The sequence below is a fragment of the Sus scrofa genome, chromosome 14 (assembly GCF_000003025.6).
Source record: "Sus scrofa isolate TJ Tabasco breed Duroc chromosome 14, Sscrofa11.1, whole genome shotgun sequence".
Lineage (NCBI taxonomy): Eukaryota > Metazoa > Chordata > Mammalia > Artiodactyla > Suidae > Sus > Sus scrofa.
In genome coordinates, this window is record NC_010456.5 from 46,540,019 (window position 1) to 46,653,249 (window position 113,231).

The following is a 113,231-nucleotide window of genomic DNA, read 5'->3' on the forward strand; positions in this document are numbered from 1 at the left end:
AGGGTCTCATCAAGGCTCTCTTCAAGAGCCACGTGCAATCTTGAGCAGATCTGAGACACCCCCAGTGTGCTTCTGTGTCTCCCAAATCTTCTGGATTTTCAGAGGAAAACTCCAGGCCACCCAACCTCTTCCTCCAGGGTAGCTCTGCCATGAGTTACGTGTTGGGCTTTCCTGGACGATTTGACCTGAACCTAGGGCTGTGGAACCTCAGGAAGAAAACTAAAACAGGAGTTCCCGTCGTGGCTCAGTGGTTAACAAATCCGACTAGGAACCATGAGGTTGCGGGTTCAATCCTTGCCCTTGCTCAGTGGGTTAAGGATCTGGCGTTGCTGTGAGCTGTGGTGTAGGTCGCAGACACGGCTCTGATCCCACGTTGCTGTGGCTGTGGTATAGGCTGGTGGCTACAGCTCTGATTAGACCCCTAGCCTGGGAACCTCCACATGCCGCAAGTATGGCCCTAGAAAAAGACAAAAAAAGAAAAGAAAAAGAAAAAAGAAAACTAAAACAGCAACCAACCAGCCAAACAAACAGAACTCCCACAGGCCCAGATGATCTCCAAGAGCTAACACACAGGAAGGTTCCTGCAGTCCCAGCTGCGCTCTTTCTAGGGGCCAGTCCTTGGCTGCCCCCTTAGCTTGTTCAGGGTTCTCCTGCTTCTCTCCTCCATCCCCACTTTAGAAGAACTGGGGTCCCCTCATGCCTTACTGAGTGCAAGCCAGAACACTGGGGACCCTGCAGCCTTCTGAGGACTCCTCAGCAGAGCCCCCCAGGGCCAATGCCCCCCCCACAATGAGGCAGAGGTGGGCTCCACCATCCCCCAACCCGCCTTCCTTTCCTTTTCCAGTGACTGCTGGGAGGGTGGGTCTCAGGAGAAGCTGTGAATCTAGATCTTCACGCTAAATCACCCAGTTGTTGAATGTAGATAATTGTACCGGTCATTTGCATGTGATCTCAGACCCGTTCCCCACCCTTCCCCTGCTTTGCTTGCATCCTGGGGGCTGATTCCTGTGAACTACATTTCCCAAGCTCCTGTGCCAACTGGCCCTGGTTAGGTTCAGCCAATGGGAGGCGCTGAAGGGAGACTGGCGAGTGGGGAGAGGCCAGGGTATTCTCCCCCATCTTTTCCCACTGGCTGGTTGTCCTCCAAAGCCCCACTGCCCCAGGCAGCCCATTCTCCTTGATTCCAGGCCTTGAGTTCTGGCAACACCCCCATTTCCTGACTGGCTTTTCAAAACTGCCCTTCTGGAACCCTCTAAAATGGGTTCTATTTTTCTGACTGATCTAGTAAGCAAATCAAATCCTCTTTTTTTTTTTTTTTTTTTTTTGAGTTCCTGTTGTGGCTCAGCAGTTAACGAACCTGACTAGTATCCATGAGGACTCGGTTTTGATCCCCAGCCATTCTCGGTGCGTTAAGAATCCTGAGTTGCTTAACCCACTGAGCAGTGGTGTAGGTCGCACATACGGCTTAGATGTGGTGCTGCTGTGGCTGTGGATAGGCTGGTGGCTACGGCTCCGACTGGATTCCTCGCCTGGGAACCTCTGTATGCTGCGGGTGGGGCCCTAAAAAGACAAATAAACAAATAAAAACAAAAACAAAAACAAAAACAAATTTTCTTTTTCTCCCCACATTTAAAAAAAAAAGGTGGTAAAAGTATATGTAACATAAAATTAACCATTTTAATCACTTTTAAGTGTTTTGTTCAGTGGCTTTACTTATATTCACAATGTTGTGCAACCATGACAACTATCCATTTCTAAATTAAATCCTTTGAATACTCGGGGCTGAACCAAGCTGGTCTGCAGGCAACATGGCTTGTATGACCTTCACTCTGCCGGTGGCTAATATCTTCCGTGTATTTTCTTTTTTTTTTTTTTTCTTTTTGCTATTTCTTGGGCCGCCCCCGCGGCATATGGAGGTTCCCAGGCTAGGGGTCGAATCGGAGCTGTAGCCATCAGCCTACGCCAGAGCCACAGCAACCTACACCACAGCTCACAGCAACGCCGGATCGTTAACCCACTGAGCAAGGGCAGGGACCGAACCCTCAACCTCATGGTTCCTAGTCGGATTCGTTAACCACTGCGCCACGACGGGAACTCCTCTTCCGTATATTTTCTAATCTGAGCATCCCAAAGCTCATGCTGTGGTTAACAGGAAAGGGAAGATTAGTAGTAGTCAGTTGGGCCAAGGCTGACCAAGAGCCCTGATCCCAGCCCTGATTCTGTCTTGTGTCCCTCCCCAGCTTCCCGTTAGCCCCCCCCTCCCACTCTCCAAACCAGAGCAAAGGTCGTCTGCTGCCCTGCCCCCCACCAGGGTAAACTCTTGCCTTTGGGAGGAGTTACCAGCATCCTGTCTAAGAGGTGAAAGGGATCGTCTGAAGTTACAAAGTGTCATCCCAGAGAGTTGGGTGGAGGTGGGGTCCTTGGGGTCTGCATACCCAAGGACACCACAGAACTGGGTGCCAAATAAGAGTAATAATAACAATAACCACAATAATACTACCACCAAATGCTTCTTCACACTCAATTCCTTCTGCATGTGGGAAGGAAGTAAGCGTTCTGACGGTCTTGTGTTATTTCAGGGGTCAGATGGAAGCTGAGGGTGGTGGAAAAGTTAGAGCAGAGGCCTCCCTAATTAAAATAACCCAACCACCACTTATCAAGGGCCTACTGCATTCCCCTATGTGAGGTGCTTTGTCTCTTCATCTTCAAGAAGGAGAAAACAGAGGCTCCTTAGGGAGATAAACCCACCTGTTTCCACAGCAGGAAGGGGTGGAGCCGGGACCCATACCCAAATTGGTTTGGTTCCCCAAAACCAAGGCTGCTCCTCCCACAATGAGGCCCCCCACACTGATACCCCCCCACTGATGCCCATCTCACTCTGGCCTCCCTGCCTTTGCACAGGCTGTTCCCCCACACTGGGCCACCTCCGTGAAGATAATAAGAAGAGGCTCAGACTGGGCTGAAGGGTCTCCCCCGGCCTGCCGCAGCCCTTCCCAGTTGCTGTCAGGGCCCTGGACCAGTGCCCAGGCTCTGCTGCAGCCTGAGGAGTAGAGCCAGGTGGGAGGCTCTGCCAAGTGCTGAGGAGGACAACGGTGGTTGGGAGAGGGGCCTGGGGGCGTGACAGGATGGGGGCCTACAGTGGCCCCACATCTCTGCCAGGGCATGGTGGGCATTGTATCAAGCCCTAAGCCACTCACAGACTCGGCTCCAAATAACACAAGTTCTGGTTTGTCTGCAAACACACGATCCTACTCTGCAGGACACTTCAGATTCACCCTGGTTGCCTCCAGGGGAGGACTTGGGTGGCTGGGTACAGAGGCAGGGGAGGCCAACTTTTCACTGTCTACCTTTGGGGCCCTTAGACATTTGAACCCTTAATAAATAATTAAAAATTTTAAATCCTGGATTGGTAAATCACTATGTGACCTTGAGTAAGTCACTTAACCTCTCTGAGTCTCTATTTTCCAACTTTATTTAATTAATTTATTTATCTTTTTAGGGCTGCATCTGCAGCATATGCAACTTCCCAGGTTTGGAGTGGAATCAGAATTACAGTTGCCAGCCTACGCCAGAGCCACAGCAATGTGGGATCTGAGCCGCGTCTGAGACCTACACCACAGTTCAGGGCAACACCGGATCCTTAACCCACTGAGCGAGGCCAGGGATCAAACCCTCGTCTTCATGGATACTAGTTGGATTTGCTACTGCTGAGCCATGACAGGAACTCCTTCCCAACTTAAAAATGGTGTTAACTATAACATTTACTCCATAGGGTAAGGGTTAGAGCATAAATAAAAACAGGTGTGCAAAGAGTTTAGCATAATGCCTGACATAATAAGAGCTCCTAGGAGTTCCCGCTGTGGTACAGCAGGTTAAGGATCCAGTGTTGTCTCTGCTGTGGTTCAGATTCAATCTCTGGCCCTGGAATAGCCATATGTCGCAAGAGTAGCCAAAAAAAAAAAAAAAAAAAAAAGTGAGAGAGAGAGAGCTCCTAAAATGGGACTACTACTGTTATTATTATTATTAGCTATTTGCCTAACAGACCCCAGGCAAGGGTTACTGCCACCAGTCCTGTCACCTTCCAGAATCTCATCCTCTCTGGCGTTGCCATGAGTTGTGGTATAGGTGGCAGATGTGGCTCAGATCTGGCATTGCTGTGGCTTTGTAATAGGCCGGCAGCTACAGCTCCAATTCAACCCCTAGCCTGGGAACCTCCATATACTGTGGGTATGGCCTTAAAATTAAAAAAAAAGAATACCTGGTTTCAGACCCCAGCTCTATCACTTATGAGCTGTGTAACCTTCAGCGAGGCACTTAACTTCTCTGTGCCAAATGAGAGGAGCACTACTTACTCCACACTGTTGCTACAAGACAAAAAATGAGTTAATGGCACTTAGGACAGGAGCTGGTACACAGCTCTGTTCTGTTGTCTTTTGCAGGCCCAGGAGGGCAGCTGCTTTCAAAGGGAGGATAGTGACTGAATATCCGCCCAGTGGACAAATGAGCAAACAGGCTGCCAAACCCTTGGACAGTCTCATGGCCCCCCTGCACACACCCAAGGTGGAGGCCTGCTCTGGCTTCCCCACTTCTTGACCACTGAGCAGGGATCACAGATCACCTGGAGGCACAGTGATACCTGCCCCCCAACCTGGGAACCATCCTGGCCACCACATGCCCACCGCCAGCCCATCCCCCATCTCCAACACAGTCTACAGGGCCTAGACTTGACCATGCTGGGCTGAGGGAGCTGGCTGAACTTTAAAGGGGAAGGGGACCCTTGTTTATTGTCACCTGATAGTACTGTGTCTGACACAGGGATTCACCTCCAGTAACTTGGGTCTGACTCTCGATTTTGTGGACAAGGAAGACTGAGGCTCAGGGAGGTAAGGACCAGCCTAGAGGGAAGGGGAGCCCTGCCCAAGGCATGGGGCTCCAAGTCTCCAAGGCTGGGCTTCCCCACAACCTCCATCACCACTTTTTTTTTTTTTTTCCTTTGGCCATGCCCGAAGCATGTGGAGTTCCCAGGCCAGGGATCAAACCTGCGCCACAGCAGTGAACCCAAGCTGCTACAGTGACAATGCCAGATTCTTAACTCACTGCACCACAAGGGAACTCCCATCACCACCCTATCCTATCTCTCTCATTTGCCTGGCCTGGTTGCCAAGGTTCCTGTTCAGACGCAGAGGAGATTCAGTTCCAAGGTAGCAGATTCAGGGTCAGGGGAGGTGAGGGCAAATCAGAAGTAGGATGCCAGTAAGGGCACCATCAAGAGCATTCACACTGTACAGACAGGGAAATTGAGGCCCAGAGGGATTCCATAAGCCATTTCAGGCTGCCAAGCCCATCCACTGCAGGGCTGGGATGGTACCTGATCTTTCCTCCCAATGCTCAACCTGTCATTTTCCTGGGTGCCCAGGGAAGCCTGGCAGGCTGTGGCCTGAAGCAACCTGACTCTCCACAAACAGGAACCTGAAAAAAGGGGAGAGAGTTTGCAGGCAGTTTTGCTGGAGAGCGCCTGGGGGAGCCGTAAAACTGGGCACTGCGGCTGCAGGTCCAGAGCAGGGACCAGCAGGTCCAGAGCAGGGACCAGTGTCCAGCAGAGGAAGCACGGCTCCTCCCCCCACAACCCCTGCCCTCTGCCACCACCAACGGAGATGCTGCAGAGGCTGTCCCGGCCCTGGCTGAGTCCCCAGCCTGCTTGCAGCTCTGCAGAGGGAGGGTGTGGGAGGAGATGCTGCGTTGGGCTTGGCTGCAGTGAGAGAGCAGGATGCCCGGAAAGACCTGCTGGGGGGTGGCCTGGTGACCTTACCCTGCAGCTGAGCGGAAGCAGAGGGCAGGAAGATGGCCTTCCGTTCCCTGCCTGGTTAGGCCTGTGGGCCCAGGGGTCATGCCTTTGGTGGCTGGATCTGAAGAAAGGGGTCAGGAAGGGGGCCTGGGGCTGCACAGAGGAGAAGCTTCTTCAGGCCCCGGGCTGGGTCTGAAATGGGCAGAGCCAGGAGGGAGCATCTAGGCCCTGCCTGGAGGAAGGAGTCGGGGGGAGCTGATTGATGGTCTGGGATGGGAACAGGGAAATATAGCCCTAATACAGTTCACTTCGAGTCCGGACAGCTGAAGTGGGATGAAAAGAAGCTCTTGATGGATGATGATAATGATATTAATCATAGTAACAGTGACAATAATGATTCCTGTGTATTAAGTGCAGATGCTGGGCCAGTCATGGAGGCTTAGCACAGCCCAACAAGTTACAGATGAGGTAACTGAGGCCCAGAATGACAGCATGACAGCTTGCATGGCTGACTTGCTCCATCCTAGCCCGACACCCTTGTGGGCCCCTCCTCCCAGGCTCTGAGCTCCAAGGAGGTGAGGCTCTGTCTGTTGTGGTCCCTGCTCTTTCCTCTGCCCAGTGCCTTCAACACAACCTGCACTCAGTACACAAGATGAGTGGATGCATGAAGCCAGCCCCCTGGGGGGCAGAGAGGGCACTCCCCCTTTTCTATGTAAGTGGAGACAACATCCAGCCTTGCATATGTAGGGAAAACCCAAGGTCTGACCTGAGCCTGTAGATGTCTCAAGAGGTGGCCAGATCTGAAAAATCACCCCAATTCACTGATGAGAAAACTGAGACTCAGGGAGGTGATGTGCCTTGCTTAGGGCCCCCAGCCAGCAGTGGTTGGCCAGGCCCCTGAGCCCTCTCTAGGGAGGGCTTGCTTGTTGCCAGGAATAAATGATGCCAGTGAGAGCTAACATTTAGGGAGTGCTTACAATGTCCTTGGCATGTAGCATCTCACCTAATGCTCCCAACAACTCTTTGGTTTCTCCATAACAGTTTTTTAAGATACAATTCATATGCCATATAATTAACCCATTTAAAGTGTACAAGTCAATGGTCTTTAGTATATTCAGAATTGTCCAACCATCACCACACCACAATCAAATTTAGACCATTTTCAACATCCCAAAAAGAAAACCCATACTTTTTTTTTGCCACACCCACAGCATGCAAAAGTTCCTGGGCCAGGGATCCAACTGGTGACACAGGAATGACCTGAGCCACAGCAGTGACAACAGTGAATCCTTAACTCACTGAGCCACTAGGGAACTCAAAACCCTGTACTCTTCAAAAATTATCCTTCAATCCCCTCATCCCTCCAGCTCTAGGCAACCACTAATCTACTTTCTTCTCCACAGATAAGCCTATTCTGGATATTTCAACAAATGGAGTCATATAATGTGCATCAACCTTTTGAATGAGGTGTTATTATTGCTCCCATTTCCCAGATGAAACCAAGGGCCCTCAATGAAGCAATGATGGGTAGGATTGAAACCCAGGACCCGTGACCTGAGCAGCCCTATTCTTTGTTGTTTATTGCCCCAATTAGGGAGCCTGGGAGCTCACTGAATATCCCAGTCCTTCCTTCCCTTCTGTCTGAACCCAGAACCCCACACCCAAATTCCTCCCTCACACTCAGGGCTTCTTCCAGGGAAACCCCAGGCCAGGGGCCCCAGCCAGTTCTCTTATGACCCCTGCTCTCAATCTTTCAGGCCTCTGCTGTGCCACCCTCTTTGGGAAGCTCTCCCTGACTGCTCACCTTTGTCGGCTCTTCTACTGCCCATGTGCATTTGCTCACAGAAGACTGGGCAACCTGGCTCCTTCTCTGTGGTTGGGAAACTGAGGCCCTGGGGAGACATCTGGGTCACTCAGCAAGACCAGGCAGAGTGAGGCCCAGGGCTCCCTCACCAACGCTCTACCCCCAACTATTCCAAATGGGAAGCCCTCGTTTCCTCCATCCTTATCTCATCCTGAAGTTCCAAGGGAAAGTGGGAAACTGAGGCACAGTAAAGCTGGCGATCTGCTCAAGGCCACAGGCACTGAGCTGACTTACTGGACCCACTGGCTAACTTCCCAACCTCCTCCAGCCATATATGCTGGGTCAGGAGCCCCAGTTTGTGGCTCCTGTGGCTCCCGGACTTGCCACTGTGTCAGCCCTCATAAATTGACTCCTTGGGAGTTCCCGTTGTGGTACAGGAGAAATGAATCCAACTAGTATCCATGAGGATGTGGATTCTATCCCTGGCCTTGCTCAGTGGGTCAGGGATCTGGCTTGGCAGTGAGCTGTGGTGTAGGTGGCAGATGCAGCTCGGATCTGGTATTGTTGTGGCTGTGGTATAGGCCATGGCTACAGCTCCAATTTGACCCCCTAGCATGGGAACTTCCATATGGCACCCTAAAAAGAAAAAAAAAACTGACTCCTTACTTGCTGGTGATGAGGTGGGCTAGGGTCCCTGTCTTCTTTGTGGCTGTATTCTCAGTGCAGTCCTAGGCCTGGAACAGGTCTCAGGCAATGTCTGTTGAATGGACGATGAAAGAAAAGAAAGAAGGGAGGGATGGGCGTTGAGGAGTGGGGGTGAGTATTCAACCACCTGCCCAGAATCACAGGTTTCCATTTACTAGAATCACCAATTATACCAATTCTTCTGATTCCTAAATCTAGAACTGACATTTGGGGGTCTATGTCTCTTGGGGAATCACTCACACAATCCTGCACAATTTTGAGGGCTCCTGACTGCCTATGGTTAACCCACGGGCTCCCAGGGGTAGGGTCTCTATACTGCAGTTTGAGAATCTGGCACAGGCCACACAGCCCTGTCCTGGGGACACAACAGATGTGAACGCCCTTCACCAGAGCCTGAATCACAGCACGCACTTCTCCTGTCTTGTCTCGGACCATGAGCCTGCACTGAGCTGCAGCCCCTGGCACACAATGCGGCAGTTCTGACACCACTCCTCCACTTCCTCTGTCCTCACATGGCCTGCTGCCCCTCCCAGGGGCTGCCGCTAGCCAGGGACGTGCTAGAATGCTCGTTAATGCTACTTCAGCTGCCATCGGGCCTGGCAACCTGTGTGCGCAGCCTCTGGGGCAGGGACTGCCTGCGTCCCACACCTGGGTCTCCCCCCACCACGACTCAGCAGGACCCCGTCTCTCTTCCCTCACCCCTAACACCATCTTGGTCAGAGTGTGGGTAGGGTCTAAGGCTCAGGAACGTTCTTAGTGCCAAGAACAGTGCTGTAGACACAATAGGTAACAGTTGTATTTATTGGGGGTTTTCCTAAGCCAGAAGTAGCATGTTAGGCTTTTTTTGGGGTTGTACCCTTGGCATGAGGAAGTTCCTGGGCCAGGAATCAAACCTGTGCCACGACAGTGACAATGCCAGGTCCTTAACCCACTGAGCCACCAGGGAATGTCCATGTTAGGCTTTTTGCACATGTTTTTCCATCAAATCTCAAATGAAGCTGGTCCTGTTAGCACCCTATTTTACAGATGTAGAAACTAAGGCACAGAAAGGGTCACTTCTCTGAGGTGCCCAGGGGGAAGTGCTGGCATTCAGTCTTAAGCTGGTCTGACCACAGGGGTGGATTTTGGACCATCAGGAGAGTGAGCCTCCTCCAGCAGTTAATGCTGATTATCTGGAGGTGGCTGTTCCCCTTGACCTACATGGGCATCTGTCCTTGGAAGCCTTGCACCAGGAATGTTTTGAGCAAGGTGGCAGAATCACATTCATTAGAATTTCTCAGAGGATGCACAATTTGCTGAACCTCAGCTTGTCTCTTCATTTGCAGTCATAAAATATTAAAGCCAGAAGGTCCCTTGGTGATTGAGACTTTTCATCTCCACATTTTACAAAGGGGGAAACTGAGGCCCAGAGATGCAAGGGATTAGGCCGAGGCGTTCCCAAGTCATAGATAATTAGGAACAAACCCAGGACTCTGGACATCATGTCAATGCTCCTAAAATCAAAGAATGTGAGCTCAGGAAACAATGTCCAGAGCCTTCTGGTCCAAACCTCTCATTGTGCAGAACGGGAAACAGGCTCAGAGAAGAGTGGGGTCTTCCTAAGAGTGATATACAGGCAGGCTGAGTGTACCATCCATTAAACTCAAAGTTCCAGTTTTGTACTAGCAGTGTGACCAGAGACATATGAGATGACCTCTCAGAAGTGGAAATAACAACCCTATAGTATAAGGTCACTGTCAGGAGTATAAATGGTGCTGATCTGTAGGCCAGCATCCAACACATACTAAGGGCTCAACTCGTGGTATAGATTAACACTGGTAGGATCTTGTAATTTTCCCCCTCTGCCATCTCCCTTCCAGGTTAAACATTTTTTTTTGGTACGGAACAGTGGATGAGACTGTGGACTACTGCTTCAGCCATTTATTAGCTGGGTGACCTTGGACTGGCTACTATTGTGTGACTCTGGGCTCATCAGTAAACAGGATGTCAAGAACAGGACCACCAGACACGGCTGTGCGGGTGGGGGTGTAAATAACGTATGCGACAGACTTCATGAAAAGCCAGGCATATAGTAAGTGCTCGACATATTTGGGCTACCACTGTTACTTGTTACAGGCCCTGTCATATGACTGTCACATCCCAGGCTACAGGGTGCCTGTTCCACCAGGAAGGGGCTGGTCTCCAACCTCCAGAACTCTCCAGTGTCAGGAGTACTGATGCAGCAAGTGAAGGAGATCTCAGAGCTCTGAGCCTCCACAGGAACGCAGCTCTGATTCCTCAGTGCCTGCCTGGAGACAGGAATTCTGAGAATGCTGGATGAAACTCCGATTTTTGCAGTTGTGGAAGAGCCTCCGTCTTACAGGTGCAGAAACTGAGGTCTGGGGAGGGTAAAGTTGCTGCCCACAGATGCGCTGACGCCAGGACACAGGCCCTGGGCTAGGTGCACGGGTGTCCTCGCTTGTGGCACAATATCCCAGAGAAGAGCCCCTTCCCCTAGAGCCCCGCCCTCGAGGAAGAGCGCTGGCCACGCCCCTTCCAGAGCGCAAGCTCCTTCTTTCAAGGCTCTGCGTCTGGCCCTCCCCGTGGCCTATCAGGGTATGTCGGGCCGTCACTCGCTGCGTCAACAGGGGCCGCCGCTAACTTTCTGCAATCTCCAGGGATGCCTCTGACCCAATGCTGCGGCGACCAAGGCTGCGGGGAAGTCAAGGCCGAGTTGTAGGCAGCGCTCCTGGCTTCTCCAGGACCTCGGAGGGCGCTGGACAATCCTCAGAAGCCAGAGGGAGCCCTCCGCCATTTCCAGCGCCAAAGGACGGGGCACGACTGTTACGCAGGCATACTCGCCTCCGCCTTTAGAGGGCGCTGTTGCCAGAGCGATTCCGTCAAGTCGGAGAGCCGGCCTACGTATTGAGACACAGAAATAGGTTCTGTAGTTCTTGGAGTCTCGGTTTCTCCCTCCGGAAAATGGGCTTGATGACAAGTCTTGTTAGGCTTTAGCGAGAGTTATTTAGTGAGATAATTCTGTGGAAGAAACTAGAAGACATATTGATAAATATACAAGCTACTTTACTTGTCTCTGTTCACTGTAGTAGGGTACCTTCCTTCCCTGCGTGTACTGTGAGAACTGTAAACTGGGGAAGATACACATAAAGACTCTGGCACCTTGTAAGCAGTCAGTAAAAGCCAATAATTGTGATAATGGGCAAAACACCCTGCCAAGACAGGAAATAAAGTCCACGTCTCAGTTCCTGCTTCCAAGGACCTTCAGTGGCAGAACCTGAAGCAAGCTGCAGTGAAAGCACTGGTTGGGGAGTCAGATTTGCTATAACCACTTGGGCCTTAGTTTCCTCATATGTACAACTGATGACTTCTAAGGCTTTCTAGCAGGGTTTCTTTTGGACTCTGGGTTGTAAAATGCAGTCCAAGATGGGTTGTAATTATAAAATGATGAGGTAAAGGAAGGTCTATAGGAAATCACCACCAATTGGCACGTATTCACTCAACAAACATAACTGAGCTAATACTCTGGTACCATGTCCTAGGGAAACAACTATGAATATGAGGTGCCTTGCGCCCTTGCCCAAAATCCAGTTAGGAGACAAAGAGCCCTTTAGGATAGGCTAGAATGAGGGAAAGGCAGGGGGCTGGGGAGCCCATACCTTGAGGGGTGAGGAAAAGCTCCCTGAAGGCAGAGTTAATGTGGAATAGGCAAAGGATAAAGAGGAGTTATGTGGGAGTTCCCATTGTAGTGCAGCAGAAACAAATCTGACTAGTAACCATGGAGTTGCGGGTTTAATCCCTGACCTGGCTTAGTGGGTTAAGGATCCGGTGTTGACATGAGCTGTGTGGTGGAGGTCAAAGATGTGGCTTGGATCCAGCGTTGCTGTGGCTGTGGTACGTATGGAGGACATGACTACTGGGGTGGGGAAATGATTCAGGCAAGCAGCTCTGGGTGCAAGAGAATAAGGCAGAATTAAGAATTTCATGGAGGTGGGCCTGGAAGGTGGAAGAGATCTGGGTAGAAAGGGACATGGGCAAGAGAGGGCATCGTAGCTCTCTTTGTCCTTTCTGTCCAGCCCTGCCCCTTCCAAATCCACCACCAGGAACATTCTTTTTTTAATTTTTTTTCAGGGAATATTCTTGTGTCCTCTCTGTGCCTCGGTTTATGTCCCTCCATTTGTTTCCCCACTGCACACATCCTGAGCCCCCAGGTACAAGAACCCACCCCCTGCACTCAGAGGTTCATGGTCTATGAAGGAGCTGAAGGCACAGGCATGATGGATCCAGCACGTGCCATCATCTAGGTCCCAGGACAGGCCCTGAGGTGATGAGTGGGGATCAAGGTACCAGGAGGGACATGGAGGAGGACAAAGCCTGCGACTGGAGAGATAAGGCAGGGAGGTATTTCAGTCCAGCTATGAACAAATACAGGGAAGTGGATGGGTGGTGTTTTCTAGAGCCACGTTTTGTGCTTGTCAAGTGATTTAACTTCTCCAGGCCTCAATTTTCTCACCAAAGCTTTTTATTTAAAAAAAATTAAAAAAAAATTTTTTTTGGCTGTGCCTAAAGCATGCAGAAATTCCCAAGACAGGGACGGAATCTGTGCCACAGCAGCTATAGCAGTGACAATGCCAGATCCTTAAGCCACTGAGGCACCAGGGAACTCATCATCAAAGCCTCTTAGAGTGGATGTGATACCTAAATAAGATAAAGTATGAAAAAAGAATTAATAGGAGGGGCTCGATCAGTGAAGTTGGAAGGCTGGTTGAGGCCAGACCAAAATAGTTCTGCTATAGAAACACTGGCTTAGAATGTATGTCCCCAGGTCCCTCCACCAGAGATTCTGACTCAGATCTGGGTGGGCCTGGGGATTTGCTTTGGTGACCAGCATTGAGGCAGGATTTGGTTTAATTTTAATAAAAAGCATATTTTCTCCACTAACTCCCTTTAAGACAGAAAAGATCTCAAGGTCAGCTCTGTCTGCTTCTTCCTTCACCATTAACCTCCATAGGGCACAGTTCAGGTGCCCAGCAGAGTTCTTACCAGTCTGTCTAGGTCTGCTGTGGGCTCCTGCAGTCTTCTGTCCATGGCAGGCGCCTAGCTCAGGGCCGAGGAAGAGGTTGCAGAAACTTTCCTGGCATGTGTCCTTGCTGCTGGTGTTTGCTGCTTTGGGTGGTGCCAGGATGCTGCCAGGGCCTATGTGTTCTCATGCAGCCTGACTTCAGAGGAACCAGCCAGGATGCAGCTGCCCCCAGCAAAGCAAGCTTCACATCCACCAGGCCCAGGTGTGCCCACTTACAGGGGCCTCTTTAAGGCCAAATAATGCCTCATTCATCTGCCAACACTGACCACTGGAAATGAACTTTCACTCAACTGATAGTTCTCCCCCTAAGCCCCAACACCCCAATTTAAACTCATTGGCATAGAAGCTTTCTAAAATGTACTAAGCACAGCTTTCTCCTCCTGAATAAAGAGATGAAGCATCACTGAAGTATTTTTTTCTGAGGGCCATTGTGAAATATTGGGAAGTGCAGGAGGCCTAAGTGTGTGCCACAGCCCCTCCACCACCTTGTTCTCTGACCTTGGCAGGTCACTTTCTTTCTCTGCTAGGTATCCTACTCTGTACTGGAGGACGACCCTGCAGACCTAGGGCAGTTGTGGCAGACACCATGTATGCAGGAAGCCAGCACACAGGAGGCATGTACTCACCACACAAAAGTTGCCAAAATTGTTTTCTTGAGGATGTAAGATCTACTCTATGAACATTAATCATGGTTCCATGACTGCTGTCTATTTACCTGTCTCCTCAGGTAAGGACATCCAGATAGCTGAGTCAGCAGTCATTTCAACTTTCTGCCTGCCTGGAAAGCCTCCTCCTTCAAGACAATGCCAGTTATCAACCCCCCTTGCTTCCACCAAGATGCCAGAAGGAACCCCCAGAGCAAAGCTCCAGCCAGGGGTGATAGGACCAGGAAAGTGATAGGTCCAGTTGTAAAGCAGTGGTCCTGTGGGAACTCAGCTGGCCTTCCTATGAATGTGAGAGGTGGTAGCACACTCTTGTAGTTGAGAATACCTGCTGTGGAGCCTCGCAGACCTGGGTTTGAATCCCAGCTCCACCACTAGCTGTGACCTGGGGCAAGTCACCCAACCTCTCTGATCCTCCATTTCCCAAACCATGAAGTGGGGATACTAACAGCATCTACTTCATAGACTTGCTGGAATGAAAAAGGAGTAAAAGCAGAGTTACCTCTTCCCCTTCTTAGCAGATAGACTTGAGTCCTATTATTGCTTAGCTTCTTGCACTAGATAATAAGAATACAACAGTCCTAGACCACTGGTAATGGCCAGCCTCATCTAATTGCTAGAACTGGTCCCTTAAGAAAGACCAATGAGGAGTTTCCCCAGTGACTCAGTGGGTTAAGGAACCAGCATCGTCACCAGCATTGGCTTGGGTTGCTTCTGTGGCACAGGTTCCATTCCTGGCCCAGGGACTTCTGCATGCTGTGGGCATGGCCAAAAAAAAAAAAAAAAAAAAAAAAAGAATGACCAGTAAACAGTCTCACTCCCAGACTCAGGAACCACAGCCAGAGAATCATTCATCAGCAATTGCTCGAAAAGGGAACTAGAGCTGGAGAGACTTGGCAGATCTGTAAATCCACCCACCAGCTCCTGACCTTTGCGGCAGAATTCAGCTTCCCACCTGGTGTCATCTCAGGGCGGCAGACAGTGGGCGGGCAGGCAGACCTGCTGTAGGTTTAAATCAGCTTTGGGCCAGTCCCCTTGTGGTCACAACTGTGGGTGGACACTAGGAGAGGGAGGCTTATGCAAAACTACACTTAGTTCAGTTTCTGCTGTCTCCTTCATAAAGGGAGTAGGGGGAGGGAAGCTGCCTCCCCTTTACTATAAATCAAGGCTTGTAAAAATAGGACATCTCTAAGAGTGGAAGGAGGAAGAGGGGAGGAGAGAAGGCATACAGAGGACAGAGAAACTGGGGGTTGGGGGAGAGATGGAGAGATTGATAGAGAAGGAACAGAGAAGGGAAGGAAAGGAGAGACAGTATGTGGGGCATGATGAACACCAGAGAAAGAGACCAGAAAAAGAGAAACGCTCGGCGATTCATAGATACATAAAAATAATTGCTGAACTCAAAGAAGAAAAGGTATTACTGAGGTGAATTTGCAGGCAATGGAGTGGGCAGGGTTTGAGCCCCTGCAAAGTTGACTACACAGCTCAGGCTGCCTGGAAGGCTCCAAGCCAGGGGTGGCCACTCTCCCAGTGCTCAGCCAGCCTGGAACTGTCCAGATCCCTGGTGCTGAAATGTTCAGGTGCTCAACCTCCCGGGCAGGGCGGCTCAGCCAATTGACAAATATTTGCTAAGCACTTACAGTATGGAACCCTTTGTTCTAAACATTGAGGAAAGCAGCATTGAATAAGAGAGACAAAAATCCTTGACTTTATGATGTTGACATTTCGTGGGAGGAGAAAAGATAAGGTAGTAGGAAAAAAAGAGAATTTCCTATGTTAGAAAAAGGTTAAGCTCTATGGAAAGAAGTAAGACAGGAAGGAGTGTGGAATGCACTCCCAACAGTGGTCACAAGCTCTTCTCCAAAGAGGTGGTATAATCCTGTAGGATTCCCCAGGCTGGGAGTGAGCCCCCACATAAAGAATGTGCTAGCACTGGTTCACAGGTCACAGAGACAGTTGGGTGACCTATCAGAGGCCAGACCCCACTTCCAGCCAGCTGCCTGTTTCCTCTCTGGGGGCCTCTCATTCCTCCAACCTCAGGGCATCCATCAGGGCCAGAGAAATGGGTTTCCACCATCAGGTGTGCAGCACCAGCTTAAGCTTGGATGATCTAGGACACTGTCACCAGGTCAACTCAAGCAACTCACTACCTTACTCTGGTCTTCATTTACTATAAAGTAGTCTATAAAGTAGGGACAGTGATCCCTGCCTAGTGAACTAGGTTTGAGGAGGTACCAAGGAGAAAGTGGTGGCTTGAGTTCTCTCTGTTGTACACATGGGGGGATTCCCCCTCACTAGGATCTCATTCTTCAGAGTCCCCAGTGCTCACTATGGGGTCTAATCCTGTAGACAGTAAATGAAGGGAGTGACAGCAGTCTTTTGGCTGACATTCACAGAGAGCTAGCTGCTTTACCTTTCACACTGTGGTGCCGTTCCTGAACAGCACCGACCTTGTGGTACACAGGGGCCCAGGAGGAAAGAGAAGCTGGAGCCCTTGTCTGAGTGGGTCCTGCAGTGTGGGCCACTGTGGGTGATTCTTGGGGACCAGAAGAGCCTATACCAAACAAGTTTGGGAAACTTGGCACCTCTAGGAGATTCTCATCATCAAGTCCAGGCTCCAAGGTTTTCCCCATGAGCCTTGTTTAACTCCTTTAGCTCTGAAATTCTTTTCCTCTCCCTTTTGGAGGAACATCTATCATCATTCTCAAGAAGGTACCTTGGGAAATGCTACACTGAGATTTAGGAAGGACTTAAGAACCCTTGCTCCAGGGGGAGAGATTTATAGGGTTCTGAATCTTAGTGTTTGATGTATGCCTATCACATAGCAGGCACATGGTAACCATGTGAGGAGTGGATGAATGAATGATGATGAATGAATACACTCTTCTACTCGCTTTCAAATGGTAAGAACTGAGGGAAGGAAGGTGAAAGGGATTTGAGCTCAAGCACTTAGGGCAGAATCATTTTTAGTCCCCCCTGGACACACGTTTGGATGCAGAACTGATGGGATTTATTCATGCATCCATTTATTTACCCAGTGACAACTCTGAATGGTAAGTGTGATGTGGTAGACTAGCACTGGGGACCATGGAGGGGATAACTGACTATGAATTGGGGTCAAGAGGCCAGGGATGGCTTCCTGGAGGTGAACCTGAAGGACACTTTGGGGAGGCTGACCCCAGGACTCCCACCCTCATGTCATTTTTTTCCAGCCACATGAATCATGCTTGGGACTTCTTGCTTAGAATGCATAGGGAACTGTGGTCCCACAGCTGTGGCCCCCCAGCCTTGATAGAATCCATCTTGACCCCTCCCTTCTTTTATCTGGCCTCTCCTACCACTCCCCCTTGCTTTCAGCTGGTGTCAGCCTTCCCACACCCAGAGGATGTATCTGCATTATGCAGATGACTGAAAAGACCCAAAGGGACAGGGCTCTAATGGCAAGATTCCAAGCACAATGACAAGTAAATGGGGAGCCATGTGAGAGTAGGGGAGCCCTTCTTAAGCCCCCTAAATGCCATTCTCAGAAGCCTCAGACCAGACACTCACCTCTATCCTCCCAGCACCAACTGCAAACCAGCCCTTCTGCCCCTGCAAACTGGAACATGACTGGATCTTTAAATGGGGGAGAAAAATGCTTCATCATGTTCTGCTTCTCCATGCAAAACCAGAAACTCCCTTCCCCCTCCTCCTCCTCTCCAGCGCACTCTCCTCCCAGTGAAACGTGGTTAAAGGGACAGCAGCAGCACTTCCCCATGTCTGAGGGTCTGCTTAGAACTAGGGGTGCAGGCAGGAGATGAAGGGCAAAGAAAAAAGAATTGGCAGAGGTCTTTTCTGGGGGATCTGTCTGTCCTCCTCATGGGGATCCTACAGAAAGAAAACCATGTAAGCTGGAAATGTAGTGGGGTTGAGATAACTGCCTGAAAGAGGTTTGGGTCTGGGAGGGGATTCTACACTGACTCTCCAGGGATCTCAAGTCTCCTTTCTGGAATCAGGCACCTATGGGTGACCCCTGAACTCCCAATGGAGGGAGCCCACCTGTGTATGTGGGAGAACTTCACAGAAAACAGAGGACTTGACCCCTAGCAGAAGGTCAAGGGGCTGGGTCTCTGGCTCCTGATTGACCCCACTAGATCATTCACTCACCTCTCTCAGTTCTCCATCCTTCACTTAGCATAGGGTCATGCAAGGGGGAGGTGCCATTCTTCCCTTACCCATTCTTCAAGGTAAAGGCAAAAGTTAACCCCTTTTCTCCCCAACAAAGAACAGGTCCTGTCCATGGTGCTGAAGCACCAGCCCACAGTGCCTCCCACACTCCTGAGGCACTTGACACGAGCCAAACCCAAGAAAAAGCCAAATGCTACCAGCAGTTGCAGGGCCCCCTAAACACCAGGGCCCTCTTTGCCACCTGAATTAGGGCTTATGGGGGTGAGAGACTCTGGTATCCCAAAAGCATCTCATAACTTCCCTGGGGGTAAGAAGGGAGACCTATCATGGTATCCACTTGTCTACTGTGGGTGTGTGGGAGAGATGACAAGTTGAAGCTAAGGAGATGAGGAGCAGGGAGGAAGAAACATGGACTTCCTAGTTGTAGGAACGTGGCTGCTATATCCACAGGCAGCAGGAGGGTTCTCCTCTCCCAATTCGTCCAGAGACACCCCCCCAAAGCAGAGCTGCTGGGGCTGGGTGGGGGGAAGGAAGTCTTGAGCTGCAGCCTGACCCAGGACAGGGCAAGTCCTGTCTGTATACAGATAGGAAACCCGAGTGTGTGTGGAGGGGGGTGCACAACTTGTCCAAGGTCATTTGGCCAGCAACTGCTGAGCTGACCTCAGTATGCAGACCCTGGCTTGAGTTACTCTTAACACATCTGTCACTTCCCCCTGCTCACACAGGCACCAGCTCTCCCAGCTTTATGCCCAGTTCCCTGCAGCACCCCCACTTTTGGTTCTCTGAACCTCTCTGCTTTTTCAGGGGACCCTCTGCCCACTTCACTGAGGGCCCTCCTTGTTAGGGCTGGTTGCAGGGTCTCTCACCTCCTATCCTACAAAGACCACTGTGCCCAGCCCCCCATCTGGGCTTCCCTTCATCCTCTGCAGTGTCTCCCACATCCCCAATTCAGGGGAGCCTTGCTGCCCTCAACTCCAGGTCCCCCTCCCCTATTCCATAGCTGACTTCAAATTCCTTGAGCCCTCTCCTGGTGGCCCCTTTCCTACTAGGGAAACAGTGTACCTCCATTCAGGGGTCTGCTACCTATATTTTCTGTAGCATCCACTATGCCTTCATTCAGGATTATTTTTCTTCCTCCCCTGTTCTGGGCCGGCTGAAGACACTGAACCGCCTCTCCTGAGGGTCTATTAGGAAAATCTTGGGGTCCTCTCCTTCGGGGGTCCCCTCATTCTACTGACTACTTAGTCTTCTATCGCTCCATCCCAAAGGCACACTGCCTCTATTCCCATCAGTTCTTCTTGCCCTACCCCCATTTCAGGCTCCTTTTCTTGTTCCGAACTTAGCAGCAGGGTCTTCCAACCTGCACCCTGGGGGTCCCAGTAGGTCCACTCCGGGAGTTCCCCAACCTACTGTCAGACTCGGCCTCGGATAGGGGGGTGCTCCTCTGACGCTGCGTCGATTCCCCTCCACTCCTTGGTTCCCCTGCCCCGCCCTACTCACTGCGGCTGAGCCGGCCGGCCCGGGCCGCTGGGGGAGGAGGCGGAGAAGGCGGGGCCCTCCTCCCCCGCTGCCCCCCCTCAACTGCTGAGGGGCTGGACCCCGCCGGGCTGCTATAAAAGGGCTGGCAGTCCCGGTGCTGCCGCAGTGCCTCCCTCCCCGTCCTGGCCTCGGGGTTCGCTCCGCACCTGCTCCGGCCAAGATGAGCTTCAGCGGCGCGGACGCGCTGCTGGGCGCCTTCGCGCCGCTGCACGGAGGCGGCAGCCTGCACTATGCGCTGGCTCGCAAGGGCGGCGCGGGAGGAGTGCGCTCCGCAGCCGGCTCCTCCAGCGGCTTCCACTCATGGGCACGGACGTCCGTGAGCTCCGTGTCGGCCTCTCCAAGTCGCTTCCGCGGCGCGGGAGCCGCCTCCAGCACCGATTCGCTAGATACGCTGAGCAACGGACCCGAGGGCTGCATGGTGGCGGCCCGTACCGAGAAGGAGCAGCTGCAGGCGCTGAACGACCGCTTCGCGGGCTACATCGACAAGGTGCGGCAGCTTGAGGCACATAACCGCAGCCTAGAGGGCGAGGCGGCGGCGCTGCGGCAGCAGCAGGCGGGCCGCGCGGCCATGGGCGAGCTGTACGAGCGCGAGGTGCGCGAGATGCGCGGCGCCGTGCTGCGCTTGGGCGCGGCGCGCGGCCAGTTGCGCCTAGAACAAGAGCACCTGCTGGAAGACATCGCGCACGTGCGCCAACGACTAGATGACGAGGCCCGGCAGCGAGAAGAGGCTGAGGCGGCAGCACGCGCACTTGCGCGCTTTGCGCAGGAGGCCGAGGCAGCGCGCGTCGAGCTGCAGAAGAAGGCGCAAGCCCTGCAGGAAGAGTGCGGCTACCTGCGGCGTCACCACCAGGAAGAGGTGGGCGAGCTGCTCGGTCAGATCCAGGGAAGCAGCGCCGCGCAGACGCAGGCGCAGGCCGAGGCGCGGGACGCCCTCAAGTGCGACGTGACGTCGGCTTTGCGCGAGATCCGCGCGCAGCTTGAAGGCCACGCGGTGCAGAGCACGCTGCAGTCGGAGGAGTGGTTCCGAGGTTCGTAGGCGCGCGCGGGGTCATGGAGGGTGGGTCGCCCCTGCTGGTAGGACAGCGAAGGGCAGGGCGGTGGTGGACTCTGAATAGAGGTGGCTGGACTGAATGGTGGCGCAGTTCAGCTTCCCCCTGCAAAATGCATGCTCCTTAGATTTAACTGTTAAACTCTGGGTCTTTTGTGGGACCTCTCACCCCCTAGCTTCCCTGTAACTCTGGGTTCTCCTTCAGCCTCCTCCAGGGTTCTTATACCTGTCCTTCAACTCTGGGTCTGCTCAGCTCCTTCTCCCAAGGTTAGGTAGCCCCACTCTGTCAGCTGCCTTCTACAGCTCCAAAGCGGTGCCGGTGCCGTCTTCTAGTCACAGGCGCTGGGCGCTCCTTGCCCTTCAAAGCAACATGCCTTCCCTGTCTGGCACTGCCCATCCCCTTTTCCTGAACCCTACAAAGGACCCTATTCTCTGACACCTATTAGCTCCTCCCCACTACAGTCGGGGAGGGGTGGGTCATTCTTACATTCTTTCTTGTCCCTGGGGGCGGGGGGCAGGGGGCCATCACTAAAACTAGTTAGCAGTGCCTAAGGCTGAGGTGGCCAGTGAGCCCTTTAATGTCTCCTCTTCCCTTCAGAAAAGCTGGGAGCCTCCCAAATCCATCCCCTCCCCCAGCTCTGTGTCACCCTGAGTCAGCTAGATTGCAGCTGCTGCAGCTTTGAGGTTGTACCCAGCACCTGCAGGGTGACTTTGACCAACATTTGCCCTCTCTGGTTTTCACTTCTTTTGGGATTGAAAGGGGTAGGGGTCAGCCAACTAGGCTTCTTACTCTGGGGAGCTCCATGAGCCTTTCTGAAACTGTAAAACTTCTGCATTGTTCTCAGGAGAGGGTACAGAGGCTTCAGCGACTTTCAAACAGGTCTGTGATCCACGGTGGGTAAGAATCCTCACCCACTTGGATGGTTTCTAAGTCTTTGCCAGCACCAGCAGTGAAAACCAGGAAAACTGGGATTTGGATGCATGACTTTTCTGTTCCTTCCTCTCCTCTGCAGTGGCAGAACCATCCCCTCCCCCATCTCTGCAGAAAGGCTTCTCCCAGAGCAAACCTCTGCTCTCTTGTGCTTTGCCCTTGACACAGCAGACCATCCCAGGACTTTCTGAACCACCCAGCTGGCATTCCTTGTTCTCCCTGCTCTCAAGACTCAGGCCCTGAGTGTCATTATCTCAGGATTCAGGATGTTCACTTTCAGGAGATTCAGACTAGTCTCCAGACCCACACTGGCCCCTGAAAAGTCTTCAGGGAACCAGCAGCCCATTACTCACAGGGGCCAGGGTGTGGCTGCTATTAGCAGGGGCTCCTGTGCTAAAGAATGCACAGCTGGGGAGTTCCCCATCATGACTCAGTGGTTAACAAGTCTGACTAGGAACCACGAGGTTGTGGGTTCAATCCCTGGCCTTGCTCGTGGGTTAAGGATCTGGCATTGCTGTGAGCTGTGGTGTGGGTCACAGATGTGGCTCGGATCCCAAGTTGTTGTGGCTCTGGTATAGGCCGGCAGCTACAGCTCCGGTTGGACCCCTAGCCTGGGAAATTCCATGTGCTGCAGGTGTGGCCATAGAAAAGACCAAAAAAAGAAAGAAAGAAAGAAAAAAAAAAAAGACTGCACAGCCGGGTGGAGGAGGGAAGGGACAGAGGAGCTGGCATGCAGGCCCTCAGGCTCTGCAGTGACCTTGCACTCTGCACAGCAGAAACCTGCAAGGAAAGGGCTATGGCTATGTGGTGGCTCACAGTGCCCTCATGCCTCTAAAGGTCACAGGCTCATTAACTTGTTCAACCATAAGCTCAGGGTTGAGCACCATGGGCCAGGTTTCACATATGAACCCCCATCACTGCCTATCTTTGCTGGGGAGCTGAACCAGGAGGACTAGAAATGGGGCTTCCTTTGCCCTGCAGAGTTTCCAGATCCTGAGTTTGGGGAGACAAAGTGTGATCTTTGGAGCCAGATAGACACTAGATTTGAATTCCAGCTCTGCTGCTCAAACTGGCCTACTGGCCTTAGGCAGTAGTTATTTGCCTGTCACAAAGGATAGGGTGGCACCCAGCACTCGAGCCATGTGTGTCACCTTCTAGCTCTAGGCACTAGAAGCCAAATTCAGTTGTGTGTAACCCTGTACCTGCCCCCTACCCTTCTCTCTCCCCCACCCCTCCAGTGAGACTGGACCGACTGTCAGAGGCAGCCAAGGTGAACACAGACGCCATGCGCTCAGCACAGGAAGAGATAACTGAGTACCGGCGCCAGCTGCAGGCCAGGACCACAGAGCTGGAGGCACTCAAGAGCACCAAGGACTCTCTGGAGAGGCAGCGCTCTGAGCTGGAGGACCGTCATCAGGCCGACATTGCATCCTACCAGGTGGGCAGGGGTAGGGCAGACAGCCAGACTGCTTTACTTGGTTGGGTGACCCTGGACAAGTCACTGCCCCTCTATGAGCGGGGTCTCAGTACTTAAGATTATGGACCTTGGACTCAGGGGTACCAGTATGTCTTTCTAGCTGTGTGCCCCGAGGAAAGTTATCTGCCTCTCTGAACTCCCTCTGTTCAGTGGGGGAACAAAAGCCTCCTTTGCAGAGCTGTGAATATTAAGAGAGAGATGAACTTTTCATGAGACGAGTGAGTGTGCTTGGCAGGGTCATGGTCACAGTGGGCATTCAGTAAACAATAACCAGTGCCTGTGAGTGAGGGTAGCCTGGGGAAGGCCTTGGCAGATACCTCCCATTAAGGACACCTGCCAAAAGAAAACATTGCCTTTAAAGAGCTTATTGTACAAGTAATATGTGGTGACTGTAGAAAAAGGAGGCAATAAAAGTCAGCCATAATGGTTCACTTTATGCAGTGGGTAAGTGGGCTTGGGGTCAGGGGAGAAGCATTAGCTTGTATTTAGTGTGCTTCTGTGTATTGTTTTAGTCATCAACAACAGATGCCTCCTGAGCCTTCACTACATGGCAGGAACTTTGGAGCACTGGGGAAACAATAGGGAGCCAAAGGAGAGAAGGGTCTGTTCCCACTGAGCTCTTCATAAGCTTAAGATCTATAAAAATTCATCCATCATCCCACTGACCTGTGATAACCATTGTTGGTGTCCAGTGCATTTCATTCCAGACTACTCCCTTGGCTGAGGTGTAGCGGGATTCTTCTTCCAGGTGGTTTCTGTGTCCATGAATGAGGCCCCATAGCTTTCATAGGGTGAGGGTTGGCCCCAGCAAGCCTGGCTGGAAGGGACTGGGTCTGCACAGCCTGCCTCAGCTTCTCTGGTGCTGAGGGCCAGAGGTTGACAGGTACCTGACGTGTATGTGACCCCTCCTCCCCAGGAAGCCATCCAGCAGCTGGATGCTGAGCTGAGGAACACCAAGTGGGAGATGGCAGCCCAGCTCCGAGAGTACCAGGACCTGCTCAATGTCAAGATGGCTTTGGATATTGAAATTGCTGCTTACAGGTGAGGGGCAGGGGGCCGTTGGAGTAGTGGGGCGTTCTTGTGTTCTTAGAAGGAGAAGCTTTGGATTTTAAGCCCCCAGTGAGGCAGCCTGCCTATCTTAGAGACAAAAACAAAAAATATTTCTTGTTGCAGTGAAACATACATAACATAAAACTTCCCATTTAACCATTTTAAAGTATATGGATCCGTGGCATTAGAAATATTTAGACTGCTGTGCAGCCATGACCGTCATCTGTCTCCAGAACTTTTTTCCTCTTCCCAAACTGAAATTCAGTGCTCATTAAAGGGTAACTCCCCACTCCCTTCCCGTCCCTCCCCAGCCCAGGCAACCACCATTCTACCTCCTGAGAGACAGATATCTTGATAGTGACTTGGTTTCATTCCATCGGTGATTTAGAGGATTAATGCTCCTCACCTGCTTTCCAAATTCAGCCAGCCAGGGACCCGCTTTGGAGGGAAGGGAGGTACTTGAGTTGTCACAGAGCTTCACAGTTCTCTCTCAGAGATTCTTAGCTCTCTGAGCATTTATTTCCTGTGGAAATGAAATGGAGGTGATAATAACAGTACCTACATCAGGGGGTTGTTGGGAGGAGGTGCTAATCCTATCCTGACCTAATCCAGGCACCAAAAGTACCACTGGGCTGCCATAGTGAAGGCCCTCAGTAAATGGTAGCCATGAGAAAGCCACAAGACCTCCCAGCTCAGCAGTTTCCTGCCAAGGGAACAGGGCTGACACCCATGAGGACCTGTCCCAGTTGCTGGCTGTTGACCCCTCTTTGCACGTCTTGGCTCTAATCTCTAGTCTTGCTACTCCAAGTGTGGTCCTTGAACCAGCACAATCAACATTATCTGAAAGCTGGTTACAAAGGCAGACTCTCAGGCCTCACCCCAGACCTACTGAATCATAATCTGCATTTTAATCAGATCCCTAGGTGATTTGTAGGCTGTAACATTTGCAAAGCACTGGTCTGTATGGGTAACTCTACATCTACTGAGGCAGGTATTGCCAGGTTCTTCTTATTCAATATTTCATTGAAACAACCCTCTGAGGTAAGGACTCTTACTGACCCTGTTTTTACTAATGAGGAAGCTGCAGCTTAAAGAGTTTGAGTGGCTTAACCAAGGTCACACATCTAGTAAGTAGGAAAGAGTGGAAACTCTGCCACCACAGTATTCCTAAAACCCAAAGGATGAGATTATAAGGTAATAGGAGACCGTTGAAATTCAAATGGGAACATTCTAAGATCTCTTAAACTCAGAGTTACTTATTTGATTTTAAAATTTTATTTATTTATTTGGCCAAGGTGTGCAGCAGCTTAACATGTAGTCTCAGTTCCCAGACTAGGATTGAACCCAGGCCGCAGTAGCCAAAGTACTGAATCCTAACTACTAGACCACTGGGGAACTCCGTAAACCGAGAGTTACAAATGTGGAATTCCTTGCTCATACTCCCACCTTTCCCTTGAATAACATTTTAGTTGAGGGACAGTAAGTGTAATTTTTGTTAATATAACCGTTCTCTCTTGAGAGCATTTTTCTGGGAAAAAAAAGTTTTATTTAGAAGTTGCAGCCTTAGCTGCATTAACCATAAGCAGTGCCATTGGGCGTGGATTCTGGGTGGTCCCTGGGATGGTCTTCTAAGTGGCTTCTAGTCTCAAAGTGCCCACTTTTCACATTCCTTCCTTCACCAAAGTACATATTACTGGACAGTGGACCTTTGGGGTAATGCAGGAAGCCCCTCATCTCATCAGTCTGCTTTTGAGTTAATAGTAATGCGTTCTATTATCCATTCTGCAGAAAACTCCTGGAGGGCGAAGAGTGTCGAATTGGCTTCGGTCCGAGTCCTTTCTCCCTTCCAGAAGGACTCCCTAAAATCCCCTCCATATCCACTCACATAAAAGTCAAAAGCGAAGAGAAGATCAAGGTGGTAGAAAAGTCAGAGAAGGAAACTGTGATTGTGGAGGAACAGACAGAGGAGGTCCAAGTGACTGAAGAAGTGACTGAAGAAGAAGAGAAAGAGGCCAAAGAAGAGGAGGCTAAGGAGGAGGAAGCAAGAGAAGAAGAAGCAAAGTCTCCCTTAGCAGAAGCCGCTGCATCCCCAGAGAAGGAGGAGGCCAAGTCCCCAGTGAAGGAGGAGGCCAAGTCCCCAGAGAAGGAGGAGGCCAAGTCCCCAGCTGAGGCTAAGTCCCCAGTGAAGGAAGAAGTCAAGTCCCCAGAAAAGGCCAAGTCCCCTTTGAAAGAAGAAGCAAAATCACCAGCAGAGGCCAAGTCTCCAGAAAAGGAAGAAGCCAAGTCCCCAGTGGAGGTGAAGTCCCCAGAGAAGGCCAAGTCCCCAGTGAAGGAAGAGGCCAAGTCCCCAGAGAAGGCCAAGTCCCCTGTGAAGGAGGAGGCCAAGTCCCCAGAGAAGGCCAAGTCCCCTGTGAAGGAGGAGGCCAAGTCCCCAGAGAAGGCCAAGTCCCCTGTGAAGGAGGAGGCCAAGTCCCCAGAGAAGGCCAAATCCCCAGAGAAGGCCAAGTCCCCTGTGAAGGAGGAGGCCAAGTCCCAGAGAAGGCCAAGTCCCCAGAGAAGGCCAAGTCTCCTGTGAAGGAAGAGGCCAAGTCCCCAGAGAAGGCCAAGTCCCCTGTGAAGGAGGAGGCCAAGTCCCCAGAGAAGGCCAAGTCCCCTGTGAAGGAGGAGGCCAAGTCCCCAGAGAAGGCCAAGTCCCCTGTGAAGGAGGAGGCCAAGTCCCCAGAGAAGGCCAAATCCCCAGAGAAGGCCAAGTCTCCTGTGAAGGAGGAGGCCAAGTCCCCAGAGAAGGCCAAGTCCCCTGTGAAGGAGGAGGCCAAGTCCCCAGAGAAGGCCAAATCCCCAGAGAAGGCCAAGTCCCCTGTGAAGGAGGAGGCCAAGTCCCCAGAGAAGGCCAAGTCCCCAGAGAAGGCCAAGTCCCCTGTGAAGGAGGAGGCCAAGTCCCCAGAGAAGGCCAAGTCCCCTGTGAAGGAGGAAGCCAAGTCCCCAGAAAAGGCCAAATCCCCAGAGAAGGCCAAGTCCCCTGTGAAGGAGGAGGCCAAGTCCCCAGAGAAGGCCAAATCCCCAGAGAAGGCCAAGTCTCCTGTGAAGGAGGAGGCCAAATCCCCAGAGAAAGTCAAGTCCCCAGTAAAAGAAGAGGCCAAGTCTCCAGCTGAAGTGAAGTCCCCAGAGAAGGCCAAGTCTCCTGAGAAGGAGGTCCCAAAGAAGGAAGAGGCAAAATCCCCCATGAAGGAGGAAGAGAAACCCCAGGAGGTGAAAGCTAAAGAGCCCCCAAAGAAGGCAGAGGAAGAGAAAGCTCCAGCCACACCAAAAACTGAGGAGAAGAAGGACAGCAAGAAAGATGAGGTGCCCAAGAAGGAGGCTCCAAAACCCGAGGTCCAGGAGAAGAAGGAGCCTGCTGTGGAAAAGCCCAAAGAACCCAAAGTTGAAGCCAAGAAGGAAGAGGCTGAAGGTAAGAAAAAAGCAACCACCCCAGAGAAGGAGGCTCCTGCCAAGGGGAAGGAGGAGGCCAAACCCAAAGAGAAGACTGAGGTGTCCAAGAAGGAGCCAGATGACGCCAAGGCCAAAGAACCCAGCAAAGCAGCAGAGAAAGAGCCAGAAAAGCCAAAGAAGGAAGAGACACCGGCAGCACCTGAGAAAAAAGACACCAAGGAGGCCAAGAAGCCTGAGGAGAAACCCAAAACAGAGGCCCAAGCCAAGGAGGAGCCCAGCAAGGAGGGCAAAGCCAAGGCAGAAAAGGCTGAGAAATCCTCTAGCACAGACCAGAAAGACAGCAGGCCTCCAGAGAAGGCCACAGAAGACAAGGCCACCAAGGGGGAGAAGTAAGGCAAAGAGAAGGGAACATCTAGAGCAGCCAAAGAAACTCAGGAGGGTCTGGGAGCTCATGGGTCAGTGTAATGAATTTTCATTTTTCCTCCCTTTGCGTTAAGAAACTCTGCTTAGGTGACGGGCCCTTCTTCACTAAACAGGAATTTCTATTAGCAATATGTTAGCAAGAGAGGGTGTTCCTAATCCCTGGCCCCACACCCCAACCCTCCCTAGGCGACGGACAATTATGTTATGATAGCTTACGTAGCCGAATGTGATACTTGCCGAATGCCACATGTAAACACTTGATTATAAAAACTGCCCCCCTCCTCTCCAAATAAGTGCATTTATTTCCTGTATGTGCAATTGACAGATGACGCAATAATGAATGAGCAGTTAGAAACACATTATGCTTGAGATGTCTTAACCTATTCCTGAATGCCTTCTGTTTTCCAAAGGAGTGGTCAAGCCCTTGTCCAAAGCTCTCAATCCTGGAAGAGCTGGAGCAGGTGGGGCTGGGCGCTGGCCACTGAACCACGCCAGGGCGCACTTTTCCACTGAAGTCCACTTTCAATTGCTTATGTGCAATAAAACCAAGTGCTTATAAAATGAAAGTGCTGCTTTTGTTATTTATTCTCTTTCCCTGGGCAGGCTGGGGGATGGGCAGGGGAGGTGTTGCTCTCACACTTAAGAATGTGAGAGGTTGTGGAAGGTGGGAGGATGTGTGACTCAGTAGCTATTGGTTGCCACCTTCTCAGCCTGTGGAGAAGCTAGTCTGTGAGAAAGGATGTGATAGATGGACAGAGACAAGATACCCAGAGAGTCATGGTAGATTTCAGGGACCTGATCCTGATGTTCCCTTTTTGTCCAGGCTTATTTGGGATATGGCCCTGTCATTTGCAACCAGGAGAGTTCTGAGTAATATGGTGACTGAAGAGGGTGGTTGCTTTGCTAGAAACCAAATGATGATCTCTCAGGGAATGAGCAAGTCCTTCCTCAAAGTTCTGCCCAAAGTCACCTCACTGGGGTCCATATATCACCTTCAGTAGCCATTTTCATCTGTCACTTTCAAAAGAAAGACTGCCAAGACCATGTAGGGTATTTAGAATCCCAAATCCCCAGCCTTCCTTGATGATATATTCTCATGGTGGCCCCACATGGCACAGGCAGGGCAGAAGGATCAGACCAGGGTGCCCCTCCTCTTTTGCCTTCAGGGGACAAGCTCCCCGTGCTATAGGCAGGATTAGCTGGCCAGATAACAACCAGACTGACTTTAACTATCTGCCAAACAAAATCATCCTCCCTCTGGAAAGATAACAAACCTTAGGAAAAACCAATAGAGTCAATTTGTTATGAAATTGCTTGTCAGGTGTCAGAGGCCTGGGAGACAGATAAAATGTGGAAGGAGCTGATGCCTTAGAATGTGCCCTTCCTGCTGTCTAGCTATTGGCTCTGCAGATACAGCTGGGTTGATGAAAAATATCCTTCCTAGTTTCCCCAGGGGGATTGTTTCAGAAAGGAGAGGTTAGGTTCTGTTTGTAATAATAAACAACTACATCTCAGTGGCTTAACACAAAGAAAGCATCTTTCTTTCTCACTCATTCTATACATCCAGGGCGGGTTGGCAGGAGTCTCTGTTCACAATGGTCACTCAAGGACCAAGGTAATAGGGCATCCATCTAGAGCCAGTCTTCCAAGTTCACTGAAGTAGGGATGAAAGAACGTGGCAAACCACACACAGGCTCTTACAACTTCTGCCTAGAAGAGATACAGGTCTCTTCTAGCCACACTTCATTGGCCAAAGTAATATACACAGTTATATCTAACATCAGAGGGGATGGGCAGAGTAGTCCTACCAAGTGCCTTGGAGGGAAGAGTATGGGGACTCTTTTAGGGGGCAATACTGTTAACTCCACATAATGTTCCAGATATTTCTGACCCAGCAGTCCTGAGGGACTGTTCTGGAGATTTTCATATTCATCAGCATTACTTCTGTTGCAGGCAGTCAAAACAGAATCGAAGTTTAAACAAAATACTTGCTCCTGCCACTGATAATTAATGACAGATACAGCATATTAGCTTACATACCCAGGGAGTTCAAGAAGGTTGACTTGCTTCAGATATAGTTAGATCTAGATCCAGGGGAATTCTCAAATGATGTTCCCTGAGATGCTGTCACCCGATTCTCCATCTCTTGGCTGTTTTCTTTCTTGTAGGCTTCATTCTCAGGCAGGACCTCTCCGTGTAGTCTCCAGAAGCTTTGGGGTTACATCCCACCAGTTTAGTAAATTCGGGGAAAAAAAAAGAACTCTTGTTCAGTATTCCAGGAAAAGTTCAGGAGTTGGTTCTCAGTGGCTGGTAAGGTCACATGCTCCCTCTGAGCCAACACCTGTGGCTGGGCATGCACAGGAAACTGATGGGCAGGGCAGTGGTCATGTGCCCATGCCTGGAGCTGGGGGGATAAGTCAGGCTCCTCAAACTGAAACTGAGAGTTTGGGAGGTGTGGTTCCAAAAGGAAATTAGAGGATGTTTGCCAGAAGAAAAAGGGGTCAATGCTGGGCAGCAACAATGACAAATGTCCACAGTGGTGTGAGTGCTTGTAGCAGAAGATCCAAATGAGCAGTAATAGCCAGTGTCAGTGGGTGTACAGAGAAACCTGAACTTTCTGGAACTAATGGGTGGAATAAAAACTGACAAAACCTTTCTGGAAGGCAACCTAATGAGATACGTCAAAGGCCTTAAGCTTAGATATGCTAACCAAATTATGCCACATTCAGGAACATACCCTAAATAAAGAGTCTGTAGAGAAATATTTAAATACAAAATACATTTACTTCACTTTGTTTATGTTTTGGAAGAATATAAAATAACTTGAATATATAATAATGAGATTGACAAATTAAATTACCTCTCTGTAAGAAAACAAGGGTTTTTTTTGTTTGTTTGTTTGTTTTTTGGTTCTTTTTTTGTCTTTTTAGGGCCGAACTCACAGCATATGGAGGTTCCCAGGCTAGGGGTCGAATTGGAGCTACAGCTGCCAGCCAATGCCACAGCCACAGCAACGCCAGATCCAAGCTGCGTCTGTGACCTACACCACAGCTCATGGCATTGCCAGATCCCTAACCCACTGAGCAAGGCCAGAGATTGAACCTGCGTCCTCATGGATACTAATCGGGTTCATTAACCACTGAGCCATGACAGGAACTCCTAAGAAAACAAGTCTGTTTTTTTTTGTTTTTTTGTTTTTGTTTTTTTTTTGTCTTTTTGCCTTTTCTGGGGCTACTCCCTCGGCATATGGAGGTTCTCAGACTAGGGGTCGAATCAGAGCTGTAGCCGCCGGCCTACACCAGAGCCACAGCAGTGTGGGATCCGAGCCGCATCTGCAAGCTACACCACAGCTCACGGCAACGCCGGATCCTTAACCCACTGAGCAAGGCCAGGGGTCGAACCCGCAACCTCATGGTTCCTAGTCAGATTCATTAACCACTGCACCACAACAGGAACTCCCAAGTTTTTAATTTTAAAGTAATTTATATCAGTGAGACTTAATAGACATCTATATAACATTCCATGCAACAACAGTAGAATACACCTTTCTTCTCCAGCGTACATGGAACACTGTCTAGGATAGATCATATCTAAGGCCATAAACAAGCCTCAGTAAATTTCAAAGGATGGAAAATGGACAAAGGATATTTTCCAATCACAATGTTGTAAAAGCAGAAATTAATAACGAGAGAAATTTGGGAAAGTCACAAATATGTGGAAATTAAGTAAATATGCATAAATAACCAAAAGTTCAAAGAAGAAACCACCAGGGAAATTAGAAAATATTTTAAGATGAATGAAAATAAAGACATAACATATGAAAACTTATGGGATATAGCTAAAGCTTAGAGGGAACCTTATAGTTGTAAATGGCTACATTTAAAGAGAAGAAAGATCTCAAATCAATAACCTAATTTGCTCCCTTAAGACAATAGGCAAAAAAAAAAAAAACAGTGAACTAAATCCAAAGCAGGATTAGAGTGGAAATTAATGAAATAGAGGATAGGAAAATAAGAGAAAAATTACTGAAACTAATGCTTTCCTTTTATGGCCAGGTTCACGGCATGTAGAAGTTCCCAGGCCAGTGATTGAACTCACCACCACCATAGCTATAACCAGAGCCACAGCAGTGACAACACAAGACCTTTAACCTGCTGAGCCACCAGGGAACTCCTAAGTGTTTGCTCTTTGTCTTTTGTCTTTTTAGGGCCGCACCTGCAGCATATGGAGGCTCCCAGGCTAGGGGTCAAATTGGAGCTACAGCTGCCAGCCTGCACCACAGCCACAGCAACTGGGGATCCGAGCTGTGTCTGCGACCTACACCACAGCTCACAGCAATGCTGGATCCTTAACCCACTGAGCGAGGCCATAGGGCGAACCCTCGTCCTAATGAATACTAGTCAGGTTCATTAACCATTGAGCCATGACAGGAACTCCCAAATGTTTGTTCTTTGAAAGATCAACCATACCAGGAGTTCCTGTCGTAGCTCAGTGGTTAATGAATCCGACTAGGAACCATGAGGTTTCGGGTTTGATCCCTGCCTTGCTCAGTGGGTTAACGATCTGGCGTTGCCATGAGCCGAGGTGTAGGTCACAGACGCGGCTCGGATCCTGCGTTGCTGTGGCTCTGGCGTAGGCTGGTGGCTACAGCTCCGATTAGACCCCTAGCCTGGGAACCTCCATATGCCGCAGGAGCGGCCCCAGAAAAGGCAAAAAGACAAAAAAAAAAAAAAAAAAAAAGAGAATATTGTGAACAATTATATGTCTACTAATTAGATAATTTAGAATGGGCAAATCCCTAAAAAGACATAAACTATTGAAACTGATGCAGAAGAAATAAGAAATCTGAATAGACATACCTGACAAATAGAGATCAAATTACTAATTTAAAAGCTATCCACAAATAAATGTTCAGACTCAAATGGCATCATTAGCGAATTCTACCAAACATTTAGACAATTAATATTAATCCTTCTCAAACTTCCAAAAAATAAAAGAGGAGGGGACACTTTCCAATTCGTTCTTGGAGGACTGTATTATCCTAAGGCCAAAGCTAGACAAAAAAACCACAACAAAATCACAGACTAGGGAATTCTCATGGCGCAGCGGAAGTGAATCTAATATCCATGAGTATGCAGGTTTGATCCCTGACCTCGCTCAGTGGGTTGGGGATCTGGCGTTGCCATGAGCTGTGGTGTAGGTTGCAGATGCGGCTCAGATACTGCATTGCTGTGGCTGTGGTGCAGGCTGGCAGCTGTACCTCCAATTCAACTCCTAGCCTGGGAACTTCCATATGCCTTGGGTGTGGCCCTAAACAGCAAAAAAAAAAAAAAAAAAAAAAAAAAAATCGCAGACTACTATCCCTTATGAATATAGATACAAAAATCCTGAACAAAATACTAGGCAAGTCCAATAGCGTGTTTAAAAAATTATACACCATAATCAAATGGAATGGTTCAACATAAGAAAATCAATGTAATACACCATCTTGCAATGAAGGAAAAAACCCACATGCTCATCTCAATAGATGCAGAGAATGCACTGACAAAATCCAATAATTTCTCAAGTTAATAACACTCAGAAACTAGGAAGAGCATTCCCTCGACCTGATAGAGAACATTTATGGAAAATCCACAGCTAACTTCATACTCAATGTTGAAAAATTTAAAACTTTCCCAATATCAGACAAGACAAAGACACCTGATTTCATCACTGCTAGTCAACATAAAATATTGGCTGTTCTAGTCAGAGCAATTGGGCAAGAAAAGAAATAAAAGGCATCCAAATTGGAAAGGGAGAAGTAAAACTATCTCTATTTGACATGCCATTATATATAGAATATTCCAGAGAATCCACACAATTTTTTTAAATTACTAGAGCCAATAAATGAATTCAGCAAAGCTTCAGAGTGCAAGATCAACACACAAAGAACAGTTGTGCTTCTACTCACCAACAGTGAACAATCTGAAAAGGAAATTAAGAAAAAATTCAATTTATAACAGCATCAAAAAGAATACAATACCTAGGAATAAATTTAACCAAGGAGGCAAAGGATACATTACAAACTACAAAACACAGTTAAAAGAAATTAAAGAAGACCTAGATACACTGAAAGACATTTGTGTTCAGATATTAGAAGACTCAGTACCATTAAGATAGCAATACTACCCAAGGTGACTTACAGATTCAGTGCCATCCCTACCAAAACTTAACCTTTTCTGCAGAAATGGAAATGGAAAAGCTGATCCTCAAATTTATATGAAATTGTGAAGGCCCAAATCACCAAAGCAGTATTAAAAAAGAACAAAGTTGGAAGACTCACACTTCCTGACTTATAAATTACCAAAAAACTACAGTAATCAAAGCAATGTGGTACTGGCATAAGGGTAAACATAGACCAATGGAATAGAATTGAGAATCCAAAAATAAACCCATACATTAATTCATGTTCAGCAAGGGTGCCAATACCATGCAATGGGGAAAGAATAGTCTCCTCAACAAATGGTGCTGAAAAGATGTTCAGCGTCACTCATTATTAGAGAAATGCAAATCAAAACCACGATGAGGTACCACCTTACACCAGCCAGAATGGCCATCATCCAAAAGTCTACAAACAATAAGTGCTGGAGAGGGTGTGGAGAAAAAGGAACCCTAGTACACCATTGGTGGGATTGTAAATTGGTCCAACCACTGTGGAAAGCAGTATGGAGATTCCTCAGAAAACTACACATAGAACAAACATTTGATCCAGCAATCCCACTCCTGGGCATCTATCCAGAGAAAACCATGACTTGCAAAGACACATGTACTCTGATGTTCATTGCAGCACTATTTACAATAGCCAAGACATGGAAACAACCTAAATGTCCATTGACAGAGGAGTGGATCCAGAAGATGTGGTACAATGGAATATTACTCAGCCATTAAAAAAGAACGAAATACCAGCATTTTTTGCAACATGGATGGACTTAGAAACTATCATGCTAAGTGAAGTCAGCCATACAATGAGACACCAACATCAAATGCTTTCACTGACATGTGGAATCTGAAAAAAGGACAGATGGAACTTCTTTGCAGAGCAGATGCTGACTCACAGACACTGAAAAACTTATGGTCTTCGGAGGAGACAGTTTGGGGGTGGGGGGATGTGCCTGGGCTATGGGATGGAAATCCTGTGAAATTAGATTGTTATGATCATTATAGATGCTGCCATGGGAAAAAAGAAAAACAAAAAAAACAAAAAAACAAATGGTGCTGAGACAACTGGATATCCACATGAATAAAACCAAGTTGGAGACCTACTTCACACCATATACAAAAATATAACTCAGAGTTCCTGTCATGGTGCAGCAGACATAAATCTGACCAGGAACCATGAGGTTGTGGGTTCGATCCCTGGCCTCGCTCAGTGGGTTAAGGATCTGGCACAGCTGGGAGCTGTGGTGTAGGCTGCAACATGGGTCAGATCTGGCATTGCTGTGGCTGTAGTGTAGGCAGGCAGCTTCAGTTAGACCCCTAGCCTGGGAACCTCCATATGCCTATGCTGCAGGTGTGCAAAAGAACTGAAAATAGGTACTCAACAAAAACATACACGCATGTTCATAGCAGAAGTATTCACAATAGCCAAAAGGTAGAAACAGACTAAATTCCCAGCAAGGATGAATAGATAAATAATTTGAGGTAGATCCATATAGTGGAATGTTATTCAGCCATAAAAAGGAATGAAATATTGATACACGCTGGAGCCTGGATAAACCTCGACACTGTGTTAAGTGAAAGAAGCCAGACAAAAGGGACCTTGTATTATACGATACCATTGACATGAAATATCCAGAATAGATAGATCTGTAGAGACAGCAAGCAGACTGCTGGTTGCCAGGGTCTAGGGATAGAGAGAAATGGGGACTGACTGACTGCCTACTGGGAACAGGGTTTCCTCTTTGGGTGATGAAAATGTTTCCACAGATGTGGACGTGATGGTTGGACAACATTGTAAATGTACTAAAGGCCACTGAATGGTTCACTTTAAAATGGATAATTTTATGTTGTGAATTTCACCTCAATAGATTATTTAAAAAAAATTTTTTTTTGTCTTTTCTAGGGCCGCACCCGCAGCATATGGAGGTTCCCAGGCTAGGGGTCTGTCTAATCAAGCTGTAGCCGCCAGCCTATGCCAGGGCCACAGCAACGCGGGATGTGAGCAGCGTCTGCGACCTACACCACAACTCACAGCAATGCTGGATCCTTAACCCACTGAGTAAGGCCAGGGATCAAACCCCTGTCCTCATGGTTCCTAGTCTGATTCGTTAACCACTGTGCCACAAGAGGAACTCCTAAAATGTTTATTGTATGAAAATACACACAGGAGTTCCCATTGTGGCTCAGTGGTAACAAATCCAACTAGTATCCATGAGGACAGGGGTTTGATCCCTGGCCTTACTCAGTGGGCTAAGGATCCAGTGTTGCTGTGAGCTGTGGTGTAGTTTGTAGATGTGGCTCAGATCTGGTTTTGCTGTGGCTGTGGTGTAAGCCGGCAGCTGTAGCTCCAATTCGACCCCTAGCCTGGGAATTTCCATATGCCATGAGTGTGGCCCTAAAAAGCCAAAAAAATTAAAAAATTTTTAAAAATAAAAAATAAATAAATAAATACAAAATTCACAATTAGTGACATTTAGTACATTCACTATATGTTGAATAATGTATAATTATTACCACTATCTAGTTCCATAACTTTTTCAATACACCAAAAGAATACCCCTTACCCATTAAGCAGTCTTTCCCATTCTCCCTTCCTCTGGCCCCTGGAAACCACTAATCAGCTTTCTGTCTCTATGGATTTATATATTCTGGACATTTCATATAAATGGAATCATACAACATGTGACCCGTTGTATCTGGCTTCCTCCTGGGAATTCTATTCTGCAGGTTGTAATTAAGAATGAAGGATGAAGGGGGGTGTTTTTGTTGCTGCTATGGTTTTTGCTAAAAACTAGAGATCCTTTAACAATTATACATAAATGTCAGCCTTATACAGTACATTAATGATTATAAAAAATAATTTTCTTCTTTTCCTGTTATCCTAAATCTGAGTTTACTCATTAAATTCAATACTGCTTTACCTTAATCTTCTCTTAACAGTCTATATGGTTCATGTATTAATTCATTCAAGAGTTTTTTTTTTTTTTTTTCTTTTTAAGGCCACACCCACAGCATATTGAGGTTCCCAGGCTACAGGCTGAATTGGAGCTGTAGCTGCCGGCCTACACCACAGCTACAGCAATGAGGGATACGAGCTGCATCTGCAAACTACACCAGAGCTCATGGCAACACCGGATCCTTAACCCACTGAGTGAGGCCAGGGGTTGAATCTGCGCCCTCATGGATGCCAGTCAGATTGGTTAATAGCTGAGCCACGACAGGAACTCTGGAGAGATATTTCTTGATCTCCTATTGTGTGCCGACCTTGTGCAAGTCCCTAGGGACAGAGAGGTAAGCAAAACAGAAGTGTGTTCTGCCTTTTCTGGAGCCTGCAGTCTACTGGGAAAACAAATAAGGAAGAGTCAATCACAAGTGGTTACATAATAAAATTTGTTGTATGTTCTGTTCTATTGGCTTTTGCCTCTCCTGCTTCCATTTTCTCTTTTCCTGATAAAAAGAGAAAACACCTCTCTCCCACTCTCAGTCCATGCAGTAGGGTGACTAGTGGCTCCCCAAAGATGTCTATGTCCTAAGCCCTGGGATCTGTGAATGTTATTGTATATGGCATATGGCACTTTGCAGATGGGATTAAATAAATGGCTTTGAGATGGGAGATTATCCCAGACTATCTGGATGGGCCCCATGTCTCTACAAGGCTCCTTATTAGGAGTAACAGGAGTCGGAGTCAGAGGAGAGAGAGATGTGATGATAAAAGCAGAGATTGCACTTTGGAGAGACAGATCACAAGTCAAGGAAGACAGGAAGCTAGCTCTGGAAAAGGCAAGGAAATAGATTCCCTCCTGGAGCCTCCAGTCCTACCAAAATCTTGACTTTAGCTCAGTGAAATTCATTTTTCACTTCTGGCCTCCAAAATAGTAAGAGAATAAATGTGTGGTGTTTTTTGGTTTTGTTTGTTTGTTTTCCTTTTTAGGGCTGTACCTGTCATATATGGAAAATCCCAGGTTAGGGGTCGAATTGGAGCTGCAGCTGCCGGCCTAGCCACACCACAGCAATGCAGCATCAGATTAAAATACTTGACCTACACCACAGCTCACAGCAACGCTAGATCCTTAACCTAATGAGTGAGAGGCCAGGGATCGAACCCACATCCTCATGGATACTAATCGGATTCGTTTCTGTTGCACCACAATGGGAACTCCAAGTGTGTGTTGTTTTAAGCCAAGTTTTGCGGTAGTTTGTTACAGCAGCCAGAGAAGCCTAACTTAGGCCATGTAGTTCAGGTGACCCCATGTAGCCAGTTCTCAGAGACGCACACGTTCCAGGCATTGCTGATCACCTGCTATCCCCCTGGCCTCTGTGACAAGTTCAGAGACTCACATGTGATGCAAGTTTATCCAATGAGAACCAACTCCATGCTACTGTGGGAGCTGTTGGTACAGAGAAGCTCTACCTAAGGCCACCCTGGAACAAATAGCAGCAGAGAAGAAAGCACCTGGAATTACTGTCAGTGTTAAAGTCCTGATGACACTGAACACTGAATCGAGCTGTGCCTGAAGTCATCCTCTGTCTGCAGAACTTCTTAGTTACCTGGGTCAATTCATTCTCCTTTTTGCTTAAAAAAAAACCAACTATATTGAAATGCAATTTTTTTTTAGTTATTGTATCAGCAAAGATCCAAAAGTTCAATAATATAAAAAAAGTTCGATAACATTTATTGGTGAGGTTGTGAAGAAACAAGACCTCTCATACGTTGGCTGGTGGGAACATAATTTGGTATGACCTTCATGGAGGAGAATTTGGAAATACTCTTCAAAATGAAGAGTACATAAACCCTCTACTCTGATATTTCTACATTTGAAAGTTTGACCCACAGATGTATTATACATGTGAAATGACTGTGCACAAGTTACTAAAACAAAGACTGGTAACCAAACATCCATCAATAAAACTAAATAAATAATGATACATCCATTCAATGGAATCCTACACAGCTATGAAAAAGAATGAGGGACTTTCATAACTCTGTATCGATATGGAAAGACATCCAAGATATGAAAAAAATCAGGGTGTATATACTATGATGTTTGTATGTAAAAATGGAAAAATAATTTGTGTTTGCTTAAGGAATTTGAAAGGATACAAAAGAAACTAAGCAAGTTGGTTGCCTATATGTGAGGGAGATGAGAACTAGGCAGGTGGAGGGGATAAGACTGGCAGTGAAACCTTTCACTGTGTTTCACTTCTTAGGCTTTCTTATTTGTTTTGCTCTGGCCCAAAGCATTTGGAAGTTCCTGGGTCAGATATTGAACCAATGCCACAGCAGCTACCCAAGCTGCTGCAGTGACAACTCTGGATCCTTACCCGCTCTGCCACTGGAATTCCCTTTTGCATATGTTTTTTTGGCCTGTAGCATATGGAAGTTCCCAGGTCAGGGATCGAACATGAGCCATAGCAGTGACAATGCTGAATCCTTAACTGCTAGGCCACCAAGGAACTCCACTTTCTTTTCTTTCTTTTTTGGGGGGGAATTCCACTTTCTAACTTTTGAGTGTATTGCCAATTTTTTTTTTTTGGTTTTAAAATTAAATTAAAAAACCATTTGTACACTATGATCTAAGTTTAGTAACAAAACAAATGTATATGAAATTAGAAAATAGAAAATATGTAGCCTACAAGTGGTTCTTTTGGATACAGAGGGAAGTAAATATTCTACTGGTCCTGTGGAATTTGATCCTATGGAATAAGAGAAGGAATAGTGTAATTTTGAAGTGTCTCTTGGCTCTCAGCATTGCCAGGATGAGTGCCCCACCAGGCATTTTAAACCAGTAGTTCATCAAAATGATCACATTTTTTATTGGCCATGACCATGGCATGCAGAAGTTCGCAGGCCAGGGATTGAACCTGTGCCACAGCAGTGACAATGCTGGCTCCTTAACCCGCTGTGCCATAAGGAAACTCCAAAATGACCTTTAGTCTTTGCACCCATGGTATATGTAAGTTCCCAGGCTAGGGGTCAAATTGGAGTTGCAGGTGCCAGCCACAGCCACAGCCATACCAGATCCAAGCCATGTCTGCAACCTACACAACAGCTCACGGCAACACCGGATCCGTAACCTACTGAGCAAGGCCAGGGATTGATCCCAAGTCCTCATGGATCCTAGCCAGGTTCATTACTACTGAGCCATGAGGGAACTCACATAAAATGATCACTTTTTTTTTTAAATGCTTTTTAGGGCAGCACCTGTGGCATATGGAGGTTCCCAGGCTAGGGGTCAAATCAGAGCTGTAGCTGCTGGCCTACATCATAGCCACAGCAACGCTGGATCCGAGCTGTCTGTGACCTACACCACAGCTTGTGGCAATGCCAGATCCTTAACTCACTGAGCGAGGCCAGGGATTGAACCCACAACCTCATGGTTCCTAGTCACATTTGTTTCTGCTGTGCCACGATGGGAAAAAGGCTCCCCAAATGATCACATTTTAATTCAAGACGTTATTACATCCCAGCACACAGATGAGTGGTTGGTTTTTAGGTCCTTCCTGTAGGACTTTACATTTCAACTTGTTAGATTTGGTCCATCTTTGAAATATTTTGGGATCCCAAATCCACTCAACTCATTCCACAAATGTATTTTGAGGGTCTTCCTCCCCCAGACCCACTGGGAGTGCTGGGGTCTCCTTTCCCATCTTGGGTTACCTGCAGAGGTGAAGAGAAAGCCAAATTAGAACAGGATGTGGAGAGAGCCCAGGAAGTTGAAGTGACTCTCTGGTGGGGACCAGGACACAGGCCCACAGACAGCAGGGAACAGAGGTCTGGCTAACAGGTTATGCTTGGCCTAGTGTGAGTGACATGTCATGAGAGCCTGGCGCCAGCTGAGGGCAGAGCCCACCTTAGCCACTGACTGATGGACATGCTGCTGGTGAGGAGGGCCAGGCCCAAGGAGAGCCAGGCTTCCCCGGCCAGAGAACCCTTCAGCAGAGGAAAGGTCATCAGGCATGAAAGGCCTTCCTCATCCAAGAGGCGCCCTTCTTCAGGCTGAAACCTGGAGGGCAGGAACAAGAATCTCTCCTCTTCGCTAAATAATGCTAGGTAGGTATTGGATACAGTGCTGAGAAAGTTGATTTTTTTTTTTTTTTTTTTTTTTTTTTGCCACACCCATAGCATGTGGAAGTTCCTAGGTCAGGGATCAAACTTGCCTGCAGTGACAACACTGGATCCTTAACCCACTGTGCCACAAAAGAACTCCAAGAGAGAGTTAATTCTTAATCCCCACAACCACCCAGTGAAAAAGGTTGATTGACACCCCCAGTTGCAGATGAGGATCCCCGAGGCTTTGAGTGATTCAAGCAATCTGTCCAGGGTCACATGGTTGCTCAGGACCCAGATGGTCAGTCTGACACTAAGCTCTAACTCTTGGTGAACTTGTGCTGCTGAAATAAATATACGGCCCAGCAAGAGTGTCAGCCTGAAGCTGTGTTGAGCCTGAAGCTTGTGGAAAGGAAAGCTTTGAAGGCAGACAGAACCCACTGGGCTTGTACCCTCGGTGAGCAGCTCAAAAACCCTGTGAGTAATGGATAGGTCATTTAACCCTCTGAGCCTCAGTTTCCTCATCCGTAAACACGAAGGGAATGTGGATCCTTGGTGGCCTGTTGTAATTAAATAGGACAATGAATTGTAAAATCATTACCTGCACAGGGCCTGACCCATAGCAGATGCCTAACACCTGTTCTCAATACAGAGGCTGCTGGATGCCATGGAAAGGGCAAAGTTGGGGCCACATGGACAGGGAGAGAGTTCCTTTGGAAGCCTGGCAGCTCTACTCCATCCCATGGATAGAGCTTTAACCTTTGTGTCCCCAGAGTCATCAGCAGAAACACCCTTGAAATAAAAGGGGTCTTTTGGATTTATCTGTAGAGAAAATAGTTAGGAGAGGGCAAGTTGAGAAGAAGAGGAAGGAGAAACTAAGAAATAGAGAAATCAAGAATATGGATAGTAGCTTTAAAAAGGCAAGGAACCTGGAATGACCCCCAGGTGTGGGAGGATGACAGCTAGGGGCTGCAGTCTAGGATGCGCCCCAGGGAAGGCAAAGGTCATTTCTAGCTGAGGAGGAAGCTTAAAGTCCTCCCAATCCAGACCCCTTCCCCCTCATCTGCTCATTAGAGGCACCAACAGCACCAACGGCTCAGTTAATTGGCTCAAAGGGGCTGGATTGTCTTGGGCTTCTCACTAGTTTTAAAACACTACTTAAGTCCAAAGGATTCTTTTGTTCAGCCTACTCCTTTGAAGAGGGAAAAATCTCCTCTGGAGGGTGATAGGCTCTGACATTCTCTGCTCAGGAAGCAGGGCCTCCTCCCAGTCCTCACAATCTGTCTTCACCACCTTGTCCCAGCACTCAGAGATGAGCTATTGTGCTGAGTCAGTTTGGCTGCCTTCCAGCCAAGAACAGAGTGGAGGCTGCAATGCAGGGGCCATTAAAGGAACTATTTTTAGGCCCCATTTCAATCTCATTCAGCACAGGCAGTGAGATACAAGGCTTGAAGGTGGCCAGACCAAGGGAATGCCAGCAGAGACAGAGTCCCAGGCAAGTAGGTCAGGGAAAAGACAAATCTCACACTGGGGAGAGAAAGAAGCATTCAGAGGTTCACGCTGCTGTCCAAGGTACAGAAGACAGAAGAGAATCAGGCCTTCCTGCATTATGCGAGGAGTCACCAAGAAAAATGAGGAAAGAAAGTACAGCGACCTCCAAAAAACAGACTAGGGCAATTTGTACCTGGGGAGTTTGTTAAAAATACACTTCCTTGGCCCATGTTAGGTCAACTGAATCTGAATGTTAGAGTGGGGTGTGGGAATGTGTTTCTTTTTTGCCTTTTTAGAGCTACACCCGTGGCATATGGAAGTTCCCAGTCTAGGGGTTGAATCAGAGCTGCTGCTGGCCTATGCCACAGCCACATGGGGTCTGAGCCGCATCTGCGACCTACACCATAGTTCATGGCAATGCTGGATCCTTAACCCACTGAGGGAGGCCAGGGATTGAACCCTCATCCTCATGGGTACCAATTGGTTTTGATAACGCTGGGCTACAACGGGAACTCCCATGGGAATGTTTCTAATCTGCTTCCAGGATGGGAAACTCTCACATACAATAAAGTTCAAGGACTCTGGGCTGGAGAGTATCTACCTCTGGAATCACAGGATGGTGTGGACGGAGGGGAAGGAGAGGCAGAGCATGGTGGTTATTTAACAGCCCTTGAGGGGCCATTCTCCTTTTCTCACTGGGCTCAGGCTTCCATCTATAAAGTGCAGGGCCCTGGTGGGACTAGGAGCCTTCAAGATCTGCCTCGGAAAATCCTTGTCACTGGGATGCTCTCAGATCAGCTGAGAGGACAGGAGGAAACAGCTTTTATACCAGAGGCACATGTTATCCAAGGGTAATCATAAAATTCCACTTAGAGTGAACATATGTATACTGGGAACCAAACTTCAAAGTATGATGTGAGAGGAAAAAAACCACTTGATAGGGACTATAAGGAAAAATAAAATTTATGTATATTGAAAGCTGCTATGAGAATAGATCTTAAAAGTTCTTACCCCCATGCCCACACCCTGACCAAAAATATCTATGTGAGGTGATGGATGTGTTAACTAACCTTACTGTGGTAATCATTTCACAATATATAGTTTATCAAATGATCCCTCTGTACACCTTAAACTTACACAATGTTTTATATATATATATATATATATATATATGTCAAGTATATCTCAATAAAACTAAAAAAATAGCATTTCACCTTGTAGTTAGCAAATTTTAGGTTATACTTGCACCTGTGTAATAATTGAGTATTTTCACATCTTATTTCTTACAATGAATCATTAGTTGAGTATTGACTTCTTTTGGTGGGTACAGGGCAGGGAATAATTTTTCTGACAAACCTGCCAAGAACACTCTATGCTAGCTTTCATTTTGTTTGACTTCTGCAGATTTATAAAGGAGGTAATTTTGCAAACATTTTATAGGGTGTTACCTATTTCCACAGGACTTCTCCTAATCCATTATTTTTCAAGTTATCCCTCATGTCATCGCCATGAAAGTCTCCTCAGCTATCATATGGTCTCACTCTGCCAGGGCATCATGCACAGCAGCTCTACCTGTGACTCTCCAACATCACTCTCATCAACTTGATGAAGTCCTGTAAGATTTACAATTCTTCTTTGAGGTGTATTTGTCTGTTTTCTTCACACTGTTAGATGTTTATAACATTCAGCAGTCAGAGAGGATATGGCCATCAGAGACAGTGACAAGGTCTAGTGGAAAGACTGAGACCTTGAGGGCAAGAGGAGAAAAGAGCTTTTGCTTTTTGTACTATGTTGACTTGGCTTCCCCTGCCACCTGCGAAGGGCAGGGACTTAGGATAACAAATGCTAAGACAATGAAGACCTGTCAAAGTAAGATGAGTGTGGATAAGAGGGCAGCATCTCAGAGTTCTCTTCGTGGCTCAGCGGTTAAAGAACCTAACTAGGATCCATGAGGATGCAGGTTTGACCCCTGGCCTCACTCAGTGGGTCGGGGATACAGCGTTGCTGTGAGCTGTGGTGTAGGTCACAGACGTGGCTCAGATCCCACGTTGGTATGTCTGTGGGGTAGGCCGGCAGCTATAGCTCTGATTTGATCCCTGGCCTGGGAACTTCCAAATGCCGCAGGTATGGCCCTAAAAAGCAGAAAATAAATAAATAAATAAATAAAAAGAGGGCAGGATCTGTCTGCAGAAACAGAATCGTCTATACTCTGCTTTTCTCAGCCACCTAGGGAAAGCCTGTTCACAATTGCTCTTTCACACGGTGCCCTGGATCCCACCTGCCCTTCCAGACTGTAAAACCACCCCCCTTTTCCCCAAGGAGCTACAGACAGTGGCCACTCGGTCAGGTGACACTTTAATAGGCTACAAATAGAAAACCTGTCTTTGGAGAATATCAAGAGCCACATGTGTGCCAGATCAGAAAGAAGTGCAGTACTGGGGTCTGGAGGCGGACAATAGCTAAGTGGGAGGTCAGCGATGGCTGAAGAATCCTTGAGGATGGTTATATTTAAACGGCTTCATCCTGCTGGGACCCCTAGAGAAACAGGAGACAGGAGATCAGTTAATTCCACTCCATTTGGGCTGATAAAGTAAGTTACAATTAATGCACAGCTACTACATAGATATTAAGGAAAAAAGTGAACACTGTAAGAAAAGCAGACTGCAGACCAATATGAAAGATGTGACAACACTTCTGTAAAAATGTCCTCATGTGCGTCTTCAATGGCAACGAGCACTTTGGTGAACAGGGCTAGGGCAACCTCTCTTTTTTATACAACTGTTTGTTGTTGTTCATATGTTTAACAACAAACATGTTGTTTTTCAATGATTAAAAAGTTTTTTAAAAAATCTTCCTTTGCAGGGAGAGTCCCATGTAGGTAGGAGTCTGGCTGTGAAAAGAATCCATACTATGTGTCAGCCAAGAGCCATGTGTTTTATACTCCCTCCTTCTTAGATGCTATTTCTGTTATTTCATAGATTTTACAGGTGAAGAAAACAGGCTTAGGGAGGTAAACTGCCCAACATTACACAGTCAGAACACAGCACAGCCCAAATTCAAAACCTGGTCTGGGGAGTTCCCGTCGTGGCTCAGCAGTTAACTAATCTGACTAGCATCCGTGAGGACGTAGGTTCTATCCCTGGCCTTGCTCCGTGGGTCAAGGATCTGGCGTTGCTGTGGCTGTGGCGTTGGCCAGCAGCTATAGCTCTGATCTGACCCCTAGCCTGGGAACCTCCATATGCCACAGATATGGCCCTAAAAAGTGAAAACAAAACAAAACAAAAAAACCTGGTCTGCTGCCAAAGCCTGCTGGCCACAGGCAGGCTGACAACCACAGCCAAAGCCTGGACCCCATGAAGCTTAGGTGCTCCAGCTGTAATTCTAGGCCTCCAAGCAAAGCTTCACACAGGGGTCTCTTCCACACAACTGCACAGTGAATGATGTCCAGCTAAAGGTCCTCTGTTTGTTTGCTTATGACTGACATTTAATGGTAACCAGAAGGTGACACTGTGGATCTTGGTGGGAGGGTGGGAGGTAGTGTGTGTTGGTGGGTGTGTGTATGACTGTATGTGTGTGTGGTGGTAGTGGTGGTGGGGTGGGTTGGAGAGATGAGGAGAGAAAGACGTTTATTTCAGTGCAACCACTTCCTTAAGTGAGGGCTCACTCTGCCTGTATTGTGCTTGGCACTTTACATGCTCCACCTGGTTTAATTTCATCCTCCAACAACACTTGAGTGGATGCTGTTTTACGGATGAGGAATGTGAAGCTCAGAGGGGCTAAGTACAGGTCCTAATCACACAGGCGGGAGCTGCAATTTGAACCTAGGCCTTTCTGGCCCCAAACCTTTGCTCATAACTACAACGTCATATGCTTCCCAACACTAGAAGGGTGCAGAGTCACCTGGGGAAGTCTAGGCATAGGCTGATGGAGACCCCACAAGTAACGGTCTGAGTAGCCAAAGTAGCACTCTTCCAGAATGCCCTGACCGAGAAGCGCAGCCTAGGCGGCATACAAAGCATTTCAGAAAAATAGGACCTTCGGGAACTTTTAGAAAACAGAAAATAAACACTGGCTGTGTGAGAATTTCTGCCCTGGAAATGTGCTACAGCAAGCTGGAGGGTGGGAAGAGGGAGGTCTCACACAGACCCACCAGGGAGAGCAAGTTCTAGAAGACACCAACATCTAGCTGCTAGCTCTGCCCCTCAGCAGACTCTGGGGGCTGGAGCCGATTATTGTAAGACAGCAGGACAAACCAGGGCAGGTGGAGGTGCCAGACCGAGGTGGGAGGATGCTGGGACAGTCCCCAGGGGCTGGGACTGGCTGTGAGAGAAGGTGAGGGGCGGGGAAGGCACCTTTTAGACTGACAGGGAACAGAGGGATGTCCTGGAGCTGAGAGAAATTACAGCCCTTCCCAGACACCAATCCTCCCACTCCTTGCCCAGAGAAGGAGTGTCTGAGAAGTATGTACTCCAGAGTTTTGAAACTGACTCTAAGAACAAGAAAACGAGTTAATGGGTGAAAGGGAAATAAAGGACCCGACATCAAAGTGGAAGGAAAGGCAGCTAGAAGTGCCACATGTGGACACACGCTAAACAGTAAGCCAGCAGGACCTGCTGGCCCTTCCTCCCTCCCTTCCCTCCTCCCTTTCTTTCTTTTTTGCTTTTTAGAGCCACACCTGAAGCATATGGGAAGTTCCCAAGCTATAGGGTGAATTGGAGCTGCAGCTGCCAGCCTACACCATAGCTACAGCAATGCCTGTACTCAACCTATACCACAGCTCATAGCAATGCCAGATCCTTAACCCACTGAGGCCAGGGACTGAACCCATGTCTCATGGATACCAGTTGGGTTAGTCACCACTAAGCCATGATGGGAACTTCCCTACTGGCACTTTCTGAGCTCCTGTCTGTGCCAGGACCCACTCTGGAAGTTTTACATGAACTACCTCTAATTTATCATGAATTAGAAGGTAATAATTCCATTTTGGCCTTAGGAAAGGTTTCGAGCCTAGCTGAAGTGACCCTTCTAAGGTCACACTGGTGAGTGGGAGAGCAGAGACCTGCACTTGCATTTGTGTTACTTCAGAGCTAGTTCCTCCTGTGATACCCAACTGCCCACAACTGCAATCCTCAGAGACATGTGAGCGTCCTAGGAAGTACAGCAGACACTGGGGACTGGTAGGGTGCATAGAGTTTAAAAGCTCATTTTGACCACACAAAGCAAACATATTATTTCCCACAGAAAGTAGAGAAAGGAAAGTTCAGCCAAATCCTTTTGCTCACGGTGTGGCCCACCTCTAGGGGTGTGCATGAGGAACAACCAGACCAGACTGGAGGACACGGGTCACAGGGCAAGTTTTAGGAAGGAGGGGGCAAGCGCTCCCCAGGAAACCTGGACGCAGGATTTTGATTCCCACTGTGAATGGGAGACAAGTGCCCCCAGGAATGTGTGTGCCCTCCACACCAGGCTCACTCTGTCCCAAGTCCCTGTGAGAGGCCAGACTGGAGGGGCCTGAGCCCCGGGGCTCCCACCCCTCACCTGAAAAGCCTCAGACACATCTTCTCCTGGGGAAATTCCTTGGGCCCCTCCACACTGTCGTCGTGGCTCTCCGTCTCCAGGTAGACGTCCAACAGCACGCACAGGCGCTGCAGCTGGTTGGTCAAGAGCTGGTGGCTGGGCCGGGGGCCACACAGCTCTTTGTAGCAAACGTTGACCTCGCTCTCCATGGCCTACGGGGTAGAAAAGCCCAAACTCAGCACCACCTTCGGACCAGCTGAGCCTCTGCAGAAGGAGCCAGACTGGCTTGTCCTGAGGAGAGGAAGCCTCAGGACAATGGGTCTTTCTGATCCTGACCTAGAACTTTCCCTACCTTTCACAGCCAAAAAGACAAAGGTATATAGAGAAGGAATCTCAAGATAAGATCCAAGTCAAATGGTGTTTGGGTTAAAAACAAGCTCCACAGCCGTAAGGCAGCTATGGAATCAAATCCACAGACCTAATAATTCACAGGTGCAATGAGTTCACACACCATCTCATTCCAGCACTTTCTGTGCATCTGAGTTTATTCACATTTCCACAGAAGCCCAAGACAATCACCTTTCAAAGGAGGTATTAATATTATCCCTATGTATTATTTTTGGCCATGGCGTGCAGTTCCTTGATGTAGGATCTCAGCTCCCAGACCAGAGATTGAACCCAGGCCAAAGGTGAAAGTACCGAGTCCTAACCATTAGACTACCAGGGAACTCTTCCACATTATTTCTGTTTTATAGATGGGGTGAACCTGTGGACCCCAAGGTAGGTGAAGAGTTGAGATGGGTCTGGGCTCTATTCCTCTTCTATACCATGCAGCCTCTAGCAAATTCTACAAATACCAGCAGGCCCCTCTGTCCTGTGCCCAAGCTCTTGGCTATGAAGGTTCTGCTATGGCCCATCTCCCCAGGGAGACTCTCCTTCCTCCTCCCACCACCCTTAGCAGGGCCTTACCCGAATATTGTCATCGTTGCTGTTGGTTTTCTCCCCTTTCCAGTTCAGACAGAGCTGGAAAATGGGCGGGATGGAGGAGTAGCCAGGGTTCAGCACCACGGCCGCCTGGAGCTTAGCTGGGAGGGGCGGGTAGAGGAGGAAAACTCAGTTCTGAGACCTGGCTTGCCAGCCATGGCACCCTCCCCATGGGACCCGAGGCTAGCTCTGATGTCTCATATTCATCTGAGTGCAGCAGAGCATGTTCTAGCAATAAGTGACCTTTACTTTTGTTCTAGATACTCCAAAGTGGAATTGCCAGGTTGCAAAATGTGAGGTTCTATGTCTCTGGTTCCTTTAAAAACGCAGAGGTGTGTGGAATTCCAAGAGTCTAGTCCACACTGGGTTTGGCCAAAAGTTCTATTCACTCCCTCAACAGAAGTTTGCTTTAACTGGCATTTATTTCCCAGCAAGTTAAGGATTTTCCTATGTGAAGGCTTACTGTTTTTCTTTTTCAACAATATTGTATATTAGCCATTGTATCAGTCAAATTTATTTTCTATTCTGGTTTTTTTTTTTTTTTTTTTTTTTTTTCGCTTTTGCTTTATTTAGGGCTCTACCTGCAGTGCTGGATCCTTAACCCACTGAATAAGGCCAGGGATCAAACCTGCATCCTCATGGATACTAGTTGGGTTCATTACCACTGAGCCACAATGGGAACTCCCCTGTTCTTTATTTTTTTGTATTTTGTTATGTGAAGGTTTTTAATAGTCAACATTTATTGAGTACTTACTATAGTTTAAGCACTGTGCTAAGCCCTTTAGACACATTTTATTTCAACCTAATAATGACTCTGGGGTGGATATGATCTTTCCCATTTTAACATATAAACTGAGGCTCTGATAGAAGTTTTCTTTAAGATCAAACAGTTGTGAAGCTGTTTGGAATCATTGTCCACTTATTTAAATTTCACTCTTAATCTTTCATATCTTACAATGCATCTGATGTAAACTGAAATGACCACATTCATTCCATGTATGAATCTAAAATACTTGTTCCGAGCTTTATTCCACTCAACAAGGAAGCAGAAGTGATGTCCTGCAATGACTTCCCACCCTTGCAACTTTATCAATTTCTTGGGCGGCGTATTTTACGCCCTTTCAAAACAGTACTCTACATTGTTTAGGGATGAGGTAAAAGTTTTTTTTTTTTTTGGGTCATTTTGCCATTTCTTAGGCCACTTCCGCGGCATATGGAGGTACCCAGGCTAGGGGTTGAATCGGAACTGTAGCTGCCAGCCTACACCACAGCCACAGCAACGTGGGATCTGAGCCACGTCTGCGACCTACTCCACAGCTCACGGCAATGCGGATCCTTAACCCACTGAGCAAGGCCAGGGGTCGAACCCGCAACCTCATGGTTCCTAGTCAGATTTGTTAACCACTGAGCCATGATGGGAACTCCAAGGCAAAAGTATTTTTTAAAAGGGGAGAGGATGGGATGGACATCCTGTGTGGCTCACAACAAAGGGGGAGGGGATAGGAAGCAAATGCAAAATTCCAAATATCAGTCAACTATAATGAAGGTAAGAATGAAGTGGGATCAAGGATCCTCAACTGTATCTGAAATATTTCATTTCCTCACAATATTTTTAAAAACAAATGAAGTAAAAGAGAACAGGAGAAATTGAGGTAGAGAAACGAGAACATCCAGAGTGCAACCTTTCCTGACACATGCTGTGCTGTCCTGGAACTATGGACAACTCCCTCCACCCTGTGGCCTCATCACCAGCCCCTGGGGTGAGGTCCTGTGGGCTGTGCTGAGGCCTGGGGCAGGACAACAGCACCACAGGTGGTATCATGTGGCTCCAGCAGGAAGCCTGGGCAATCAGATGCCAGGACAGATTTTTTTTTTTTTTTTTTTTTTTGTCTTTTGTCTTTTTAGGACCACAACCACAGCCTATGGATATTCCCAGGCTAGGGGCCCAATCAAAGGTATGGCTGCCGGCCTATGCCACAGCTACAGCCACGCCAGATCCCAGCTGTGCCTGCGACCTACACCACAGCTCACAGCAACGCTGGACCCTTAACCCCCTGAGTGAGGCCAGGGATTGAACCCACATCCTCCTGGGTACTAGTGGGGTTTGTTAGCTACTGGGCCATGACTGGAACTCCCCAGGACAGATTTTGAGGATTTCTCCTGAATAAGTACAGAGATTGCAGAGAGGGAGCAGGGTCCTGCACTTCACAACCTAAGAGTGACGTGTCAGCCCTTCCCTGAAGATGAGGAAGAACAGGCATCTGATTCTAGACAGGAGCTCAAGCTCAGAGGTCACACTGGGCTTGTGACTAGGCCTTACTTTCCTCAGCGACAAAGATGGGAACATTACCAGCCCTGGGCTGTCAGAGGATTACATGAGATAAGGCGGATGTGACTGCTGCAGAGCAAGCCTTCACTGAGTGCTCTCTCTCACAACTGAGCCGAGTCCCTGAGGCAGGATTCCAGGAACTTTCCTTCCTTTGAGCAACTCCTGGGAACGTTTTATTCTTAGCGGCTCCTCCTGCCTAGAACCACTGTGATCAGCAGAGCAATTACCTGTGCCCCTTTCCACGAGTGCCATGTAGTAGAGATTGGTGTCCCCGGCCAGTCCCGCCTCCACAATGTCTTTGGTGAAATGCAGCTCCTAAAAGTCACCATGGATAAAGGGTGAACTGCTGGCTTCTCTGGTCAAATCCCCTGCCCCTTCCAGTGGAAGAGCAGGGGCTGAAAGGGGACATGGGCCCAGTCTCCAGGATTGCAAGGGTGGCCTGTCACTCCTCCACCTACCATGTAATCCTCATGGGCAATTGCCACCCACTTCACCAGGCGAGAGACGACCTTTGCAGGGAAGAGGTACTGGCAATCACTGGTAACTGGCACGATGCCATGTTCTAAAAAAGAGCAAGGCAGGTGGTGTCACAGGTAGACATCAGGTGCCACAGCTGGGTAACGGGCATCCTCTAGAGGGTTCAGATGGCCCTAACAGCCATACAGGTACAATTGGTACTCAGTAGGTACCCAGGTCAACATGTGCCAAGAATTAAGGCACACCAACTGGACCTTCACCCAGTGCTATGTGCTTCTGGCTGCACCCAGCACCAGCATTCAGCATTCACAGTGCTTTATCCTTGATGCAAATGATGGACGGCAGAGAACAAAACATCACTGTAGCCAAAACCTGTGATGGTATTTCTGCAGCAATGACTGTTAATTAGATCAAATAGCCAAGAGGGGTGTTCCCACAGCTGACCTTGATGGAGGAACTACTGAAGTGTTCTGTGTCAGTTCCTCTAGAGGAGAGGAGCAGGAGGACTGCTCCAGGGTAAATTCCTGCTGGCGTTTCAATAAGGAAATATGCCAACACAGTAAATGCTGTCCAGGATGACAATCATCCAACCTTGGGACAAAACAAACTCAGCAATGCTGATAAGGAGCAAGCAGTGCTGCCCTGGAGAAACCAGGGTCCACTGAAGTCCAGGAACTGCGGGGTCTCCAGATGGATCCTGGGAACCCAAAGCCTTTCCGAACAGTGGCTCTTTTAAATCAGAAAGATCTTATCCCTCATTCCCCTGCAAGGGTAGGCTGTGACAAGAATTTACAGAACAAATAAATGAAGACAAGTCCCACAGTCAACCCCTGTCCCGGGTCAAGCCTCATCAGAGCTTATGGAAAACACAAGGGCTCAGCCTTGGGCAAGGGCCATGGGACAGATGCCTAGACATCCTAAGCTGAGTGTAAGCACCACAAGGCAGGGCTCTCTCTGCTGTGCTCATGGCTCTTCCCCCAGAGCTATACGGGCTGCCTGGCATGAATTATGCTCTTGTTAAATATCTATCAAATGCACATCAAACTCTGATGTGCACCAATCTAGGATGAGTGCTCCCAGCCAATCTGCTAACCTGGGCTTCCAAAAGGCTCTGGGCCTCCTTGGGGCCAGGACATCTCTGTTAGTCCTGAGGGAAGTGGAGACCTCTGCTTGGCCTGCCATGCTCCCCAGAGGCCCAGTTAACACCCCTGCTCAGCAAAAGCCAGGAAGCGAGGCCACTCTGACTTGTTATCAGGATTCAAGAAATCTGAGGGCAGGGCTCTATCATCGTCTTTGTTCCTTTATGGTCTGAGTGGCTCTCAGACCATGGCCCAAATCACACTAGCTTACCCAGGGAGGCAAACTGCTTGTGGAGGGCCAGGCGGGACTGCACCCTGGTCTTCAGCAGCTTCATGGTGGTCTCCATGTGGCTGGCGCTCAGCGAGTGGTCAGCGACCACAGTGTGCTGTGGATGACAGTGAACGGCATACACGAGTGCTACCCATCCCTTCCTCCAGGCACCCCCCCGCCTCCCCAGACCTGTCTGCTGGTGGCAGCCCAGCCCACCCATGTCCTGAAGTGGACCCCTCCCAGGAACAGCAGGGTTTCCCTGCTGTGAAAGGCCAGAGGCTGAGTCCCAGCAGGAACAATACAAGCTGAGGGTTTCTTGAGAGGCTACAGGAAAGCAAGGCTTCTGCTAAGGTGCCAGATCCACTGGGGTTCGCTTCTGGCACCTGGAGTCTTGCTGTACACAGGGCAAGAATCCAAGTTATTGGGATCTAGGGGCTACCAGGCTCAGCGTGAAGGCTAAAGGTACCTAAATATAGGTCTCTGCTAGTTTAAAGTCCCAAAGACCACCAGAGCCTGCCTGGAGTCTGTATGAGAAGACCGGAATAGAGCTCCTCAGCCCAGTGGACCAGACCAGTGTACACACCTGGGGCTGCTCTTTGGGGAAGTGGAGACCACCCAGCTTCTGCACCCACAAATAGGGGTGACCTAGGTCAAGTACGTAGTCTCTCAAAGTCAGGATGCTATGGAAAAGATCACAGAATGAAATGACCTGTAAGTCATTTTGCAGTGTTCCCAGGATACATCCCTCTGCCATCCTCTCATCCCCCCAAGCAGAACAGTCGCGGAGGCTCAGCCATGCTCATGTCCGGGCTGCCAGCAAAGCCTCCTGACTTCCTCAGTTCCTGTCTGCGAATTTCTTCTCTCCCACAGTCACTTTTCTGTTTTTCTCTTGGCAGCCTTCAACTCATTAGCGAATCTCAAGAAAAAGGCAGTGTACTTGATCTCTTCATCAATCTACCAATTTACAGAATATTTTAAAAATCTTAATTCTCAGAGAATTAAAATGTTACTCATTTTTATTATGACATTCCCAGTTTCGATCCTTCCACCCTTCCCCTCGCTCCATGGTCTCTTAAGTAGGAAAGGCCACGTGCTCCCTTCTCTCAATGGAGTGTCCCCCCACCCCACCCCGCTGCATCCCCTGCCCTCAGAAGGTCTTGGGCCCTAACAGGTCTCCAGCTCTGGGATTCAAGCCACTGGAGAAACTGAGAAGCAGAGAGGCTGAGAGAGGAGGAAAGGCTGCTGACTCACCCAACTTTGTCAAACTGATACTGATTGGCTGGATTTGGAGTTTTCTTTCCATGATCCCCAGGATACAGACAGCTTAGGACTGAGTCAGGAGACAGCAAGTCACTGGAAGAGGGAAAAAGACTGCAGTGAGAATGCCAGCCAACCCCCTGTCTCAGTGCAGACACAGGCATCTGGGGACAGCAACCCTCCCTCACTGGTGACCAAAGCCATTGACTGAATGCTTCCTGAGGGCCAGACCCTTGCTATGCCTGAAGTCACGAGATCCTCACAACCCAGTGAGGTAGGGAGTATTTTCATTTCCACTTGATAGAGGAGAAATTCAAGGTTTTGAAAGATATGGCTTGTCCAAGATCACACTGCTGGAAAGCGCTAGAGTCAAGATTTACATTGTTCCATCAGAGACTGTAGTACTCTTTCTTTCTTTTTCTTTTTTGGCCGCCCCACAGCATTTGGAGTTCCCAGGCCAGGGACCAGATCTGAGCTGCAGTCATGACCTAATCTGCAGCTGTGGCAACACGGGATCCTTAAACCGCTGTGAGGGGCCAGGGATCGAACGTGCACCCCAACACTCCCAAGATGCCATTGAGCCTCCACCAATCCATTGAGCTACAGTGGGAACTCTGAGAAAGTAGTACCATTAACCCCAGTTTTTTAAGAAACCTATCCCTTCAAGATTTATATGGTGACCAGATATCTTCCTCAGGGGAGCAAAGCCCTATGACACCAGAAACAGGAATAATCGGAATTTACATCAGAGCAAAACAGATCCCCTTCTCCCCTAGAGAGAACCAGGGTGTAGCTCTGATGCTATGTCTATTTCACATTCTATTGAATTTCATGCTACCACAGAAACAGGTCCCCTTTAATACTCCCCAAAAAAGATATATCACAGACTGGAGACAAGGCGACCTAGTGCTATAAGCAGAGAGAGACAGGGATGCCACTGCCACCCACTTGGAACAGTTAAACATGTAATTAAATGTGACAAACGGAGAAGAGAGAGTGTGGGGTGGGGGTGGGTGGAGAGAATAATTTGATGACAAAGGACTAGGCCCATTCTTTCCCTTCACCAATGGGGGCTCTCTTTCACCTTCCAGGAACAGCACATGAGCTACAGGAGCAGGCAGCAGCTCCTGCTGCTCTGAGCCCCCTCAGGCTTCTGGGAATGTCACACCAAGAGAGTGGCAGCTTCCAGCCATCCCCTGCTCTCTGTCCTACCCACAGTCTCCCTGCATTGGCCCTCCCACCCCCACCCCACCCCCTTTGCTGGCTCACACAGAGACCTGGCTAGAAAATGAATCAGAATTGTCCCTTTTTTAGCCAATGTTTAGTGACTGTAACTAATACCCTGAATCAACCAAAATAAAACAGAACAGCTAAAACTGCACAAGATTAGGATTCTTTCATTTTTTTCTGCTTTTTAGGGTTGCACCCAGGGCATATGGAAGTTCTCAAGCTACCAGGCTAGGAGATGAATCAGAGTTACAGCTGCTGACCTACACCACAGCCACAGCAACACAGGATCTGAGCCAGTCTGTGACCTACACCACAGCTCATGGCAACACCGGATCCCTGACCCACTAAGGCCAGGAATCTAACCTGTGTCTTCATGGATACTAGTCAGATTTGTTTCTGTTGTATCACAATAGGAAGTCCCAAGATTAGGATTCTAAATTGACAAAACCTGATGAGAGAATCTAATCTTCCTGATAGATTTTCATCCACAATATGAGACTCAGAATAACTGAATTTGGTAAAAATAAGAGGCTACATATACTCTATAGAGGGGAAACTCAAGGCTTTGAAAGATATGGCTTGTCTAAGATCACACTATGAAGTGCTAGAGGCAAAAAATCTAACTACTTAAGAAACTATTCAAATACTCAAATCTTTGTTGTATATTTTATGTATATACACATACATACATATATATATACACACACACATATATATATGATTTGTTTCCACTGAGCCATGACGGTAACTCCTGTTGTAGAATTTTAAAAGACATTTAAAATATCTCAGTAAAATGAAACTGGAAAATGATTAAAAATAATTTAATGCCTTAATGAAAAAATTAATGAACTAAAATGGCCTAATGGAATTCATTTCTTGAAGAATTTCTTGAGGAAAATGCAGCAAGGTTGATATAATTCTGATTAAAATGATTCTGAGTTCCCCTTGTGGCGCAGCGGGAATGAACCTGACCAGCATCCATGAGGATGCAGGTTTGATCCCTGGCCTCACTCAAGTGGGTCGGGGATCTGGTGTTGCTGTGAGCTGTGGTACAGATCACAGATGCAGCGCAGATCCCCAGTTGCTGTGGCTGTGGCGTAAGTGGGCAGCTGTAGCTCTGATTCAACCCCCTAGCCTGATAACTTGCATATGCCACAAGTGGGGCACTAAAAAGCAAAAAAAAAAAAAAAAAAGATTCTATTAGAAACAAGAATTTTGTAAGTTCCTGTGAAGCGCAGCAAGTTAAGGATCTGGCATTGTTGAAGCTGTCGCAGGCCTCAGTTTGATCCCTAACCATGAAAAACTTCCACATGCCACAGTTGTGGCAAAAAGAAAAAAATGAATTTCCTAATAAACTAAGATTCTGGCAACAGCTGTCAATGCTACTAACATTTCAAAAATAGAGACAGCCTGTGTCTTGTCATGAAAGCACTCAACATCTCTGGCGCGGTCCTGCATATGTGCCCTCCCCTCCAAAAAGGAATCTGATCAAGTCTCTAACTACAATTTACAGGAAACACAGGGGGAAGGAGTAACTTGTTCAATTATACTGCAGGGGTGCAATCATCAAAATCCAGCCTGGGAGACACCTACAGGGCAAACAACCTATTTTCCTCAATAAGTAAAAGATGGCGGGACATCCAGATGGAAAGACACTCGAGAGACACCCTGTCCAACTGCAACATATGGATCTTAAAAAGATCCAAATTCAAAACCCAAACTGTAAAAAGAAAACTAACAAAGAACACTTATGAGAAAATCAAGGATATTTGAACTCTGGATATTGGATGATATTAAGCAATTAGTGTGATACTGCATTTACATTGAAAAAAAAATTTTTTTTGTTTTTGTTTGTTTGTTTGTTTGTTTTTGTCTTTTTGCTATTTCTTGGGCCGCTCCCGCGGCATACGGAGGTTCCCAGGCTAGGGGTCGAATCGGAGCTGTAGCTGCCGGCCTACGCCACAGCCACAGCAACGCAGGATCCGAGCCGCATCTGCGACCTACACCACAGCTCACGGCAACGCTGGATCCTTAACCCACTGAGCAAGGGCAGGGACCGAACCCGCAACCTCATGGTTCCTAGTCGGATTCGTTAACCACTGCACTACGACGGGAACTCCACATTGAAAAATTTTTTAAGTATCTCTGTTTTAGTAAATAAAACCATACATGGGTGGTATCTCCATGGGGCCAAAGGAGCCCAGACCTAAGCAAAGGCCTCTGGGCTAAGAGTCTGAAGTCTAGGCCTAGGACTTCAATAATAGGACATATGTCCCTGAACTCCTGTTTCTCCATCTGTAATAGGTAGATGAGCTGGACAACACCTAAAGGCCCTTCAAGAGCTAATCCGGGCTTTAGAGTGCTACTTCCATTTGGGTCTCATCCCTCTTTGGGGGCCAGGAAAATGACAGTAGTGTAGTACCATGGCACAAAGGCCCAGCTGGCTTCAAATCATCACTCTCCTAGCTATCTGTGACCGTGGGGCAGCCCCATATTCTTCAGAACCTCAGATTCCTCACCTTGTCAGAGTTAAACAATCTGATGATGACAAACAGGGCTTCCTTTGCCAAAGGTGTTCACTAATAAGCATTTGTCCAGATTCCACAGCATCCTGGGAGGGGATATAATGACTGACCACAGAGTGGAGAAACAGACTCAGGTGCACATGCAGCTGTGTGGGGCGGCGTAGGTAACCAGTCTGCCATCCCGCCCCCACCACTGCTCGTGCACACCCAGCAAGGGGTGGACTTCAGTGCACAATGGAGCCAGCCTGCAGCCCCGTGGCTCAGGGCATCTGAGGAGTGAGCAGGCAGAACACTCATGACAAGGAGCTCCACCATGGTCAGGGCCCTCATGTGGCCTTGAGCAGCTCACTGGACCAGGAGCACTGGCTGAGCAGGGAAACTGGGTGCTCTGAAGAGGCAGCCCTGGGCTCCCTCTGCCAGGGTGAGGTGCAAACAAGGTCAACTCCATCCAGAGTGCTGGACTCTCAGCACAGGGATGAAGGATGAAGCTTGAAGGGGGCATGGCCTGAAAGGACAGGGTTGAAAACCCAAGGGACATGTCACCATCAGGCAGCCGTAAGAAAGGCCCCTGCCCCATCAGACACCAGACAAATACGGTTTCATTTACCAAGTGCTTCATCTATGCTAAGCATTTCACCTGATCCCACAGGCACTGTGGGAGGGGATATAATAACTGACCACAGAGTGAGGAGACAGACTCAGAAGCCAGGTAACCTGGCCAAAGGTGCGTACATAGCTCTGAAGGGCAGAGCTCAGGAGAAGCAGGTGGGGCAGGGCCTGGATGAGTGCCAGGCAAGGTGGGCCTATTTCACCCCCAGGCCCACTCAGTCCTCTTCTCTTCTTCCCATGCTAGCTGTGGAACAAGTGGCAGCTGTCCGGGCCTTTCTGGGGATGCCCCACCTGTGGCTGTCACTATTGTGCCTCTGTGCACCCTCCTCCAAACCCCCATGGGGACCCACCAGTCTTCCTCCCACTACTCAGGTAAGGACAATGTGGGACTGAACTGAGTTGCAAAGTGAAATCCCAGCACCTTGGGACAGAAAGAGACAAGGAAAAGAGCATCCTAAAATCTGTCAACATGGTAAGGTCTGCCAAGTCTCATTTTTACATTCACACTTTCCCACTCTCCACTGCTGTAAAAAGCTGGTGCTCCGCCCCACCAACTCAAGTTACAACAGGCTGCAGTCACTTCTCTCATCTGCTCGGCAGTAAGAGGACCTCATCAATTCAAGTCAGTGTGTGCTTTCTAAATACCTGTGATGTACCAGGACTTCAGAGCAACAGAAGCCAGTGTGGCTGTAAACTTCCTTAGAGCCAGACGAGGGAGGAACTGAGACCAGCCTGGCACCAAGCCTCCCACTGCACCCGCTCCCACGGCCCACCCCCCGCAGCACCTGCCCAATACCCTGCACTGATGGGGGTGATCAGCTCTGTGGCGGTTGTCACTTTGGCTTTTACTGTCATGATGTTGAGGTTCATGAGGTAGTAGAAAGTCAGGTGCAGGACACTGTCATCTGCAGGGGTGGACGAAAAGAAGACATCATTTAAACATCAGAAAAAAGAGTTAAACTTTAGAAGAAAATCAACGGAATTATAGGAAGGAAAGTCAACAAGATTATCAAGATCTTTACTACAAAAAGAACTCAATGGCAATTTATAGTTGAGCAAAAAAGAAAAGCAGAGGGTCTACAAATTCTCTGCTATTTCTCTCTCCTTGAGTGTGGACTGGACTTAGAGACTCTATTTCTAACCAATACAACATGGACAGGAAGTGATCAAGTGATCATGGCTAACATCACCAGTAATAAGACTAGGACCCCAGATAAAATATGACGGGGGACACCACCATCTGTGTAATTCTTTCCCCAAAAGCACAACCTCAGTCTCATTAGGAGAAAACATTAGACAAGCCCAAACTGAGAGTCCTACATGATACATAAACCTCTCTTCCGAAGTTCCCGTCATGGCTCAGTGGTTAACGAACCCAACTAGTATCCATGAGGAGGCAGGCTGGATCCCTGGCCTCACTCAGTAGGTTAAGGATCCAGCATTGCCGTGAGCTGTGGTGTAGGCCAGCTGCTACAGCTCCCGATTTGACCCCTAGCCTGGGAACCTCTATATGCCGAAGGTGCAGCCCTACAAAGACAAAAAGACCAAAAAAAAAAAAAAAGCCTCATATTCCAAAGTGTCACCATCCTGAAAGACTGGAAGAGACTAAAGGACACAATGACTAAACACAATGTGAGATCCTAGAACAGGAAAAGGACATTAATGGAAAAGCCAGGAATATGAGTAAGTTCTACAGTTAATAGTATTGTACTGATAAAATTAACACTGACTTTGATAATTGTACTGTGGTTAAGATGTTGATATTGGAGTTCTCATCAAGGTACAGAGGAAACAAATCTGACTAGGCACCATGAGGTTTAGGGTTTGAACCCTGGTCTCGCTCAATGGGTTAAGGATTTGGCATTGCCATGAACTGTGGTGTAGCTCTCAGACTCGGCTCTGATCTGACATTGCTGTCAATGTGGTGTAGGCCAGTGGCTGCAGCTCTAGTTCCACCCCTAGCCTGGGAACCTCCATATGCTGCAGGTGTGGCTCTAAAAAGACAAAAAAAAGAAAAAAAAATTATTTCAAAAATTTAAAAATTTTTATAAAAAGGCAAAGAGAGGACCACAGGGTGCAGCCCTAAAAAGCAAAAAAAAAAAAAAAAAAAGGAAAGAAAAAAGCAAAAAAGAAAAGGGGAAGGCGATAAGTATACACTTGTATAAAAGCTTCTAACTTCATGATTTCTTGAAAATACACACAAAACTGTCACAGTGCTTACCCTTGAGGGTTAAGACCTAGGACCAGGGTTTGGGAGTCTGGGGTGAGAAGGAAACTTACATCCAACTGTTAACTCCTATCCTGCTGGAATGTTTGACTACGTGGTCTTTTATCTGTATAAAGCAAGTTTCAAAACATTCTCTGCTGAATGTTATATTTATTAAATTAAGCAGGCTGGTCATATTACTCAAAACCTGCATACTTGGCAACTTGTTCTGTGTATCCAACCTGTCAAATTTAGAAAGAAGTGAAGTTTTATCAAGCATCCCTTATATGTCTCGTGTTGTTGCTATGTTGTTAGGGTTATGATTTGGGAGGTAGGAAATCAAACAAACTCCACAAAGAACAACAAAGGAAAACAGAAATATTAAACTAGAATCTATTCCTGGGCAAGGAGGCAGCTGCAAGTTGGCTGTACTCCCAGGCACTACGAGACTCCCCAGACCAAGGGGAGCCAGACCTTTGCATTTCAGGTCCAGCATGACGGACAGCGGGTGCCTCTTCAGCATCTCCTTGCGTTTGTCGTCCAGCTGAACTCCCAGAGTGGGTCGCCGGCGTTTCTAGACAAAGGAGAGAGGAGAGAATCGGCTAGTAAGCACTGGTCAGAGGGATCTCCCTCTTCCTTCTCCCTGCCAGCCAGGGCCTCAGTACTGGGACCTGCACTTCAGCGCTCCAGCTGCCAGGAACCCTGTCACCCTGTCTCTAAAACCTCTTTCCTCTGCTTCTAGGGAAGATGGTGCCTGCCAACTAGCAGCCCCCAGCCGCTCGGCACCCCCACTAGAGGAAATGGCACTCACCGTGGTCTGTTCCTCCTCAGCATCCGAGTCGCTCTCGTCATCTGCAGCCACAGAAAGAAGGCAGCTAGGGGAGAGGGCTCCCAATTCTCCCAGGAGCATCTCATCCCCAAGGGCGTAAAAGGGCCCAGACTTTTGTAAATGGATTTCTTCAGAAATAGTAATAAATGAATTTGCTGCTTCTTATTCAGTACAGAAAATACGGTGATACAAAGAAAAGAAAAATGGCTTACAATTCCATCACCCCTGGTTTTTTGAAGTGCTTTTTAATGTCATTCTATGGCCCACGAGCTCCTCCACTGATGGTGACGGTGGTAATAAGAATGGCAATAAAAACAACAATAAAAGCAGCTCATATAATTTGGGGGGTTGCTATGTGCTCTACATGCATGACCTATTTAATCCACATAAAGATTCTACATGAGGTATTAATATCTTGTTTTGACATGAGTCAACTGAAGCTCCAAAATGTTAAGGAGCTTCCCCAGGGTCAATGAGCTAGTGAGTGGCAGGCTGGAATTCAAAGGCAGTGGTTTTCCCCTGCCTACCCTGCACTGAGACATTAAAGCCATGCTCCTGGCTACAACAAACCAGTACAGCTAATTTCCAAAGGACCAGCACTGGCCCTGGGCAGTGACCTGGTGTCCCTGGAACCAGCTAGGAAGACACAGGGAAGACCCTGACCACTGAGTTACCTTGGGAGTCCTCAGGAGGCTTGAATAGAGCCTTGGCTTCGTCCACGCTGCCTTCTATCGCCACAGACAGCGTCTTATCTGGGAGTAAGAGAGAGCTTCCTGTGAAAGCTGCTGAGAGAAGGCACTGAGCTAGGCCAGCAGGCTGGCCCGGCGGCTCTATCCCCTCCGCCTGTCACAGCTCCTTACTAACTGGGGCTAGAGGGCCAAAGCCCTTTCTCCAGATGAAGAAGAGCAAGAAGGGGAAAGCTAAGTCTTCCTTCCATCATTTACTTAGAACAAAGAACCCAAAGTGCAGATTAATGGCCAAGCGTTACCCTAGAGTAGTAGTGAATGCTTCTCTTTTCGGGCTTACATCAAGGCACTAAAATACTAAAATCCACACCACCAATGGCCTAAAGCCACATGGCACAATTCTGCCGACTGCCTTTTTTTTTTTTTTGGCCGCCCAAGTACTTGCCCAACCAACTCCCAAACACACAACCTGGAAAGCTATATCACTGCTCTGAGCCTCAGTTTCTGCACCTATAAAATGAGGACTTGACAGGAGTTGCCGTCATGACTCAGTGGTTAATGAATCCGACTAGGAACCATGAGCTTGCGGGTTTGATCCCTGGCCTTGCTCAGTGGGTTAAGGATCCGGCGTTGCCATGAGCTGTGGTGTAGGTTGCAGATGCGGCTCAGATCCTGCATTGCTGTGGCTCTGGTGTAGGCCGGCGGCTACAGCTCCAATTCAACCCCTAGCCTGGGAACCTCTATATGCTGTAGGAGCGGCCCAAGAAATGGCAAAAAAAAAAAAAAAAAAAAAAAAAGAGGACTTGACAAATGGTAGCTGTCCAGCTGGGTAATGAGGACTGAATGCATACTCATAATTTTAATTATAAAATTACTCTTAAAATTAATATTTAATTCTCACAACAACCCTATAAAAGCAATACTACTACTCTAGCCATTTACAGATGAGAAAATTAAGGCTTGGGGAAGTTAGATACAACCACTGTGAACTAGATTAACTAGGATTCAAGACCAGGTCTATTCAACTTCAGCTTGGTGTCTCAAACATAAAGCTAAGCAGCCTGCTCCCTGTGCCCAGCCTGAACCTCGCTAAGTGATGTGTGGGCCTGTCTTTGTGCAACTCCATGGGTTTAGCGGTCAGACAGGCCATCAACCTTCCAGCTCCATTCAAAAAGGTACACAGATATGCAGACTGTCACAGGGGCCTAAAAGAGTTTGCCTAAGTGCATATGGAGGGATGACAAACTTCACCCAAGTGGCAGGCCCCTGCGATAATAATCCCAGGTGGCTGACCACTGCTTATCTCTGACAGCCCTGCCTGAATCATCATACCTCATCCCAAACAATCTGATTGCCCCAAACACTGACAAGACTAGTTTACTCCTGAAATTCTACAGTAAAATGGGAATTCAAACAGGCTGGATTTAAAACACAGAAGAAAAGAAAATTACTCACCCTGTCTAGGGGGCTGAGAGGATTTCATATGAGCTGATGATGAAAACAGGAGGGAGAACAAAGGGGAGGGAGAGGGCCAAAAGGACCAGAAAGACACAAGAAGAGAGACAATAATGTGCTGATGCTCATGGCTGGGAGGAGAGGCATGCGCTGGTGCAATGTATCTGCCTGATGCTGTGGAGTGGGGCTGGAGGTAGGGAAGAAAAGTTTAGGTGCTGGGTGAAAGCTGCAGTAGGGAGAAAGAGATAGGGTCTCCGAGCTTCTCAAAATCCTAGTGGAGTCACAGGCTGCCTTCAAGCTTAGTGAGGACACATCTTTTGCCCTGGTAATTTACTATAAGGACATGCAACCTGCTCCAGGGGGCGAAAGCCTGGGAGAGCTGCTGGGGACCTATGGTCACCAATCCCTCTCTCTGAAGCAAGCAAGAGGCACCGATCCACCTGCCAAGCGTGCCTTTATGAGGTGAGCACTTGGGAGCCCAGACAGGCTGCCTGGGCACAGAACCCAATAGCTGACAAGTCAGGCTCATCAAAGATACAAAGCCATCCATTCTAAAATGCCCATCAGGTTAGTCCAGCCTCAGGCCAGCTGGTCAAAGCAGCCATGCTGGGCAGTGCAGAGGGGAGGCAGCGTCTGTCACCTGAGGACTTTGGAGCAGGGCCAGGAAGCTTTCCTCAGCAGGCAGTGCTTCCAAATGACTCAAATGGCCATGGCTGCTGCTCCCATAGCCCCTCTTCCCTGCCCAGACCCCATACTCACCACAGGCCTGCCCATATGCAGTGGCCTGGACAAAGAGGACATAGAGGGGAGGTGGTAGGTGTCTGGCTGTCTCATACTGCTTGTGAGCCTGGTCGAAGGGCATAAACAGGTACTCTTGCACTGGGAGGGAAGCCTGCAAGCAATAAAAGAAGTGATTTTGTTTTTCTTTTATAGGTAGTCCTCACAGGACCATGTGGCTGCTTAATTAACTACATATAGTTTTTTATTTTTGAAAGTGATATTCGATAAGCTAACAAAACCAACCAGTGAATAAAAGGTCATTAAGATAAGAAAAATAAAGAGTTCCCTTATGGCTCAGGGGTTATGGATCTAGCATCTCTGCAGCGGCTTGGGTCACTGCTGTGGCATGGGTTCACTCCCTAGCCCAGGAGCTTCCACATGCTGTAGGCTTGGCCAAAAAAAAAAAAAAAAAACACTTCTCTTTTTTTCAGGGCCACACCTGTGGCATATTGAAGTTCCTAAGCCAGGGGTCAAACCGGAGCTACAGCTGCTGGCCTACACCACGACAATATGGGATCCAAGCTGAGTCTGCTACCTACACCATAGCTCATGGCAAAACAGGATCCCCGAGCCACTGAGTGAAGCCAGGGATCGAACCTGCATCCTCATGGATACTAGTCGGATTTGTTTATGCTGCACCATATGGGAACTCCTTGTTTTTTTTTAAATTGAAGTACAGTTAATTTATTTTTATTTATTTATTCATTTTGTCTTTTTGCCTTTTCTAGGGCCACTCCCGCAGCATATGGAGGTTCCCAGACTAGGGGTCGAATCGGAGCTGTAACTGCCAGCCTACGCCACAGCCACAGCAATGCCAGATCTGAGCCATGTCTGTGACCCACACCACAGCTCGCGGCAATGCCGGATCCTGAACCCACTAAGCGAGGCCAGGGATCGAACTCGCAACCTCATGGTTCCTAGTCAGATTCGTTAACCACTGTGCCACAACGGGAACTCCTGTTGTGTTTTAAGTGCACAGCAAAGTGATTTGGTTATGCATGTGTGTTTGTGAGTGTATATTCTTTTTCAGATTCTTCTCTATTATAGGTTATTATAAGATAATGAATATAGTTCCCTCTGCTATAAAGTAGGTCCTTGTTGTTTATTTATTATACGTACAGTAGTATGTATGTTAATCCCAAACTCGTAATTTATCCCTCCCCCAACCCTTCCCCTTTGGTAACCGTAGGACTGTTTCCTATGTCTGTGAGTCTGTTTCTGTTTTGTAAATAAGATCATTTCCATTTTTTTAAAGGTTCCATGTATAAGTGATATCATATGGTATTTGTCTTTCTCTGACCTACTTCACTTAGGATGATAATCTCTAGTTCCACCCGCGTTGCTGCAAATGTTATTATTTCATTCTTAAGGCTGAGTAGTGTTCATTGTATACATATACATATACCATACTTTATCCATTCATCTGTTGATGGTTGCTTCCATGTCATGGCTACCGTGAACAGTGCTGCTATGAACACTGGGATGCATGTATCTTTTCTAATTAGTTTTTGTCTTTTCTGGATATATGCCCAGGAGTGGGACTGCTGGGTCATATGGGAACTCTATTTTTAGTTTCTTAAGGAAACTATTCTCTGTACTAATTTACATTTCCATCAACAGTGCAGGAAAGTTCCCCTTTCTCCAGCATTCACTACAAATTATTTGTACTTTTTAATGATGGCCACACTGACCACTGAGAAGTGATACCTCATTGTTGTTTTGATTTGCATTTCTCTAATAATTAGTGATGTTGAGCATCTTTTCATGTGCCCGTTGGCCATCTGTATATCTACTTTGGATAAATGTCTATTTAGGACGTCTGCCTATTTTTTTAAATTTAATTTTTATTTTATATTGCAGTATAGTTGATTCCTGCCCATTTTGTGTATTGGGTCGCATTTTCTGTTTATTTGTTTTGTTTTATTTTTTAGGGCCACAGGTGTGGCATATGGAGGTTCCCAGGCTAGGGGTTGAATCAGAGCTACAGCTGCTGCCTATGCCAGAACCACAGCAACGCCAGATCTGAGCCATGTTTGCGACCTACACCACAGCTCACGGCAACAGCAGATCCTTAACCCACTGAGCGAGGCCAGGGATCAAACCTGCAACCTCAAGGTTCCTAGTTGGATTTGTTTCTGCCGTTCCCATGACGGGAACTCCTGCGTTTCTTTTTTTAATATTGAGGTGTATGAGCCGTTTGTATATTTTGGAAATTAAGCCCTTGTTGGTTACATCATTTGTGAATATTTTCTCCCTGTCCGTAGGTTGCCTTTCTGTTCAGTTTATGGTTTCTTTTGCTGTGGAAAAGCTTCTAAGTTTGATTAAATCCCAGTTGTTCAGCAATAGTGTATTTCTTTATATCAGCAACAAATAGAAAATGAACTTTAAAAAAATATACCATTTCCACTAGCATCAAGAAAATATCAAATAGGAGTTCCCGTCATGGCTCAGTGGTTAAAGAATCCCACTAGGAACTATGAGGTTGTGGGTTCGATCCCTGGCCTTGCTCAGTGGGTTAAGGATCTGGCGTTGCCATGAGCTGTGGCTGTAGGTCGCAGACACGGCTCGGATCCCGCGTTGCTTGTGGCTGTGGTATAGGCCAGTGGCTACGGCTCCGAATGGACCCCTAGCCTGGGAACCTCCATGTGCCACAGGAGAAGCCCTAGAAAAGGCAAAAAGACAAAAAAAAAAAAAAAGAAAGAAAAAAAAGAGAAAACATCAAATAGGGAGTTCTCTGGTGGCCTAGCAGGTTGAGGATTCCACACTGTCACTGCTGTGGCATGGGTTCAATCCCTGCCCTGGGAACCTTCCCATCCCATGGGTGGGGCCAAAAAAAAAAAAAAAAGAAAGCAAATATCAAATACATAAAAGTCAAGTATAAAAATAAGCCTCTACAGGAACATCTGAGAAGTGAAAATCTAAAGGAACAGAGACATATGCCATGTTAGTAGCCTACAAGACTTAAGTAACAACTATGGCTTCCAACAACCTGTTTACAAAATTTCTGGCTGGTTACCACAGGTACATTTGTAAAAAATAGTGTTTAAGTTCTCAGAACAGCCCACACAAATATTTTTAACCCATAAAGTGGCTGGGAAAAAAAGGACTAATAAAAGACCCTCATGATGGGGAAAAAAAAAAAAAAAAAAGGCCTGCAGGACTCAAACTGCCCAGATTTCAATTCCCCCCAAAGTGATCTATGGATGCAGTGCAATCCAATCTAAATCCCAGCAGGTGAAAACAGACTAAGTGATTCTTAAATTTATATGTAAATACAAGAGCCCAAGAATAACAAAGAGAATTCTGAAAAATTAAGTTGGAGGATTTAAATTACTGAGCATCAAGACTTGTGATAAAGCTAGAGTAAATAAGTCAGTGTGATACTGGTGCATAGGTAACTAGATCAAGCAAACACACAATCCCACACATATACAGATATTTGATTTATGACAAGAATGACATTGCAGAACAGTGAGGAAAGAATGGTCTTTTCAATAAAAGAGTCAGTTGAATACCTATGTACCAAAATAAAAAATTAAAAAAAAAAATTGAACTTTAGCTTATACTATATACAACATTCACTTCCAGGAAGACTATAGATCTGAACGTGAAAGGTAAACAATACAGCTTCTATAAGAAAATAAGAGAATATCTCCATGACCTTGGGACAGAGAAAGGAAAAGACTGACAAATAGACCATACTGAAATTAAGGACATCTGCTCATTAAAAGATACTATTATGAGGAGTTCCCGTCGTGGCGCAGTGGTTAACGAATCCGACTAGGAACCATGAGGTTGCGGGTTCGGTCCCTGCCCTTGCTCAGTGGGTTAAGTAAGGATCTGGCGTTGCCGTGAGCTGTGGTGTAGGTTGCAGACGTGGCTCGGATCCCGAGTTGCTGTGGCTCTGGCATAGGCCAGTGGCTACAGCTCCGATTAGACCCCTAGCCTGGGAACCTCCATATGCCGCAGGAGCGGCCCAAGAAATGGCAAAAAGACCAAAAAAAATAAAAAAATAAAAAAAATAAATAAAAGATACTATTATGAAACTGAAAAGAAAGTCACAAGTGGAAAAGACGTCTGCAAAAGATTCATCTCCAGAAAATATAAAGAATTCCAGGCAACCAATAAAAAAATGAGCAAAAGACTTCAATAGGCCCTTCACAAATGAGGTAATCCAAAAGCCAGTAAGCATATAAAAGGTGCCCTGCTCAATATCACGGGCCCCCAGGGAAATGGAAATTAAAACCATAAAAAATACCCTCCAGAAAGGCTACAGTCAAGAAAAATGACAATATCAAGTGTTGGCAAAGATGTGGAGCATCAGAAGTTCCACACGGTGCTGGTGGGAATTTCATACATCAATACAATCACTTTAGAATAAACTGTTTAGCTGAATATGCACAGCATACTGTATTACCCAACGATATCATTCCTGGCCAGATATTCAAAAGAAACATTTACAGGAGTTCCCGTCATGCGCAGTAGTTAACAAATCTGACTAGGAACCATGAGGTTGCGGGTTTGATCCCTGGCCTTGCTCAGTGGGTTAACGATCCGGCGTTGCCGTGAGCTGTGGTGTAGGTTGCAGACGCGGCTTGGATCCTGAGGTGCTGTGGCTCTGGCGTAGGCTGGCAGCTACAGCTCCAATTGGACCCCTAGCCTGGGAACCTCCATATGCCGAGGGAGCGGCCCAAGAAATGGCAAAAGGAAAAAAAAAGAAACATTTACACATGGACACAAAGGACACGTATAAGGCTCCTCACAGCATTATTCATAATAGCCTCAAACTGGAAACATCCAAAATCGAACACTAAACATCAATGAAAATAAATGAACTCCTAGTACTTACAACATAGATGAGTCTCACAAACATACCACTGATCAAAAGAAGCAGACACAAAAGAGAATATACTATATGATTCCATTCATATAAGTTAGAAAACAGGCCAAGCTAATCTATGTTAGTAGTCAAGATAATGGTTACTGAGGAGTGGGAGGAGACAGTGCCTGAGACTAGGAGGGCAATAAGGTAACTTCTGGAAAACTGGTAATCTTCTTGATTTGGGTGCTGATTTCCCAAATTTTTTTTTCTTTTTTAAAATTTTACTAAAGTATAATTGATTTACAATGTTTATTTCTACTGTACAGCAAAGTGATTAAGTTTCTTTTTCATATTATTTTCCATTATGGTTTATCACATGATATTGAATACAGTTCCCTGTGCTATACAGTAGGGACCCTGTTGGTGTTTTTCCCCCCATTTTTTTTTTGCCACCCCGAGGCATACAGAGTTCCCAGACCAGGGATCAGATCTGACCTATGGAGCACCAGATTCTTTAACCCACTGTCCTGGGCCGGAGATCAAAACTGTGTGCTGGCACTGTAAGAGATGCCACCTATCCCACTGTGCCACAGAAGGAACTCCTGATTACACAGATGTTTTCACAGATGTGCACACAGTGACTATCTATTGAGCTGTGTACATTTCCAGGTTGTACGCTTTTCCCTATGTAAAATTATTTTTTAAAAAGTAACACATGTATATTTTTTAAATAGTTGTATTCAGGAGTTCCTGTTGTGTTGCAGCAAAAACGAATCTGACTAGGAACCATGAGGTTATGGGTTAGATCCCTGGCCTCGCTCAGTGGGTTAAGGATTGGCGTTGCCATGAGCTATGGTGTAGGTTGCAGATGCGGCTCGGATCTGGCATTGCTGTGACTCTGGTGTAGGCTGGCAGCTACAGCTCTGATTCGACCCCTAGCCTGGGAACTTCCATATGCCACAGGTGCGGCCCTAAAAAGCAAAATAAATAAATAAACAAATACTTGTATTCAAGTTTATAAAGCTAAAATTCCTAGTTCTCACTGCCAAAGGTACCTGCTAATGGTTTGGTGTGAAAACAAACTTTTCTAAGCATACACATGACTTACAGATATACACATCCATTCAGATACTTTGTAAAAGAAGGTATACAAATGGGATCATACTCTATGTTCTACGACTTGCTTTTTTTTGTCTCATAGTTTGATAGATCTTTCTGTCCAGTAATTCTATCAGTAACAGGATGTTTGATACGTCCAACACAGTTGTTAAAACAGTACCACACAAGAATTTATTTAACCTGTACCCGACTTAGAAGCATTTAGTGTTTCCAGTTAACAGGAAAAATTCAACTACAGCCAAAATTTTTAGTTTCTGATTTCTATTTGTCCTACATAAAGTGCAACTGGGCATATCTGTTAACTCTAATTCTATGCCTAGAATTGAAGAGAGGAAATGTACATCTTGCCTAATCCTGCGAAAATGAATTTCTCTAGGGTCCTTTTGCAAAGTTCCTCCATGTGAGCCATTTACCCTGCTTTATAAAACTATAAAGATTTAGATCAAATCTGGCTTCACAAAGCAAACAAGAATCAGGTCACCTATATAGTAAGACATTACCTTTCATAGGTAAAGTGGAGACCTTTCCTCCTAAGGTACCTAATGTCTTTCAAACATGAATTAAGTCCTTTTCAGAGTGAGTAGATATGCTGAGCAGGTGTCCCTGAGGTGCAGTCACGGGGACTAATAAATCCCTGGAAGCATGCGTAGATACCTGAGACTGCAGGCTGGTGAAGATCAGGCAGCTGGTAAACTAAACTTATAGTCTGGGGAAAGTGAGGCTCTGGGTGAAAAGACAATTCCCAGGTAAACGTGTGTTCCTGAACCCAACCTGCCAGCACTTCCTCCACACAGGATACAATATTACGGCCCCAGCTGTGGGCCTGCAGGCGGGACCCTCCCTACACTGTCCTCTAACATGGATTAGGGGAAGAGGGCTGAAAAAACCCACAGGGTGTTGTGCCTGCTGGTGGCCTTAGGTCAGTAGCATGTCACTGGGTGCTGAAGGCAAAGCAAACACAAGAGGAGGACCGGGGTATGGGGAGTCCCTCACCTGCATGATGCTGTTGAGTCGGGGCTGGAGGCTGCTCAGGTACTCCTTCTTCACCTCAATCTCCTTGAGGATCTTCTCCTTGTTGGATAAGCACTCTCGGTACTTCTCTGCCAGCCTGTTGGGGGAAGACAGAACACTGTCACTTGATGCCCCCCAGGGACACCCCAACACACCTGTTCACTGTCCAACTCTCACCTAATGACAGCAGTCACAATGAACTGCTGATGATCACCTAGCCAGCACTGTGAAGTCTCTGCAAGCACTATGGCATTCAATCCTTATTAAAACCCTGGGAGATAGGGACTTTTCTTATCCCCAAAGGAGGAAACGAAGGCTCAGAGATAACCCACCCAAGGTCATCCAGGTTAGAGCAAGCACAGAGCTGGGCTCAGAACCCACGCCTCTCTACTTGAGCAGCCATGCCCATGACCCCTAGAGAACACCTGGTGTCAACTCCTGCTTCATTTCTTGCCTCAGAGGCTAGACCCAGAACTTTCACAAACAGGGACTCAGCAACTACAGCACCCAAAAATGAGACCCACTGACTGGTGTGGGTGAGGCACAATGGGGATGTGTTCTAGACCAGAGTCACAGGAATGGAACGTTCATGGCTTTGCTAAGAGCAAGTGGTGTACTGGATAGGGGTATGACAGGCCAGGCCCGTCTGATAAAAAAACTGACACCAATTCCCTAAGATCAGACTCAGCACTTATTAAACTCCTATTGTAGATCAAAGGCACAAAATACACAATAACCTAAAAAGGCAGGAGATTAAAAACAGCAACTTCTGCAACAGAAAACAGAGCAGAAGTGCCAACCAAAAGCCCGGGAACTTGTGTATAAACAAGAAAGGGAAAAAAGTCACCATGATGGAAGAAATGCAACCATAAATGTTCAGAATGAAAAAAACATATATTCCATAATCTAAGGAAGATCTAGATTAAATTACACAGTATAGACATTCTATTTACAGTCAATAAATAAAAGCTCTTTATTAACACAGAAAATTTTATATGTAAAGGGGTGCCTCAAAGCGTTACTTATGATAGTAAAAAATGTATGCAAACAACTTTTAAGTCCAATCCAATATACAAACAATTATGTGACTTAAAATTTACACTGGAATGTTCTGAAACCTTCTAAAATGTTTATCAAGGGAGTTCCCTTCGTGGCTCAGCGGTTAATGAACCTAACCAGGATCCATGAGGATACAGGTTCGATCCCTAGCCTGCTCAGTGGGTTAAGGATCCAGTCAGTGTTGCTGTGAACTGTGATGTAGGTCGCACACATGCCTCAGATCCCATGTTGCTGTGGCTGTGGTGCAGGCCAGCAGCTGTAGCTCTGATTCAACCCCGAGCCTGGGAACTTCGATATGCCATGGGTGCAGCCCTAAAAAAAAATAAAATGAAATGTTTACCAAGCTTTGTGATACCACATGTACATGCTTGTAGGTAGGAGAAAAAGCAAAAAAATTAGATTTATAGTAAAGTTATTTAGGTCTTAGGCATTAATATCTTAAAGGTAAGGTTATTCGCAATTTCTCATAACAGCCTTAAGCAATTCCAACCCCACTTATGATGCAGCTGCTTAAATTTGAACTACTAACTGTGAATTAATCACAAAATGGAATTTGGACTTAAGACTATTCTGCTGGTGTCACAGTGCTTTGCTATCTGATCCTAGGTCATGACAAAGCACTGTCCCTTGTGGATAAAGGTCCCTATCTGCACAGGTTAACAAGGTCAGGAAGGAGGAAACCTTTTCCGCTGCTCCAGCTCCCAGTCCAGACGTGCAAGAGTTTGCTGGTGAGGGTCTCCCATGGTGACTTCGGCTTTACTGATATCTGGAGGAGCCTCCTTATAAAACTCCTCCAAGCTGACCAGGTCAATTTCTTCATGCTTTGACCTGTAGGCAAAAACTCAATGTCAAGTTGCCTTTCTCAGAAACCTAAGCTGCGGCTTAAGCAGGCCCACAACTTCCCCCGTGCGTGTCTACTTAGCCCTGGTCTACAGCTACCCAGGAACCTGGAATCCAGTCTTCTCAGCAAATGCTCATTAGTAGATATTTCAGGGTGAAAAGAGAAGTAGTTGGTGGCATGCCACAGGATCCTTATCCATGATGTCCAACTTTTTTTATCCATGATTTAGCTAAAGACCTAGAAAGTATGCTTATCAAATTTACAGACCTCCCCAAGCTGTGTAAGAAAGCCAAGAGCTTAGTGTCAAATAAAAACACCAAGGTCTAGGCCTAGACTGTCAAGTTGAAACCAAGAAATGTCATTTAACAGGAATAAAAATAAGTCTACACTTATGTTCAAAATATTAACTGGCTAAGCATAGCATGGGGAAGATCCCACAAGGTATGATCTGATGTGAAAAGACCAAGAGGTTTTAACTGTTGCATGTACAGTGAAACACATGTACAAAAGAAAAGAAATACAATACTCTTTATTGCATTAACAAAAAAGTGTTCTGGTTGTAGACAGATGACAGTAATAATAGTAGCTATGATGTATCAGGCACCCACTGTACACCACCCTCACTTCACTTCATCCTCACAATAGCCCCATTTTTCAAATGAGATAGAGGCTTCCATCAGTAAGCAGCTTGCCCAAGGTCACACAGCTCGGGAGCTGAACCCAGGCTGTTTGATTCTAGAGCCCCTGATCCTTCCATGTGGCCACCTGGCTCCCCACAGGCCTAAGTTCTGCTGTATTCTGGGTTTGTCAGCTTTTGTCTGAACAACGGTTACAGGTGGGGCATCACATTCTTGTGCTTTTATACCTTTCGTATTTTTATTTACTTTTTTCTTATTGCGGCTGGACCCAAGGCACATGGAATTTCCCAGTTTAGGGGTGGAACTGGAGCTGCAGCTGCAAGCCTATGCCACAGCAACGCCAGATCCTTAACCCACTGAGAGAGGCCATGGATCAAACCTGTATCCTTATGGATACCAGTCAGATTCTTAATCTGCTAAGCCACAATGGGAACTTCCACCTTTTTTATTTTTCAATGTACTGCTTTTCCTTTTGGTCTTTTTGGGGCCGCACCCGAGGTATATGGAAGTTCCCACGCTAGTGATCAAATTGGAGCTGTAGCCGCCAGCCTACACCACAGCCATAGCAACTCGGGATCCAAACGTTGTCCCCATAGTTACTAGTCAGGTTTGTTAACCGCTGAGCCATGAGGGGAACTCCAATTCCACCTCTATTAAGCATAATTATATTGATGAATTTGTGGAGCAGAAAAAGACACCTCTTAAAAATCAGCGTCATCGGGACTTCCCATTGTGGCACAGCAGAAACAAATCTGACTAGGAACCATGAGGTTGTGGGCTCGATCCCTGGGTTAAGGATCTGGTGTTGCCGTGAGCTGTGGTGTAGGATGCAGATGCAACTTGGATCCGGTGTTGCTGTGGCTGTAGTGTAAGTCGGGAGCTGTAGCTCCAATTGGACCCCTAGCCTGGGAACCTCCATATACTGCAGATGTGGCCCTAAAAAGCCAAAAAAAAAAATCAGCGTCATCATTATTAAAAACACACCAGACCCTAAGTCTAATATGGACCCCCTCATCCCAAGTCTATTACAAATAAAACCCGACTCCTTTAAGTTTGAATAAACAGGTCTGACCAAGCAAGAAGATCTCTTCCTATTTACTTCCTTTCACAACTCTCAGCTGGATTTGCAAAGAGACATCACACTAAGAACGACACTGATGACAGGCAGCACGAAATTCAGGTTGCAAATGAAATCCATTTGCAAAAATGAACTGCTGAATTTTAGAGAGGAAAGCTGGGCCGGGGTTAAAAGATGTAACTGGAAGTGAGCTATTTCCATACAAGTGGCCCAGGAATCACACTGTTAAGGCAAAGGCTCTCCCTGCTGGGGAGAAACAACTGCTTTTCATCAGATTCAGAGCTTAAAACTCAAAAGGGTCAGACAGGCTTCTGAGGTTCTTTGCGACGCCTGAAATTACTGCTTCCAATTCTCCCACTCAAAATGATCTGCTGACCCTTCTCCCAGATCCTGCAGTCCTGGAGTACATCTGGCTTCTTTTTAAAAAGATTGCCTCACACTGAGCTCTGTAGGACAAAAGTTACCAACAGACCATCCTGCCAAAGCCCTGTGCTCCAAAACTCACTTAAACTCCAGACATTTGGTGATCTCCTTCTGCAGGTGCATCACCTCATACAACAGGTTCTGGAGCTGCAGGTGATAGGCATCCACTTTCTGCTTGGCCTGAAAGAAGGACAAGGTCAGAGGTGAGCAGACAAGTTAGGGTGGGGTGGGGCAAAGCAGAACAGCAGCAAACTCAGAAAAGGGATAAAGAGGGAGTTTCCGTCGTAGCTTAGCGGAAGCGAATCCAGCTAGTATCCATGAGGGTTTGATCCCTGGCCTTGCTCAGTGGATCTAGCGTTGCCATGAGCTGTGGTGTAGGTCGCAGAAACAGCTCGGATGCAGTGTTGCTGTGGCTGTGGTGTAGGCCAGCAGCTGTAGCTCCAATTAGACCCCTAGCCTGGGAACCTCCATACACCGAGAGTGTGGCCCTAAAAAGCAAAACAAAAACAAAAACAAAAACAAAAACAAAAACAAACAAAAAACCTCTCAGCTCCTACCTCATGGGTCTGATCTCTTCCTTTCTTCAACCTGATGTGGGCTAATCGGTTAAGCTTCTTTAGAGTCATGAAATGTACACAGCTCTGGATCCTCCGATCTTCAATCTCAATGGCCTACAGGCAAAGAAAATTGGTAAAGGCCTTGACAACAGGAGCTGGCTCAGCTTCCTTCAGCCTCTCTGCTGACCCATCCTCATCCAGGGACAAAAGCAGACCCTGGAAGGATCAGAACCATAGGAAGTGTCAGAGGGAAATGGAAGGATGACTGGACAAGGGAAATGCTTAAGATTCCTAGACCAAAACCAACCAAGGCCAACATCATGCCATGAGATTTGACCTCTATAAGCAACATTACACAGAATAATTTAAATAAAAACAGCAGAATTACAGCTGTTAAGCTTGAATCCAGTAAAACAGATCAGAATATAATAATCTTAGCAATACTGGCCAGTTATAAGCACAAATAAGTGAGATTCTTGGAAAAATATAGCTTGTTTTGTTTTGAACCTACCCATCTAGTTTTAAGCCTCTATATTATTTCTCTGCCCTGAAACCTAGTTTATTCACTTAATTTTAGTCTACATGATTTATTTGTACATATCCACCCTTAAAATAGCAAGGGAAATTACATGTACCATTATTACTCCACACCTAGCAGAATGCCCAACACTAAAGAAGTATTACTTGGATGAATTACCAAATTAGTTATGAAATAAATTAATTATCCTATGTTTTCATGACTATAGTTGGTGATTGGGTGATGTTACAATAAATTAATAAGCAAGTCTCTGAAGCCCCAGGCTCCAACCATCTGATCACGGCAGGACCTAAGACCAAGACTGGGAAGGGCTCTGACAGGTGTGAAACAGGTCCATCTGCACAGACCCACCAGGTCCATGTCCACCAGCCCCAGTCCTTACCACATCCTTGCCTCCCCTGCTTTTCAGGTCCTGGATCTCAGCCATGAGCCTCTGCAACTCTTGACACGTGTACTTGTACAGCTCATAGTCTCTGCCAGGGTCCCGCAGGTCCACCTCAGCCTCCTCGCTGTAGTATTTACCTTCCTGTGGGGGCAAGGACACAGGCCTTGGGTGGGGAGTAAAAGTCTCCCCGTTGGAACCAGGGACACTTGTCTGAGATGAGTAACAGTGAGACCCCCAGTCAGGCCGCTAAAGGATCTGGTCGTCAAATCAAATATTTTTCTTCTTTTCAAAATGGAAAAGAATTTTTCTTTTCTTTTTTTCAGGGCCACACTGGCAGCATATGGAAGTTTCTAGGCTAGGGGTCTAATTGGAGCTGCAGCTGCTGGCCTACATCACAGCCACAGCAACACAGGATCCTAGCCACATCTGCAATCTAGAGTGGAGCTCACAGCAATGGGACCAGGGATTGAACTTGTGTCCTCATGGATATTAGCCAGATTCCTTTCCATTGAGCCATGACAGGAACTCCCATACTCTTTTCCACTTTCTGATTATAAAGTAATGCACTCCTGGTGTCAGAGATCCAGAACACAGTGAGGAGTATCAAATACAAAATGAAAAGTTGCCTATAATCTCACCTCCCAGCCTGATGTAACTCCACTCTTATTAATACCATGGATAAATATTTAAAAAAAAAAATGTGTAGTTCCTGCTGTGGCTCAGCAGAAACGAATCTAACAAGCATCCACGAGGACACAGGTTTGATCCCTGGCCTCACTCAGTGGATTAAGGATCTGGTGCTGCCATGAGCTATGGTGTAGGCTCAAATCTGGCGTGGCAGTGGCTGTGGTGTAGGCCAGCACTTATAGCTCCGATTCAACTCCTAGAATGGGAATCTCCATGTGCTGTGGATGCAGCCCTAAAAATACAAAAAAAAAAAAAAAAAGTATGGAGTTCCTATTGTAGCTCAGTGTGTTACGAACCTGACTAGTACCATGAGGATGCAGATTCAACTCCTGGTCTTGCTCAGTGGGTTAAGGATCTGGCACTGACACAAGCTGCAGGGTAAGCTGCAATTGTGGCTTGCATCCTGTGTTGCTGTGGCTGTGGTGCAGGCCCGCAGCTGCAGTTGCAACTCAGTTCCTAGTCTGGATACTTCCATATGCCTGGGAAATTCCATATGACACAGGTGCATTCCAGAAAGAAAAAAAAAAAAGTTTACAAGTAACAGGGAGTTCTCTTGTGGCTCAGCAGTTAAGGATCCAGCATTGTCACTGCAGCAGCTTGGCCCAAGAACTTCCACAATCCATGGGTGTGGGGGAAAAAAACCCAAAAAATCTACAAGTAACAAATAATGGAGAGGGTGTGGAGAAAAGGGAACCCTCCTACATAGTTGGTAGGAATGTAAATTGGTGCAGCCACTATGGAGGACAGTATGGAGGTTCCTCAAAACACTAAAAACACGGAGTTCCTGTCGTGGCTCAGTGGTTAACGAATCCAACTAGGAACCATGAAGTTGCAGATTCGATCCCTGGCCTTGCTCAGTGGGTTAATGATCCGGTGTTGCTGTGAGCTGTGGTGTACGTGACAGATGCGGCTTGGATCTAGTGTTGCTGTGGCTATGGTGTAGGCCGGCAGCTATAGCTCTGATTACACTCCTAGACTGGGAATTTCCATAAACTGCAGGTGTGGCCCTAAGAAGGCAAAAGACAAAAAAAAACCCTGTAAAAACAGTTACCATATGATCCAGCAATCCCACTCCTGGATATATATCTGGACAAAACACTAATTTGAAAAGACAGGAGTTCCCATTGTGGCTCAGAGGTTAGTGAACCTGACTAGCATCTATGAGGATGGGGGTTTGAGCCCTGCTCAGTAGGTTAAGGATCTGGAGTTGCCATGAGCTGTGTTGTAGGTTGCAGATGAGGCTCCAATCCAGCGTTGCTGTGGCTGAGGTGTAGCCTGGGAACCTCCATATGCCACAGATGTGGCCCTAAAAGAAAAAAAGACCAAAAAAAAAAAAAAAAAAGTTTCTTAATTTGCTTTTTCTTTAAGGCAGCACCCACGGCATATGGAGGTTCCCAGGCTGGGGATCTAATTGGAGCTACAGCTGCTGGCCTACACCACAGCCACAGCAATGCAGAATCCGAGCCGTGTCTGCAACCTACACCACAGCTCACAGCAACACGGGATCCTTAACCCACTGAGCGAGGTCAGGGATTGAACCCACAACCTCATGGTTGCTAGTCAGATTTGTTTCCATTGCGCCACTATAGGAACTACAAAAGTTTCTTGATTTGAAAAGACAGATGCACCCCAATGTTCACAGCAGCACTGTTTACAACAACCAAGACATGGAAGCAATCTAATTGTCCATCAACAGATGAATGATTAAAGAAGATGTGGTTATATGTACAATGGAATACTATTCAGCCATAAAAAGGAAATAACACCACGTGCAGCAACACAGATGGACCAAGAGATTATCAAACCAAGTGAAGGAGGTCAGAAAGACAAATACCATATATCACTTGTACGTGGAATCTAAAATATGACACAAATCAAAGTATTTATGAAGGAGAAAGAGACTCACAGACATAGAGAAGAGACTTGTGATTGCCAAGGGCAGGGGCAGGAGGGGATAGACTGGGAGTTTGGAATTAGCAGATGCAAACTTTTTTTTTCCGGCTGTCCCCACAGTACACAGAAGTTCCCGGGCCAGGGACTGAATCTGACCCAGAACTGCGACCTGCACCACAACTGCAACACCAGATCATTAACCCCTGTGATGGGCTGTGGATTGAACTGGTGCCTGCAGAGACAAGCCAGATCATTAATCCACCTTGCCACAGTGGGAACTCCAGATGCAAACTATTATATAACAGAATGAATAAACAACAAAGTCTGGAGTTCCCATTGTGGTTCAGTGGGTTAAGGACTGATGTAGTCTGCATGAGGATGTGGGTTCCAACACTGGCCTCGTTCAGTGGTTTAAGGATCCAGCACTGCCGCAAGGATCCAGCACAGGTCACAAAAGTGGCTCAATCCAGTTTTGCTGTGGTTGTGGCACAGGCCTGTAGCTGCAGCTGTGATTTGACCCATAGCCTGGGAACTTCCATATGCCTCAGGTGCAGCCCTAAAACAAAGAAACAAAAAGCAAGGTCCTACTGTGTAGCAAAGGGAGCTATACTCAATATACTGTGATAAACCATAATGGAAAATTTTAAAAAGTAGTTAAGTCATAAATTAGCTTGACAGATTCAAGAATACAGAAACAGCAAAGGAAGAACCTGCTGACCATGAGAACACTCAGCCCACTTTGGGTACATGGTCCTGGTACTGTCTAAGCAGCAGACCAGGGATGCTGCACCTCCAACGCCTTAGTGGTATGTTTGCAGATGGACTGCCTTCTTCTGACCATGAGGAAAACTGAAGATACACCATACTAGAACTTGTTCTGTGTTCAGGCACTGATCTTGCCTCATACAGGCTTGCTGGTTCTTGGGATGCTGCAGCTAACCCTGATGTGGACACTCAGGTCTTGAGAAGCTGAGGGAATTCCAGGCACCTGGAATTCAAGCAGAGGCCACCTAGGAGGTTGCGCCTGTGACCTTCAGCTGCTGCAAACCCACAGCCAGGTGCTTGGCCGAGGGCTGCAATTTCTCAGCAGCATGGCAACTCTGGCTGATCTCACCTGCTCAGTGTCAGAACGATTACGCTTCCCTTCAGCTGGAGCTCCATCACTCCGGATCACTTTGGGCTTCCGTTTTTTGCTCGATTCTGATGACATGGTTGTTTGGAGAAATCAGGAGGAAACAGCAGAGACCTGTTAAGAGACGAAAGCTTTTGAGTCTTTCCAGAGTTGGAACTGGAGATTTTCCTGGAGTCAGAATACTAAAGTCTAACTAGCATTTCTGGCCTCTCACACTCTCAGTAACTCAAGAAAAGTCACTCAAATCCTCTAAAGCCTCAGTCTGTTCCTCTGTAAAAAGAGGAATCATCCCTCAGCCTGTAAAAAATGAACTCATCTTCCCCACCTCCACCATCCCAGTGACCAAACTCCTCAGCCAGGCACATAAGCCCATTCTCAATACTACCAATTGATCACTGTGTAGTGGACCTTGATCTAAGCACTTTATGGGTGTGTTTTCATTCAATCTTTATAACAAGGATCCTCTTAAATACGAAAACGCACTATTTTACAGATGAGACCACTGAGAGTCAGGAAGGTGAATGATGTGCCCAAGGTCATACAGCTAGGATGCTAAGGCTTGGTCTCAAGCCACGCCACATCCATGCTCTTGACAACTACGTTACTGTGTCCTGTAGTCTTGCCACTATAGCATCTCTCCAAGCCATCAACTCCCAGTTTGACCTGAAATTTAAAAGAAGGGAACCAGGAGTTTCCACTGTGGTACAGAGAGTTAAAGATCCAGCATTGTCCCTGCGGTGTCGAGGATTCAATTCCCAGCCCTGCGCCGTTGGTTAAAAGGATCTGGCATTGCTGTGGCTCTGGTTTGATCCCTGGCTCAGAAAATTCTGTATGCCCTGAGTGAGGCAAAAAAAAATTTTTTTAATAAATAAATAAAAGAATGGAACCAATATTTCATGGGGTGCTAGGGTCACAAAGTATCCTCCTCTGCTACCTGTGATTGTCACCAAAGGCCCCTGAGATGGGCAGCACTACCCCCAACCCAATGAAACCATCAGCTACACTTATTGAGGGAGCCAATACCTCATCCAAGTTGAGTCACAGAAGCCCCGAGATGGAGTCTCCACGCCTCTATTTCATGGCTATGAGTCCAGAAACAAGTCACTTCACTTTTCTTTGGGTCTGTTTCTTTATAAATCACATGAGAACAGGTGTCCCTACCTCTGGGGCTATTGTGGACATTAACACAGGAAGCACTCCACTGAGGAAGACGATAAAGATGACCTGGGAGCAGGCTTTTGATGGTCCACAGGTGATCGATAATGTTGAACACCTAGGGAGAAAGTTAATCCTTTTCAATTTTTAGAAACTTCTGATTGCTTCAAGGAGACAGTCTTATATCCCTAGTTTGTCTTTAACATCTATGAATGCCAACGTCCTTTGTTAACAAAGGGACCCTGTCTCAGATCCTTAGGCAGTGAAATCTAGCCTAATCATTAATGATAAACTCTGAACATTAAATATGTTAATTTTTTTTCCTTTTTTTTTTCTTAGGGCTGCACCCATGTCATACAGAAGCTCCCAGGCTAGGGGTCGAATCGAAGCTGCAGCTGCTGGCCTACACCACAGCCACAGCAATGCCAGATCCGAACCATGTCTGCGACCCACACCACAGCACACAGAAACACCGGATTCTTAACCCACTAAGCAAGGCCAGGGATCAAACCCTGTCCTCAAGGATACTAGTCGGGTTCCTTATCGCTAAGCCATGACAGGAATTTGTAAATACATTATTTTTATCATTATTTTCTGCATAAAACAAGTGAAAGTTGTTTTCTATTTACTGTAGAGACTTAAATTTTTTTCTTAAATTTGAATTTTAAAAGTGACTCAGTTAAAAACCTTTAGGTAACAGTCATGCATGATAAGTTGATTTTCCACAGGCGAGAGACCCCAAAGGCTTAAGGGTGGGAAATCCTGACTTGGGCAACCACAGTAGAGTGTCTGGCACGCACAAGCGCAGAATAACTGTGAGCTGTTATCACCAACACTACCATCGTCTTGAGGTGGGGCCTGACGATGCTGCACACATTTCCCACAGAAGGAAAGAGAGCGCTGAGCAGAGCGGCCCGGGTCCTCGAGGAACGAGGACGGAGAAGCGGAGCTGGACCCCAGGCAGGGGACGCCCTCGGGCAGTCTGCCTCCCAGTCCAGGCGCGTCGCGCCCCGCCCGGACCCTCCCGGCTCCATCCAGGCCCACTTCTCACCGCACGCGCCCAGAATCCGTCCCGGTGAACGAGCCACTTCCGGCGTCGGGAGGACTGCGGACCGCGCACCATAGAGAAGCGGAAGGAAGGAGCGGTCGACCGGAAGCGAGGCGCGGAGGCCGGAAGCGAAGCGCGAAGGGTCCTGGCTCAGACTGCTGTGCTGGTATCTGCTGGGAAGCAAGGAGGTGCGGACGCCGGCGGAGGCGGCACCTGGTTTGTCAGAGCGGGTCCTAGCCAGCCAGCAGCCTCATGCTGCCCCCTGAAACTAGGAAACCGAGGCTGCAAGGGCAAAGCCTCTTATGTGCCTCGTTCATTCTTTCCCCAGCGCCTAAAACGATGTCCGACAACTATGGGAGCTCTGCCAGGTGTTGAATGAATTTGCCCATGCCCAGGATAACCCAGCGTGGTGGTGTTAAGATCTGGATCCCTGTGGATTTGCTTCCATAACCTGGATTCTAAATCACCATCACATCCACCCTAACATCCCACACTAGTGAGGGCAGCAAGTCAGGGAGGGTTTTAAGCCCATTTCATTCAGCCTCCTCCCCCCACCCCCGCAAAGATTGATCGGTATTTTCCCCATTTTAGGCCACATTTACCTAGGGTAGAGCCCCAAATCTAATGCAGCATTTGACAGTTTCAAGCATTTTCTACCCCAGGTATGAGTACAGATAGAGTTTACTAAGTCCTACTTATCTGAAGGCAGAAACACATGTCCCGAATCCCTGGTTATATAGTGCAGTTCCTTCTGCCATAGTGGGAGGATGCTCCTCGATAGGATTTCAGGAAACAAAAAACCCTCCACTGGGGTGGATCAGCCACGTGGAGAAGCCAGCCCTGCCTTGGGCACCTGCCAAAATTCCTTGCAGATGAAGAAAAGACCCCGTGGTTTATAGTAAATATTTTAATTGGTTCCATCAACACCAGCATAAGTTTTCCTGAAAGGGAGGCAGAATCAAGCTACCCAGAGGTTCATGAGGTGTGGGTGTCACTGAGGAAGCCCCCAAAGTCACTGACCCCACTCCACATACCCAATGGCCCAGGAGAATGAGGGTCGGGCTGATAGAATGTGAAGAGGGAGAAGAGGAATGCAGAGTGAGGGAAATATGGTACCTAGCCCAGTAGCTCTGGCTGCAGAGGGCAGTAAGGAGGGCAGGAGATGCTGCCTGCACAGAAGGGCTAGAACCACTCAAGTTCTCAACATCATTGTCTGGGGAATAGATGGGCCTCTCTGCAACTGTCTTGTATTACACTTACTCCCCAAGAGGTCTCGTCACCTCTGTTCAATCTTCCCAATTCTTTTTGGTCTTTTTCTAGGGCTACACCTGTAGCATATGGAGGTTCCCAGGCTAGGGGTCGAATCAGAACTACAGCTACTGACCTATGCCACAGCCACATGGGATCTCAGCCACATCTGTGATCTCCGCCACAGCACCATCACATCTGGAAACACCAGATCCTTAACCCACTGAGCGAGGCCAGGGTTCAAATCTGCATCCTCTTGGATACTAGTCAGATTTGTTTCCACGGAGCCATAATGGGAACTCCTATCTTCTCGATTCTATATTCCAAATTCTGCAGTTCCAACACAAGTTCTGAGTCCTAAGTTCTACCTTCTGAGTTCCTGTTCCATTCTTTTTCCCTCCCCCAGATCCTCCCAGCTCCCATCCCCTTTCCCAGCCTTTCTGTGTAGAATATTGGGTGGAATATGTGGATGTCCAGCGGACTTTGCTAATTTGAGGGTTTTCCCTTTTGCTTCTTGGGGCAGTTCTAGGCTTTTCTCCAGGAGGAGGGACTTGGCTCAGTGGCTGAGTGGAAACCAGAGAATTTGTGAGAGCCTGGCCTGGTATGACCTTCTCTCTTTCTACCCCACCTCTAACCACTGGACACACTACCTTTTGTGCAGCTAAAGCTAAACTGAGGATTTCCAGGGTGAGACTGTGGATTGCTGGCCTTGAGATGAGTCATCTTAGAGGGAACCGTAAGAAGACATAAAAGGTTGCTATTCTTCATTCAGAGAACTTAAAATAAAAACTGCTTCCAACACAGGGGAAGGGGTGAGTGGGGACGATGGGAAGGGTCTGGGCAGAACTATAAGTCCTCAGAACTCATCATCCTTCAGCTTTCCCTTGTCTGAGCTGAGCACTACCCGCCAGAGTCCACAGGATCCAAGAGGAAACCAAGACAGCAGGACTGGAAGCCCCTTTGTCCCTGGCTACCCCGATGGAGCGGGGGAGGCAGCAGCAGCATCACTGCAGAGGCGAGATCTTCAAAGGGATCATGATCCGAGACTCCATGTGTCGCACCAGGGGGACTGTAGAGAGAGAGGCAGAAGTCACAAGGTGGCCCATGCCAACCCCCAAAACTAGCCCTTAAAGGAGAGAAGGCCTGGGATTCTGAGGGAAAGACCCACTGCTTTCCTGGGATGGCCCAAGGAGAGGGCCACGTCTCCCCAGTTGTAAGACAATGGGGTCTTCGGTTGTGATGAAATGCAGCTCTGAAAATTTTTCATATAACTATACATTTATTTTCCTGTGTATGTGAAAAAATAACTAGCATAGTTCAAAAACGACTTCACAGATATTATCGCTTAGGACAAAGTAGGAGGATTTAAAGAAAAAAATCAAGACAATAACTGTAGTGGAAATCGACTGGTAAGATGAAAGCTGTGAAGGTGTCCTCCAAAGGCTAAAGTGTGAAAAACACCGATTTAATTCAACTGACTCATTTTACAAATGGGGATGCCGCAGCTCAGAGGGGGCCAGCCCAAGGTCACCCAGAAAGATGGACTCTTTCCTCCTGCTCAGAGCTGTTAAACTCTACTGTGCTTACAAATTAAATACAGCTCTTGTACAAGTACAGATTCTGATTCAGTGGTGGGGGGAGAGGGGGAGTGGAGAGATTCGGCATTCCTAACAAGCTTCCAGCAGATGCTGACACTGTCTCCCGGGACCACACTTTGAAGAGCAAGGCTCCCACTAACTCCTTGAGGAGACACCTTCTCCCACACACCAGTTGGTGAGTGTGGCAGCTAAGCTGTAAGTTCCTTAAGGGCAGGGACAAACTCCTATTCATTCTGTGCCTCCCAACCCCCTTCCTGCCACAGTCCCTGACACACAGTGAGGGCTCAATCAGCACCTACTGACTCCAGGTGCTTCTCAGGCATCCTGGCAAAGTGGCAAACACTGTAAGTAAAAAGCTTGCTTGAAAATATTTTGCTGTGTGCTTCCTCTGTGCCAGAGCCTGGGTGTAGCACTTTTCATAAATTAGCTCCTAGGGGTTCTGTTGCAGCTCAGTGGGTTAAGAATCTGACTAGTATCCATGAGGATGTGGGTTCAGTCCCTGGCCTCAATGGGTTAAGGATCTGGTGTTGTCATGAGCTGTGGTGTAGGTTGCAGATGCAGCTCGGATCTGGCAATGGTGTGGGCCAGCAACTGTAGCTGATTCAACCCCTAGCTTGGGAACTTCCATATGCCGCAGGTGCAGCCCTAAAAAGCAAGTTAGAATAGAATAAGCTCCTGGAACCATTCCTTCAGCCCTCAGAGGAAGGCGCTATAACCAATGCCTCTTACAGATGGAAAAAGGAAGAGCAAGGTGAAGAACCATGCCCAAGGTCACACTGGGCACGCAACCACAACACCTCTCTGAGGCAGGGGAGCCTGGCTGTGTTATCGCCCCTTAGAGCACTCACCTACGACGGCCCACATCACATGGAACATGCCACCAGGATAGAAACTAACTCATTGTCCTAAAAGTGAGTTCCCCGTCACTGGAGGTAATGAAGTGATATCAGATCTCCTTGAAAAGGAGATTCCATCCTCAGGTAAGGTTCTTAGCAGATGACCTCCAAAGGGCCCAGATGAACTCAGAGGAGGTGCTTACCTGTGTAGTAGACATTTTCATCCCAGCCCCTCTTCCTCCAGGCAGCGTTTCGGGTCTCCTCCCGAGACTGCAGGTCCTTATAGGCTGTGGGGAAGGCATAGGCTCATTCCTTGGGCTCAGAAGATCTGATCCTGTACCCAGCACGAGGCCCTTCTTCCACTGCCCCAGACCCCACCCTGCTGTCTCTTCCTCCCCAGATGCCCCCAACTGTTAGCAAACACTGTCTGCTCTGACAATCTCATCCAATCAGTACACTTGTTGACAACTCCCGAATGTTTATTTCCAGCCCAGAACTCTCTCCAGGGCTCTAGACTTGTATATGCGGTGTCCACCTAACCTATCTACTCTGAGTGTCAGCGTCTCAAATGTAACACTTCCAAGGATCAAAATTACACTCCCAACCTCTCCAACCTACTCTTCCACAGGTCTCAGTAAGCAACACATAGCTGCCTAAGTAGAAGTCTGGGAGCCTCTCTTGCTCTCGCACCCAACACAGGCCATTCATTCACCAGTCCCATTGGTTCCACCTCCAGACCAATGAACTTGAGAACTTCTCAGCATCCTTATAACCACAACCTTTGGCCAGGCCACCATTCTCTCCCACCTGAACTAGTATAACCATCTCCTGATGCCCGATTCTATATATTTAGAGTAAATCCTGGAGTTCCTATTGTGGCTCAGCTGTAATGAACCTAACTAGTATCCATGAGGATGGAGGTTCAATTCCTGGCCTCTCTCAGTGAGTTAAGGATCTGGTGTTACTGTGAGCTGTGGTGTAGGTTGCAGACATGGCTTGGATCTGGCGTGACTATACTGTAGGCCGGCAGCTGCAGCTCAAATTTGATCCCAGCCTGGAAAATTCCACGTGCTGCATGTGTGGCCCTAAAAAAAAAAAAAAAAAAAAGAACCCCAACCCATCCCCATGGCCTGCAGGAGCCCAGTCTAATCTGGACCATCCCCATCTCCCCACTCTCTCCATACCAGCCTCCTATATACTTCTCAAAACCCTGAAGGCCTCTCCCTGCCACAGGGGCTTTGCACATGTTGTTCCTGCTACTTAAAATACCTTCCCTGGCAATTCACAGCTAACTCCTCATCCTTTAGGTGGGCTTACATTTTACCTCCTCAAGAAGGCCTCAGAGAGGACTTCTTTGTTGATCCAATCTAGTAAAGTTTCCCACATTTTTCTTTTTCTTCTTCTTTTTTTAGGGTCATACCTGCAGCATATGGAAATTCCCAGGCTAGGGCTCAAATCAGAACTGCAGCTGCCAGCCTACGCCACAGCCACAGCAAGGCCAGATCCAAGCTGCATCTGTGACCTGCACTATAGCTCACGGCAACGCCAGATCCTTAACCCACTGATCAAGGGCAGGGATGGAACCAGCATCCCCATGCATACTAGTTGGATTCGTTGCAACTGAACCACAATGGGAACTCCCCATGTTTTTCTTCATTATCTCTCCCTGTCTCTTTGTGATTTGTAGTAATTTGAAATTATCATTTTTGCTAGTTTACCTCTGAGGTGGTGTCTCCCTCTGCTAGAACATAAACTCCACAGGGGCACTAATGTGTTTGCATTGTCGAGGCAGAGTGATGGTAAAGAAAGGGGCCCACAGAGGGCTCCTGAGGGTCCCCCGCCTACCCCAGAGATGGTGCACAACGTAGAGCTCTCCTATCTGCGAGAAGAAGCCGCCCACTGCTTCCTGGTTCTCCTGCCGGTACTTGATGGCCCGAGCCCTAGGGATAGCAGAAGAGTGTGGGGCAGAGGCCAGGGCCCATGCAAAGGGCCTTCTGATGTGTCCCTAGGCTGGTTCCCCAGTCACACAAGGGAGGAGCCTGAGGGAGGGCTCCAAAATGACTGGGGACAGGAGTGACAGAGGTGTAGCCACTGGGGAGGGGTTCTACCACAATTGTCTATAGGATCCTCACCCCCTGGTCGGATCATAACCTTCTCTTGGATCCCCATGCCACAGCACCTTGGGCAAGGTGACTCAGCAATGGCCTTGTTGGTACAGCTGGGCAGGGTCCCCCCGACTCCCTGGCACTGCCACTTACCAGTTGTTCCCCCACTCGATCATGGTTCCTGGCTGAAAGAGAACCAGAGCAGAGGGTGGGAACAAGCCCCCACCTGGGATTCCAAGCATTGCTGTTGGGTCAGGATGGGAAACTGTCATGTCTCCCCAGCTCCAAGGGCTGCTTGGCCTCATTCAGGGGACCTGACTCACACCTGGGTGTGCCTGTATGCACACATGCATACACACCTCTGTAATGAGCTAGGATGGAAAAGGCCAGAAGCTGCAGTCTAGGTGCTGGGGCACAGGGCCTGTCCACCTCAGGGTACCTGGACAGCAGCTCTGCTGCTGGGGAGGCAGGAGGCAGGTGGGGACCTAGTAGGGGAGGCACCTTGAGCTTGTACGTCCTCAGCTCGTAGATGTTGGGGCCAGCTCGAGGCTGTGGCTCATTCCAGAAGCTGAACTCGAGAAGCATCTGGTTCCTCCTGGAAAGCAGCATCTGGCTCCGCTCCTTTCGGAACTCCAGGTACTCCTGTAGGCATGGCAGTTTAGGTGTGGCAACCAGGAAGGACCCTGACCCCAGGCCTGTGTCCCACGGGGTGGAAAGCAGGAAGCCCCCAGCACAGAGCTGAGCCAGAACCGGTATCTAGAAAGGCTTGCTGAGTGGATACCAACATACCTTGTTGTTTTTGAGCTTGTTCATGCAGTCCATGAGGGCTGGGTAGCCACCTGAGAATCGCCACAGGTGTACTGTTGGGGGGCAGGGAGGAAGGTACAGGTCAGGGGGCTGGAGGACCCTGCCCTGCTTACTCCGAGGCTGGTTAGATGTGTATGTTACCGAGGAGGGGAGAGGGCAGTCTCCAGCCTGGATCCCTGTAGCACCAGGACTGAGTTCCCGTTGGCTTAGTTGGGGAAGCACTGGGCAGGGGAAAACTGGGACACAAGCCCAAGGGACCTAGGTTTGAGCTGCAGCTCTGCCAGGTAGCCCTTGACCCCTCTAGGCCTCAATGTCCTCATCTTGAAAATGAGAATAATGCTCCCACGCAACTTCCCTTCAATAGCAACAAGAGGATCGAACATGAACTTGGACCCTAGGAGCAGCAGCATGTGTAAAGCTGACCACCAGGCCTGTGAGGGACAGGCTGAGCAAAGGAATGGGTAGGTCTGATGGGCTGAGATGGATTACTCCAGGACAATGAAGTTTAAAAAGAAACTACTGCATTTGGAATGGATAAGCAATGAGATTCTGCTATAGAGCCCAAGGAACTATATCTGATCACTTGTGATGGAACATGATGAAGAATAATGAGAAAAAAACTATATATATATATATATATATATATATAAGCTGGACCACTTTGCTGTACAGCAGAAATTGAAAGAACATTGTAAATCAACTATAATAAAAAAATTGTTAAATAAAAATAAAAAATAAAGAAGAAACTAAGAGGAGTTCCCTGGTGGCACAGTAGGTTAAGAACCTGATGTTGTCACTACTGTGGTTTGGGTCACTGTTGTGGCACAGGTTAACCCCTGGCTCCAGAACTTCCACATGCTGTGGGCATGGCTAAGAAAGAAAGAAAGAGAAACCAAACCAAACCAAGGAACAGAACAGCGTGTGCAGTATGGAGTGACAGGGGTAGAGTGACATATCCAGAGATGCTGGTCTCTGCACCATCTTTCTCTCTCTTTTTTTTTTTTTTTTCTTTTTCAGTCACACTCTTGGCATATGGAAGTTCCCAGGCCAGTACTGAGTTTTGCTTGCATGGCTATTTAGTTTATATCTGTCTGAACCATCAAGACTATAAACTATGAAGAACAGAATCAGGTCTGTTACTTGTCCACCTTAATATTCTTCAGGTTTTAGCACCTGGCACACAAGTAGGCACTCAAAAACCCTTTGAATGTGGAGTTCTCACTGTGGTACAGTGGGTTAAAAACCTGACTGCAGTAGCACAGGTCACAGCTATGCCTCAGATTCAATCCCTGGCCCAGGAACTTCCATATGCCTCAGGTGTGGTCTTAAAAAATTTTGAGGAGTTCCTGTCATGGCGCAACAGAAATGAATCTGACTAGTATCCATGAGGATTGGTTTGTCAGTTGGGGTTGCCATCAGCTGTGGTATAGGTTGCAGACATGGCTCAGATCCCGTGTTGCTGTGACTGTGGTGTAGGCCAGCAGCTGCAGCTCTGATTTGACCCCTAGCCTGGGAACTTCCATGTGTCGTAGGTGCAGCCCTAAAAAAAAAAAAAAAAAAAAAAAAAAATTTCAAGTTCCCATTCCTCAAAGTTTATTTCCCAATTAGGAAATACTTAGAAAAATCCAAGAAGTACTTCTGGAATTGATTAAGTTGTGCCTAAAATGGGAAAACTGTAGGGATTGGAACTGAAGACAGTTTTTCTTACCCCACTATCAATGTGTCAATAATTGTTACTGAAAGAGAATTTAAGATTAAGAGAATTTAATTGCAGGTGACAGATTTAAAAAACAAATAGGGGAGTTCCCGTCGTGGCTCAGTGGTTAACGAATCTGACTAGGAACTATAGGTTGCAGGTTCAATCCCCGGCCTTGCTCAGTGGGTTAAGGATCCGGTGTTGCCGTGAGCTGTGATGTAGGTTGCAGATGTGGCTCGGATCCCGTGTTGCTGTGGCTCTGGCGTAGGCCGGTGGCTACAGCTCCAATTCGACCCCTAGCCTGGGAACCTCCATATACCACAGGAGTGGCCCAAGAAATGGCAAAAAAGAAAAAAACAAACAAACAAACAACACAAATAGGAGTTCCCATTGTGGTACAGTGGAAAAGAATCCGACTAGGAACTATGAGATTGCAAGTTCGATCCCTGGCCTTGCTCAGTGAGTTAAGGATCCAGTGTTGCCGTGAACTGTGGTGTAGGTTGCAGACACGGCTTGGATCCTGCATTGCTGCGGCTGTGATGTAGGCTGGCAGCTGTAGCTCTGATTTGTTCCCTGGCCTGGGAACCTCCATTTGCTGTCGGTGCAGAACTAAAAAAGCAATAAATAAATAAATAAAAATTAAAAAACAAACACACAAACACAATTACCAGGGCTACTGAAGGATGAGATAGCTTGGCTTGCGAGGTAGTGAGCTCCTTGTTGCTGGGAGTGTTCAAGGGAAGCTTAAAGCACCCTCTATCAGGGCGGTACCAGAGAAGCTCCCTGTGCTGCGTGCAGTCTAATCAGCACTGTCCAAGGGGATTTCTACCCTGATGGAAACGTTCTACATCTGTGCTGTCCAAGATGGTAGCCAGGAGTCACATATTTTTTCAGTGGCACTTGAAATATGGTTAGTGTAACTGGGGAACTGAGTTGTTCTTTTTTTTGTCTTTTTTAGGGCCGCACCCGTGGCACATGGAGGTTCCCAGGCCAGGGGTCTAATTGGAGCTGCAGCTGTGGGCCTACACCAGAGCCACAGCAACATGGGATCCAAGCCACATCTGCGACCTGCACCACAGCTCACAGCAATACCAGATCCTCAACCCACTGAGCGAGGTCAGGAATGGAACCCGCAACCTCATGGATACTAGTCGAGTTAACTGCTGAACCACAACAGGAACCCTTGATATTTTCATTTTTAACTTTACCCAATTTAAATGTAAATAGCTACATGTGTTGAGTGGCTACCTTCCTGAATAGTGCAGATCTAAATTCCAAAGCCCCTTTTAGTAGCTGAGACTCTGTGAGTGAACCAAATTCATGTATGAGTCCTCACGGCTGGTAGCAACTGGGGTGGGCATGTTTGAGTGAGATGGGGCTTCCTGGGGGTGCCCCAAGAAGCTGTAAGGAACCAGCTCAGACAGGACTCCCTATTTATTCCACAAATATGAACTGCACACTGGAGATTCAATGGTGAAGAAAGACAAGCAGGGGCCCCACCTACCAACATGGGGAGACAGACAGAACAGGGCACACGGTCAGGGCTGTGAAGGGGCACATTCTGGGGCTAAGGAGCCAAGAGAGGTGCCCCACCCAGGTTGAGTCAGGGGAGGCTTCCAGGAGGAGGTGATGTCTACACCAAAGTAAATGGTGAGTAGAGGAGTACGCCATATAAGACAGGCAAGAGAGAAAGAGCGCTTCGGGCTGTTGAAACAGCATGAACAACAGCCTGGAACTAGGGGAAAAAAACTGTTCATATAAAGAATGGAAAGAAGCCTGAGCGGGACATACGGCGAGCAAGAGGACGTGGTGAGATGAGGTCAGCAGCCGGACAGGGAAGGACTCAAGAGCCTCACAGGCCACCCCAAGGGCAGAGGGGGCAGCCCCAGCATTTGAGCAGGGAGTGAGCCAATGAGGGCTGCATTTATAAAGACCTCTCTGGGCACCACTGTGCAGATGGAGGGAAGGGCAGCCACTGGGCTGGGCAGCAGTGGTACTGAAGAGGTGGGCAGCTCACCAGCCTGGTCCTGCTCCCCGTACCACGTGTTCCAGTTGCCCACAAGCGAGCAGGGGTAGTCCTCATCCAGGTGCAGCTTGGGCAGCACGGCCTCCCTGTGGGAAGGCACAGAGCAGGAGGAGGGCTCACATCAGCCACCAGCGCCCCAGTTTCCAACTCAGACCCTCAGGGCTGGGCCTCAGTCTCCCCATCTCTAAGATGCAGAGGCTGCACAAGGCATCCTTAGGACCTGTGGCTCTGAAACCTGTACCCCCTGGATTTCTGCACAGAGAACAGGGCTGGGATAGAGGTCCCCACCCAAGCAGGGTCTGGGACAGGAGGGGGCTCACGTCAGGCTGTTGTAGGCATCCAGACACTCGGGCTTCACATTGTGAACTGCAACAGAGGACACAGAGCAAGCAGTGAAGTTGTGGGGGGCGGGGTGGCCCACAGGGCCTGGGCTCCCAGGACAGCTCGGAATATCCCAGACCCTCTCAAGTCCCAGCCAGAGCCTCACAGGGCCCCAGAGCTCAGCTGACACTCACACTGGATCTTGTAGAGGTTGCTGGTCTCCTTCTTAGACAGCAGGGTAGAGTGGGCATCCTTCCGAGGATCCACCTTGTGTACGAAGAGGGAACGGAACCAGCTGCCTTCATTGTCCTTGGAATAGAACCTGCGGGATAGAATTCAGAAGAATGTGCTTCCATCTGCTCAGACGCCCTGCTCCCCTGGGCTGGTGACCCACATTTCTGGGAATGGGGCCATGGAATCCCATGGCAGCTCCAGAAGATATGTCATTAGAGCCAGCTGAGCAGACCTGGTCCCTTCTAGAGATCCTGGCTGGCCCAGTTTGCTTCTTGAAGCTCCACTGAGCCTCAAGAGGCTAAGAGAGGCAGACCCACCTTTCTCTCCAGCCTCCCTGCCTCCACTTTGCCCCTTTCCAAGACATCCTCCATTTGGATCACACAGCTATAGCCCCTTGCCAAGAGGATCAACTCCAAACCCACCTTGCCTGATGTTCAAAACCCATGATGGCTCAAATAATCTTGTCAGCCTCTCCTCCTGTCCACTCCCACCTGGGTATCCTGCTCTCCAGGTGTGCTTCTCCCTGAACATACTGGGCTCTTTAACTGTGCTTTCTTTGCAATTTCTATTCTCCCTGATAAGAAGGCTGCATTCACCATCCTCCCTGGTGCTCACACTACACCTGGCCTGATCTCAGGCCCTACAAAGGAGAGCCCAAGACAAATATGCTTTGTCCTTGAGGAGGTCATAGTCCACTAGGAGAAGTGAACCTTGGAACACAGTTACATCCAGAGGTCTCTGCGTGAGCCCAGATGCATGAGGCTGAACTTGGCCTCTAGAAGTCTGGGTAGGCTCTCTCTCTTAAGGAGGTAATCTGGCCAGTCTCCAAAGCTCCAGGGCCTATTTGGCAGATAAAGGCTGGTGGTGGTGGTGAGCAGGGGATGGGTGGGTAAAAGGCAAGATCTTCATTCATCCAGCCAACACTTAATGGACAAATATCTGCCCTGTGCACCTTGTTAGGTTGCTATGAGAATGAATGAATGAATGAATGACATGTGTACCTTGTTCAGGACAGGGGAACCAACCACCAGGTCCTGCTAGATCATAACTGCACTCCCCACACAAGTTCCCAGCAGGGGTGGAGATTTCTAGGCTGCCAGAGGTGGCAAATCTTCTTACTTAAAAGCGGTGGTGCAGCTTGTAGCCATCCTGAACTGCCAGCCCCCCTCCCACTGGATGATTACCACCCAGGGAGCCTGGCACTGAGGGCCCCATCAGCAAGTCCTCTCCTTCTTACAGGCTTTTCTGTGGCTAGAATGAGTATCTTGCAAATCAAAGTATTGCTTTTCTCCAAAATACAAAGCAAGTGCTGGAACTGATAAAGTTTAAAAAGCATCTTAATGTGGTGATACATTTATATGAGCATAGAGAAAGACAAGTAAGGATTAGTCCCAAACTGTTAATACTGCTTACCTGGAAGAAGGGAGAGGAAGATGGCTAAATTTTTCGCTATTTACTATCATTTTTATAAGGCTAAAAAAATTACTTTAAGTATTTCCAAACAGGAGTTCCCGTTGTGGCGCAGTGGTTAACGAATCCGACTAGGAACCATGAGGTTATGGGTTCAGTCCCTGCCCTTGCTCAGTGGGTTGATGATCCAGCGTTGCCGTGAGCTGTGGTGTACGTTGCAGACGCGGCTCGGATCCTGCGTTGCTGTGGCTCTGGTGTAGGCCGGTGGCTACAGCTTCGATTTGACCCCTAGCCTGGGAACCTCCATATGCCTCGGGAGCAGCCCAAAGAAATAGCAAAAAAAAAAAACCTATAAAAAAAAAAGTATTTCCAAACATAGAATTCCTGTTATTGTTTTTTGTTTTGTTTTGTTTTCATCTTTTTAGGGCCACACCTATGGCATATGGAGGTTCCCAGGCTAGGGGTCTAATTGGAGCTGTTGCCACTGGCCTATGCCATAGCCACAGCCACGCCAGATCTGAGCTGAGTCTATGACCTACACCACAGCTCACAGCAACGCCAGATCCTTAAGCCACTGAGCGAGGCCAGGGATAGAATCCACATCCTCATGGGTACTAGTCTGGTTAGCTAACTGCTAAGCCATGAAGGGAACTCCCTGAAGTCCATGAAAATTTGGGACCAGAATAAAGATTTACATGCTGGATAAGACTGGCTGAGAATATCCTCTGTGCCAGGGAAGTGTGATCAGCTTTTCAGTTAACATGATCCTGCTGAATCAATGTAATGACATGATAATGTAGATTCTAGAAATTTGTCCCAGGTGACACAGCACATTGGAGGCAGAGAGCTCAGGCAAGAACCCAAAACTCTTTCATCTAAAGCCAGCCCCACCTGAGGTCAGGTACTGCCCTGGGGAACTAGCATCAGGCAGATATTGTGAAGAACCAGGTGTTTTCACTGGCAGAGGGACTTGACCTTTGGTTTGAATGTAGAGAGCCTGCTCCCCCTGGAAGGGGCAGTGGCAGGAAGGACAGCAACTCCTACTATTTGTCAACCAAGACCTTTGCTCCAGGACTGGGCTTTGAGTAATTTATTAACATCAGCAGTGACCAAGATAAACAGCCAAGTGGCCAGCCCTGAAGAGAGATCCTGGGATCTGAGGGACTGGGAAATGAAGGGGGTCCAGTTGCTCTGAAGGGCTCCCCTCTCTTCCCACCACTGTTGAACCCTTTCTACCTCCAGGTCTTGGTTTTCGCACATGTCAAAAGAGCAGGGTAGGGCAGCCTCTCTCTGAAGATCTTTTCTACAGGCCCCAAGAAGATCCAAGGGCAGGGTCTGAACTTGAAACTAGCATCTGTAGGTTCACGTTTTCAAGAGTTCAAATTCCACTTTCCCAGTGAAACCACAGCAGTCTCCTGTCCTTGAACTTCCACATCCTTCTCACCCTATTTTTCTGTAGCTCCTTCCAACACGTTATAGAATTTTTATTACGTGCCTTGTTTATTGTCTCCCATAGAAGCAGCCCCAGGAGGACCGGAATGTGTCTGTGCTGTGTATCCCTGCTGTATTCCCAGTGTCTAGAACAGTGCCGGGCACGTGGCACACACAGTCCACACTTGGGGAATGAATGAGGGAGTGTGTATCATGGGGGGTGGAGGGCGTATGGAGAGCTAAGACAGAGCGGCATGAAAATGATGAAATCTGGGAGGTAAGAAAGGAAAGAGTGGACCATGGCTCAGAGTGTGGACTCGGGACTCAGGGGCCCTTTCCATCCCCACTGCCAGCAGGAGAATTAGTGAAGAGCACAGGTTCTAGACAAACCCAGGGCTAACCCCACCTCAGCTTCATCTCTCTGAGCCTCATCTTCCTCATCTGTAAATAAAGACAACAGGATGTGTCTTTTAGAGAGAAAGGCTAACTCAGCAGCACAGCTAATATCATTGTTCTGACCTAACTTCCTAACTAATCTCCTGGCTCCCATTCTTCCCTCACTTTTTTTTTTTTTTTTTTTTTCTATTTACAGCCGCACCTGCAACATATAGAAGTTCTGGATCCAAGCTGCATCTGCAACCTATGCCACAGCTTGCAGCAATACCAGATCCTTAACCCACTGAAGCTGCATCCTCACAGAGACAACATTGGGTCCTTAACATACTGAATCACAATGGGAACTCCTCCCACTCTTTCCCTTTTCTCCTAATCCGTCCAGCAATTTTGTAAAACACCATTGTTGTGATGCTATTCCTCTACTGCCTAATAAAACCAAGGCTGGATGTCTCCACTTGGATTTCTCACTCTGAATGATACTGCCAAGCTCTCCAGAGCGAATTCCCTTTTAAATTTGGTGGCCATGGAGCCAAGATTCCCTCTTATTAGAACCACCTGAGAACTTGCTAGAACTTCTCAGGCCCCATTAGGGGTAGGGGTAGGGGTAGGGGTAGGCCCACTGCAACAGAAACTCTGGGGGTGGGCCTAGCAATCTGGGTTTTAACCAGTCCACCAAGGGATTCTAATGCATGCTCAAGATTGAGAATCACTGCTCTAAAGCATTCCCAATTTCTTTTTCTTTTTCATGTAATCTCAGTAAATGATCCCAGAAACACCAAAAATTCTGGTATCTAATCTGCATTAAGGATGCCCCTTAGGCCTAGAAAAACCAGCTCAGCCCCTTGCATAAAAACACCTCTCATATTTCCCTCTCAGTCCCTTCATCATTTTCATGTGAATGTCTTGTCTCCCCAGCCACACTGGTAGCCCACAGACATACTTCCATCCCCCTGGTCACTTAGCACAACGCTTCTGGAATGGGAGTTGCTCAATATTTGTCCCAGATGAGAAAGTTTGAGACACATTTGCACCCTCAGTAAGGATCAACCGTCTGGTGCCTCCACACATAAAACTGCTCTGAAATATTCTAGATTTATATGCTAGGAAGCATAGCTCTGAGCACATTTGAAAACACTCTTCTGTCTGGAGGTGGCTGATGAGAAAGGGGCCACGTTTCTGCTTATTGTTCCAGAAGTGTGTCTTTAGAAAACACACAAGGGAGTTCCTGTTGTGGCGCAGGGAAATGAATCCTACCAGGAACCATGAGATTTCGGCTTTGATCCCTGGCCTTGCTCAGTGGGTTAAGGATTCAGCGTTGCCGTGAGCTGTGGTGTAGTTTGCAGATACGGCTCAGATCCTGCATTGCTGTGGCTGTGATGTAGCCTGGCAGCTGTAGCTCCGATTCGACCCCTAACCTGGGAACCCCCATATGCCACCAGTGCAGGCCTAAAAAAAAGAAAAAAAGAAAACACATGAGAAGAACTAAACTTGTGTTAACAACAGGATTACTAGTGCAGCAGTAATAACTGCTGTGTATTGAGCACCTACTATGTGCTAAGAAGTGATCCTCACAATTTTTTTTTCTCCTTTTTTTAGTCTTTTTGTCTTTTTCCAAGGCCGCACCCAAGGCATATGGAGGTTTCCAGACTAGGGGTCGAATCGGAGCTGTAGGTGCTGGCCTACAACCACAGCCACAGCCACAGCAGATCCAAGCCGAGTCTGCGACCTACACCACAGCTCATGGCAACGCCGGATCCTTAACCCACTGAGCGAGGCCAGGAATCGAACCCGAAACCTCATGGTTCCTAGTTGGATTCATTAACCACTGAGCCACGACAGGAACTCCTCACAATATGGTTTTTTGTTTGTTTTTTTCTTGAGAAAAATGAAACTCAGGGATGTCTTATGCCTTATTTAAGGACAATTAATCAACGGACAAGAGGATTCCAATCCAGTTCCATTTGATTTCAAAGTTCATGCTGTATCTGTACCTCAGTAGCCCCCAAAGCTCAGAGGCCAGAAGGGCTGCTGCTGGCCCCCTCTAGTGACTGCAAAGAGCTATGGGGCAGACTGAGGGCCAGGTCGACAAGAGGAGATGTTCCCAGGCATCCAAGGTGGGACCAAGGTGAAAGTAACTTCGAGACAGTCCTTGAGAGACTTGATAAGTATTAATCAAGTGCTTTCACAGCAATCCTGCAAAACACCTGGCAGGGATCACCATCTCCACTTTACAGAGAAGGAAAACAAGGATCACAGGTTCAGGACCTTGTCCAAGGTTACAGAGCGGATAAGTGAGGAACAGCAGGATGCTTCTATGTCCCATGCTCCTTTTGTGGCCTCTGGACAGTCATCACACAAATGGCTCTACCACCAACCAAGTGTGTAACCCTGGGAAAGTGAGGTCCTGCCCCCAGCTTCAATTTCCTCACCTGGAAAACAAACGGCTCGTGGAAGATGACCTCCCTAAAGCGCCTTTAGCCCTGACATTACCAGGGACTCATGAATAAAATGCTTGAGATGTAGGTGTAGGTGGCAACATCTGTTGCAAGTTCACCTGGGCTGGGTACCTCACACACATGGCCTTGTTAATCCTCAACAACTCTATGCAATACATCCTACTTTACCACGATTTTTACAGATGAAGAATCTGAGGCTTCCAGAGGCCAAATGACTCATGCAAGGTTGGCCCACTAAAAAAAGGTTAAGTTAGATTTGCTGGTGCCAGGCAAACTCCAGGCTCTCTCCATGATGTCAGTTTTCTCCGCAATTACTGGGCAGTCAGAGTGAAGGCACATTCCTGGCTTTTCTTTCTAGTCTCCCCAAAACCCCACTGCACAGCTAACACCCCACGGCAAGGTCTAACAGAACTCTGCAACTTCACACCTGGGCTGTGGGAGGGACAGACCCCTACTTCCACAGGTGGAGGGACAGGCGTCCTTATGTCTTTGGCAAATGTTCTTGAGCATACACTGTCCTGAGCCCCATGCTAGGGACTGGGGAGACAGAAAAATAAGGTGATGGTCTATTGGGGGAGACAGGCAAGTGTGTATGGGGTGATAAGAACAGAAATGGAGGAAGTATATACAGGGCTACTGGGCTACAAGTATATACAGAAGAGGGAGGGGCCAGCCAGGGAGGCCCAGCCCTGCCTCAGTACAGAGTGGGGACCAAACAAAAACCCAGGCTCGGCCAGCCTCCCTCTCCCCGGAAGCCAAAAACAGTTGTGGTGCAAAGAGCACGGGGGTGTCAGGAGGCCTGGGTCCAGACCCAGTGCTGCCACAGGACCGCAGGGGGAGTGACCTTGGACAACTCCCATCCCTTCTCAAGCCTCCTTTGCTCCACTTGTACTGTTCAGGTTTAGGCATCCATGGCCCTTGGAGATCTCCCACTGCTTATCGAAGGAAGAGCTGCCTCTCCTAGAAGCGTGCTCTCTCGTGCTCTCTCACAATCACCGCAAGGTCTGGGAAGGGGCCACTCCTCCTGCCCGCCGCCCGCTCCCACTCTCCATGGCCCCGGACCTGCCCCTCACATTCACCCCATCTTTCATTCTCTCCCAGAGCCAGGTACCCAATAGGACAAAGAAACTGCGCATACCTTTCCCACCTCCACCATTTGCCTAGAGCTCTTCCCCAGGCTTAGATTTTGCCCCCGCCTCTAAGCCCTAGAGTACAACTCCGAGTCTCTGCCCATCCCCCGCGCCCGGCCCCTGGCTCGAACCCCTGCACCCCCCACGCGCGCCGCCCCTGCCCGGCTCGTACCGCGCCGCAGCCACAGCCGCAGTGTCCCGGGCACCAAGCCCTGGGCCCCCAGTAGCCGCCGCGCCGCCGCAGAGATGCTGCACAGACGCGGAGCCATGTTGGAGCTGTGCAGGTTGGAGGAAGGCCCCGCCCCCGAACCCGGCAGCGGAGGCGGGACGTGAGTAAGCCCCGCCCCACCGGCTCGCCCGCCTCCATCTCCACCCAGACAGGTGGGCGTTGTCCCTGTCCATCCCATGATGCAGATACTGGGCAAAATTTGGGGTTTTCGTCCTCTGTGCCACTGCAGCTCTGCTACTGACTTGCTCTGTGACCTTGAGCAAACCCACTGCCGACTCTGGGCCTCAGAGTCCAATTGGGTGAAATAGGAAGATTGAACAATAATACTAGGGGTTCTTAAGAGGGCACTTAAGGTTGAACAGCAGAGGGTAAGCCCACTGAAAGCGTATGCAGTTATGTGTGCCGGTGCGTTTTCCTGTGGAGAGGGGTGCAAAGGTAGCGTTTCTCACATTATCTAAGGAACAAACCCCCTACCACTTTAAGACAGACGGACAAAGCTCTGGGTTGCAGGCTCGCTTCCTCTCTATCAACTCCTTTTCCCTTTCATCCTTCTCTACCATCTCTGTCTGGGCCTCCTGGGGCCTCAGGCCCTTCTTCGGCTTTGACTTCCAAACTAATCCCTTCTCAGCCCACAATCCCCCAGGTCACAGACATGGCAGGAGCAGAGAGCCTGCAGACCCCACAGAGGGGCTAGGGAGGCTAATAGCTTCTAGAGAGACTAGATGATGTGCATAGACTGCTTGCCCACACTTGAAGAATGTCTATCCTCTGATGCTAGTTCCCTCTCGTATGCTTAGGGTGGAGGAGTGAGGGGAGGCTTTAATTTTGTGATTTCCTTCAGCTAATATTGAGTCCACCTGGCTAGGCCCTGTGCTTAGCTCTGAGACACCAAAGGTGGTCAGGACAAGCCCCCAGCCCTCTTGGAATTTTGTGTTGCTATTGTCTTTTTAGGGCTGCACCCAAAGCATATGGAGGTTCCCAGGCTAGGGGTTGAGTCAGATCTGTAGCTGCTGGCCTGTACCACAGCCACAGCAGTGCCAGAACTGAGTGTCTTTGACCTACACTACAGCTCACGGCAACGCCAGATCCTTAACCCACTGAGCAAGGCCAGGGATCAAATCTGTGCCCTCATGGATGCTAATCAGATTCGTTTCCACTGAGCCATGACTGGAACTTCTCCTTCAGCTAATATTGAGTCCACCTGGCTAGGCCCTGTGCTCTCATCTGAGACACCAGGGTGATCAGAACAACAAGCCCCCAGCCTCTTGGAATTTAAGGCCTGGATGGGGAGACAAAAATCGAACTGGTACTGACCTCCAGGGCAAAGACCTTAGGCCTACCCCTCCCCAGCCCTCTCCTGCCTGACATACTAAATACGTACTGAACAAGTGAAAAATATACACAAAAGTATTTTGGCCAATTGTGATAGAGGGTATGAAGAAGCATGGGGAGCTATGAGGACTTATCATGGGGAGGGGGGGAAAGAAAATTTGAGGTCCTATATACTTTTAAGGGTTAATAACTTCTTTAAGGAAGTGAGACTTGAACTTTTTATGTTTCTAAAGTTGCTACAATGAACATGTATTCTTTGATTTATTTAAAAAGGAAAATGTGCATCATTATGATAAATTACCCAAATCAACTGTTATATGCAGGCAGAACCATCAAAATAAATGCAATGAAGATAACAGTATGGCTGGTGTCTTGTAGCTAAGACGGAAGCCTGGGAGCCTGGAGGGCTGCTCTTTGTATTAACAAAGAGCCAGAGCCTGGAGCAGGCGCACAGCTGGGCCTCATTGCTCTTTGAGGGACCCAAAGGGAGTGAGCTCTTATTCTGAAAATGAGCATGACTGAAGGGTTCCCATACACAACCACTCAGGAAAAACCTAGATGGGTAGATGGAGGTACAGCAAGTAAGATGTCACTCATGTCACAGGGTGGAGGAACAAAGAGTGGCAGGCATGGAGAGGTAGGAGTGACCATCTTTATCGGGCCTCACAGGTGGCCTGACTTTAGACCTAAGTTTTTTTTTTTTTTTCTTTTTTTGGTCTTTTTGCCATTTTTTGGGCTGCTCCCGTGGCATATGGAGGTTCCCAGGCTAGGGGTCAAATCGGAGCTGTAGCTGCCAGCCTACACCACAGCCACAGCAACGCAGGATCCAAGCCACATCTGCAACCCACACCATAGCTCACGGCAACGCTGGATCGTTAACCCACTGAGCAAGAGCAGGGATCCAACCCTCAACCTCATGGTTCCTAGTCAGATTCGTTAACCACTGCGCCATGACAGGAACTCCAGACCTAAGCTTTAAAGGGTAAACACGGAAAGCTTGCCAGAAGGGAGCAGGACAAGGAGAACCTGAGGCAGAGGAAGCAATGTGTGCACACTATGTGAAAGCCCCCTGACCCCCAAAGAAATGTATTCTGATTGTTCAGCACCATCAAATATCATCAGACGATGGAGATGATGTGGAGGCATCTGCTCACTCAGGACAGGAATACGTCTAACAGTGGAGTGGGCAGCCTTGGTGACCTGTGGCTGGATTATGCCAACAGAGGCTACATGGCAACAGCATTTGGCAATCGAGCCACAGGAAGCCAGGACCCCTGGAGAGGGAATGGCAGGCCCTCCTGGTCTAAGATGAGAGTCCTCACCAAATTCTTGGTGTTTCTTGCCGCTTCTGTTGGGAAAAACAAGGGAGGGCTGACCTGCAGCCTCCTCACACTGGTCTAGGCATTTCTTTTTTCATTTTTGGCCACCCCTCAGCATATGGAATTCCCGGGCCAGGGATCCGATTAGCCATAGCTGCAACCTAAGCCATGGTTGGGGCAACACCGGATACTTAACCCACTGTGCCGGGCCAGGGATTGAACCTGCAAGCCAGAGCTCCCAAGACACCACTGATCCCATTGTGGCACAGTGGAACTCCTAGGCATTTCTTCTTTTTTTTCCTTCTTTCTATAGCTGCACCTGTAGCACATGGAAGTTCCTGGGATAGGGGTTGAATCAGAGCTGCAGCTACCTGCCGGCCTGCACCACAGCCACAGCAACGCAAGATCCAAGCTGCATCTGTGACTTACACTGCTGCTCATGGCAATGCCAGATCCTTAACCAGTGAGCGAGGCCAGGGATTGAACAGGAATCCTCATGGACAGTATGTAGGGTTCTTAACCTGCTGAGCCACAATAGGAACTCCATGGTCTAGGCATTTCTAAGACAGTTTTCCCATCTCCTCCATTCCAGTGGGGCAGGAGGATCAAACCAGGTGGCTCCAGGAGCAGGCTCTCACCCATGACCAAGAGAGATGGGAGCTGGGTCTCCCTCTACAGAGAAATGTGACCGAGTTCCACCAGATTACTGGAAGTTCAGCTTCAAGATCCCCACTCCCCACTCCAGGTAAGGTGACCAGCTCATTCCAGTTTACCCCAGACTTTCCCAGTTTGGGCACTGAAAGTCCGCTGTCCCAGGAAATCTTTCTGTCCCGGGACTGAGATGTTTGGTCATCCTAATTGCGGCCCTCTCCCTCTCCCCAGGACACACATCCAAGAATCTCTTTTCTTTTAAATTTTTTGGCCACCTGGTGGCACATGGAGTTCTCAGGCCAGAGATCAGATCCTAGCCACAGCTGCAACTGAGCTGTGGCAACACCAGATCCTTTAACCCTCTGTGCGTCTTAATGCTGCAGAGACGCCACTGTTGCCATTGAGCCACAGCAGGAACTCACCCAGAATCTTTTCTTAACTACATTTATCTTGCTTGAAGTAGTAGGGCAGGTGGGTTGTCTTTGTGGCCCTCAGTGACATGCAATGCTGGTTAACTGAGCACTTGGTATAAATGGGTCCTAGCTCCATGGACGGTGCATTCCAGGCAGCAACCAAATGGATATTGGACAATTCCACAAGTAAGCAGTTACATAATTAGACCATTTCCAATTACTGTGAAATAAATTCCCCCCAAATTTAGCAGCTTGAAACAATAAACATTTATCATCTCACATGGTTCCAAATAGGTCAGGGATTCAGGAGTGGTTAGTGGGGATGGTTCTGGCTCAGGGTATCCCACAATGTTGCAGTCAAGATGTTGGCTTGGGGGGTTGTGGCTCAGCGGGTTAAGAACCCAACACAGTGTCTGTGAGGATGTGGGTTCAACCCCTGGCCTCACTTAGTGGGTTAAGGATCAATCCGGCGTTGCCACAAGATGTGGCGTAGGCTGGCAGCTGCAGCTCCAATTTGACCCCCAGTCCAGGAACTGCAGGTGTGGCCATATGCTGCAGGTGTGGCCATAAAAAGAACGGGGGAAAAAAAAAGATGTTGGCTTGGACTCTGGTCACCTGAAGGCCTGATGGAGGCTGTGGGATCTGCTTCCAAGGTAGGTTACTCACACACCTGCAAGTCAGTGCTGGTTGTTGGGCAGAGGTGTCAGTTCCCTGCCAGTGAGCTTCTCCAGGTGCTGCTTAGGTGTCTTCACCACATGGCAGGTGAGTGATCCAAAAGAGAGTCAGGTGGAACCTTCAAGGACTTTTATGACTTGGCCTTAGAAGTCACACTGTCATTTTTGCATATTCCATTGGTTACACATATCATCCCTGCAGTGGGAAGGGGGCATGACAGAGGTGTGAATACCAATATGTAAGATTCCTGCATGCTGGCTACCACAATTAGGTTTTGCACTAGGCTCAACTTTGTGACTGGCATTGGACTCAGCCCTTCAAGCCATCTATTAGCAAGCCTCCCCAGAATTGCCATCTTCTGTCCTAGGATCTATGGCTCCCCTCCTTCTCTGAGGTCCCTTCCTGCCCACCACTGAGTCTGTGACATCTCTTTCATCCTCCTCTCTCTGTAGGGAGCTGACCCATCTCTTCTCCTCCCTCCCTCCTTTCCCAAAGCTGCCCTCATGGAATCGACCTTCGTAACTCGTTGCCAAGACCTACTGCCCAATCTGTGAAATGAAATGAGAGGAGCCAGGGACAAAGACAGATGGGCACAGCTGAGCAAAAAGAAGCAGGCAGGTTCATAAGTGTAAAATATGGACAAACCTGCCATCATCTATTCCCTGGGACAAATAGATCATCACTGAATGGGCTGCAGAAGAGCAAAGAGACAAATTACCCAGCTGTGGCAATGTCACCTGCTCCTTATTGATGGGCTTTCACACTCGGGCCCAACTGCTTTCTGAGAATTGCATTCTCCAGCTCCTAGGAGACCCCACACAGCAGTGGCAGGGACAAGAAAGCTTTTATGTCTCAGCTAGGGTATGAGCCCCACTGCCAAATCCCAGCCTTTCTGTAGTATGCATCATCTGCAGATATGAATTATGTGTCCTTGACACAGTGCCACATAAAAACACTCTCAAAGCGCCACTCCGTGTCTAAACTGGAAATCATACAAACACCAGAAAAGGAAAGCATATTGAACAATTTCAAAGCTGTTGGGATGGAATGAATTATAAATTGTGTTTACGCTGCTGCCACAAGGCGGCGTCTCTACAGCCGAGAACAGACTACGTTCTGTGACATTAGCACCACGGAGCTAACCAGCCACCCTTTCTGTCATTATTGAACAAATCACACAGCTGTTAGTGTGCTTTGGACTCTAGCAACTGCTTCGTGTGACTACTGAGCTGTTATCTTGCCAGCCATTCATTGCCATTATAGACCACTTAAAAAAGCTGTAACAACATTATTCAACATCATCCACAAAGTTGAAACACCTACTGCTGAAAACCACACCCCCAATCAATACTTTGGAGTAGATCTTGGACATGATAAACACCACGAAGACTGAACCACCGCCCTGGCAGGTAGAGATAAGGCTACAAACATACGAAGCAGCATCAAAGGCAAAAATATGACAAGATGGTTGTAGATTTATGAGCTGTATGGAGCACATTTCATCGTCTATTTCACATTCATTCCTATGGGGAAAAATGGGTCTTGGAAGACAAAGTTTGGAATCATGTAAAGTTTACAGAATGCATCCTTCCTGAAAGAAATGTGATTTCCATGAACCTCCCAAGGAACCCTGACATAAATACAGCTCCTGGGGCCCACTCCTAGAAAGGGAACGTTTTGGGTTGAATTTCATCCTGTGAAATAATAGAAAATCTTTTTTTTTTTGTTCTCTGCCCCCTCATTCCTGGCACAGAGCTCCTAAAATTCTTGTCATTTCCTAAGTGATAAAAGCACTAGGAGCCCTTTTTTGTTTGAATATGAATATTTGGTCTTTGACTATGGCTCCTGACACAGAACTCTTAAACCCGCTGGAACTTCCTGGGTGATAGGAACATCTTCTGCTCTAATGAGGCCAAGCTTGTGGGGCTCCTGGATAGGGGCTGGTTACCAGGAAGACTAAGCCATCATCAAAAGGTTGGAGACCCAGCCCCCATCCTCCTGGGAGGGGAGAGAGGCTAGAGACTGAGTTTATGATAGATTATGCCTACATGAGGGAGCCTCCATAAAAAGCCCAAAAGCATGGGGTTCACAGAACTACCAGTTTGGTGGACACGTCCATGTGCTTGGAAAGTGGTGCACCCCAATGCCACAGGAACAGAAACTCCTGCTCCCTGCATAAACCCACTGCAGACCTCATCCTAGGTATCTCTTCATCTGCCTGTTCATCTGTGTCCTTTGTTAACTAAAAATCTGGTTAACCTAAGTGTTTGCTTGAGTTCTGTGAGCCAGTCTAGCAAATTCTCTAACCCAGGGAGGAGGTCACAGGGTCCCCGATTTATAACCTGTCAGTCAGAAGTTTAGATTACAACCTGGACTTCCCATTGGCACCTGAAACCCGGGGCGGGAGCCGGGGGCAGTCTTGTGGAACTAAGCAGTAATCTGTGGGGTCTGTACTAACTCTAGTTAGTGTCAGAATTGAATTGAATTATAGGACATGCAGCTGGTGTCCCAGAGAATTGCTTGGTGTGGAAAACCAGGCATGTGGTGTCAGAAGTATTGTGAGTGTGAAAGTAAAGGAGAAACACAGGAGTGTTTTCCCATATGTGTCCCATAAAAAAAAAGATACTGAGGAGCTCCCATTGTGGCGCAGTGGTTAATGGATCTGACTAGGAACCATGAGGTCTCAGGTTCAATCTCTGCCTCCCTCAGGTGGGTTAAGGATCAGGGGTTGCTGTGGGCTGTGGTGTAGGTTGCAGACGCGGCTCAGATCTGGTGTTGCTGTGTCTCTGGCGTAGGCCGGCGGCTACAGGTCTGATTAGACCCCTAGCCTGGGAACCTCCATAGGCTGAGGGAAGCAGCCCTAGAAAAGGCAAAAAAACAAAAACAAAAAAAGATACTGAGGTCGTAAGCCCACACCTCAGAATGTGACCTTATTTGGAAATAGGGTCTTTACAGAGGTAACCAAGTTAAAATGAGGTCATTGGGGTGGGCTCTAACCCAACATAAGTGATGTCCTCATAAAAAGGGGAATCTTCTCTTTCCCTGCCACCACCGAGTCCTGCGGAGACAGAGGCTTAGGTGCACTCAAAATTTGGCTCCGCCCCTAACCCACGGACCTGGCTGAGGAAGGCATTGCTGCTGGAGGTGTAATGGACATTAATACTGCTCTACAAGAGGTGCTGAAGACCGGCCTCATCCATGATGGCCTAGCCCGTGGAATTCACCAAGCTGCCAAAACCTTAGACAAACGCCAAGCCCGTCTTTGTGTGCTTCCATCAACTGTGATGAGCTCATGCCCTTTGTGCTGAGCACCAGATCAACCTAATTATGGCGATGACAACAAGCAACTAGGGGAATGGGTAGGCCTCTGTAAAACTGACAGACAGGGAAAACCCTGTAAAGTGGTTGGTTGCAGTAGTGTGGTGGTGAAGGACTATGGCGAAGACTCTCAGGCCAAGGATGTCATTGAGGAGGACTTCGAATGCAAGAAATGGTCAAATAAAAAAACTGGTTCTTAAAAGGGGGGGGGGGGACTCTTGGGAATTCCCTGGTGGCTCAGTGGGTTAAGAATCGGTGTAGTCACTACTATGGCACAGTTCAATCCCTGGGCGGGGAACTTTTGCTTGCCCCAGGTGTGGCCAAAAAAAAGGAGGGCAGGGGAAAATTGGACACATAGACAGCCATGCACAGAGGGAAAAGGATGCACAGAGACACAGGGAGAACACCATGGGAAGATTGGAGTGATGCAGCCACAAGCCATCGAACTTCTAGGGGTTCCAGAAGTTTCAAGAGGTAAGGAAAGATCCCCCAGTACAGGTTAGAGGGAGCAGCGCCCTGTGACACCTTGATCTCAGACTCCTGGCCTCCAGAGCTGGGAGATAGCACATTTCCGTTGTTCTGAGCCACTCAGTTCTTATGATGACTTTGTTACTCCAGCCTTGGAAACAAGTATCTACCTCAGCAAGGAGCACAGAAAAGAGCAGAAAATTGCCAATTAGGCATGGGCATGAATTTTAGGCCAGAAAATAGTCATGTTTCAGTGCTTGCTGTAGACGAGGCCTCATGTAACCTGCAGCACACCATCCATGGAAGACTAAGGGCCCACAGCCAGAGATCCAGGCTCTAATTCTATTAGGCTGTGTAGTCTTTGGCCAGTAACTTAGCTTGGGCATCTCAGTTTTCCTAACTGTCAAATGGGCATAATAACCTACTGAATCATGAGAATTAAATGCAAATATATACATATGAAAATGAGCACTGGGGAGTTCCTGCCGTGGCTCAGCAGTTAACAAACCAGATAAGCATCCATGAGGACACAGGTTCGATCCCTGGCCTCCCTCAGTGGGTTAAGGATCTGGCATTCCTGTGAGCTGTGGTGTAGGTCCCAGACAGGGTGGCTTGGATTCCAAGTTGTGTGGCTCAGGTGTAGGCCGGTGACTATAGCTCCGATTCAACCCCTAGCCTGAGAATCTCCATATGCCACAGGTGTGGCCCTAAAAAGACGAAAAGAAAAGAAAATGAGCATGGAGTTAACATGTGCTCTGAGGCTTTGCTATTTGCAATCCCATTTCCTATTCTCCCCACTTTAGCTGATGATGAAATGGAGGTCCAAAAATGATAAAAACCTTTTCAAAGTTACACAGCACCTTAGACACAGAGGATGCTATATAAATATTAATTCCTATTTAAGGAGTTCCCCTTGTGGCTCAACAGGTTAAGGACCTGGCCCTGTCTCTGTGAGGATGCGGTTTCGATTCTTGGCCTCCCTCAGTGGGTTAAGGATCCAGCAATGCTGCAAGCTGCAGCATAGGTCACAGAGGCAGCTCAGATCCGGTGTTGCTGTGACTGCAGCTGAGGTCGCAGGTGCGGCTGGGATTCAACCCCTGGCCGAGGAACTGTGTGCTGCAGGTGCCATAAAAAGGAGTTCCTGCTGTGGCTCAGTGGAAAGGAATCTGACTAGCATCCATGAGGACGCAGGTTTGATCCCTGGCCTTGCTCAGTGGGTTAAGGATCCGGCGTTGTCATGAGCTGTGCTATAGGTCGCAGACGTGGCTCGGATCTGATGTTGCTGTGGCTGTGGCATAGGCTGGTGGCTACAGCTCAGATTAGACCCCTAGCCTGGGAACCTCCATATGCCATGGGTGTGGCCCTAAAAAAAGACAAAAAAAAGTAAAAAAAAAAAAACCATTTAAGAGGAGCTCTTGAACATGTCATATCATTTATTATTATGCCCATTTTTACAGATGAGGTAACTGAGGCTTGGAGAAGTTAAGTTATGCCCAAAGTCACAGAAAAGTAGAAGTTCTCTACTCGGGTATGCCTGCCTCCAACACTGCAAGTGACAGCCTAGGCAAATTCAAGGATCTTCAATCCCAGGCCTGAAGGGAGGAAGGTAAGTGCCAGTGATTTCTTAAGGTCTTATAGGTTCTTACTCATCATTCATCAGGTAGCAGCTGCCTTCATCCAGGCTCAGTGCTTCAGGATAGCACCTTGGAGCATCCTAGCCTTGACCTCAGAAGGTGTAGGCCCCAGGTCACACATCACTGACCTTCTCAAGGAGGGGACAGAGGCATCCCCTGGTTTTGTCCTCAAAATCTCCAGACATTGTCAAATGCACCCCGGTGGGAAAGGATGTCACTTTGAGAACCACTGATCTGGTAGAATGCTGGAACAAATCATGTCAGGTGAGATCGGGATGAAAACAGTCTTGGATACAAACTGCGACTCTACCAATTATGACACTGGGTGAATTACTTAGTTTCAGCCTTATCCGGTTTCCCCATGTATAAACTAGGGATATATATCTACTGAATAGGGTTTTGATAAAGAGCAAAATAGGTAAAGCATGCAAAGCACTTTGCAGAGTACCTTATATGGTAAGCACTTAATATTTTGTGACTATTAACATTGTTCCCATAGTTGAGACCATAAGTATTTCCTCATGCCCTTCACTTATTCATGCAACAAATATTTATTAACTGGTGTCTGTGTGCCAGTTCTTTCTTAGCGAGCCCTATATGAATTTTTCCTTCTCAGAACCTTCTCTGGTACATACCATTTATTACCATCTCTATTTATTCCTTGTGAATGGCACTTTTAATGACAGCATAGTATTCCATCACATCTATTTTGATTCCTGGCCCTGGCCTTGCTTCTGAGATCTAGAACCGTACATCTACCCAGATGTCTCCCTAGGAATGCTAAATTTCAGCCAATCAGGCCAGTGCCTAGCACCCAGGGAGCCTTCCATAAAAACAAGCTATCAGTGTTATTTTCAGCCCCTGCTGCGTGATTCACTCCTCAGTGGCCCAGAGTCACTTATGTCACTTATTTTCTGTCAGCAGCTTTGTCCCTCAGTTAAAGCTGTGATTTGTTGTCCCTGTGGGGAGCCCATAGGAAATCTAGCCTGGTTTTCCCACCTGCAGGGAAGAAGAGAAGCAATGAAAATAAAGACACTCCCACGATAAGCCCACAGTGCCCTAAACAATCAGTTTGGTGGGGAGAATTTGCTAGCAGTAGGCAGGGCATAAAGTTCTCCCATGGCAGCCTGGCTGGGTGTGCCAGCAAATGTTACTGGAGCCTGGCTGGTGCTTCACAGGCACTGTGGTGGCCTATGGGGAAGAGTAATTTATGCTCTTAATAGAGTTATAGCATCAGTGTCTGCTGAGGGCTCCAGAACTGTAGTTCAGGGTCTTGGGGCTGTAACCAGGAGGAGCAATTCAGAAGCCACCACCAGGGAAGGAGAGCAGAGTAGAGGTAATACGAGCAGTCTCTGGGTGGAACAGACCTGGGTTTGAGTTCCAGCTTTGCCTCTCAGCAGTTAGATGCTAGCCAGCAAGTAGCTCCGTCATGCTGAGCTTTTTCTTCACCTGTAGAGTGGGGGTGGGGGTGATAATGATAGTTAATACCTGTGCAACGCTTAACCTTCAACCACTCAGCTAGGCAACCACTAAGAATTAACTTAAAATTTGGATTAAAAGAGAAACAGAAACACACACACACACACACACACACACACGAGTTCCAGTTGTGGCTCAGCAACTAGTATCCAAAGAGGACTCGGATTCAATCCCTGGCCTCCCTCAGTGGTTTAAGGATCCCGCATTGCCCTGAGCTGTGATGTAGGTCGCAGATGCGGCTCAGATCTGGCATTGCTGTGGCTGTGGTGTAGACTGGAAGCTGCAGCTCCAGTTGGACCTCTATCCCAGGCGCTTCCATATGCCCCAGGTGTGGCCCTAAAGAACCACAACAAAAACACAGAAAGTTATACTCCCCTACCTCTCTCTCACACACATTCACTGTAACCCTTGAGGAAGTTTAAACAAAAATCATGTATATGATCTGAAACTGGAAATCACACAGAACACAACATAAAAACTGCTTTCATTTTTCTAGTTTTTTAAATCTACAGAAAGAATAATTTCATAAGATTCAACGTAGTATGACCAGTCACTTATCTAA

The 113,231-nt window shown here is 47.8% G+C and overlaps 2 protein-coding genes, 3 long non-coding RNA genes and 1 pseudogene across 11 annotated transcripts; 2 read left to right on the top strand and 4 right to left on the bottom strand.

Moving 5' to 3' along the window:
* On the bottom strand, positions 8,390-19,733 carry LOC106505960. The gene is made up of 3 exons (XR_001300905.2): positions 17,586-19,733; positions 13,335-14,792; positions 8,390-11,324 (listed from the first exon to the last, which is right to left on the bottom strand). It is a non-coding gene; the product is annotated as an uncharacterized LOC106505960 (long non-coding RNA).
* NEFH (neurofilament heavy) lies at positions 19,680-28,668 on the top strand. Its single transcript, XM_005670778.3, is given in 5 exon segments — positions 19,680-20,770; positions 22,960-23,159; positions 24,115-24,239; positions 26,037-26,772; positions 26,775-28,668. Coding segments are annotated over 5 exon segments (3,225 nt in total). The 5' UTR covers positions 19,680-19,902; the 3' UTR covers positions 28,071-28,668.
* LOC106505961 lies at positions 24,216-31,015 on the bottom strand. Its single transcript, XR_001300908.2, has 3 exons — positions 30,141-31,015; positions 24,655-24,771; positions 24,216-24,331 (listed from the first exon to the last, which is right to left on the bottom strand). It is a non-coding gene; the product is annotated as an uncharacterized LOC106505961 (long non-coding RNA).
* On the bottom strand, positions 38,955-84,219 carry THOC5. 7 transcript variants are annotated; one of them, XR_002338804.1, is made up of 22 exons: positions 83,461-84,219; positions 82,278-82,527; positions 81,237-81,368; positions 77,540-77,683; positions 76,620-76,733; positions 76,145-76,242; positions 73,764-73,910; positions 72,006-72,120; positions 65,051-65,183; positions 62,825-62,902; positions 62,133-62,173; positions 61,796-61,895; positions 59,912-60,020; positions 54,746-54,847; positions 54,078-54,174; positions 53,495-53,609; positions 52,126-52,229; positions 51,895-51,982; positions 49,324-49,439; positions 48,376-48,566; positions 45,274-45,372; positions 38,955-40,956 (listed from the first exon to the last, which is right to left on the bottom strand). It is a non-coding gene; the product is annotated as a THO complex 5 (long non-coding RNA). The 7 variants fall into 7 exon arrangements; XR_002338803.1 differs by lacking the exon at positions 38,955-40,956 and having other exon boundaries at positions 45,180-45,372; positions 82,416-82,527; XR_002338801.1 differs by lacking the exon at positions 38,955-40,956 and having other exon boundaries at positions 45,180-45,372.
* Positions 84,350-101,435, bottom strand: NIPSNAP1 (nipsnap homolog 1). Its single transcript, XM_005670786.3, is given in 11 exon segments — positions 84,350-85,774; positions 87,343-87,426; positions 88,985-89,079; positions 89,398-89,429; positions 89,746-89,886; positions 90,034-90,104; positions 93,765-93,859; positions 94,094-94,139; positions 94,289-94,416; positions 101,324-101,375; positions 101,378-101,435. Coding segments are annotated over 11 exon segments (852 nt in total). The 5' UTR covers positions 101,421-101,435; the 3' UTR covers positions 84,350-85,709.
* Positions 108,878-109,303, top strand: LOC106505963 (annotated as a pseudogene).